Source organism: Scophthalmus maximus, chromosome 18, assembly GCF_022379125.1.
Source record: "Scophthalmus maximus strain ysfricsl-2021 chromosome 18, ASM2237912v1, whole genome shotgun sequence".
Lineage (NCBI taxonomy): Eukaryota > Metazoa > Chordata > Actinopteri > Pleuronectiformes > Scophthalmidae > Scophthalmus > Scophthalmus maximus.
Genome location: NC_061532.1, coordinates 2,357,323 through 2,501,501, shown reverse-complemented (window position 1 = coordinate 2,501,501; position 144,179 = coordinate 2,357,323). Strand labels below are relative to the sequence as shown.

Genomic DNA, 144,179 nt, shown 5'->3' with positions numbered 1-144,179 from the left:
CTCAATCCCTCCAACGCAGTTAATGATAATGACGACAGACATTAATCTCTCAATTGCGGAATGCAAGTGCACCCAAGGCATTCACACATCACAGAGAAATATTAGGTACGGTTTTCATTTGGTGCATCTCATCTGGCCTTTGACAGAGATATGAACAACTGAGGCCCAATAAGTGTCCCTCAAGCCCGTTTCCCTTCTTCATTCATCTCCTTAATAGAGGCAATAACAGCAGATTCAAAGGGACAACACATCACACAGTGAGATTAAACATAACTGCCAACCCAATGGGCGTACCAAAACATGCCAAACATATACATAGAGATGACATACAAATAAATAAAGAGTAGCAGGGGAAAAATGACCCCTGTAGTATTCAGGATTATCCTATTTATCAGTGACAGAAACTAAAAACTTATCAACAGGAAATTCAAGAGGAAGAGCACAGTATGAACCATCTACTGAAATATGGTTTTTAGTTTTTCTTCATTTGTAGAGCATGGACTGTGGTAATTCAATGAGAATTGAACAACCCTCAAGCTTTTCAGGATACCAAAACACTGGAAGTGACCTTTTTAGAAATAAGCTTTTTTGCCTTGTTGGTTAGTGGTAGTTGTGTTTTTTTATTTGCTTGGTTTTACCTTAAATGTAACTTGATATGCTATTTCTAATTGTTTTTAAATTCTGTTTGATTACTGGAAACCATCTTGCAACTCAACTGTGTTTTGTGACCCCCCCACTTTGGGGACCACTATCCTAGTGTGTCATTCAGCTGTGCATGAGGGCTGGCAGCAGAGACAAAGATGGATCTGCATTAGATTCATGTAAACACAGAGGCCAGCAGCAGCCAGTCTCTTCGGCGGCTGGCATTCGCCGAGAGCACACACAGACGGCCGCCGTGATTGGATTCAGATCAGGTGTCTCAGAGAGGCTGAGCTCCATGGCAATGACGGCCTCCTCAGAGACCGCAACCGTGTGGATCCATCTCTTCCTGCATTCGTTGGAGTTTACATAGCAGCAGAACAGACAGAGAGACTGTCTCTGTGTCGAGCCACTGACCCCCAGGGTTTATTTCCTGCCATCAGTCACCTCTTTTTTAATGCTGCCATTATAAGGAGCTTAGGATTTCTTCAGCCTTCCATCAATCTTGAATGCCACTCATAATACATAGACTGTATGTGAATAATAACACAAAACAACATTGTTAACCCCCCTGTAACTGTAAATGAACACATACAATGTCTCTTCATGCAGTTTTTCTTTCACACGTCATCATTACTCTGCCAGCACATTCATCACGTCAATTTAGGGTTAAATGGTGACATGCGGACTGGAGGAACCAGGGATCAAAACATGTGTCATCTGGTTAGTGCACAGCCCTCACTACCACCTGAGCCGAAGCCGCCCTCAGATTAATACATTTGTCGCTTTGGAACTCATATTGTCTAATATGCGTGTCATGGTATTTACAGATACAGTAGGGCAGCAGATGTTCAGCTACAGAAGATTTCCAATAATGAATGTAGCAACGCCTCGGCCCCAAGCAAAAGTCTCCGTGGTTCAGCTCGGTGTTGGAGGGAAAATAAGGGGTTGATCCCGGAGCAGACAGCTTCGGCCCAGGAGAAACTATCTCCGTGCTCCCCGACTACGGCCAAGACGACAGGGAGGATAAAAGATCAACACTCCTCTCAATAAAGTTGTTTTTTATCCAAGAAAAACAAAAATGAATTTTTTTTTAAACATCAGGAAAGTCAAGTTGTCTTGTGTCTCTTGCATCGGCTGGTGCGAACTCTCGCAGTAACGTATTGTGTCACTTCCGGTTGTTGTTGCTTCTGTGAACTGTGTTTGTCCACCGCTCCTCCTCGTCTCTCTTTAACACTGCGGTTTCCTCTAACTATTGGGACAACTACCAGCTCCACTCTCCCTTGTTTAGTCTAAACACTCACAGCTCTCTTCCTCATTTAGCGACTCGCTCACTAACTCACAGCGGTTGACACGCTCTTATCTGCGCTCCGCACCGTAGCTTAGCTAGTTAGCTTTAGCAATGGCTTCTTCCTCTCCTGCTGTTTGCTCCATGTTTAGTTACTCCTCTGCCTCCTTTAGCGATAGTGATACTTGTAGTAAGTGTAGTTTGTTTGCTAGGATGGAGGCGAGGCTCAGTCTGTTAGAAGCGTGGCTCTGCACCATGGAGAGTAAGTCGTTAGCTGATACTGTTAGCCAGTCCCCGCTAGCCGGTGCTAGCCGCTCCAGTGTAGCTTCTTTAGCTCCTTCAGATCCCCCAGCAGCTCCCGAGCAGCCGGGAGGACAGGGCGGCTGGGTGACTGTCCGCAATAAGAGGCATAGTCCTAAACTGAAGCTCACGGTTCACCACCAACCACTTCACGTTTCTAATAAATTCTCCCCTCTCGACACACCCGCTGAGGAAACAACTCTGATCATTGGTGACTCTGTTTTGAGGAACGTGAAGTTAAGGAAACCAGTGACCACAGTCTGTATCCCAGGGGCCAGAGCAGGCAACGTTGAATCCCACCTAAAACTGCTGGCTGAGGATAAACGTAGATATGGTAAAATTATTATTCACGTAGGCAGTAACGACACCCGATTACGCCAATTGAGGTCATGGAGATGAATATTGATTCGGTGTGTACTTATGAAAGAGCAATGTCGGACTCTGTAGATTTCTCTGGACCCCTGCCCAACTTGATCAGTGATGACATGTATAGCCATACAGCATCACTAATCCGCTGGTTGTCGAGGTGGTGTCCAGATAACAATGTGGGCTTCAAAGATAACTGGCGCACCTTTTGGAGAATTCCTGGTCTGATGCGGAGAGATGATATTCATCCAACTTTGGATGGTGCAGCTCTCATTTGTAGAAACCTGATTCGGTTACCTAGACGGTCAAACCCGTGACATTTCAGAGTTGGGACCAGGATGCAGAGTTGCAGCCTTACACGCTTCTCTGCGCTTCTATTACAGCAGTCGCCCCCACAAAACCCCATGGAAACTATTTATGCCCCACAACCACTTCAACTATCTAAACCAAAGGTAAATAAAAGAGGTGTAATTTACACAAATTTCATAAAGATCAACACAAAGCCCATAAATGAACCTTACAATAGAACAATAAAATGTGGATTATTTAATATTAGGTCCATCCCATCTAAATCTTTGTTAGTGAATGATCTGATAACTGATCAGCACGTTGATTTATTCTGTATGACTCAAACCTGGCTACAGCCAGAAGAATATGTTAGTTTAAATGAATCAACACCTCCCTCTAATAATAAAACTCATATTCCTCGGACCACAGGCCGAGGAGGAGGAGTAGCAGCAATCAATCAGACTTATTGCTTAACCCTCGACCCAAACATAGTTTTAACTCATTTGAAAGCCTAACTCTTAGCCTCTTTCACCCAAGCTGGAAATGTCAAAAACCAGTTATTGTAGTCGTTGTATATCGACCACCAGGCCCTTACTCTGAATTTTTATCTGAATTTTCAGACTTTTTATCTGAGTTGGTGCTTAGCACAGATAAAGTTATTATAGTGGGTGATTTTAACATTCATGTGGATGTTGCCAACGACAGTCTTAGTTCTGCCTTTAATTCGCTCATAGACTCAATTGGTTTTACTCAACATGTAAACAAACCCACTCACTGTTTTAATCACAACCTCAACCTCGTTCTGACCTATGGCATAGACATTGGCAATCTAATAGTATTTCCTCAAAACCCTCTGTCCGATCACTACCAAGTTACATTTGAATTCTCCATTATTAACTTTACTGAACTATTAGAGCAGGTTAGTAAATTCAAAGAAAAAGTTCCGTCATTATTTACTCCACTGCCATTTGTTGATACAGTGCAGGATAGTTATCAAAACTTTACTCCCACACAAATTGATGATGTTGTTGATAGTGGAGCAGCCTCGCTATGTTCCACACTTGACACTGTTGCCCCTCTGAAAAAGAAGAGTGAAACAAAGGAGGATAGCTCCATGGTTTAATGACACGTGCTTTAAAACAGACGTCACGTAGGTTACAAAGGAAGTGGTCTTCCAATAGTCTAGATGATTCTCACCTAGACTGGAACAGCACTAGAATGGTTAAAGTCCTACTTATCTGATAGATTTCAGTTTGTTAACGTTAATAACATATCTTCCATTCATACAAAAGTGAGACATGGAGTTCCACAAGGTTCTGTACTGGGACCGATACTTTTCACTTTATATATGCTTCCTTTAGACAATATTATAAGAAAACACCACATCAATTTCCATTGCTACGCTGATGATACCCAGCTGTATTTATCTATAAAGCCAGATGAAACTAGTCAGGTAGACAAACTTCAGGACTGTCTTAAAGACATAAAGGCCTGAATGACATAATTTTTTATTTCTAAATTCAGAATAAACTGAGGTCATTTTACTTGGCCCTAAACACCTCAGAGAAAAATTATCTGATCATATAGTTACCTTGGATGACATTACCTTGGCCTCCAGCTCTACTGTGAGAAACCTTGGAGTAACCTTTGACCAGGACATGTCCTTTGACTCACACATAAAACAAGTCTCTAGGACAACCTTCTTTCACCTGCACAATATCAAGAACATTAGAAACAGCCTATCTCAAAAGGATGCTGAAAAACTAGTCCATGCATTTGTTACTTCTAGACTGGACTACTGTAATTCATTACTGCTAGGATGCCCCAATAAGTCTGTGAAAAGCCTCCAGTTAATCAAAAATGCCGCAGCACGAGTTCTGACAGGAACTAGAAAAAGAGATCATATTTCTCCAGTGTTAGAATCTCTGCATTGGCTTCCTGTAAAATTCAGAATAGAATTCAAAATACTGCTCCTAACCTACAAAGCCCTTAATAATCAAGCTCCATCATATCTTACAGAGCTCATAGTTTCATATTATCCCAATAGATCACTTGCTCTGTAAATGCAGGACTACTCTCAGAGTCTGTAAAAGTAGAATGGGAGGCAGAGCCTTCAGCCACCAGGCTCCTCTCCTCTGGAACCAGCTCCCAGTTTGTGTCAGGGAGGCAAATACCCTCTCTACATTTAAAGTTAAATTTAAACCTTCCTCTTTAGTTAGAGTTAGAGCTGCTCAGGTGTTTAATAAACCATTTCTTTATTATGCAGTTATAGGCCTAGACTGCTGGGGGAACTTATATCATGAGCATCTTTCTCCCTCTCTCTCTCTTTATTTCTCTCTCCCTCTCCCACTTTTTCGATCTCTCTCTCTCCCTCCCTCTCTCTCTCTCTCTGCCCCCATGTATCTACATTACATGTCACTAACTCTGTTTTCTCACCCGTCATTATTATTAATACTATTATTATTATTAATAACATCATTGTATTTATAAGTTTCAGTTTCCACTAATTATAAGTATCAGTCTGGTAGAAATTAAAGCAACTGTTATACTACCCCCCTATCCCCCGATATGTTTACAGTACATGTCACTAACCCTGTTTGTGTTTTCTATCTCTCCTAGTGTATCTCTGACCCCAGAGCTGCAGGACCCAAACCCGTTGTTATTATTGTTATTATTAATATTAATATCATCACTAATAATAACAACAACATAATTGTATTTTTTAATTATAAGTATCAGTCTGGTAGAGATTACAGCGGCGGTTGTACAACTGTCCTCTCTCTCTCTTCTCTCCTACTGTCTCTCCTCCCACCCTCTTTCTGCCCACCTCTCCTCTCTTCCTCCTGTCTCTCCTCACCCCAACTGGTCGAGACAGATGACCGCCCACAACTGAGTCTGGTTCTGTCAGAGATTTCTTCCTGTTAAAAGGGAGTTTTTTCTCTCCACCGTCGCCAAGTGCTTTGCTCATTGTGGGATTTGTTGGGTTTTCCCTGTAATATTGTAATATTGACCTCACTATGTAAAGTGCCTCGAGACAATGTATGTTGTGATATGGCGCTATACAAATAAAATTGAATTGAATTGAATTGATACAACCCCACTTCAAAATCTCAACATAACAATATTGTAATCTCCAGAGTGTTGTCATCTTTAGTTGGTTGTGCAATGTTCTCAAGAATGATATTCTGGTGTCAGCAGGGGGTGATTTGAAGCAGTGTCCATGTCCACAAAGGTTCTTATCTCGCCTACTAAATGAAAAGCTCCTAAAAAGAGTTTCCTCTCAAGACCTATTCACAAAGCTGCTGACAGCAATTTAAAGCAAGGAACAAAGAGAACTCCCTGAACTAAGATTAATAGCACGTCTGACCCCATTGCTGTGGATGACGTTTTCATTGCATGACAGGTGATCTGTGTGAATGGGAACTGAAATATCCATCAATACACAGGAACATGGGGACAGATCCATCTAAATAAAGATAAATATATCAAATGACTCACACATCTTACCACATCAGACTTTGATGTGGTAATTCTACATAAAGCAGCCATTTACCCGCTAATCTGCCTGATGCTATGAAATTACCTTTATTTATGTTTTAGCTGGTGATTGTTTATTATGTATTAATGAACTGTCAAACAAACAGAGGCTTTGAAGTGTACACTATTTGGGTTTGATGAATAGTTCTATCAGACTGCTGAGGATAAGATCATCTGTGTATCTAACCGTATTTTTCCAGTGACCTATTTTCTCCGACAAATAGTCGTCTCTGGTGTTTATGGATTGTTGAGTCCCCATTAAAACAGCACCAGCGACATTGGTGCGTAAAACTCTGTGTAGTTTCAAATGAAAAACAAACACAAAGACACACAAAGAGATTGATATATGCATGTTAGTGCCTACATTTCATCAGATCTATAGAGTCGTGCATACCCATAGCTCTGTATCATTGTGGAACTTCTTTCCACTGTCATGATTCTGCCCTATGAACTCTTTAGTCCTTGTGGACTCTGGTTTGTTTATTTAATTATTCCCATGATTTGCTATTCCTTGTGTATCTGTTATATTAGTTTCTTGATCCCTTGTTGTTGGTTCATGTTTTATTTTGTGGTAACTTTCCTTGTGACTAGCTTTTAGTTAAGATACCTTTGATATCCTGTGTTTGTTTTATCTTGAGTTTATTTCATGTTTTATTTTGAAATAATGTTACCTTTTCTTTTGTTTCCCTATGATTGTCTGCACCTGTTCAGTTATCATTAATTCAGTAGCCTTACGTAAGAGAGGATGTTCAGACCTCGTAAATATGCTTTCATTCCCTGACGACTAGAACTTAACTGTTTCTCTCAAAATCTATAACATATCTGAACAATATTCTACAGTCTTATTTCCAGCATTTTAATCTCGCGGGCATGCTCCGACCAGATCAAAGTCATTGCCCTTAGATTTTTCGAACACGAGTTTTCTGAACAACAAGTTGAAATAGCCACTGATGTTTTCTTTGTTTAACGTGTGGAATCTGATTTAAACCAGCCTTAGCTATCTGCACTATATTCATATAATAGATTTTCAGCTGCAGCCACATTATTTTCGTGCCCGTGGGATGTCACCTAAATTAAAAATAATTAAATAACATTTCATATTTTTCAAACGTGAGCAACAAGAATTGAACTCCAGGCCGCCTGCTCACTGGACAGTGTCATTAACCATTACACCATCATGTTATACCAGAATATGATGGAGAAAATCATGTATCATGTTTTAAATCAATTTATTATTCTATTGAGTCTTACGTGTTGACTCGGGCAACATTTGTCTCCCACGCCAACTATCTCTTCTTATCAGCTGCAGCTGTGATGCCCTGCTTTCTCAGAATGTGCTAATTTTCTCCACAAACACGAAGTAGTATCTTCAATTCTAATGGCGTGACGTAGGAGGACCTTGTTTTCGCCACGGTTGCCATGGTGACTCGTAGTATCGGAGCTCCATTGATGGTGTCTTTTTATAGTCAGCGGGTCTACATGTAACTCCAGGTGAAAATAATCGGTGTTGATCTAACTAATTCAGAACTGTGTTTCTGGAACTGAAATCTCTGAGTTTCCCATCTCAGAGAAGATCAAGTCAGAGTTCAGGTTTAAGTTTTTTAAACCTGCTTCTTGGAATACACCCCTGGTTCCCTGTGTTTTTCATCGAGGATTCCTTTTGTTTAATGTTTTCTACCTGAAAGACTGTAAGTCTCTTTTTGTTTTCTTCAATTAAAATAGTTAGTTTTTTTTGCATTCTGCATTTGGGTCCTGCTTTGTAAAATCCTGAGACCCACAGTCCAAGACATGCAGATTGGGGTTAGGTTAATTAGATACTCTAAATTGACCATAGGAGTTAATGTGAGTGAGAATGGTTTTGTCTCAGTCAGTGGCCCTGTGAACAGGTTGAACCCCACCCCTTGCCCAATATCACCTGGGATTAGCTCCAGACCCCCCACCCGGGACCCTCAATGGATGAAGTGGCATAGATAATGGATGGATGTATATAGACAGACCCTCACTTTTTTTAATACTCAATACTTGTGCCTTCGCCACTATCGTCGACTAACTGTGTTGTATCGGCTAGGTTCTTCAACAGCACCAGGGTAAATGTCATTTCAACCCAACATTACGCGAACCACTACATCCGGCTTGCAGGTCGCAACAAATGAGCGAGATGTACATGGAAGTAAAGTAATCAAATGTCAATTTATTAGAAGCAAACATTGAAGAAAATGACAATGATGTGTTGTAGTTTGAGTCAGTAGAACTTGGAAATTATTGATCCATTTTGAAAAAAACCCAAATGTAATCATACATTAGGAATTAATTACATGTAAAATTGTAAGGTCTTCCTATCACCAAACTACGGCCATTTATTTTTATCTCTGCAATTTTATTTCAGCACACACGGGTACATACGACTTTTACAATAAATTGACCACATCCTGTTTCCACCATTCCCTGCTTATATATGGTAAATGGTATTTGTATGGTTTTAACATCTTATACATCCTTTATCCTGTAATTCTGACCCCATGTGTTTACTACAGCAATAATAAAACCGAGCAATTTCCATGTGCATCTACTCACCTCAGCCAGTACCGATACTTTTTTGATGGTGTGCTTAGTCTCAAAGACATTTGTCCGCGTTTCACTCTCTGCACCAGCTCTTTACCTGCATATCCAAGCGATACATCCCATACGTTATTAGTGCTCTTTATCCTACAAACATGCATCAGCATGCCAGTAATGTTTGCCTTGTTATTTGCCTGCAGAGGCTTGTTACCTTCGCCAAGGAGGTTGTGTTCATGTCGGTATTGTTAAAGGGATGGATCCAGGATTTTTTTTTAAAGGAAGAAATCACTTTCCTTAAGAGTGTGAGATAAGAAAGTTGTCCACATTTTAATCAATTACACACTTGAGTTCTGCAGATTGTGAAATGACTTCCTTTTCCCCTTTAAGTTTCTATAATAAGAGCACGATATACATATATAATTTAATAGGGAAGTTTAAAAGCACCGTGCTTTACATTTCCATAAAACTTAGATTATGTACTTTTTAGCAACACAAAATGTACGGCACTCTCCAAATAAGAGGAGAATATTCATGAGCTTGTCAAATGCCACGGCGGGCCAAAACAAAGGGAACTTGTTCTAAAGACTACTAGGGCTGTGACTGACTGGGTATGCATTCAGTCTAACTTGACCAATAGGTTTTCATGTTTCAGGTATATCCTGATTTCTAGTAGTAAGTATTGAATTGATGAGTTTTATGTATAAAGACTGTGAAATTGTTCTCTGTACAAAACCCAAAGGAATTAAAATGAATGCATGATTAAAAACTATTCCAAAAACTTATGAAAACTTGTTGATTTACTTCTGTAAAGGGTCTGTGACGGTGGACACAATACACAGATCATTACCAATCTTGTTGTCCAGTTAAACAGATCTTTAGGGTCTCAATCAATAGGTGCTCTCCCCTTCTCCTTAATGAATCCAGCCAGCTGTAGATTGGACTTAATTAGCTTCTGCTGTTCTGCCGTTATCACCGATTCTCATTTGCTGGCAAATCCATTCTATCATTCTCTCGCTCGTTGTTAACTGCCATGCAATAAAAAAGGGGAAAGCACAGAAGTTGTTCATAGAGGAGCACTTCCCGCAGTGTTCTGTTGTATATTCCCATTTTCTTTTTGTATTTTTGATTTTGAATTTTTCGGGAAAATAATTCCCCTAACCCCAACACACTTGTATTGTGCACTTCTTCAGATGTATCCGTCTACTTCATGATTCCTTAAACTAGTTCTCTGTTTGCTGGCTGTTCATGGTAACCTTGATTCCCGTTTATTGTGTCTGTCCTGTTTCAATTTACATGTAAAGCATTCCCATTAGACTGGGTTGGTCCTCTTTAGATATGCTTTGCCAAACCATGCTGTGCCAAGGTGTGTTTCCAGGTGTGGTCTTGCTTTGTAACCATGGCCAATCCTTGATGGTATGATGGTATGAAGTCTGGTGTTGTAGGGGTAAGGGTCTGTGGTCTTCCTTTACAGCTAGTTTGTGGTGGCTATTGCTCCTTATCCCTGTTTGGTGAGTTCCTTACCTATTGTTAACTGCAGTCTACATCCCCCCGGATTCCGATGCAAAAGCTGCTATGAACGAACTTTACACAGCTATCAGCAAACAACAGACTGCTCACCCGGAGGCAGCATTTATAGTTGCAGGTGATTTTAATCACTCAAACCTAAAGACAGTGCTCCCTAAATTTCACCAGCATGTTTCCTTCAATACAAGAGGAAACAAAACTTTAGATCATGTTTACACAAACATCGCAGGAGCCTACACCACGACCCCCCTCCCCCACCTGGGACAGTCAGACCACCTTTCTTTGTTCCTCATCCCCAAGTACTCCCCACTCATCCAACGTGTGAAGCCATCAGTGACAACCATTAAAGTGTGGCCAGCGGGGACAGACTCTTTACTCCAGGACAAGTTCCATCATACAGACTGGAGTATGTTTGCTTCTCAGGCTACCTGTGGCTCTCACACAGATATTGACACCTACACCTCTTCTGTGCTGGACTATATCAACACCACCGTCGGCAGTGTTACAACATGGAAACAGATCACCACGTACCCAAATCAGAAACCGTGGATGAACAAGGAGGTGCGGCTCCTGCTGAAGGCCCGTAACATCGCCTTCAGATCAGGCGATGCACTGGCCTACAGCATATCCAGGGCAAACCTGAGGAGGGGCATCATCAAGGCCAAGCACTGCTACAAGCTTAAGGTAGAGGAACACTTCTCCAACTCCGACCCCAGACGCATGTGGCAGGGCATCCAGGCCATCAGTGATTATAAACCCAGCAACTCCACCCCGATAACCACAGATGTCTCCTTCCTGAATGAGCTAAATCACTTCTATGCTCGTTTCGATAGAGACAACAGGGAGACACAGACCACGACCAGACCCCCTTCAGACGACCAGCCCCTCTCACTCACCTCCTCAGACGTTCATGCTGCACTGAGCCGGATCAATGTTCGAAAGGCTGCTGGTCCAGACGGTACCCCCGGGCGCGTGCTTAGAGGATGTGCAGAGCAGCTCACTGGGGTCTTTACAGACATTTTCAACCTGTCCCTCGCCCAGGCAGCTGTGCCAGCATGCTTCAAAGCCACCTCCATTGTCCCAGTGCCGAAACACTCCAGCCCGACGGGCCTAAACGACTACCGCCCTGTAGCTCTCACACCCATCATTATGAAGTGCTTTGAGCGACTGGTCCTAGCACACCTGAAAAACTGCCTCCCACCCACACTGGACTCATACCAGTTTGCCTACCGCAGCAATAGGAGTACAGAGGATGCAGTCTCCACTGTGCTGCATTCTGTGCTCACACATCTGGACAATAACAACACATACGCACGAATGCTGTTTGTTGATTTTAGCTCAGCATTCAACACTGTCATCCCCTCCAAGTTAAACACTAAACTCGGAGACTTGGGCTTCAACAACCCCCTCCGTCACTGGCTAATGGACTTTCTGACCAACAGACCCCAGTATGTTAAGTCAGGACACACCTGCTCCACCACCATCACACTCAATACAGGCGTACCACAAGGCTGTGTGCTGAGCCCATTCCTCTACTCCCTCTTCACCCACGACTGCAGACCTGTACATGGATCCAACACCATCATCAAGTTTGCGGACGATATGACGGTGATTGGCCTCATCAGCAACAACGACGAGACAGCCTACAGGGAGGAGGTACAGCATCTGGCCGCTTGGTGTGCTGACAATAACCTGCTCCTCAACACCAGCAAGACGAAGGAGCTCATCGTGGACTTCAGGAGAAAAAGAGGAAGCACGCACAATCCCATTCACATCAACGGGATGGCTGTTGAACGTGTCTCCAGCTTCAAGTTCCTGGGGACCCACATCACAGAGGACCTCTCCTGGTCCACTAACACCTCCAGTCTGGTTAAGAAGGCCCACCAACGCCTGTTTTTCCTGAGGACACTGAAGAGACACCACCTGTCTTCAGCTGTACTGACTAACTTCTTCCGCTGTGTGATCGAGAGCATCCTGACCAGCTGTGTCACAGTCTGGTACGGAAACTGCTCTGTCGCAGACCGTAAGGCGCTACAGTGGGTGGTAAAAACTGCCCAGCGCATCACAAGGTGTCCACTTCCCGCCATTGAGGACGTCCAGAGGAAACGCTGTCTGCGTCGAGCCCGCAGCATCCTTAAAGACCCCTCCCACCCTGCCCACGAACTGTTTGTCCTCTTGCCCTCTGGTAGGCGCTACAGAAGCCTTCGGACCAGAACCAGCAGACTGAAGAACAGCTTTTTCCCCAGAGCTGTTTCTCTATTGAACTCTGCCCCCCGAACTCTGAACTCTGTCTCCCTTCCGAACTCTGCCCCCCGCTGACCCCCCTGCCCCTGCATATCTCCTCACACCCATCATCCCCCCACCACTCCTCCTGGTCACACACACACACATCTCTCATCCACCTGTATTATTGTCCACTGCAACTAAATCTGTATAGTATGTTCATATCACCTCAATAAGTTATCGACCTGTACATTTGTCCATATTCTGTATATTCTGTATATTATCTGTTACCTAGCATAGCATGTTCACTGTATCCTAATCTGTATATTATAATCTGTAGAATACACTTATACTTATATTTATAGTATTTATTTATATTTATAGCATCCCATTAATCCTATCTGTAAATTCTGTAATTACTTTTGTACATAGCACAGACTCTTGCACTATCTGCTTATTGCACTTCTGGTGAGATGCCAAACCTCATTTCGTTACTCTATACTTGTATATGTGTAATGACAATAAAGTTGAATCTCATCTCATCTCATCTCATCTCATCTCTATTGTTGCTTCCGTAAACCCCAAATCTAAAACCTGTTATTTTTTCTCTCACAAAAAAACATTCCACATTTCCGCGTTTTTTGATAGTTAATGATAAATCCAAACTGATACCCTCATACATGAAAACCTATTGGTCAAGTTAGACTGAATGCATACCCAGCCAGTCACAGCCCTAGTAGTCTTTAGAACAAGTTCCCTTTGTTTTGGCCGCTGTGGCATTTGACAAGCTCATGAATATTCTCCTCTTATTTGGAGAGTGCCTTACATTTTGTGTAGCTAAAAAGTACATAATCTGACTTTTAAGGAAATGTAAAGCACAGTGCTTTTAAACTTCCCTATTAAATTATATAGGTACATTTTATGTACAAAGAATTATGTATTCTTCTCTCTCGTTCCCCTTTGGGTCTTTCGGTCAAGATGGAGTGATCAAGGCACACTGACAAAAGAACATTTAGAAAAGATTGACAAGAAGACTATTTTTTTAAAGAAATAAATTCAATGGCAGTTTGTCTCATTTGATGACAGAGAGGCTGTTTTGAAAGGATATCATATCTGTTGTCACTATGAATCAAAACATACACTCGTTCTTTTTAAAGTACAGCGGTGAGGACCGAAAGAAGAAGGCAATGGACCTGCTAGCTAAACTTAACAATCAGCAACGTGCTTTGTTGCAGCCTTCATATGCACAAGAAAATGCTTCCCGCGCATGTTATCAGATATCTTCGGAATCTAGTAAGTGTATTAATGAAAACGTCATCCACAGCAATGGGGTCTGTCGTGCTCTTAATCTTAGTTCAGGGAGTTTTCTTTGTTCCTTGCTATAAATTGTTGTCAGCAGCTTTGTGAATAGATTTTGAGAGGAAACTCTTTTTAGGAGCTTTTCATTTAGTAGGCGAGATAGGAACCTTTGTGGACATGGACCCTGCTTCAAATCATCCTCTGCTGACACCAGAATATCATTCTTGAGAACGTTGCACTGCCAACTAAACATTACAACACTCTGGAGGTTACAATATTGTTATGTCGAGATTTTGAAGTGGGGTTGTATCTGGTACTAATGCATAGATAATGTTACCCTTTGGAAATGGTGATCAGCACTGATCAATCTCTTTTTACGGAGATTGGAAGAGAAGTGGATGTAGCGAAAGTCCTACTGTTGCAGAGGGGACCGCTGAAAAATGTCTTTATCGCCACATTTTTAAAAGCTTAACTCAATTATACGCTAAATAATGTATTTTTCAATGCTTTCGTTTTCCGCCAGACAGCCATTTATTTTATATCACTCCGCAAATCAGCTGTTCCTCTCAGAGCTACCGCGGCTGATTCAAGAGACACAAGACAACTTGACTTTCCTGATGTTTAAAAAAATTTTTTTTTGTTTATTGGATAAGAAACAAGTTTATTGAGAGGAGTGTTGATCTTTTATCCTCCCTGTCGTCTTGACTGTAGTCGGGGAGCACGGAGATAGTTTCTCAAGGGCCGAAGCTGTCTGCTCCGGGATCAACCCCTCATTTTCCCTCCAAGACAAAGCTGAACCACGGAGACTTTCGCTTGGGACTGAGGCGTTGCTACATTTATTATTGGACATCTTCTGTAACATTAGCTGAACATCTGCTGCCCTACTGTATCTGTAAATACCATGACACACATATTAGACAATGTGAGTTCCAAAGCGATAAATGTATTAACCTGAGGGCAGCTTCGGCTCAGGTGGTAGTGAGGGCTGTGCACTAACCAGATGACACATGGTTCGATCCCTGGTCCCTTCCACACGTCACCATTTAACTGTAAATTGACCCGATGAATGTGCTGGCAGAGTAATGATTTGCTCTTTGCAACAAAGCACGTTGTTGAGTGTTAAGTTTAGCTAACAGGTGACTTGCCTTCTTCGTTCTTGTAGTTTCTTTGTTCACCGCCATCTTGTTTGTAGTACTTCTCAGACCTTTTACTTTCATCGGCCAACTAGTCTTTGTACTCACGGATACACACACTCCCATCATTGTGTAGCACCCGTCCCATGTAGCTATATAAGGTTAAACGAACCTGCTATGTGTAGTAGTACTATGGGCGGGGCCCTGGGTACAGTTATATTTAGTAGCCCGATTACCTGTATTATGAATCATGTAAATTCTTACACCTGTTGTACTTTAAATCTGAAATTAATAGTAACTGGCGGTGCCTCCAATACGATAAAGAAAATACACTAAAGTATACCTCCTATTTGATACTTTTGTGTTGTGTCTTCTGTTAGATACACATTCAAACTCTTGACCACCAAAAGATGTTATGATTTAAAGATGTTGTGTTATCTATGATGAACTATGACACATCACGTATACTTTAAATAAAATAAACCAACATCTGGCATTTATTAGCCCAGATGCATAGAAAAAATAACATTTCAGGTCAAATAGAGTGCAGTTGAAACCAACCAGCAGTGAAACGCCTCCGAAGAAAACAGCAGCGACAATCCACTACGGCAAAACTATCAACATGACAGCAAAGCTATTGACAATTATGCTAGGCTAACGGCTAGTCGCGATTAGCAATACACTTCATTTTTTTACACTACAACATTTAGTTACAGTATATAAACATACGCAAACTCGTATTTACCTCTTGTAGATTATAGCAGTCCAAACCCTTAGAATTGGGTTGGCTGTTTGTTTCAGGACCTTCAAATTAAAATAAAGGAAACAGAAGATTGACATATGAAGTGGTGAAACAAGTTAGGCTGTAAGGCAAAATACACGTGCAGGCTAAGGTGCATATCAACCAAACTATGTTACTTTGCATGAACTCCAACCTTTGACTTATGAACTGTAAAGATTAGAACATATTTTTAACCTTATTGATAGACTACTTACATGCTGATGTGTCTACATCAATTATTTATTGATGTAGACCGGTAGAACTCCAAATCCTTCAACCTCTGCTAACTGCCAAGGTGGTCATTCTGGTGGTAATTATTTTTGATAGTTACTATATTGTTAATAAGACTGAATCAGTTGATGTTTTACCTTTAATCAAAAGTTCACGTTTAGATCCGATCAATTTATCTCTATTATCAGGCTATGTACCAAAGGTCTTTAAGGTGCCAGTAGTTAACCCTGTGAAGCCCAAATATAGAAAAAAATGAGCTAAATTTTTCCACCTTTCAGATGTTGTTTTAGGAGGCTTCTGATGCAGAAATGAAAGGGTTTTTGAATTTTTTACGTTTTAGTAAGTTTTTAGGGTAACGTTGTAAATTTGCAACGCTGGGCCTCATTGGTAGCAGGAGTTCTGTTTTTGCACTCACAGTCTGAATTAATATACAGAACTAACAAATAATAATTTATTAATAAAAAAATTGGGAAAAAATGACAGAATTTTCTGAAATATTTACAAACACAATGAACCTTGACATAGACCAAGGGTTCTACCATGTTCATTTGCAGTGACAGTCCCAAAGACAGTTCATCTCCTTTATTCACGGACATTGCACTTGCTGCAGAGTGTTGGTGAATCCCAGTGTCTGCTGCGTCCTCTCTTCAGCTTCACAGTGAAATGTGCGATCACGTCCTTGCGTATATCCACTAAGGTGGTGCCCAGAAGTCCTCTTGGCTTGGACCCTATATTTGGTGGACTTGAATCACCTGAGGACGGTCTCTTCTGAGCAGTCAAATGGCTCCTTGATGGCACTGTCTGTGTTACTGCGCTCCCATTGCCTGAAGAAGGTCGTCCTCTTTGGTGTGTTGACAGTTGCGTTCACAAGGATGAGAGAAGATGTTAGATACACAGTCTGGAACAGTCTCCTGTTCAGTAACTCTTTCCTAGGAATGTTGAGAGCTTTGCAGTCCCACTTGTAGAGGACCCAGATGTAAACCACGGGGAGGATGATAGAGCGTCAGAAGATAAAAATATACCAGCGCCGCAATGTCATGGGGAACTTGTATTTGGATTCGAATTAGTCCAATCCAAGTTGTTAGTTGTATCTATTGTAGGCACCCACAATCTAAGGCCTCTCAACATTAATGTAGGTTTTGATGGCTTGGTCCCATCGCTTAAAGCTGCTGTCGGTAGGATTTGCAAAAATAACTTTTTTCATATTTGCTGAAACTGTCGCTATATGCTGATGGTAATATGTGAGACAGATCGTCTGTGACAGACTCTGGGTCACTCAGCACCCTCTACTGCCTTTAATGCCATTTGCCAGAATCCAACGCGCCCGAGCAAAAATGTCCAATCACAGCCAGGGGGCGTCGCTCCGCTCTGTCAGTCATCCGGGTATGAGCTGCGCAGCGCTCCAGAACCTGTACACAGCATCGGTCACGACCAAGCTCACGTCTTCACAACAAGGAGCACGCAGCAGAAGCAGAGTTAGTTTGAAAACACCGTGGTAGAGAAACTGCCTGGCTCCTTTGCCAGAAACTGCATATACGACAAAGACCACGAGCAAAAACGAGCTGAAAGAAGGAAACAGATTGAGAAGATGTAAACATCGGAGTGGCTCCACAGAAGCAACGACACCGACAGGGTTCACAAACGATGTGTTCTGCCTGACCGGTAATTATCTCTGCTTCATTTATCTTTTATTCTCCATGTTATTGTCGCACTCTGTGACCGTGTGTTACTGTACTGTTCTAATCAGGCTGCTAGTTGCTAGGTCCACAGTGCTACGGCTAGTGGTTAGCGGTGTTTGTAGCATAATAGCTGAAAATATGTTCGTGTCCAAGCGGTCTAATCTGTTTTTGAGAGTTTTCCAGAGGTGTGTGTGTCGTTGTGTGTGCTCTCGCGGCCAAATGCTCCCCCATCTGTGTCAGACTGTTTAGTTAGCTTCACTATTTTATCACCAACGTAGCATCCCGTGCAATGCTAAGATGCGTGATGAATTTGTGAGGAGGAATATTTTTTCCTGGATCAGTTTCACATACTCATGTTACTTTACTCCAAAGATGCTGACTTTGCTGGGGAGGGACAGCTGAGGAAGGAATATTCAACACACCTACTGTATTTTATTCATGCAAAATAAAGCTTGACAATATTACATCATTGTACTTTGATAAATTTGTTATGCTTTTCTTTGAGCTACTGCATCGGTAGTACTGAACCAGTGAATCTGATTACCCCAAATTAATATATTTGTAATGCCTTGAATTGATTCAAAAGGTATATTGATAGTAGTTAGTAATCTTCACATTGTTGTATATTTATGCAATGAGAAACCAATCACTTTCAAAATACACTTTATTGCAAAGCAAATACTGAGGTTGCATAAATATTAAAATATAACTTTAAAATAAATAAATGAAATGAAAAAAAAAATACTGCACAGCACAGTATTTACATATAGCACTGTCTGAAGCTAAACCATCTTGGGATGAAACCAGTGCGAGCGGCAGGGACCAACTGGCTTATCACATGAAGATCAGCTGTGTCTTCGGCTCCCAGGTCCTCGGGTGTGGGGCAGACACGCTGACCTCTGCCCCGTCTCCCACGGCGGCTGCCCGGTGCGTCTCGTAGGCGATTCCCTCTTCTCCTCGCTCGACTGCTCGTCGAAGCAGCCGTGTTCATTTCCTCATCGGAGTCCAGTGTACCAGTCTCGAAGCTCTAATAATGTTATAAAATATAGATAAAAGCGTCAGTCATCTTGCAAAGCAACAAATGATGTATGTGAAGATAAAGCTGTTCATTTACAGGCCTACCATGCAACACTGCAGTAGCTAACGTACTAGCTAACGTATTAGCCAACGCTATGTACGTAAACAAGCTAATATAAACTGATTTTAGGTCAACTACGTTCAAAAACACTGATGATGTTGTTTTCAGAAAAAGTCACAGGTAATAACGCGAGGCAACGATAACTAAAAAAACATCTTTTAGTCTATCAATGTGGACAGTAGTCTTTGTTAGCTTCAGGTTAGCTTCTTACCAGTGGGAACGTCATGCTACGTACCTTGCCTGGCTTTGGTTGCCATGGTAGCGTGCACGGGCATGGAGGGCTGGGAGGAGCTGTGGAGGAGGAACCGAAGTGCAGCGGAGAGGGAGGGGGAGGGAGCAGGAGTCGTTGGGTTTTGAATTCTGAGACTATGTCCACACTTCTGTCAATCCTACTGACAGCAGCTTTAATCAACATCACCTGACAATCCAAGTTCAGTTTTGGCTCGTACTCCGTTGACACTTCCAAGTGACAGATCATGTCATAGATTTTAGTTTTTTACCACAATTAGAACCCCCATGGGTGTGGCTGGCCTTGCATGTATTGTTTAGTTTAGCTAAATTTCCTTTTCAATCAGGAATCACAGGGTTGTGCTTTTCGGGTACCATTTGCAGACCATTCGCACCTGTCCCTGAACAAAGCAACAACCGCCCCCAAGAGCACTTACATCACCACATTCCAGAACATTTAAAAACCTGTTTCTCCCGAATGCAACAAGCAACTATGTGGGCAAAGAAAAAAAGCCCCCCCAAAAGCCCAGGATTAGTGAATTATGTTTTTTACCTGATAAGATACAGATGCAACTTCAAATTCTGCTACTGAGTTTAAACCAGAAATAATGTATTCCTGTATTAAATTCTGGTCTAAACTCAAAATTGTTACTTGTAATTGTAAGAAGATACATTTAGAATTTGGGAATAATCAAAAGGATTATATTCATATTAGTATTTATTTCCATTTGTGAACATGTGAGAAGTGCCATGCCCACAGGTAAAGGTGCACAGGCTATTTTCACTACCACTCTCACCCAGTGTTGTAAATTTGCAACATGGACATAACAAGCTCAAACTCTAATTTGATGAATGTATTCCAAAGTAACTTGGTATCTACCTCTTCTAGACATTGTAATGAACACACCAAAAGAATATTTCAGGTATTTTACTAGTCTTGATATATAAAATCTAATAAAACAAGTAGATGAGCTTCAAGGAAAGTTGGCATGTTGTGTGAGTTCATGACCTGTATGCACATTTACCACCCAATAACATTGTGAGGCTAAACAAAAGGAATCAATGACTATGTTAATGTGGGCTTAGGGAAAAAAACATTTTCAGATATATATTTAGGACGGCTAAAAGTGATTTACAGTGAATTACAACCTTGGGTCTTACAGGTTTAAACTCTGCTCAAAAAGCTGACTCTAGACCCAGATATCTTAGCTAACTTCAGACCAATATCCAACCTCCCCTTTATCTCTTAAATCCTTGAAAATCTGTTGATAACCAGTTATGTGACTATTTACACAGTAATAGTATGCTTGACGATTTTCAGTCAGGATTTAGAAAACATCATCGTACAGAAACAGCATTCCTGAAGGTTACCAACGACCTTCTCATGGCCTCAGACAGTGGACATGTTTCTATTCTCGTCCCATTAGCTCTTAGTGCTGCATTTGACACCATTGATCACAAAATTCTGTTACAGAGACTAGAACACATTGGGATTAAAGGAACTTCACTAGAATGGTTTAGGTCTCACGTATCTGATAGATTTCAGTTTGTTAACGTCAACAACAAATATTCCATTCATACAAAGATTAGTCATGGAGTTCCACAGGTTTCTGTGCTGGGACCGATAATTTGCACTTTATATATGCTTCCTTAAGGCAATATTATAAGAAAGCACCACATGAATTTCCATTGCTACGCCGATGATACCCAGCTGTATTTATCTATAAAGCCAGATGAAACTAATCAGGTAGACAAACTTCAGGACTGTCTTAAAGACATAAGGGCTGGGATGACATAATTTTTTACTTATAAATCTAAAAAACAACGAGGTCATTGTACTCGGCCCTAAATCACCTCAGAGAAACATTGTCTGATCATATAGATTAGATGGCATAACCTTGGCCTCCAGCTCTACTGTGAGGAACCTTGGAGTTATTTTTGACCAGGACATGTCCTTTGACTCGCACATAAAACAAGTCTCTAGGACAGCCTTCTTTGACCTGTGCAATATCAAGAACATTAGAAACATCCTATCTCAAAAGTATGCTGAAAAAGTAGTCCATGAATTTGTCACTTCTGGACTGGACTACTGTAATTCATTACTGTTAGGATGCCCTAACAAGTCTGTGAAAAGCCTCCAGTTAATCCAAAATGCTGCAACACGAGTTCTGACAGGAACTAGAAAAAGAGATCATATTTCTCCAGTGATAGCATCTCTGCATTGGCTTCCTGTAAAATTCAGAATAGAATTCCAAATCCTGCTCCTCACCTACAAAGCCCTTAATAATACAGCTCCATCATATCTTACAGAGCTCATATTTCCATATTATCCCAATAGATCACTTGGCTCTGTAAACACAGGACTATTTGTGATTCCCAGAGTCTATTAAAGTAGAATGATGGCAGAGCTTTCATCCACCAGGCTCCTCTCCTCTGGAACCAGCTCCTAGTTTGTGTCAGGGAGGCAGATACCCTCTCTTCATTTAAAGTTAGACTTAAAACCTTCCTCTTTGATAAAGCTTATAGTAAGAGCTGCTCAGTTGTTTACTAAACCATTTCTTTGTTATGCTGCTATAGGCCTATCATGAGCATCTCTCCCCCTCTCTTTCTCTCCAGAGCACCGAACAGCAGGATGTTGGCGAAGGCCCTCTTATTTTGCTAGGACTATTATTATTCGTCTCAGTGCTCGTTTCCCTCAATTTTCACTGCCTAAATGTGCATCTACGCCCGCCAAACTCTGCACACCTGCAAGAAATGCTATCTAGTTTGATGTACTGCCATTAAACATCAGACTCTCATAACTTCACCATATGTGCTCATATCTTCACCAAATTTCTCAACACATATGCACGTCAATATTGAACCACGGTTATAGCGTCACCTACTGGCAACAGGAAGTTACACGTTTTGTACTTTATCCTCCTCTGCCTTGCAGGTTCACCAGATCCACCTCAAATTTGGTCTGACAATTTATAAGACGTCGATGACATTATGGAACTATTATGGAACTTTTTACCATGTATTAAACTGTGTTGCCATGGCAACCGATGGTTCGCCATCAAATAGGAAAGTGGATTTGGGATGCTTAGAATCTCATGAAACTTTACAGACGGGTTAAGAGGGGCGAATCCTGATGTCTGAAATGCCTCTTTAGTCTAATCGTGCCAAAATGGCTCACCAGCACACCCTATAACATTTCTTAGTCAATGCCCCCCACCTTTAAATTAGTTGTAGATAACCGTAATTTGGTTCTCTCATGTATCATGCGAGGACCTTCGAAAAAGCCTCTGGTAGCCATTAGCTCCGCCAACCTCGATATCGGCCATTTTAAATTTTGTGTGCAAAATTGCTGCATTGCGGGACATTTCCCAACATCATACTTTAACTCCTCCTCCCTCAGAATTAATCACAGTGACTCCATATTCGGTCGCTGTCATCTAAAGACCTTTGTGATTAAATGTTATGAAAACATTTTCATTATGTCAAACGCCATGGGCGTGGCCTCCCGGCAAAGTTTGATGTTTCCCAATGATAGGGAACGTTCCTGTGCCTTGCAGCTTAACCAGATCCACCTCAAACTTGCTCAGAAAAGCTTCAAAACTATGATGATGTCATGTAAAGAAATCTGCGACGTTTCGTCTGACGCCCTCCCCGTGGTGTGGCGGAGAATTTCCATGTGCCGCCACGAAATATCAGACTGCCATAGCTCCACATGGTCATATCTTTACCAAATTTCACTGGAATTATAACAGTCCCACCCTCAACACATTTACATGTCAATATTGAATCACTGTTATAGTGCCACCAGCTGCAGAGAGTGGCAGTCTGATACAGCAGCTCTGTTTCCCACTTTTTACTTTTTATTCTTAAGTTTCTAATACTTTTTTATACTCCTCAGAACTTTTCCCAGTGGGTTTTCTTAACATTTTTGCACAAGGTGCCAGCGTACTTGGGCATTTTTTTTTCATATTTTTTTCTCAAAAAAACAATGTTGATCAATAAAGGTTCATTTTAGGTTATATTTTTTAAACCGTTTTTCCACCCCTGCCACTGTTCCTTTGTCTTTTACTTGTTTTCCACCTCTCTGTATCTTTCCTTCTTTGCTTATGTCTCTCTCTCCTCTGATCCTCTTATTTATCTTTCTTCCTTTGGTTTGACTCCCTACCTAGAAGGGAGAAGAAGTCTGTGAAAATCTCTGCACCTAACATCTCACCGTTACTGTAACCCCCATCCTGACCCCAACATTAAGCCTTTTCAAGTAGGTAAAAACATTCACATGCAGCGTTTTTTTGACTCCTAAGTGTCACTTGCACCTTCCCCCAATACGATCCAGTGTCCAATCACTAGGGGTGTTGAAATTAATCGTTTCAACGATGCATCGCGATGCGGACGTGGACGATGCTGCATCGATGCAGTGACGGATCATGATCGATTATAGATTACAGCCGTTACTTGTTGATTTTTTCCGACAGTGGCTGCACAATAAAGTTTAAGAGTTCAAAATTACTTCCTGGTAGTAGTCTGCCAAGGAAATAACGGACCTAGCTCAGCCAAAAATTGATGCCGTAACCAAGCGTTTATTGTTTCACCCTTAGTGTATCATTTATACGAAATAAAAACACAGAGACCGTCATATGAACCAGTGATTCAAGATGGAACAACAACAACTTTATTTATCATCGTATCCGCCCCCTTATTCAGCTCTGCCCATCACAACAAAAGCCCGACTTAAAATCACTCAGTATTTTGCTGAGGCAACCCAAAAACAGATTCCAAATAAAATGTAATGTAACATTAATAAAACAGCTTACACTACGTTGCTGTTTGCTAAGTGTCCTTTCTTAGAGCAGTTAAAATAATACAATAAAAAAGGAAATTCATATATATCTGACTGCTTTGATTCAATCGAATCAAATCATGAGACCAGTGAAGATTCACACCCCTACCAATCACAACAGAACATTATCTGTTTAGTAAATCAGCTAATTATCTGTATTTCGGTTGATTAGCTGGTGGTACACACACATCCTCACCGAGTAAAAATATTTGGAGCCAAGTTGGAGAACTCATCAGTACGTTTCCAGAAAGAGCAGTGCTTGTTACGATTTATGGTCCATTTCATGCTCCCATTTCCTTTAGCAGGCAATATGTGTCAATTTTATAACACCGTGATGTTGAATTGTTGAGGTGAAAAGTTAAGTGATGTTTCAGCGATATGCAAAAAGAAGAGATTGGCTAAGCCTTAAGTGGATATCCTAGCACTCATCCATCCCATTGGAGGTTCACAGTCATTTTTTGACTCCGACATAACAAGGCCAAATTGATCGTCTGTGTCCTTGATGAGCCCCTGCAATGCTTTACAGCCTGAGAAGGACATCCCACAGTACTGTCACATTTACAAACACTACAGTATCTAATGAACAGCTTCGTCAAGAAGCTACTGCCCTGGGATTATAATTGTTTTCGTTTTGTGCATTTTTTTCCTGATTCCCTTTGTTTCGTTTTGTCTGGCTTTACTCAATGAGGGGCATTTTTTCTGCTTCCTACTGGCAGTCAGTGTTGGTTTTTTAAACAATGTGCATGTACATGTGCCCTAACCTTACTGTTACAGGGTACTTTTTATACCCTAAACCCAACCAAACCTAAACCATAGCAGTGCCAGATTTGAAAACCATGAATCATTTTTGTAATGGCCACACGTGCTGGTCATTCTTTTAAGAGGGTTGACATTAGAAATGCTGAGTGTGTTTTTAGCTAAAAAAAAAAAATCCTTAAAATGTGACCGAACAATATTTGACAGCAACGTTTGTCAGAACCAGAAAGACTGCACTACAGTGGAATAGGTCACTTATCCAGTCAATCCATTGCAAATCTACCTCACAGTAAAGGAAGGCTTGATTCTTTTTCTATCCCTATACATTTGCTGAATGCAAGGTCTTAGTAATGGGACAAAATAGTTCACAGATTATCATCTCCCTGCAGGAGCTAGGGGAACTGAGTGTCATCAGAATTCAGCTCACCTGATCAATCATCTCGGATTGGGTGTATTTAGTTTTGTATGTTTTATAGGTTCCACACTAAGTTTTACAACAGGCTCCATGTGAGTTTAAAGACCACTTGAGATCAGATCACGGACTGTTTGCAAAGGCCCAAAAAATCTTGTTGACAGGTCTGTTTCCAGTGTGCGTGCATGTGTGTTTGCGTGTGTCTGAGAGAGATTGAGAGATCAGGGCAAGTAGGGGCAGCGCACAGTTCTCTAATTAAATACTATTTTACTCAACTGGAAAAAACGTGGAGGTCTGAGAGAAACACAGAGAGAGTTTAAAAAACTTTCTGAAGCTGTAGCAGGTCAGAGAACGTCAGCTGAGTAGGTAGTCCTTTAATATTCCCAAAGATGCATGTAGGAGCCAGTGTTTTGGAGCGTTTCCATTACAAGGCGTAATATTTCAGGGAATTCCACATATCACTCTCAAATATCAACGCTAATTTACTGTAACAGTCAGTTCGTTAAAAAAAATACATAAATAGGACTCCTGTTGTGCCCTCTTGTAGAATTACTTTAACATGTTTTACATTAGATTGCTCAAAAGAGCAATGTTTAATTGGTCCACAATGCTTGATTAGTTATTGTTTAGTGCTGCTCAGCAGTGAGTTCAGAGTACATGAAGAATGACTCATGAGGGAAGTGGCGTATTCACAGATATTTGTGAACTATTTATTACCTCATGATTCACTGAAGTAGTGTCTCACAATCTGTTCTCTGGCAACTCATCCTGATCCACTTGATAGTCCTGGCATGTCATGACAAAACTACTAATGAACTGTGTATTGTTTTCTAAAGTAGCTCATAACTCAAGAAATGTATCATATGAATACATTCACAATTGTGTTTTGGGTATTCATCATGAGTAACATTTTAAACCTAAATGAAGCAACTGTCTGCCCTCTTCTCCTCTCCAGTCACACCGAGAATCTTTCTCACACACTCACTCTTTTTTGCTATGTTTGCTCATTGGCTGTCAAACTGTCATAAGCTCTTGACTGAACTGACCTTTCAGTCCCATTAGCAATTAAAGTGTGACATATCCCAGCCTATTTGCTAATTAACATCCAAATAAGTCATGAATTATACAATGGGTTGATTGGACTAAACATGAAAGACTGAGTCTTTCAAAAAATGATGTTGCTAAAGTGAAACTGTAATGGTTCAGCTGTTCAACCAACTGCTGATAGATCTGTTCTTTTATGATATTCAGGAAATGAACTCACTGCCTGTGAAACTGGTTTACCTGTCTTTTGTTGTGTTAAAAAATGTTTATGACACTAGTTCACTATAAGCATCTCAGTTGTAGAGATTTAGGAATCATAGACTATGGCAAGAATGACACTGCACAAGTGGTGCAAACTTCCTACAGCTATCCAGAAAGTCTTGATTGGTGACATTCTATGGGGTTAGAACAGTGACACTAACTATAGCCGTTGAAAATATAAGTTAGCATTGGAAACAAACCCTGAACCCAATGGCATTGAAACTATGCTATTTGAAAGAGTTGTAATTGCATTGAATTAAGTATTGGCACTTGTTTCAATGATCTATATTATTTACATTGTCAACAAGTCCCATTTACAAGGCAAAACAAATAATGCAAAATATTTAGACATTTTTTTATAGTGGTGATTTGTCCTAACCTTTTAACTTTGTGACCAAAAACAGCATTGCCCCCTGCGACACTTGCTGTCATGAGCATGACGCCTTTCTACACTTATCATGCGTCTATGAACCATCTTTCTCAAAATGGAAAAGTATAAATCAGGCAGGTGTTGGAGTGACAGAAAAAAATGAACAATACAAGGCTTATGTTATCATTTTCCTTGAGGTCATGACTGGACTCAACCTGCAACTCTGAGGCTACATTGTATATAAGGCTACAGTTAACGGGAATGGATTTTGATTGTTACGCTCTGTTGCCCCACTACCAATTCCTGAGTTACTAAAATTGTTAGATGCCAATAACTCTAGAGAGGTATGTAACAGGATCTGCTGGTATGGAAAGTGATGCACCAAATATGACCGTGTAATATTGAAGCAGCTCATGCCTGTAATCATTTATATTGTTTAATTACTCTTGATGTCATTATCAGATGAATTGGATACTTGGTATAGCAATGAACCAAGGAAGTGAGACAGTAAGATATGAATGTGTACATTCATTATTTACTATGGGTTTCATGCAAGAACCATTCGTACACACAAATTTGTTCTTAAAATGTGGTACGAGTGATTTAGGAGAACTTCCCACATTCACAATTTTTTTTGTATTTTACGTTTTCTTTCAAACACGCACAGAATTTACGAGTGGTTGAGACCTGTCGTAGGAGTCATGTAAACTGCTGTGCTGTTAATCAAACCAAGTTATTCCACTTAGGAGTCGTTTTTTCAGCACTTTGAAGCAATTATGCATATTTAAATTGAATTATATGTAAAATATATATATATAAAATTTCACCTCGTTATGTTAACATTATTCTGTTTAATTCAGCAATTCGAATTATAATATAATTTTACATGTATAGAACTTGTTAAGAGTGTTGCGCTCATAAACGTCTTCTTTTTACACTTTGACGCTGTTTTCATGAATGAACTTGTCACGTTTGAGCAGGAAGCAGGACCCAAATGCAGAGGTGGTGAAAAAGGATATTTAATATAGAAAAGAAAAGTCAAAATCCAAACAAGGGTGTTTACAACATGTAGCAACAAGTAAAACTGAAACACTGGAGCCAGGGGAAAAATCACAGGGACGGACTCGGGCAAAATGCAGGAACAGACCGGGGGGGGAAATAACGGGAACAGACGAACCAATACTGACAAAGGGAAGCACAGAGACTAAATACACACAAGGAGGGCAGGGCAATTAGAACACAGGTGAGACACATTAGGAACAGGTGCAGACAATCACAGGGGCGGGAGACACTGGAAAAACAAGACACCAGAAACAAGACACAGGAAAGTAAGTGAAGCAACACAAAGAAAAGGACTTCAAAAAAAACAGGAAACAACAAGGGATCAAGAAAGCAATACAACTGACACACGGAAAAGTACAAGAAGGGGAACAACAAAACAAACCATGAGCCAATACCAACAAAAAAACAAAAACCTCTGGAAAACTGGGCATGGGCTTTGCTTGGGGGTTCAGGGACCTGGAGGTCGGGTGGCCTTGCAGGCAGTCGTAGCAGTTCTGGGGGAAGGCCCGGAGGCAGGGCAGGTGGGCGTAGCAGTTCTGGGGGAAGGCCCGGAGGACAGGCAGGCGGGCGTAGCACTTCTGGGGGAAGGCCTGGAGGCCAGGCAGGCAGGGGTAGGAGTTCTGGGGGACGGCCCGGAGGCTGGGCAGGCAGGGGTAGCAGTTCTGGGGGACGGCCCGGAGGCCGGGCAGGCAGGCAAGGCAGTTCTGGAGGAATGCCCGGAGGCTTTGCAGGCAGGCATAACAGTTCTGAGGGAACACCCCGAGGAATGCGTCGCACAGCCCACCAACTGGCGAAGAGGAGCAGGCGTCGTCCGGACCACCGATGAGGAACGTGTCGATCGGCCCACCAACTGGCGAGGAGGAGCAGGCGTCGGCCGGACCACGGACGGGGAACATGTCGAACGGCCCTCCGACTGGAGACGTGGAGGGAGGATCTGCCAGACCACCGACGAGGAACGTGTCGATAGGCCCACCGACTGGGGACGAGGAGCAGACGTCGGCCGGACCACCGATGAGGAACGTGTCGATCGGCCCAACGACTGGCGAGGAGGAGGAATCGGCCAGACCACCGACAGGGAACGTGTCAATCGGCACACCGACTGGAGATGTGGGGGGTTCGGCTGGAACACCGACGGGGAACGTGTCGATCGGCCCACCGACTGGCGGTGTGGAGCAGGCGTCGGCAAGGACCTCCGACGCAGGAAGAGGAGATGGCAGGAGGTTAGCAGGCCCGATGCTAGTCAACGTGGAGGACGGCTGGAGGCAAGCAAGCCGCAGGCCTGCCGACGTAGAGACCAGCTGCACACTAGGAACCCTAATGCTAGCCGATGTGGAGGTCGGCTGGAGGCTACCATTAGCAGAGGTCTCCCAACTCCAATAGCCAAGGTTTTGACTGGACCAAACGCTGCATCAAAGTCCTTATGGTGATTTTCTGTTCAATGCTTTTGGCCAGCTGTAGATATTTAAAAAGTCCCTATACCTGTCTAGCCGCCTCGAAAAGTCCTCCACAAGAATGCCACTCTCTGCTGGGTCCATCTTTTGGTTGGTTCCTTCTGTCACGTTCTCCAGGAAGCAGGACCCAAATGCAGAGGTGGTGAAAAAGGATATTTAATGATAAAACGAAAAGTCAAAATCCAAACAAGGGTGTCCACAACATGTAGCAACAAGTAAAACTGAAACACTGGAGCCAGGGGAAAAATCACATGGACAGACTTGGGCAAAACGCAGGAACAGACCGGGGGGAAAATAACAGGAACAGACGTCTCAAGAACAGACCGGGAGTATAACAGGCGAACCAACACTGACAAAGGGAAGCACAGAGACTAAATACACACAAGGAGGGCAGGGCAAATCGAACATAGGTGAGACAGGAACCAGTGCAGACAATCACAAGACACCAGAAACAAGACACAGGAAAAGAAGTGAAGCAGCACAAGGAAAAGGACTTCAAAATAAAACAGGAAACAAAAAGCAATTCAACCGACACACAAGGAAAAGTACAACAAGGGGAACAACAAAACAAACCATAGAGTCCTCCACAACCCAACAGTCCATGATCCCCGCGGATCATGACACAACTCTCCCTGACATGAAGCAGGAAGCGAAACCTTATATGATATTTTTGGGGCGTTGATTATGCTAATTTGCTATCCGTGGGCACGCTCGCTCAAATACTCACAGGTGACATTCATCCTGTTTACGCATGTAATTTACATATTTTTCTGAAGATAGAAGCGTTTCATGAATACGAAGAGGTCTGTTCATACAAACTCACAGTACGAACACGTGGGAGAAATTTAGGATTGGAATGCGAACATGTTCTTGCATGAGGCCCATTGTCTCCTAGGTCACCTTGCATACAGTATCTTATAAGCAAGTAACCAAGAGTTCCCTTTGCAGAAGGATAATTCTGGTTCATTACACCTTTGTTGTTATTTTTTAAATATATGCACATGACCATAACAGTTTACATTATTTGACTACAGATGTTACACTGATTTAAAAAATGGTAAATCACATAAATGTTCAATAACATTATATTCTATGCAATCAAAAAGTCTGGGTCCATGAGAAAATGTGGTCTTTGTGTGTCCATTATGAATGGATGAAAAAATGAAAAGCACAACCATATTTTGCCAAATTATTGAACCCTACCGAGGAGGTGCTCCTGGATATGAGTTCCTGTGTGTGCTTGTGAGAGTATCTGATGCTTTAGCATTGCGACTTCCTAGAGAGTAAGGAAACTGTCTGTGGAGGTATGCGCTCTACTGAGTACCATTAAGAATAAATTCCTTCGCTGGCATTTTCACTTATGTTGAAACATTTTCAACTCATGCAGGCATATCTTCCTTCATTTGCAATGTCCAGGGCTAAATCATGATCAGACATGACCTTCCATTGAATTCATGTGCAATTGTGCCACCTTTCAAATTATTTAGGCATTTCAGCAACCAACTTGGTACTGGCAAAAAAGGAAGAATTAAATGAAACATCCCAGCTCAAATCGTTCCACATTCATATATACATAATCATTGGCTGTGTTCTGATCTTTACAAAATCCTCCTCTACAGTCTCAGAATCTATCAAGTTTATTGCCCACGATAATAATGCCTAAGTAAGAGGATGTGCTGGCATTAAGTCAGGTTGCTTGAAAGATGGCTAAACATACATAATCTCACTGACTGCTGCTTGCACATCATTTGGCCCTTTGAATGCTGATCCACAGTAATGAAATCAAACTAAGCCCCATCAATCCCTGTAAATGAGTTTCAGCGCTATCAATCCATGTTATGACACCCTTGTCGAACACTAACAGTGTCCAATATGCTATTAATGTACATGACATATGTTTCTTTTAATCAAATTGATTTATTAAGGCCTTTCATGACATTCCAGTAAAAATTATGAAAGTCAGCAAGTTTAAATGGACCGTTGATCCTCAGAGCTTTGCTGTTTTCACTCGGTCTGAGTCAAGGTTCAAGAGTGTTCTGCCAAGTTGGCAGTTCACTAACCAGCAGTGAAAAAGAAGACAGATAGAAACATGATGACCGACCGAACACCGTCCCTCCGCTCCTATTGGTCATAGTGCTGACTGTCTGTTGACAGTCATGGGGGAAATGTCAGTTCAAAGAATTTTAAATTTTATGGTTGAATATTTAAGTATGATATGATGATGTCTGAACATAATTACAGGAAACAACAAAAGGTTGGATAGGCTGGCGACCTTACCAGGGTATACCCCGCCTCTCGCCCAATGTCAGCTGGGATTGGCTCCAGCCCCCCCGCGACCCTTAAGTGGATTAAGCGGTAGAAGATCGATGGATGGATGAACAAAAGGTTGATTATTCAGCATCAGATAAATTCATCCATTTATTTTGTTCTGCTTATCTGCAATCAGATCACAATGGCAGCAGACCCTCTCCCCTGCAACATTTGTGTTTTGATTTTTTAATCCTTCCTGCTCCTGATGATTGACTGAAAACTTTCAGCATTCTTATTTACTTATATATACTAAATACTTTTTGTAATATTTTATGATTTTTTGTTTCCATCCACAGGATATAACTGATTCTTCGAATGATAAATTATATAATATTGTTAGGGGTTTAGCAATCTTGCAAGCCAGTCCCCTTAAAATCCTAGCATGTATCACATCTGGCCCTGGTGATTTTATAGATATTAATATTCTTTAGAAACCCTTCAGTGTCCTCAGTAGTAAATCATAAATCACTGTATTTACTGAACTTCCAATCTTGGCACTTCAGGTATGAATAGGTACCCTTTGGGTTCCTTCACAAAGACACTACTGAAGTACTCTGTCAATATGTCTGCATCTTCAATATCTCTGTCAGTTTTTTGTGATTTAGTATTACTTTGATTGGTATATAAATCTCTGACTGATGTTTTAAATTTTTTTCCTTTTATTATTCATGTAGTTCCGGAAAGCCTTTGAACTTTGTTTAGAATGCCTTGCCAAGTTTTATTTATTTGAGGAGAAGAGGGAGTCACCTACGAGGCGCACCAGGGTGTGGGAGACGGGGCAGAGGTTGGCATGTCGGCCCGACTACCGATGACCTGGGAGCAGAAGACATTGCTGATCTTCATGTGATAAGCCAGTTTGTACCTGCTGCTTGCATTGGTTTCATTCCAAAATGGTGTAGCTTCAGTTGCCCTTGCTATATGTAAATAGTGTGCTGTGCAATACATTTTTTTTTCATTTCATTTATTTATTTCAAAGTTATATTTTAATATGCATGCAACCTCAGTATTTGCTTTGCAATAAAGTGTATTTTTGAAAGTGATTGCTTTCTCATCGCATAAATATACAACAATGTGAAGATTACTTAATTTTTTTATCAATACACTTTTTGAATATAAAGTATATGGAATGTAATATATATAATATATTAAATATATTCATTTTGGGTAATCAGTTTCACCGGTTCAGTACTACCGGTGCAATATCTCAAAGACATTTAGCTCATTTTTGCTCGTGGTCTTTGTCATGCAGTTTTCGATGCTTGCCGTTGCTCTGCCACGGTGTTTTCAAACTAACTCTGCTTCTGCTGCTAGCTCCTTGTTGCTAAGACGTGAGCTTGGTGTTGACCGGGCAAGTGAGTGTGTGCACAGGGACTCTATTTCATCCAAATTAAATTCTGATGGGATAATTTACAAGATGAATATTTGCAAGAAACTTTCAGACTTGCAGTAAATTCATGCATTTTTTTTGTGGAGTTGATCATCATTTATATTTCAACACAAGGTGGAGATTTACATTTGTGTTGTGCTTTAACAGAGATGGCCTTATGATTAGGTTAATGGGCCTCATGCAAGAACATTTTCTTATTGTAATCTAATTTCTATTCTATTCTATTCTATTCTATTTAAATTCTAATTCTAGTCTCGTTCAGACAGGATGCCGTTGAAGGCCAATCTATTTTCCTTTGGATCGGCTTTTCACTACATCAGCCCAACTTGCTGTACATTTTTACTGATTTTATTTCAGTTGCTCCTGTACAATTTCCATAACTCGCTTTTCATCACACTTTTCTCCAACTTTGCTTGGATAATTTGCTGACCTTTCTCCTCAATCATCTAATCTACAGCAATGCTCCTCCCCACCCCATCCTTATTAAGGCATTTTAGGCAGTGATTCTTCTTCCATAATTTACAAAACAGGGACTTTGTTTCCAATCCTTCTTGGAAGAGTTTGGCATACTTGACATACACTGTCCTCGTCCATCTCTAAATCCAACAACTAACAGTGTGTGCCATAACTATGGGATTATAAGAGAAGATATTTTGGGGGGCATGTTTTAAGCCTTTATTAGATAGTACAGTATATAGTGTGAAGGGGGAGAGAGAAGGGGAAGAGCAAAGGGCTGGGGTCAGAGGGAAATGTTTCACCAACTATCGGATATATTGCCAAGAAATGTGGTACATATATGCAAAGACCTCAGATGATGAATCCTAGTGAGCTACGATATTCTCATTCATCCAGGTCATAGTTATCCACAAGTGTGACAGGAGCAACTGGACTTGGTTATTGATTCTTGAAGACGTTTCACCTCTCATTAAAGGCCCCGTTTTCACCTGGCAGTAACATCTGACCTCAGTGATCCGATCACAAGTGGACAGCTCTCAGTACGTCTGTTCTCACCTGGCAGCAGAATGTGTCTCCACATGCGTCTTCAGTGACACTTGTGATCTTATTTCACTTACCCAGTCAGTATGTTAATCAACAGGTACTTCATTTCCGTTTGCAAAAGACCAAATGCGTTGTTGTTTTTCACAAAATAATAAAATATGCAAAAAATATATATTTAAGTTTCAAATGAGGTATGAATCACTGAATCATTCGGGAGGGAGAGATGTCATGCTCACATCACACACAATCCACGCTCTTTCTCTCGCTCGCCTTTTTTTCCCCACCTTTTTTTTGACCAACTACTTTGACTTCCTCAACAGCGGCACATAACACAAAGGAACTTCTCCTTTGCCTTGAGACACTGCAGCAGTTATTAACAGACAGACTGAAACCTCAACTGCAAATTCACTACAGCAGCCAACTCTGGTTCAGATGTTACTGCCAGGTGGAAACGGGGTCCAAGAGGCTTTGTCAGTTACTAATACCTCTTTCACACCAAAATTACCGTGTAGACCCGGGTTTTTTAAATGCGTGTCGACCCGCGTTTAATCGGCAATTGGCCACTTTCCCACTGCAAGCAGACCAGGGTCTGATGATCGTGTAGTGACAGTTGGCGGCCATAGATGACGGTAGAGAGCGGTGCACGCCGTAAAACAAAGAAGAATAACAGTGTAGTAAACAACAGAAAGCATGGTAGCCAGTGAGCCGGTGGTCAACGTAACCTCCTTGTACTTGTCACTCTTTCAAAGTTTACAAACTCCAAGCCTGGCCCTTTAAGCAGGTGGCCATATGGGTTATGAAGTGTGTGTGTGTGTATGAGAGAAGAAGAAGGTTGGCGCTGCACGCTGTTGGCGCTGCACGCTGTGTTGTGTAGCTGCAGCCACAAGGAGAATGGGCTCCGCACATCATCCATGTTACCGACAGTTTATGGCCACTGTGTAATGAGAGACCGCCTAATGAGGCCGTGTATGTCCGCCGAAGGGTTGAAATAAAGTGCCCCGTTCTAAAGCTCATCGATGATCTGGATTGTGTCAGTTGTTACCACCAACGAGCCAAAGCTAGGCTAAGCGAGCTAGCTACATGCGAGAGGTCTCTTTACTACAGCTGGTGAGGTGACAGCAGTTAACGACGGAGGAGTCGAGCCTTCATTGCCTCCGTCATCGCGCAAATTAGCGTGTTCACCCGGGTGTGACGTTCAGATCAATGCCGATCGGAGGTGAAACCCGTGTTAGCGGGTTTAAACAGGTTTTTTGGCCAATGTGAAAGGGGCTTAAGTTATTATTAACCTCAGTAGTGGGCAGTGCTCGTTGGTGCTCCAGACTGTTGCAAAGACCATCGTTGATTGAAACTATTAGACGATGATGGTTCTTAGAATCATTGTATTCACCTGTGTGAAATAATGAGTATAATATTCATCTGGGCCCATTTTTCTTCATAATTAATATTATTTAGATTTGTTTTTGCAAACAACTTAATACATTAAGTGTTAGCTAAGTACTATGACAATACTTTTTTATACTGTAAAGTATTGCTTTTTTACATGTCTAAAGGATCTGAATAATCAGATGAGTCCAGTTAAATCCATCCTCTAAGTTTTAAACCACACTTAATTTAGCCAATGATTGAAGGCAAAAAAAAAGAAATAACCCAAAGCAGTATTTCTAAGAGCAGAAACACACACTGAATGAGCTGACAACATGGAAGAGTTCAGAAGAGAGAGGGACTGCTCTCAATGTTTTCACCTTTTTTTGATAGTATTTCAGTCCACTGAGGAATGCTGAGGCTCAGAGGCTGCTGTGTAGTGTTCCTTAATGTAATCACAGCCTCAGTCACTCTCCAGTGTCTGCGAGCCTGAGAGAAAGACCCACCATCATTCTTAGTCTGCAGGAGCTTGTCCTTCATGACACAAGATCCCTCCCAAACTCTGCCAGGCCTCACACTATTGATCCTCCAGACTAAGAGTTAGAGGAAAGCTCCCGTCATACATCAATGCTCTGTCTCAGATCAGCTGATGAAAAACACTGGCAGCCCATCTCACTCTTCCCCCTCTAATCAGTCAGTGGGTCCATCCCTGAAGACACAAAGCTTGAGTCGCTCCAGCAGCCAAGGACACCAGCCTGCCCGCCCCAAAGGTCCTCTGGCCTACGTCCATTTGAGAGATGGCACACTGTCCTCAAAATCAGCGTGCGATAGTGCTCATCTATCTTCGTTGGGCTTGCAGTAGAGCTCCTCAGCATGTTTAAATCAGACATGGATTTCAACTATCCATCTTGATCTATCAAGTCTGGCTGTTACAGCGCCGAATTCAGTTCAGTCTCTCAGATGAGCCCCAATGACCAGTCTATGGGGTCTACCTGGGCCATGAGGATTACTAGAATGAACAAAAACCTACAGAGTTGGTTGAACAATTTGTCAATTTTGTTTCATGTGGTCTGGTTCAATTCATATGATTTGAAATTGAATTATACTAGCATAGCTTCTTCTTACTTGTATAGCTCACTGATGGTACAAGGAATGATACATTATTTACACCCTTGTGGCTCCATTCATAGAAGGTATACTGTTTCAAAGCATAAAGCAGTTTAGCTTAAGTGATGTGCAAGACCGTAAGGTAATTATCATCTCTGCATTGGGTCCCTATAAAATTCAGAATAGAATTTAAAATCCTGCTCCTCACCTACAAAGCCCTTAATAATCATGATCCTGTGGCTGGGGTGGCTCAGTGGATAGAGCAGGCACATGTATACTTTGAGGTTTATGCCTTGGCACAGAGGTCCAGTGTTCAAATCTGATCTGTGACGATTTCCTACATGTCTTCTCAACCTAGCTGTCCTGTCAAATTAAAGGTGGAAAAAGCCCCACAAAATAATCTTTAACTAATAATCAGGTTCCATCATATCTTACAGAGCTCATATTTCGATATTATCCCAATAAATCACTTGGCTCTGTAAACTCAGGACTACTTGTGGTTCCCTGAGTCTGTAAAAGTAGAATGGGAGGCAGAGCCTTCAGCCACCAGGCTCCTCCCCTCTGGAACCAGTTTCCAGTTTGTGTCAGGGAGGCAGACACCCTCTCCGCATCTAAAGTTAGACTTAAAACCTTCCTCTTGATAAGGTTTATAGTTAGAGCTACTCAGGTGTTTCCGAACCATCTTATAGTTATGCTGCTATAGGCCTTGACTGCTTTTTCTCTCCATTATTCTCCTCTCACCCCAACTGGTCGAGGCAGATGTTTTTGCACACAAGTCTGGTTCTACTAGAAATGTCTTCCTCCACAGTCACCAAGTGCTGCTCATTGTGGGAACTGTTGGGTTTCTCTGTAATATTGTGAGGTCTCGACCTCACTGTAAGGTGCCTTGAGATAATGTATGTTGTAATATGGCACTATACAAATAAAATTGAATTGAAATGTTCTCAAATTTTATTGTTGTTTATTCTTCTCAAATTCTGACAGAACATTCATGTGCCTAATAGGCAGATGATACACTAATTGTTTTGCAAAATGCTTAAATTAATGATATCAAATTTTGATCAAAACATCTGGGATGAGTCTGAAAGGAATACATATGACCTCCAAACTGGCAAGCCCCCAGTAACAGAACATACACTATCACTCGAAAAGCAGCATCTGAATATTAATAGTCCAATACCATCTGAAATATTTGGAAGAGATATATTAACATTAGTTATATTATTTTTGCCATTCATGTGTGGGGGGAGCAAACAGAAAGTCGTTCCAACATGTCTCAACTGGAGACGGACTCTACTGCAAACATTGCAGACCCTTTTCACTATATGCACCTTGTCTGCAACTATCATGGGAATAAATGGGGGGCCATCTCTGAACATGATATCTAGTATCCACTTCTCCTTAATGCACCCAGGTTCGCTAGAGGATGGTGGATCACTCAGCCTCAATTGATTTCCTTATTGTCCTTGATGTCATGACTCGTGGTATGAGCACAGGCGGGGAGGACCCACACGAAGACAACGAGGCAGGCTACTATAGTGAAGTTACTTTCATAGAATAAATTATGAAGACCAAGCAGACCGATAGAAAGCGGGCAGATGACAGACAACAGGTGGCACAATACTGGTAGCAGGCCAGGTACCAAGAAAGAGAGTCGACAGATTAAACATCATTAGACATTCTGGTGATTGGGAATCCAGATTTTCAGATCATAATTTTATATCGTGAATATTTGTGTCCTAATGGTGTATTTGGGCAACCAATTTTGTAATGGTGTGTTTTTTAGATCTGAAGTGACCACATTAAATTAAACTGCTGTAGGTATATTAGGTACATTCATATATATTTCAATTAGAATTCTGAAAGATGTTTCCAAACTCATATATTACAGTGGAGTACATTTAGTGGTATTTACAGTGTTCAGGAGTGATTACATTTCAAAAATCGGTATTCACTTGCTGATATAATTAAAATCATCGTAACAATGATTTGATTCCACATCAAACCAAACAGAAACAGAATTAAATAATTTTTTTGCCTTTAAATTAATCTAACACTCGCAAGCCACATGTGGTGTAAGTGGTGTGTGTGTTTGTGTGATACATAAATAATGGCCAATAGATAGAGAGGATTTAATTTCCAAGGTCTTGTCATCCTCATGAAGACCAAAGAGGGTCACATTTCCTCTGACGCTCTCTTCCTATTATTGGAGAAGACATAGATGGTAATTTCATACTTGTTTATATCCCACATTCCCAGGATCTTCTCACATCAGAGCACATGGATTTCCGTCCTCATATTGCCCCAACTCTCAAGTTTCCTCCACTCAATGCTGAAATTAATCATGGTAATGTCCCTTCTAAGTGAAAAGAAAATTAATTTTCACTGCCACACTGATCTAACTAATAACAGGGTACAAGTAAGGAGAAAATGGGAAATCATTACGCAGCGAACATTATCTTTATTATTTGTACCCACTGCTGAACAGAAATGAAGGGGCAGCCGTGGAGGAATTTGAGGCTGATGCCTTGAAGTGTGTATGACTTTCAACAAGATCCTGGAGAAGGAATTAAAAAATGCAATGGGCCATTGATTGCTTGCTAATAGCAGAAAGAAGAAGGGAAGAAAAAAAAATACAGCAACAAATTTATTTCTTAAAAATAAAAAAGCTTATTCATTCATGCATGTTATTAAAGCCACTGAGCTGAAATCCCCTGCTAAAAGACATAGGATATGGAAGATGGGCCTTTGGCAACCTAAATTCGCCAAAGCTGTTACTTATTAACATGTATTTGACATCCATAAATCAAAATGACACCCAGCTAAAATCCTTATTTGTGATTGTTACAGTTCCCATTCTGAGATCCCGTAATCAGATGAGATTCTCACTGTAACACAGGAGAAACAAATGAGACAGGTGCTCCATTCAGTGCCACTTTCCTCAGCAGAATCCTTTATTAACAGGTATTCAACACCTCTTTTAAATTCTACTTTCATCCCTTTCTTGAGTTTCAAATATCATTCATAAATAATAGACCAGATAATAATCAAAATAAAATACAGAAACAGATTACGATTTTTTCATCTTTCAAAATAAAACAATTTAAATTTCTCCATATGGAATAATTATAAATTCAATGTATTAATGTATAAAACAGTCATTCAGTCCCTTAACTGAGCTAATAATTAGTCAAAGACGGCATAAGAAAACCTTAGCTCGAAGGTACATGGGGCTCTTTACCTTTCCCTCATAAGTGTAAACAAAACGAAATGACACACTGCTACAAATTATCGAATGAATGAGCTGAAGACTTGCAAAACAGAACATAAAAATATATATAACATATACATCAACTTGTGAAACCAATATGTCTAAATAATAATAATACCGTTTTTATAGCATCAATATTTAAATGAACTGGAGCCAAAAACTAAAAACAATGCTTGGACCTTACTGTCCCCCATGGAAGTTTTGTGGCCGACGCCATTTTGAAACACGCAACGCCGCTAAAAATGGCATTTCTCTATTGATCCATACACACATAAAATGTACACTTTAGCTTTACAAAAATCGCCATGACAGCTTATAAAATGTTTATCAACATGTGTGTGTTTTAACATTACCGACCTGTAACACAGGAGAGACAAATGAGACAGGCGACAGGTGCTCCATTCAGTGCCGCTTTCCTCAGCAGAATGAGGAAGTTCACAGGAGTCCGTTCAAAAAGAGGGTCCGTGGGAGAAGCACCGCGCCACACTGCCCCCTACTGGCCACACTCATATTCTCCAATTGCATTACCTTGAAAGGTTTATTTACTCTTTCTGAAAGGTAGTAGATGACCATTATGGCTCAAATTAAACAGTTCCATACATACAATCATTTCACAATAAAACCAAACAAACATACATGAAATTGTGACCACACATTTTGTGTGCATCACATGATCTCAAGCAAATATTTTTTGTGAGGCTGAGAGAGCGGATATTGTCTAAATGCATCACAGCTCCAGGACCAGCACTAGTAGTACTGCTAGCCTTTTGTTGAAGCTTTAACCATTTCCCATTTGATTATAAATTTGACTGACGTGTGTCATCAGCTAATCAAATTTTGATGTGTAGTGACAGAATGCCCCAGGGGTCCAGCGTTGTGTCAGCGCTAGCACCCACTGATGTCATCAACGAAGTTTAAACCCAGGCGGGTTGTGAGCGATGTGAGTGAACTAAGCTGGATGGGCTGACCAAGGCTGGCTAAGGTTTTGTGCGGCACTTCACTGAGTGTAACTATGACAGCTGTGACTGGCTAACAGCTAGCACCGAGTGGAACAAGCTATTTTGCTGGTTGTGTTTGTGGGGGTTCGTTACTGAAGGCCCCGACTGAAACCCCATGGTACGCTACTACTACTACCATCTACTGCAGACCCTGCTCAGCATTCACTGTCCCAACTCTTCTCTTATGCCTCAGAAACACTAACTTGACGCATTCATTTGTGGTACCGCATTAAAGCCACATCTAGGTTAAGCTCATCATCTGTTGCAGTGAAAACGCTTAACATGACAGAAAAAAGCCGCGCACATATTCTGCGCGATGATTTTTTTTAAGAAACACGGACAAGGCAAAAATGTGTCCATTGAAAAATTGACCCCCGTACTATGTTCTTGTACAGTAGCTACTTGACCATGGTAGACGTTGCAAGGTGAACCAGCGTACTGCTCTTGGCACAGAAGTCTACAGACTGATTGCAGTGAGATCACGTTGCAGGACATGGAGCGACTTCCTTTGTATGAGGGACTGATAGGGTTATATCTGCTGAGTTCTTAAACGATTAAAGAATCTAATTCAATTCGCCTCTGTTCCCTTTAAGTTTATTATTTAACCATGAAGCTCAGTTAAAACCAAAGGTGTTGCCAAAAGAATAAACAACAACTTCAATCTGAGACTCTTGAACAATAGAATGAGTAAAAACCCCTGAATTCCCTCAAGCCAAGTTTCTTCCTCTCTACACTTTCCCCCTTCATCCTGTGACCTGGTTTCACTCAGACGGCCTTGGTGCCTCTGACTGTGCCATCCTGCTCATGGATTTTCTGCACAGCCATCTTTCTATTCCCTGATGGTGCTGCCCTACCCCATTAAGTTTCTTTTTGCTCAGCTCTGAGCCCTGCTGACTTTGTTGATCTTTGCTTTATGTGACTCTGAGTCCTGAAATATTTGTGCATCATGTACACATAATGCATAAATATGTATGTATGTATATAAATTGTCTGTATTGATTCTCTTCTTTTACTTTAAAGAGCAATGCTTTACGGATTTTTTGTTTTCTTCCATCTATCCTTATGAAATAATTATACTGTCGAAAATAAATAATAAACAAACAGCCTTAGCTTTATCCACAATTCTTTACTTCTATGAGTCTGTTCAGACCAAGTAGCAGCCCAGTGGAAGCCTTGAGTTAAGTATTTTGACCAGCACCATCTTTTTTTTTTTTAAACCAGAAGTAACAATATTTGGTGGAGCCGGGGAGGGGCCTGACTGAGAGCTTGTCCACAGCATGTCCACCTACTCCAGAAACCATGCACCACTAGTTGTCAATCACAAGTATCCATGCCCCAATGCATATCTATGAAATATCAATGCTAAAGGATAAAAAAATTAACAACATTTTTTACAAAAATGAACATGCTGTATCCTCAGGCAGAAATTTTAAAGACTCTGCTGGTGATTAGTGGGAATACAAGGCTTTAGGCACTGCAGCTATGACTACGTCCCTTTTTATATATACAGCCTATGATTTAGACCTGGTATTTACATCCGTCCTGAGTGATCTAACCACAAGTGGACAGCGTTTATAGGTGTATATGTATAGGTGTGAACTATAGGGGCGTCTGTGGCTCAGGTGGTAGAGAGGTCATCCACAAACCGGAATGGTTTGATCCCTGCTTCCCATGCTGAAGTGTCCTTTGGCAAGGCACTTAACCCTAAAATTGCCTCTGATGGCTATTCCAGCAGTGTGTGAATGTGACAGAAAAAGCGTGGTAAATAGCAGTGATGTTTGAATGTATGTGAATGGGTGAATGTGACTTGTACAGAAAAAGCGGTTTGAGTTTTTTTCGAAAAGACTAGAAAAGGGCTATATAATTACTATGCGTCTTGAGATCCCATTACTTAGCCCTCATTGGGAGGTGGTGCTGGGACATATGTGATCACATTCTTTCAGTTGTGTACTGGGCCACATTGAAGGACTGCCTTCTCAGCTGATGTTGTCTGAGTTGTATTTTCACACTACTCAGGGTCCATGGGTTGATTTGTTTGTATCCATTGCCACAGTGGACCTTTACATATGGATTTTCGCATGGGTAATACTTACTCCATAGCAGAGCTGCACAGATGCTGCTCTCTCTCTTTCTCTCTCGCTCTCTCTATCTAACACTCATGCTGACACACACACACGCACACACACACACACAAACATACGACGATATTGACATTTGTTCCATTACGCTGGCTAAATCATATTTTGGTATCCGTTATCGAAAAAATGGGGAACGTGTTTTTTTTGTACAAAAATATGAAAACAGGCATACCTGTATAACATTCTAACGAATAATGTAAGCTGTAATGTGGGCTACAGCTGGTGCAGATAAATGATGGAATTAGCATATTGCTCAGTGTAACAGTTACTATCTCCTCTAAAATAACAACACATAGTCAGAGATGCTTTAACATTTGTTTCATAACAAGACTTTTTAAGACTAATGAAAGCGGATCGATTGGTGGCCCCTTCTGTTGCACTCCCAGTGTGTCTGTTTGGACAGAATTCTCGAGGCAATTAACAGTCAAGTCCTATGCAGTGTGAGGGGAATGGCTCGCAGAGGATAATGACAGATTTATTTATCCTCCCAGCAAACAGGCCATGACCCCTGTCTGCCAGGGCCCTCATATCTAAGATCCACCTGTACATGAGCCAGGGTTCATAAAGCATGACCAGAACAAGGGCCAAAAGGAACATCAGGAAGAACGGAGTGTCAGGCTCTGCTGCCGCGAGCTGCATGCAAAAAGTACAGTTATCTGTATCTTTGATATCTAACAGTTATTACAGGTTCTGTTCTATCAATATATTGATTGCTCTACTGAATACATGTCAAAAGAAAGTGTATATAGGTATTATGAAAGTAATTGGGTGGGCCTAGGGCCTTTCAGTGTGGATAGGTAATTATTACCTGAGAAAAGGAGCACTGTGCACAGGGAAATCAATGATCATAAGCACTTAAACCTAATTTCAGGCAGTATAGACATTATAATCTAAGATGTGTCTTGCTGAAGTATAAATCAGCAAGAACTCTATGGAAACGTGACTCATATCAGTCGCTGTGGCTCTGCTCTGCTGAAGCTACAGGGAGTGGAAATGTTCAAAAGTACAGCAAGGCTCTGTGAAAGGAGACATGAAGCACTGATGACCTGATCTTAAACCCATTCCCCTGTTTTCCCCTCAGGAAGAGCACAGCTTGTCTTCATTTACAGCACAAGATCAAACAGATAACAGAGGCAATAAGAGCTGACGTGGTCGCCTCAGATTATCCTTATAGTACATGAACAATCAAATGATATCACATTTTTAAATAAAGGTAGAATTGTGTACAGCGGGTGCCCACAGGATTTGCCAGTACTGAACTTCTACACTTGATGTAATTATTAATTAACTATTGTTCACCTCATGTGTATGTAGGCAGTTGTAACATTATGACATTTTGAATTTATCTGCATAACAGCTGCTGACTAGACAACAAGCCTTACCACATATGTAATTGTTATCCATGGTGTATTCACCACTGGTGGTCAATGCTGATGAAGTATGTTTTTTTGTGACAAAGCAGCGTTTCCAAAGTACTCCGTCTAGTGTTTGAACGCCAGGTGTAAATGTGGCTAAAGTAATGGGTTTAAAACTAAAGGGGGTCTTGTAGGTTTTGACTACAGAGCTTGAAGCTTTTATCTGTCTGACCAGAGAGGACTACAGATTTGATTTAGTGTAATGTCCCATATATTTTAGACTTACGGTTTGCTCATTGTTTCGCTTGTGATTTTAATCCAGGTGTCGGTTTGTCAGGATCGGAAAGGCAAACAGAATCTTTACAGACTTGTCTTGAGTCAGAGTTTCTGTAGCAATAGCCTCAGCGAACCATAATGCATTACAGACACAATTACTGTAGCATTTTGAGTAATGCCAAGTTCACACACGTTCATGATTTTAAGCCCGATTTTTCGCTTGCCAACAAATACTGGAGCTCGCTAAACAAAAGCAAATTGGCACCTGATCACTATGTGTAAAATACCAATGACACGATAAAAGTGATATTTGGCCTCCAACATATCTGGACCTGTCGGGGAGCCCAAATCCTGTATTGTGAACTGTGCGGCTGGCAGTGAGAGCGTCGAGTATACGTCGATGGTGTTAACGCACTACAGCCAATGACAGTGCATGACAACACGGGCTGGGTGGAAACCCATGAAATGCGGGGGAGGAACTCTGTGTCACTTCCTGCGTGCCTTTTCATGACAAAAAGTACTTTGGAGTAGGGCTGAAACGATTCCTCGAGTAATTGGAATAATTTGATTACTAAAAATCCTTGAAGCTAATAATTTTGATTAATTGATTAAAGCTGGTGTTGGTAGGATTTGCAAAAATAACTTTTTTTCATAGGGAGGGGGAAAAGGAGTCCGGTGTGCATGCTAGCAGCAGATGTGCAGCTAATGTTACAGCTGATGTCCAATAATCTCCCTGCTCCCCGACTACCGTCCGGATAACGGTCCAGATAAAAGATCAACACAATCGTCGGAATAATCGGTAGAAAACACGATTACTTAAATACTCGATAGCTGCAGCCCCTACTTTGGAGACCAGAGACACACAGTAGGAATTTCTCCTGGTCAAGGATCGTGTAGTATGTGACTTTCCCCCGTCACAGATGAGTCACGTAGTGGGAACAGCACAAGGAACGAAAGCCTCACGATTACAAGACAGCAGGTTGTGTATGAACAGTAGCTAACAACTTTAAAAAATGTGTAGTGTGTCCGAGCTATAAGTGGTGTAGCTGTGATCTGTGATTTTTGTGAACATTCAAACCATCAAAGAGGTTCATAGCTAATTTCTGACTTTGACTAAAGGGCATTCTGGCAAATGTAGGAAATAACAAACAAGTTGATTCGAGGAAGATTTAAGGAAACAAGGACGTAGAAAACTCACATTCAAACCCTTGAGAGCAAAGTTTTATATGGGATGCAAAGGAGGAATCTTTTGTTAGCTGTTTTAGATTCTCCGGTGTGCATACCGTATTGACAAGGGGGATGTAGGAGGCCGGAATGAAGGGGGTGATCAGCATGCTCCCATCTCCTGGAGGAACGGACATCAAGAATGTGGGAGAAAGGGCACGTCTACCGACATGATTGAGGTGGGGCAGGGCGGTCATAGGACGTGAAAGTCATGTATGAGAGATCAATGGAGTGACAAGAGCCAGTGGAGAGGCACGGCAGGCTGTCAGCTCCGCCATGAATATTTACAGCTTCGCCTTTCACTATGTCTCTAGGAACCGAGCGCAGCCTCTCCTCACACAGCCTGTCATGTATGTGGGTGTCAATACGTGTCCTATCGAGCGGCTTTAGACAACAGACTGGTACATGCTGTGTTGTGGTGTTTTGTTGCACTGCATTCTAACAAACAATGAAAAACTTGAACTACTGAGTTATTTTATTGAACCTAATCAACCTTGAACTTATGCAAGTAAAAATGTTGCTGATTAATGTATAAAAAGGAATGTTAACTTAACTGGTATGTTTTATTTAGTTGTTTAAAACTTGTAGACAAGTCGTTTAATGTCCCCAACTTTAAGCTTTCATTTTTTGTTTCATTTTTGAAACCTGTGGGCACTGTTGGGTACCAAAATCAGACATTGTACCTTTAAAGCAACACTATATACCTTGATTTTTCTTGATTGTTCTTCATTGTCCATGAACCTCATGTGCTTTAAACACTGTGTTTTCGCTCACTTCCTATCAAATCCTTCATTGTAAAAGCAATCGGCAAGAGCACCCGACTTTTATAGGTAATGAAAGAAGGCACTCTGATTGGTTTATTGTATGTTAGACCCAAACACACCCATGGTTAATTCAGAGACTAAATACAACCCTTCTGAACAATGCGCCTGGTGCAGCTAAAAAAAATTCTGAAATTAACAAAAGTGGATTTGGAGACATCCTAAATGCACGATGAGCTCAGATTTTTAAAACAGAGCCATTTTCTGGAATCAACATGCACCGTGCTTGTGCACATAAACATTAATCAGATGCAATTAGCTGACACTTGCAGTAAAGACCAAATGCAATTACAGTGTAAGTATCTCAGATTGGTTACTTGTTCTTCACACAGGTTGTTTTGCAGAGAACATAACTACCTTGTTTCCCTCCTTCAAATAGGCCCTCAATGTGAAATTGGACCTATTAGTCAAAATGAGCCTCGCAGCTCACCTGTGTATGAGTGGGACAGGTCTCTTGACTGAAGAGGCAGTATTAACCCATTTCACATGAGAAGCCTTCCTAATTTTGAGTGATTCTTAGTAGAGGAGGTGAGCTCGACAGTTTCGCTGTATCGCCACTCAACTGGAGATCAAAGTACCAGCCCCCAACTGGATTAATGGGCCACACTCAGGGCAATTAGGCCTCACACACTCAGGTATACACACAGCACCATGCTCCATGTGAAGTGGATTTCTTCATCTTGTATTGAAAGGATTAAACCCCCCCCCCACCGACCAACCCACCCACACTTTGACGGCAAACAAAAATATAGACGAGACCACATCCGTGACACTCAGTTCCGATCATCTCATCCTTGACAAAGCCAGCAGCTAGTTTTAGTTGGAAGCGAATAAGGGAGGCATGAGGAGAAAATGAAATGTGCAACATATATCATCCCTAATGTGGAGATATATTATACGGCAGTATTTGGTAATGGCGTGTATTCATAGAGTCAATGGCTGTGTTAAAGTGACGGGAGTTATCCTGCTAAATTATGGCTCTAATCATGACCCCTGCCATCAGTAAAGCTTCACTCTAATATCACTAATGGCCAGTGTGGGTAATTGAAGCACATTAAACATCTAAGGATCCACATGAAGTCTTTCAGAAAATTTATGACAATGTTTTGTTTTATGTCTTTCCACCGCTTCTTGTCCAACTTTAGTAATTTCCATAATTGTGTCTGACACACTCTTAGTTAATATGATGCATTTGAGCACGGCACAGATGGACGCAATGTATCTATTAAAAAGCTTAACTGCTTGTTTCTGGATGTGCCAGCGCTGCTGTACGCTCAGCATTCAACATAAAAGCTGGATCAGGTGAAAAATGTATGATTCTCATCTCTCTCTGTGAAAGCATAACACACTCTGAGTCTGATCTGAAAAAAAAGGGGGAAAAAATAAATTCATTGCTGCAGGAAAATGTGAGCCAATTGTTCATTAGTGAACTTTCAATGTGGGGTTGCATAACTTGGTAGCATCTCTACAGCACCTTCACTCGCTCATCTGCTGGTGTTCCCCGGCACATGAAGAGGCCGACCAAGTTGTCTTACACATGACAGCTTCAATCTGCTGTGGAGTGGCTGAATAATTCAAAGTTTTTACGCAGGACCATCTGGCAAATCCCACGCAGGCGCACAAACACGCCGGTCTCAGATACTGTCAGTGAAGTGAGCAGAATGAAGCAGCAGGAACTTAGCTGCTTACCAGCAAACTTAAATGTGCTGTGTCAGACTGTTTATCTGTGAGAAAACAGGCAATCAGAGAGGGCGCTCACATATTATTGATATGACATGAAATCCATGTTACTCCACACTCAAGTCGTATATGCAAGCTAGAATGGTGAATCTCTTCCTGTCTCCTACAGACAGACAAACACACACACACACACACACACACACACACACAAACACATACACAAAACAAGACCAACAGTGACATGATATAACATGATCACCAAATCACAGAAACTGTAGGGGAGAAGGGGAAAAAAAGCTAATAAAGCTATAGCAAAATTAGAACTGTGCTGTAGGCAGATCCAGTGTCTCCAGTAATCTACATAAGCAGCAGTTGTCGTTAAACCAGAGCAGTGCAACACGCAGCCTGCATTCAGCTCATTGCTTCACACTTTATATCCTCTGAGCCACAGAGCTCTGGACAGTTCACTAATAACAAAAGGCCTCTTATAGATAGTTAATGCAGTGTAATGATGCAGGCAGCAGCACTGGAAATAGCACCTGTTGTCTGAGACAATAATAAATCCCGTAGACAGGAGTGACAGAGCACTGACACCAACACACGGGACAAGGGAAGAAATGTTGAACACTGAGGAAGTGAAGCTTCTCAGCTGTCGACCTCCAGATAAACCAAGAAGGCGGTTTAGAGAGTAAATGCGCCCACAACAGACCAGGTAATAGAACAGACACTGTGACTGTGCTGCCAACATTAACCGCCCCCCCGGTTGAGAAAGTGACATCGGCTTCTTGACTTTTACGGGAGTCCGTGAGCGAATGGCCGACCAACATGGACCGCCAGAGTCAAGGACCTCAGTTTTTATTTTAATTTTATTTTAATGGTGCTATTCCTGGACTGGAACTAGATTTTTTTCATATTGTTTTATTTTACCATACATTGTACGCTGGCAGGGATTATGGAGTTAGAAGGTATGGTAAAATAAAACAATATCACAAAAAGCTAGTTCCAGTTCAGAGTGGCTGAACCGCCCGTACGGGACGCTCTAAGAAGTAAGCGAACGCACACGCAAATTGACAGCGATCTTTTCATTGGGCAACACTACACCTGGAATCCTACTGGTTGAGGATTTTTGATAGGGTTGTCACACAAAAGTCCAAGCGCACAGGAGAAATCCGTAAGCAGGCAAGTCGAGATCGCACAGAACAAGTGCGAGGAGAAGAGTTGAAGCTCAAATTTGTGCGAGCAACAACATAATCTAAGTGCGAGCAACAATGTATTTGCGCACAAGCGCAAATGCAGGAAGAAACAATTTGAGCACAAGAGGGAGCTATTTGAGCGCGAGGGCAGATTTTGAAGGAAAGAATGACAAATCTGAACGTGAAATCACTAAGTAATGCACACAAACCGAAAGACCACGCTCTCGAATAAAGCTAGTAAAATAACTCCACACTTTCATAGCAGTCCCATGTCAGACTGCTGCCACTCTACTTTCAGGTGTATAATTGGGTCCTTGTTCAATATTCAGCTTCAGATCAGAATCACTCAAATATGTAACATGTTCATGTGACCGCCTCCAAATTTCACAATCTTTTTTTTTTTTTTTTTTGCTCCCTCACGAATTCTGGATTAAATGTCCCTCTGTTGTCAGACATCTGGAAACGAATGACTCTCTGCTGGTCATGTGGAAACTTTTGGAACGCCCTCACCATGAGCTGAGCATCGTTGCGCATCCGCCCCCCTCCCCCTCCGCCTCTCTCCCTGCCTCCTGTACCCTTCAAGCACACGCCCCAGCTCTCCCTGTTCAGCCTCTCCCAGTCAGCGGTCCAGCAGCGAGCTCCGCGCGTCCTCTCCGCGCGTCCGCTCCGCCACGCTGATGATTCGCCGGGCGCAGGAGGAGGTGCGCTCGGGTACAAGTGAACTTGAGAGGAACGTTAACCCCATGATTTTCTTCCCGAAGCACAGTGAAACCAGTGTCGCGTACCGGACGCATATTGAGTTCTTTTGCGTGTTTTATTTTTGTTATTATTATCATTGTTGTTGTGGCGCACCTGGTTGCTCCAGCGCGCGCGCTACACGCTTAGCGGAACATCCGAATTGGAGCCCTCTTGGCGTCAACCCCGGGAGTGAAGGGTAGAAGCCGTGTCCCACTGAGGATGCCGAACAGGTAAATACGCATCTTTTATTTTTTTGTAGCGGAGTAGGCTCTTCATTCTGAAGGCACGGGATAAAACGTATGGTTCAAATATTCCATCCACATTCATACAGTGATCAAGCAGTGCCCATTGTTATATGGTTTCCTCTTTGTCTCTGCTGTTAGTATTCAATTTTATTTATATAATATGCAGAAAAGTATCCCCCCCCCCACACCCAATCAGGATTGTTGTACTGCTGCAGCAGCTCAGTGATAAAACATCATGTATTTTTCAAAGACAAAAATAAATCTTCTTCTGTGCACATCAGAGGAAAATCATCTCAAATGTACACACTTTTAAACTATTCTCTCTGGCTCATGAACTTTCCTCCACTCCCAGTGTCTAATGTTGGTTCTGGCGCCACAGTCACAGTGTCTTTTCTATCACCTGGTCTGTTGTGGGCGCATTTACTCTCTAAACCGCCTTCTTGGTTTATCTGGAGGTCGACAGCTGAGAAGCTTCACTTCCTCAGTGTTCAACATTTCTTCCCTTGTCCCGTGTGTTGGTGTCAGTGCTCTGTCACTCCTGTCTACGGGATTTATTATTGTCTCAGGCGACAGGTGCAATTTCCAGTGCTGCTGCCTGCATCATTACTCTGCATTAACTATCTATAAGAGGCCTTTTGTTATTAGTGAACTGCCCAGAGCTCTGTGGCTCAGAGGATGTAAAAGGTGGAGCAATGAGCTGAATGCAGGCTGCGTGTTGCACTGCTCTGGTTTAACGACAACAGCATGATAGTGCTGCTTATGTAGATTACTGGAGACACTGAATCTGCCTACAGCAAAACTCTAATTTTTGTTATAGCTTTATGTGCTATAATAATTTATAGCCCAGCATGAATATAATTTTACTACATACATGTCACTTTGTTACTTAAGACTGTTCTAATATATCATGATATATATAATGTATAATATAAATATAATTAATCAGGAGTCAACCAATTATCCATCTGACTCATCATTGGATCTGATATTTAGCTTTTTTATGATTATTGGAATTGATAACAATGATTGTTTATTATAGCCACAATGCGGTTCAGTGCCATAACATTTCTATTTGCTACAACAATTAGATTTCAGAACATCTTCAGGCTATGAGGTGGATATGCAGATATGCCGTGAGAATTCCAGCCTGAGCTTTAAACCAATGATTACAAATACATTCTCAGTTGTCTGTTTATTACGTTCACCTTTCTTAAACGAATGTAGTCTAATTCAAACCCTCCCTTCATGAAGGTTATAATGTTCAGTTTTTATAGAGTCTGTGGAGCTGTTGAACTGTATTGTATTATACATAAATTTGTTGCTGTCTTTTAGTTATGTGCACCTTTATTGATATAAATGGGGTGGTGAAAAAATAGAAACACCTGGACAGGTTTCTAAAGACTTAATGTAGTAGTAGTTTTGAGTTGGTTTGTGTAATTCTTAATGAATAGTATCACATGCAAATATTGGTTACTGGTCTCCCTTATTATTAATAATCGCATCGGCCCTAATAAAACCATATCCATTTAATCTAGTGTTTGGTCAAACGCTTGAATGTGTTTGTGACAAACGACCTCCTGTGGTTGCATGCGGGAGGTTGTCTCTGATAGGTGACGATGGTTCTACAGTGATGCTGCCATCCCCCTGCGGCTTCCTTCTAGTGATGACCATGGGCTCTAACGAGATGATTCTATCATTTAAAACTGTTGTTTTAGTTCACTAATCCTCAAAGTGGCAGATCAGATGCTCATATGGATCTTTTTTTTTTTGTTCTTAAGGAAGTCACAAAAAATTATCCTGTGCCGACGTCCACCACAGACAGGATTAGTCACTCTTTTGCTGTGAGAGAAAAGGTCCCTTCTCTGTTGAAACGTCGTCAGTCTACAACATCTGATCATGTGTTAAAAATGTAAAAACACCAGTAGACCATCAGCCATCTTTAATCTTCACTTCATCTGCAGAAAACAAGATGAGAATCAATGAATGCCTGAGTATCAAACTTAAACATACACCTCTTGTGTTTTGAGCCTCTTTGTGTGCACTCTGGCACAACTGTGTCATAGAAAGTCCTGTTGCTCTGGCTGCACCATAATTATCGGTTTTGCTATGATTTCTAAATTTATTTATTGACATTGTTAAGATGGGAGCTGGGGATCCTGACAGCACAGCGCAAATTCAGCTGATTGTAGCAATGTATGTGTGTGTGTGTGTGTGTGTGTGTATTTGATTGATTTATGATTGGAGACAGGTCAGTAGAACCTGTAAAAACCAAGCATTGTTATGCTTTTTGTATGTGTTCAGAATAGGGTCATGTGATGATAATAATAATAATAATAATAATAATTATAATAATAATAAAATGTTTCATGATTTGGACAGTGCTATGCATCCTCCCACTCTACACACATGCAGGAAATGTCCATGAATGCAACACAAACAAACATGGAGGAGAGTGAATGTGACACAGAACAGGAGAAAGATTCTGACACCAACACAAAATGAGATGCTCGTACCTGAAATAGAGGCTACTTCTTTCAAATGGACCAAGACTGACACAGGCCAGACCGCAAATTATGCCACAGACCGAACCCCACAACAGAAGAAAAACAACACTAAGCTCTTTTACCATCTGCACAAGAATCATGTCAAACATGATGAAGAGAGAGTCAATGGATGAGAGACATTAAAGTACAGTTGAGAGCTCAGAACAAACCCCAGACTCAGATGGTACAAGAGGCTTTTACCTGGATATGGAAGAGAATGCAGCTGTTGTTACAACTTCACATCTGCAAACACATGGACAGAATGTACACATCTGACAAAAGGTTTGAGTAACGATAAACGGCTTGTTTCTTCCTCTGATATGACATTTTGGTCATATCCTACGGCCATATAATGTTCCGAGTGCTTCTTCTGTGCACTTGCAATCACTGGTATCAGTATTCATTTACAATCCCATTTTACAGACTCAAGTTTAGAAAATGTGATACTACTACTACGTTTTCTAAAAACTTTTTTTTATGGCATGATCGTAGCATGAATGTAGAATTGTAATTGGTTATGTTGATTTTACTAAAACCTCCAAAACTGAGGTCTTGACCTCAGCATCTTCAACAGCAACTAGACACTCCATTCAGTCATTTAGGTAATATTTACTCCCAGTCATCCCCCTTTGCCCTATCTCAACTACACCCAAAGACAACTTCTGCATCACCTCAGCGTGACACCCATGCATCACAGTCTTTGGGTATGACTCTCATCAGACATCAGCAGTAGATGAGTTCCTGAAGGTCTATTTTGAGGTCACGACGGCACGCACACCCAGCAGCCGCAGCAGCAGCAGCAGCCAGGACAGCATATTGTCCCATTCATCTTAATGACTCCTGTGGGCAGGGCAGAAGCGGACATTGAAGAAAGGCCTGAAAACGCTCTTCAGTGACCTTCTGGGAGTAACAAATGGAGTGCCTCATGCCTCGTGCCTGGCAGACGGTCCGGCCCAGCTCAGCCCGGGAGGCTGCCAACTTCAGTAAAACTGTGAAAAGAAAAGAGTGAAGGAGGGAGTTGGTCTATCAGTCTGATTTTACAGCAGCCTCTCCACTGCATCAGTCTGGCAGCTTCCTCACGCTTGAGTCACTTATTGCATTTCACTCACGTTCGCCTTTGCAGAAGCACTAATTGAATGCATCCAGTATTCAGGCGAAGGCCCACCTATACTGTACCCACACGACCTTGGTTACGGCCTTCTGATAACTTAAGCAGAGTGGGACACCTGGGTTAGAGATTAGGTCCTGTGATGTACTTTTTTATCACCCATGATGGTCAACCTGCTATGTCCTGTTTGAGACATGTTTGGGTTCCTACAACATGCATTCATTTCTTTCTTCGCAAGCAATTATGGAGGCAGGGGGGACGCAGAGAGGAGGAGGGTGGCTCTGTGGGACTGAAATCCACTGATGGTGCAGAAATTTGTCAGCTCTCCGTGCTGACAGACACCCTTATCCAAGTCATCTTCTCATGGATAGTGATATATTACTAAGGTGACCGTAATCATTATTCACGGACCTGTCTTCCTCTCCCTGGCACCCATTCCTTGTCTGATCAATTGCGTTCTATTACCCCGCGGTAATGATTTGTGGAGGTCTGTGGTGCTGTAGGAGCTGAAGGATGCCGTGTTGCGGAGCCTTCCAAAACAATCCCATAATCCTTATCCATTCACCATATGCGTTCCATTCTCCAGATTTGCTTAATGCAATTTCGGTGTCCTCCCACAACAGAGCCCCACTGGAGTCCCACAGGATTCATCTAATTTGATTATTTATTTTTTCTTCCTTTGCTTTCTTCAGCTCCCCTTCGTCAAAACACTTGTTTAAATTGAATTTGTTCTTTGTTTGAAATTAAGGCTGCATTTTAGGATGATATGTATGCGTGGTTACTCATTGGCCCATTAGCATTTCCCCTAAATTGTTTTAGAAGAGTCCAACATTAGGATGTTTAAGTTAAACTGACACCAAACAGAAAGATAACAAATCTTCAGAGGCTGTTGATGCGTAATATGTGGAGTTTCTACTTGATGTTAATGATTATTTGATTATCAAATCCATCAGTTAACTTTGTGCTGATTGAATACCATAATCAGAAACTGACTAACCGGGGCTGAAGGTTCATATTTAAATTGTTTACACTACTTAGTATCAATATAAAAATGTCTTAATGGTGAAGTTTTCTTGCAAACAAACAAAAGTTCTGGTTTCATTGAGCGTTTCTCACCAAAACCCACATCATGTAATGTGGCCTCTGACATAGTCCATTGCTTTGAGCTTCAGTCCTTCATCATTAACAGACAGTGAATTACTATGAAGCAGAATTAGGCTTCCTGTTTGTATTTTGTTCCTACTCCTGTCCTGAGTGATCTCAGCTTTGTAAGAAATAATTATTGGGTCTAATTTATTATAAATTTATTGACGTCTTCACTGTTCAGCAGGGGTCAGCAAGTAAGTTTGGCTGAGGGCCAGTTTTTTTTTTTAAGACAGTAGATGGCGGGTCAGTACATCATCAAAAGTCTTAAAAAATGCACCTGGAATTTGCGACACTCACAGATTGCTTAGTGAGCTTCTCCACTGTCATCAGATAGAGTTGTGCAGTCAGAAACAAGAAGAGCCACAGATGAGTGCTGGTGTCCTAGGAATGGGCCTGCAATAGTGACACATAATCTAACTTGTGTCTTCATTAGTGTTCGACCTATATATCGGCCGACCGATAATATCGGCCGATGTTTGCGTTTTTTACGTGTATCGGCATTGGCTGATGCGCGGCTGCTACGTTCGCCGATAGTTTTTTTTGGGAGGGCAGATCCGGTCGCCTATCGGGCCCGGCCCCGGCCCCGCTCTCTCCGGAACCATTTACCCAGCGCCTTCGCGGTGCCTCTGGCCTAGGCTGCGGCACTGCAAGCCCGCCGGGTACCAGACTCTCCCTGCTCCTCCGGAGAGCGGGAGGGGGATTCAATGTCTCCCAGTCCGCTCTGCCGCCGCCGCCGCCGCTCCTCCGACGACTTCTTGCTGGCTCCAGCCGGCTTAGTCGTGGGTTGCGGTTGACGGAGCACCTGGTGGGTTTGTGTCTTTCTCCTTTTTCTCCAAACCCTTTTTGCCTCGTGGAAATTGACTTTTTAATCTCGGGGGGCCGCCGCCGACGGCCGGGCGCGAGGCTCGTGGTTGCTGTTTTACGCATCCTCCACGTCCTCGCGCTCTATCTGCTCGTCGGCTGGCTCTTCTCCCCCGTACCCTCCTTCTCTTCCCCGCCTTTCCCCTCTCTGCTTCGGCAGGCTGGGACTGGCGGCGCCCCCCCGTCTGGCCCCGCACAGTCGGGCGCGGATGCCGGTGGACTTTTTTAGTCTCCGCGCTGACCGCGCCGCAGGCTTTGCGCAGGGGATCCCGTTCGCTGGCGGACGAGTCCCGGTGTGGTGGGAACTCCCGAGATGCTCCAGAGCGACGTGAGCCTCGTCTCCCTCTACCCAGGGAGGCGAGCCACGGCCTTGGCCATAACCACACTTTGACTAAGACCTCAGATCAGACGAGACAACCCGCTGAATTTAATTCTATTTAACTATTAAATTGAGGGAGCAAAAGTAGTATCGGCTCCAAATATCGGCTCAAGAAAATCGGCAGTCTGTATCGGTCATCGGCTTAGGCTGATGAAAAAAAAATCTGTATCGGCATCGGCCCTAAAAAATCTGTATCGGTCGATCCCTAGTCTTTATCCGTCATTTTGCAATACTGTATGGGAGATGCAGATGTAATGTTAACCAGCTGGGGATGCTGTGCAGCGAGCAACTCCTTGACAGCTCAAGAGATGTGCTACAGATGCTCGCACCAATCGGTAATTCACGACTTTTCACATTGATAGCTGTGATTCAGCTTGATATCAAGTTTTGCAGCAAAAAATGGACGCTTTCGTGCTTTGGAGGCAAAATTGCTAAAGAAAAAGTTATTTTGTTTGTACTGCTGCCACACCCGAGATCAGCACCCATGAAATCAGTAACATAATGTGAATCTATTGTGGCGAGCCAGATGTCATTGCTGGCGCCTACGTTTTTGCCTGTGGGCCGCCTAATGTCAATTCAAGCTTATTAAGATATACCACAATGATGGTTAATGTGTTGTTTTAATGGAAACTTAAATGCACTGTTATTAGTTTCCTTTTGGATCATCTTTCCCCTGTATCTTTCTCTATGCTGAGTTACTCCTCACCTGTGGGCAGTCAGCTGCTCTGATTTAAGAATGAAGATTAACTTTGTTCTCACTAAGCAGGAGAAATTACTCAGGGACAGGAAAATATAAATGTATGATGTGGAAAAAAATAGTGCTGTCAACATTAACGCGCTAATGTTGACAGCACATTAACGCGTAGTTAATAGTTGACAATTAAATAGTTAATTGTCAACTATTTAACGCGTTAAAAAATTCAACGCCATCGACGCATTTTGTTTACTTCCTGTGGTGGGTGACGACGTGTGCCGCATAACCGTTAACCATTAGCCATCCTGGCTAAAGATGGATACAGACAAGGAAGGACTTCAAGTAGTTTAAAGTGTCACACGAAAAGTGACACGGGGAAATATGCGATACACACACGAAACAGGAATTGTTTGTCACTTTCACGATGGACGTCAAAAAGAAAAGCGATCAATATATCGCAAGATACTCTATGTTGGAAGAAACAAGAAATAGTTTGAGCGGACGCCCTCTGAGTTATGCGGAGGGAGAGGAATAACTTGAAGCATTAATGTGTTTCCGCATTAAAGTCAGCTCGAGGTTCCGCTCGTCATCTGTTGCAGTGAAAACGCTCAACATTACAGCAATGATTTTTTTCAGAAACACGGAAAAGGCAGAACACACTCACTGCCTGTCACATCACAGCTCACACAGGAGATGGTTCCCTGACGCGTCCAGATATTTAGCTCCTAGATATCTGGACATGTCGGCTTGGCCTCAGTGGCCTTGATGTTTTGTTTTTTTAATCTGTAGTTCACAGGAGAGAGTCTGTGCCCAAAGTTAAAAAGATGCTATTAAACAATAGTATTTGAATTTAAATACTTCCTTTGTGTTTATTCTACAATTAATCCATCATTTTAAATTTAAATATCCATTATTACAAACTTCAGTCTTACGAAGAAAAAAAATGGAAACACGATTAATCACAGCAAATTGTGCGATTAATTATTATTATTATTTTAATAAATTTTAGTAAATTTAAAAGAAAATACTTGCAAATTTACAAGAAAAATTTTCGGAAACATTGTGTTTTGTTTTTCAAGGAACTATCGCTTCAGGATCACCACAGACGCTGTTACTGCCGTGTATGAAGCACAGACGCTTTAATCGGTTTCATTGTTTTATACAACTAATCTGCAATTTATAAAATGTATGTCCCATTGTTTTGTGACCAAGAGTTGGTGGTGGGAGGGGTTATGGCTATTTTCACTGACTGTTCACAGCTAAGCCCGCAGGTAAACGGACCGCGGTGAAGTTAGTTTTATGTTGAATATCCAGCTTAAAACTAACTTCACCGTGGTGGTAAGTGGGACTGCACAAGGCTTTCAGCAGGGATATTCAACTATATTGTTCAGGGGGACACATTTTTGTTTCATTTTCATTTCCCCCCTCCCCCGGATCCGTATTTTTTCTTCTTTTCTACAATGGCCCTCATACGTCATTAGGAGGGGAACTGGAAAATAATCTAACATTTGTAAACACAATGGCTTCAGAAATTATCAGACCTCTTCACTTTTTGCGAACTTTGTGTTGTAGATTCAATTTTGTGTAGATATTTCTCCACAATTCTACACTCGGTTGAATTAGTCCAGGATTTGATCAGAAGGAACACATCAGGTCCCACATTTCACATGACAATATTAAATGGTTTTGAGAAGGACTAAAAATACACCACTGTCATGTGGTGAATGACCTGAATGTGAAGCTGATGGTGTTTTATGTTTTATCTTCTTTCTCCTCAGTGCAGGAGAATGAAATGTTGTCTCCTCTCCCTCTGCAGCAGACGCATTTTAAAGCCTTTGACTGAAGTTGTGCTGGAGCTTTGCATGGATCCATATTTATTACCTCTGCTGTGTTCGCTCTGTAATTGACTTCTGAACACATAAATAATGATGGTGGTTATGGCTTCTCCTTCTCCCCCTTCTTCCCGCTGGGCCTCTCCCTCTCACTGTCCATCCTCTCTCCTCTATCTCACCTCTGCCTCCTGTCACAGCAGTCCTGCACAGAGCAATACGTTTGAAACAGAGGGGTAAACAGCCAAATAAAACATGATCTTTCATCTCGTCGTGAAGATTTTTTGTGGGCCCGTGTGCTGCTCAGTGGTTAGAGAAGACATGGTGCAGACATGGCCAGGGTGAGGGCATTAATTCCCATGGTGGCCACTCGTGCTCAAGATGTAAGCAGTCATAGTATCAGGAGGTGCATGTACTGAGTGAGCACTTACATATGCCAGTTAGCACAACTCAGAAAGAGGCTGTATAGCGATAACAGAGCCGAAAGCATACTGGATTTTTCAGGCTGATACAGGTGTAATAAGAACATTTACAATGTGTCAGGTTTTTTTTTTTTATCAACATGACCGAAAGAAATGCAAAAACTGATCATGATATTTAGCACATGGGACCTTTTATGTTGAGTATGAAAGAGAAGATTGAAAAAAGAAAATAGTTGAGGTCCACATTTTTCCAGGGCTTTCAGCCATGTTACTGTCTTCGTCAAGGGATGGAGCTCACTCATTTTATCACTTTTTAAAACTCCAACAGTATATGTAACCTTGTTCCATATACTTGGTCCATATTATTCATCCATCCATTATCTATACCATACCTGACATCAGGCGAGAAGTGGGGTTCACCCTGGACAGGTCGCAAGCCCATCACAGGGCCAACATCTAGAATCAAACAACCATTCACACTGACATTCACACCTATGGTCAATTAACCTGACCCCAATCTGCAGGTGTTTTTACTATGGGGGGAAGTCTGGGTGCCTGGAGAAACTCACACAGACAAGTAGTAGTTGAATGAATGTAGTAGTTGAATGTAATAAGCATGTCATTTAAATATATACGATTACAGCTTGTAAGAAAAAAACAATACTAATATATACTTTCTTTTCTAAGTAACAGCTGACTAAAACAGAATATAACAGGACAATAGACCAACACAGTGTTTCACATTAATTAGCTAGACTGTGGCAGCTGCCATTGTTCCACAAGGAACTGCATTTTTTCACACTTAATAACGTATAAGATCATAAGATCTTATTATATCATATATATATATATGATAATCTAATCATCTAACACACACTCCATTGTGCATGAAAGGAAATTGAGTACATGTTCAGCGAGGCAATCACAATAATATCCTGCACAGAAACACATGCTGTTAGGTTAGTGTGCAGTTCTGGACCAATGTCCCAGGAATACAGAGATAGTGCCTTGCAAGGGGGGCCAGCCTTGAGAAGTGTGTATGATTGAACTTTATTTTTTTTTAAAGATTTTTACCGATATTTTGGCTGATAAACGCAGGTCAGCCATAACATTATGAACACTGAGAGGTGAAGGGAATGACATTGATTATCTCATTACAATGGCACCCTTCAGTGGGTGGGATATATAAGGCAGCGAGTGAATATTTAGTCCTAGAAGTAGATGTGTTGGGAGCAGGCAAAATGGACAAGCAGACAAGCATACAAGCAACTTTGGCAAGGGCCAAATTGTGATGGTTAGACGACTGAGTCAGAGCATCTCTAAAACTCTTGTTTGGTGTTAATGGTCTGCAGTGGATAGTACCTGAAAAAAATGGTCTGAGGAAGGATTTGTTGGGTTTTCCCTGTCATATTGTAATATTGACCCCCCTATGTAAAGTGCCTTAAGACAATGTATGTTGTGATTTGGCGCTATACAAATAAAATTGAAGGACAACCCAAGAACGTGAATACGGTCATGGGCGCCCACGAGTCATCGTGGTGAGCCAAGGATAGCCTGTGTTGTCTAATCCCAAAAAAGACCTACTGTAGCACAAATTCTTTATCTCTCTTCCCCCATGCATTTACATTACATGTCACTAACTCTGTGTTTTTCTCTCTCCTTTAGTGCAGGTATCTCTGACTCCAGGGCTTCAGGATCGTTGTTATTATTATTATTATTATTATTATTATTATTATTATTATTAATAATAATAATATTACTATTAAAGATAACGTCATTTAATCTATGAATTTCATTACTATTATTCTCATCATAAAAAACAGTCTGGCAGTGTATGACAGTGGTTACACAACAGTTCCTGGTCTCTCTCTCTCCTCTCTCCTCCATTTCTCTCCTGTCACCCCAACCGGTTGACACTGTTTTTTTCCTTTTAAAGGGAGTTTTCCTCCACAGTGCTGGTTATTAGGGGAATTGTTGATGTGCTCTGTAATATTGTGAGTTCTAGACCTCACTATGTAAAGTTCATTGAGATAATATAAACAAATGAAATTGAATTGAATTAAATGTCTTGGTGCCAGATACCACAGCACACCTTAAGAGGTCATGCTGAGTCCATGCCTTCACATGGGGCCTTCACAATATTAGGCAAGTGGTCATAATGTTATGGCTGATCGGTACTGTATATAGCCCCACCTTACATGTGAACTTCTGTACAGCAACTTGAATTGTTCTCTTGGAAAGCGTTCCAACCTGCAAATCTAAAAAAAACTGTTTTGGAATAATTATGCCATTACTAATGAGGGCATTACACATATGGATTGACGTAGCAAGCCTGTGGGAAAAAGTATCCAGCTACAGTAAAGGGGGTCGTATTACATGTTGTAGAACACGTCACCTGCAGACTGTGGATCAAACAGTCAAAACTAAACCCTTTCTACATTTTTGTCGAAAAGGTGGTTTGTAGCCACACTCCAGGAGGAGTATCAGAGCAAAAAGGAGCGGATAAAAACATAGATTTGCATTTAAATATAACCAATTACACATATCAAACAGGAAAATAGAATTAAATTAAACAAGCCTGCACCAAATAAAGCCATGTTTCTGCAGTATTGGTAAATTGTTGATTTGGCCCTTGTTACTTAACCTGAAGACACAACTGAGAATCCGCAACACTGTTCAGCTAGGACCAATGCCTCATGTGTCCAGGCTGAGAGCTTTGTAAACAATTTAGTTATGACACTATTCCATCAGCCAAAGCATTTCTATGCATTATCTATTCTGTAAAATAATCAGCAAACATAAACACTGATATGTCTGTGAAAGCATCATACCGGCCAACTGAAAATTGGTCGGGCTCATTTTTATATTGTAGGCTTTACTGAAATATAATGTATGTGACAAAAAAAATTGAGACGCCGGACACCACTAAACCCAACCGCTTTGTTTCTAACTAACATTGTACTGCTCACTGTGTTTCCACACGGTTGATTATTATCATAGCACAACGGGCTTCTGAGCGAAAACAGTGAAACAGGCGTATAAGCAATAAACATGTTGCTTTTTCTGAAAAGTAAACCACTGTTGTGTATTTACTATTGCTCCTGTTGTATGAGTGGCATAACTCCTGTTGTGAATGGGGCAGTACGTGGAGTGTGTGCGGTGTGGTGTGTGTACGTGCGTGGAGCGAGACAGAGAAAAAGAGCGTTGCATCTAGAAGTTTGGTATACATGCAAGCAGCTAATGTTACAGCTGATGTCCAATAACAAATGCAGCAACGCCTCGGTTCCACATGAAAGTCTCTGTGTGTATGTTCAACGCGCTGTTGGGGGGAAAATAAGGGGATGGTCCCAGAGCAGACTGCTTCAGCACTGGAGAAGCTATCTCCCTGCTCCCCTACTATGGTCCGGACGAAGGGCAGGATAAAGGATCAACACTCTTCTCAATATAGCACAAGTATTTTTTTGTTTTTTCTTTAAGGGGGGGAAAAAATCCCAATAATCGATTTTATCGAATCGCAATACTTAAACAATTGGAAACAATCAGAATCGCAATACAAATCTAATCGGCACCCAAGTATCGTGATACAATGGAATTGGGACAAATCCATATCATCCCAGCCTAATTGATACCTTATCATTCTGTTTCTGTGACATGTACTACTTCAAAGCTTATACTATTCATGTTTACTGACTGAAGACAAATCAATAATTATTTATGTACTGTAGTTTCTTGTTTCTTCTTGGCTGAAACAAAGGGCCTGCGGCTCTGGCGGACTCCACTTCCTTCTGTCTATTTTTCATGCACAATGTCATATCATGTTTCCATTTAAGGAGAGGTCTGTCAATATTTTCTCATGGACAAAAAATCCAATAAAAATACCAAAGCCAACAATGTATTGGTCCAACTCTCAGTGCCATGTTTTCAATAGTTTGTGGAAATGATGGAGCTCTATGGCACAGAGGAAAAAGATACAGTTTTGTATCATTTAAATATCACAGGAATATAAACCATTAAAATACTAGCTCTTAAAACTAAACTTTGACACATAACCCAGGGCTTGGTTGATATTGTGGCTGCTATAATGGGGGCAAATTCTCCAATAAATGTATCATAAATGAAATGACCAACAGTAAAAAAACAAAACTTTTACAAGACATTCAAATTACACAGTGAAAGTATGTCATGTTAGAGTAGCAGAAATATTGTGAAGTAAAGTAAAATGTAAACATAAATGCATAGTTTTTTTACAATATTTATTCTGCAAAGGAACAGTTTTCATATTGGTGAATATCGGCAAACATGAATGCATATGTCTGTAAAAGGCTTTATGAGCTCATACATGGCCCCATTGATTCATATGTGAGCGCATCTGGGGCCTAAGAATATTTTGGCCAGCTGGTAATCCAGTTTTTGTATCAAGTCCTGCCCTGTTTTATGAACTATTTCATCACTTTTATCGCTCTGGCTTTCATTTCTGCCAGCATCATGAGCCCAGTCATGAGTCAGGGAAACAAAGACAGAAACCCTGCTGTCCTCTATCTGCACTGACATTTTCATCCACCACTGTGTTGACTGAAGAAGCTGACGTCTGTCTGCCCCAGCTGTCTGCAGACAGACCATGAGGCAGAGGCAACACTTTTCCTTCCAACTTTGGCTTCTGTGGTATCATGGCTTCCTCTCTCTAGCCACTCTAGAGAGCTTCCCTCTCAGTGTTAGCCCCACTGCTGCTTCTACTGCTGCTAAAACACAGCCATGGAAAAGACCCACCATTCAGGGTTTATTGACATGCCTGGGCATAACTCTGCCATGCTAAGGGTCATTCATAATTATATTTCTAGCCACGAGCTGATTTACTCCAAGTCATTTCAACACAGTATTAAGCTCTCCAGCCAAATTAGAGGCAGGCTCATCACATTTTGTGGGAAGTGCTTTCCCTTGGGGTAAATTGGTAAAAAGAAAACACTGGATGGGACTTTTGTCTGCTAAAAAATACAAGCTAAAGGACAGGACAATGTAATAATTATTAGCTAATACATGTTGCTTTTCTTAATGGGGGAACCAGTAGAGTACCCTAAGATCTGAAGCTTTGACTGACCTCACATTAGTCTGCCCACAGCACCAGTGATGCTGCCGAGATGCTTAATTTTCTGCAGCTATCTGCTGCTATCAAGAGCTTTTATGGGGAGGCGCTGTCAGCATTACCATAGCAACCAATGTCTTTGGTAGCACATCGCATCCCCTGCAGGGCTGTGGATGGAGCACATGCAAGTATCACTGCATAGTAAATTTTAAAGATTCAAAATCTTCAGTGCCTGGGGTCAGAAACAATAAGCATGAAATGCTTAGCAGTGTTGGCAGGCGACGTACGGGACCCACTCTTTCCCAAGCTTCTTGGCTTTGTATGAGACGCTTGGGCTTTTTTGAATATTAACGGATAGCTTTGACAATCTTAGGAAGTTGCAAAAGTGTCTAGCAGGCAGAGGTAGTCATTTCCTGGAAGCAAGCCCAGAGTTATACAGCATATACTGAGGATGGTCTGCTCACACATGTTTACAAGCTGCTTTAGGATTCTGTCAAATGAAAATGTTTGTGTTAACAACTTTCTATTCTTCTGTAATGACTAGTCATGAGCTGATTTCTTAAAATGTTTGGCTTTATTGATGAGTTTTACATTAGGGATCAACCAAATTTTGAGAAATGATGTTGATTCTCAAGGATCAGAGCCAGAGCTGTCGTGTCCTGCTTTCAGTGTTTCTGGACTCAGGAGTATTTAAATGTTCCTACATTTTTGTTCAACACAAAATAAAGGATACACGTGGATTCCTCCAGAATTTTACTTGTCAGAATGAGAAGGCATTGAAACTTAAATAAGCCTTTTCTCTCTCAGGCTAATCCTGTGCTGTATTATTTACCATAGACACATGGTCTAATACATGATCTGATAAATGTAGATTTGAAAAAATGAAAAACACTTTTATCTATATACACATTTACAAACGTGTCTACACATTTACAGATCCATGTTTACATTAACAGAGTTGTTTTCAAATCTTTTCCATCACAGTTTGTTCATTTGTTCAGAACAAAAGGTTTGACGCAGTGGATCTCCCTGCCAATGCAAACATGGCAGAATTGTTATGTAAAATTAGATAAAAGTGAGTAGTGTGTTAATTGATGTCATAATTACAAAAAAAATAATCTTGCAGTCCTATAGTTGCTTATTTTAGTTTCCTGTTGCATGCTGTTTTTGATTACTGTTGTAGCTTAGAAATTTACATCATTTTAAATAACAGTGAATATCCACAATTAAAACATACCATTTCTGAAATCCTGGCTTTGGCCCTGATGATGGGTTTTAAAAGCTGATTCTGAAACATTTTAGATCAAATATATTTTAATATTATAGTTTTGTATACGTCGCATTGTCAAAGAGAATCATGTCTTAGGCGTTAAGACAGCAGTTAAACCTTCTTGTAGGGAGGTTGAAGAAGAATATAATGTAATGAGAATGGCACTGAATAGAGTGCATACCTCTGCCAAGGCCCAGTAAAATTCCCCTAAAATTCCACCAGGCCTTATTGGGAAGCCAACCAAACATTACTGATCATGAAATCACAAACTCCACAGCGGAATCATGCTAGGTTGATAAAAAGAGAAACCAAATCACACAGAACAGCATTTATTCTCAACATAAAAAACACAGTTCTTGGGAAGTGCTTTCCCTTGGGGTAATTCAATGTAACTGTTGAAGATACATATAAAATAAATCTACATTATCTCAGCTACACATCAAGATTAATTATAGGTTTCTAGCCCTATTTATTTTTATAAAGCCACTGAAAAAAGTCTACCCTCCATGAAACCACATTTAAATCCGCTAAATCCAGATTTTTATTGGGATCTGCACCATCCTGCTTCTCTCCTTGCTCTGAGTTACAGCTCTCCTATAATCTGACGGAGCACTTAATCTCCAGCCTTGTTTTCAAGTATTCTTTTAACTTATGCCCTATCGATCTAGTGTTAATGATGAGTCATACTATCAACTGTGATGACCTGTGGCTGGGGCTGCACGGTGGTGTAGTGGTTAGCACTTTCGCCTCACAGCAAGAAGGTTCTGGGTTCAAATCCGGGTTCAAACCAACCAGGGCCTTTCTGTGTGGAGTTTGCATGTTCTCCCCGTGTATGTGTGGGTTCTCTCTGTGTTCCTCCCACAGTCTAAAGACATGCACTATGGGGTTAGGGTAATTGGAGGCTCTAAATTGACTGTAGGTGTGAAGGTGTTTGTCTCTGTATGTGGCCCTGCGATAGGCTGGCGACTTGTCCAGGGTGTACCCTGCCTCAATGTTAGCTGGGATTTGCTCCAACCCCCCCGTGACCCTTAAATGGATAAAGCGGTAGACGATGTATGCTGTTGCCTTGTTTTCTTGCACAGGCCCCTTTGATTAAGGTTCGAGTAGCTGCAGCTGGAAAAGCATGTTGGAGCCAGAGCTCGTGCGTGCATGTCACCGAAGAGGAAATGTTGAGTTGGGATCTGCTGCCTGAGGTGATTAATGTTGTTTTTTTTTTTTTTACTGATGCTAAGATAAAATACCGCTGTACGAGTGGCAAGATAATCATTTACAGAAATTAACAACGTGCAGCAGCCTCTTTAATTCAGATTGTGGTCACGGGGTCCATTGGGAGTGTGTGGTGAAACGATATAATGCAGAGGTCTCTGGTCTGACCGAGGGGTTTTATCCTTATTAATAATGTACTGTGACAAAGCAGGATGTGACAGTATTAGATAATAAATAGGTTCACTGTGCTATTAGTGTTTTTTTTTTTAAAGCGATGGAACAGATAAGCAATCTTTTTTGACTTTTATCAGCTGAATGTCAAAGGTCAAACTGCCGCAGGGGACAATAAAACTACAGGATGAAGAGCTCTCTGCTGCTCATATGTGGGCTGTCCCAGATGGGGCCAGAGTGACTTTCATTTAAAGACCGGCTGAATTATTCACATGATAAGAGTGAATGAGACACTTTGATAAGAACTAGTAATGTCAGGCCGCTATTGGTGTGGGTTGTCTTTTGATGTATGCCTCCCCTGAGAACGCACGTGTTTTAAGGATTGCTTGATTATGGCTTTATTTCATTGTGTTACACTGGAGTCAAAGAGATCAGGAAGAGAGATTAAACATGACAGACAGTTACAGATTTAGAGGAATTAGAGAGATGGGAAATTCCGAAGGTCCCCAGCAGATGTGAATCTGGAATTTGGTACATGGTCAGAGCCTAAAGCTCTGGTCCAGCACTGTGACCCTTACATTGTCTTTAATGTAATGTAATTTAATGCAAAGACTTTAATTCTGAAAAGCAGGTTTTTTGTCACTAAAAAGTATAAACTCTCAACAACACTCTACTTTTCTGCCGGGATTGATGTTCAGTTCAGTGTATTAGTAAGATAATGACATTACACATGTCACATATGAATTCAAATATAGAGACCCAACCCCAATCCTACTTCCGGTTATAATAAAAAAAGATGGTGCGGTGGGCTGCCACTTGGTTGTGAGTCTGATGTAAAACAGTCATGCAAGTAGTTTATTTTGTCTTAAAAATTATATATATGTGTATACACATCAAACGAGTTGACACCAGAACTTTTTAATAGTTACCATACTTTCCAACTATGTAGTTGTTCATTAATCTGATACATTTTAATTTAATGATTATATCTCTTTTTTATTGATTTTATTATTTATTAATGTGAATAATGCTTTAATTGATTTTATTAAATTGAAAACTATTCAAGTTTACTCAGAAGAAAAATAAATGAAATTGGACTTCTTAAAGCCTAAAAGCACACCTAAAGACACAGGGGGCTGTCTTAAAATTAAATGTCATCTTGACATATTTCTGTCTTTTTTAGCTATGTTTAACTAAGCTAATGGGAAAAAAAATAAACAAGGACACAAAGCAAGTAAATAATTGTAAAGCATCTAAAAAACTGTTTTTATTCAGTATTTTGGGTTCTTCACCATTGATAATAAAATTACCAAAAGAAATAGCTTATGTTTGCCAAATTTGTAAGAAGGAGCCATCGTACTCTTCTCTCACCTGCTTGCTTGAGCAACAGAGGGACCAGAAATGAATGGAGAGAGGTCAACTGTGCACTTGTTTGGCATCTGTGCTGTCTGACTGAGGTGGCTAGGACATGGATAGATGAATGTGACCAGTATGGGGTTCTACTGGACTAGCTATATATCACTAAGAAAATGATAGGATTTGTTGGTCTCGGAACAAATATGATTGATTATTAGATCAACAAAGAGCTGCTCTAATAAGTCACTCCAAGAGTGACTTTGCTTCAAGTAAGTACGTTTTCACGTTTACATTCTACCCTTAATAGAACTCTTAAGTGCAATTCACAAGATTTTGACAAATGCAGGCAGGCTCTGATTTTTAAGGCTGGGCATTTTTAAATTACAGCATTTTCAGTATTACTTATGTTCCTGTGTGCTCTTTGAAAAAAAAAAAAGTCAGCAATGTTCACATATTTCCTCATTTCACAAATACAGCAAACTTTAGTTGAATTCTACTAGGTGAAATACAGAACATCCAAGGTACAGCAAAGTCTTGTGCTGTCAGTTTTCTCCATAACAAGCTGTCACTTTCCACCATAGCTCCTAGAAACTCTCAGCAGTGAAAAGAATACTCAACATTATGCAATTCAGAATAGAGAAACGGTTGGGAAATGTTTCTGTCATCTCAGGACCAGACTTTCACCTTAGAATCACATTCATTACATCAATCAGAGTTTTTTGCATTGGATAGAATGAGGTGAAAATATTTCAGGTCAGGGTACAGAACATCTGCTGGGATGTAACCTAGTAGTTTTATCTGCACAGTTCAGTTCTGCCGCAATGCCGGCCATATCTCTGACTCAATACTTTTGCTCTCTTGACCCTGGGGGGAACAGAGGAAGATGGGATATAGTATATTAGCCTGTAAAAAGAAATCCTATAAGGAGCCAGTTTGTTTCAGGTTGTATTTGTTCACACATGGGGGGTAACATTTATACGAGCACCTAGAGACTCTCTGTCTGGACGATCCTCCTCTTGGGGAAGGGCTAGATTGTATAAAATCTCTGAGGCTGCAATTATAGGGAACATAACCAGGCCAGAGTTTTCATTCGTCAGCGCTGTTCTGCTGACTCTCCCCTTTCACTTTGCTCTCACCTGCGCAAAGTTCAGCAAGGAGCCTTCTCTTCAGTTATGCCTCTTCAGCACACATAACGCACTTTATCACTTTGCTGTAATTTAAATATATCTAAGACATGTTACTGCACACGCTTTATATTTGTAACATTATTCATGTGTCACAATTTCAGTATCTCACAGCACAATTCTCCACGTGAGTCAAGCAAACATAAGATAAAGACCGAATCATGTGAGCTGAATGAACTTTTTCAATTGAAGCTTATTTTCTTTATTTTTTGTTGTTGTTGTTCCCCAGAAGAAGTGTGTTTCTGGTCTCACCTCTTCAGTGTAAGATCATTCCATTATGTCAAGTCGTGCTGTCCACTTAATGAAGATGTCCATGATGGGTTTTTTGCACAGAGCTATATTAGTTGAATGTCACTGTCAGCCTGAACATCCTGCCAAACCCTGTTCAACCCTGTTCCGCTGGAATTGAAAAAAACAAAACAAACTGTGGGCCATAAACCAAAAGTCTGAGCTTTAAAGAGAATAAAACCTTCCCCAGAGATGAGGGGAACTTCACAGTTGGGAGAGCAACAAAATTCACGTGATACTTTCTGACCATTTGATTAGCTTTAACTTTTGCAGTTCAGAAACTGACACCACCACTCGCTCTCACCAAGCAACAAAATTCAGAGGCAAAGTAAAAAATGAAACCTTCCGAATTCAAATGGTATATCACCTTGGGATTATTAATGAATTCAGTGAATTGTATAAAAAAAGATTTGTTGGACCTATCAAGCCAAGAGGTCAGGGGGAAGATCAGCAAGTCCCCAGACATTGTACGGTCTATTCTCTGGGAACAATGAAAATTCACAGCATTGAAATGGAAATCAAGATTCACAGACAATAATGGTAATTTGATGGCATATGTCTTTTTATTACAATCATTTATTACAAAAACATGTTCAAGAAAACAGCTGTACCAAGAGACAGAATCAAAGAAAAGTGTTACATTCTCGTGGACACAATGGGGATCAAACTTTGAGCAGGAGAGTTGAACTTTGTTAAATCGCATTAACCACTATACACAGCAGGGCTACAACTGTACTGACATAGGCCGTTTCTCAATACCAAAGAACGCAAGTATGTACTCGTGTTCTTTCCAAGAACGTACTTGGGAGTTCAACTCGGGAGAACATTCTCCCGAGAACGGGAGAACGCAGTTTGGTCATTGTGCAGTTGGAACACGAGCGTACTTGCTAGCCAGGATGCTGTTGCGAATGAAGAAATGCGGCGGTGTAGCATTTCTTTTTAATACAAATATACGATATGTACATATAGCATTTATTTTTAATATTAATATTATGTGATATATATACATATTATAGCATTACTAAACAATATGCATTTTTTAAACAATATATGGGTAGACACATATATTTAGACCTCACAGTTCTTTTGGTACACCAATATAAAAACTAATGCAGTTTGATACTGTCTACATACACACGCACACACTCACACACACATATATATATATATATATATATATATATATATATACTGTGTACAACCCCATCATCCACCACATCAAAATAACTGCCATTGAACTGTACTGAGTTTTACTGAGAGGTGTTTCTAATATTTGGTCTATACTCATTCATATGGGGAGGACAGCCAACACTCAAAAACTGATCACATAAAAAGCAAAATAATAAAAACTGCTTGAGGCAGGACTGCTGCATAACTTCAGCTTTATCTAGGTATAACTAATAAACTGACAGGTACAGAGGTTTGGTATTTTAATATTGTAATCATATTGAAATAGATTAGCCTACATTCCACATACATACCTCCTGTTGTTTGTTTTCTTGGAACGCAAACAGGACTCATACAATTAGGCCCAAAACATATATATAAATGTAAGAGGTACCTGTACCTCATCTGTGTCACATACATCATTAGTCACTTATAAACGTACTTTTTGACGCCGCCTTTTTCGCGGCGAGAACAACATCGGGCATGTGAACCGTTCTTGGCTTGATGCGTTCTTTGTATTGGAACAGTACTTTGGCCGAGACCGATGACGTTTCACGAGAACACGTGAACGCAATTACAGAGAAGAACGCACATTGAGAAACGGCCATCGACTCACAAATCAGGAGAGACCCAAGCCCAGCTAAAATACAGTGACACATGGACCTCTGGTCTCCATGTCCCATATGGTGGAGGCTGGCCTAGACTACAGACCTTCCTTGGCCTAATTCAAGTCTTGTTCATTCATTAGCTGTACTGAGGGTAGCGACTCCAGAGACAATCTCAGCTGGCATTAGGTGAGAAGTGGGGCACACCCTGTACAGGTTGCCAGGCTACAAGAGCCAACCATTCACACTGGGCAATTTTGGATTTGCCAGTTTAGATAAGCTGCACGTGTTTGGACTGTTGGTAAGTGTGACCACACAACCTTCCTGCTCTGAGGCAACAATGCTAATCACAGCAGTACTGTGTTTCCCTGTTTTGGATGGCATTTAGGTTTATAGGACAGTGACAAATGCCTGATATCATTGTTTAGAAATGTTGGAAATATCATATCTATGGGTAACTATAGTGCTAGAGGAAAAGTCCTCCTGACATTGTTCTGGGGATCATGAATAGTCATAATAAATTCCATGTCAGCAGTAAGATCTTTCCAAAGTGTTAGACTGACAGTCCAAATGATTCAGTGCTTATGTTCTGTCATCATATTTTGTAAGTATATCACATCTGAAACAATAGACAATCGCAGTATATAAAAAATGAGGCAGAACATCTTTTATTTAGAAATTTTTTTTTGAAGCATGATAAATGTGGTACACTGCGAATGTCTACAGTCCCAGAGGTATGATCATTTTCCACTCCACTGATCTGACTTCAGTTTAATGAGGCTGACACCTTCGCGCTCCACATAATGAACCCACCTGTGACTCCACTAACTCAGTCTTAGCTTGTCGGTGGGAAATACGCGCCGGTGCATTGCATCATTTACATTGATCGCACCATGAACTCTCAAGACACTACAGTAGTGATCCTGTAACTTAAACTCTGTCAGGTAAAGATTGCTACTGTGACCCTTTTCCCCCCTTCTGACTTTCTTTCACTATTTCCATTTCCCTCTAAAAAATTATGTATAGATGAAAAAACAAATTTGCCCACGGTCAGCTTATGACAAGATATGGCACGGTTTGGAATTAATAGAATAAAAGTGCTCTCTTGGAAGAAAGTCTACTCAATGGTGAGTTTCGGCAACAGGGACTGAGTGGTTCTGGAATAATTCTAGTTTATTTCTAATTCCATCTTTTTTTCATGCTCATCATGACCATCATTCTTCATCTGGAATTTCTTTGTCTTATTTTTTGCTCCTGCTCACCTCTACATTTGTTTTGTTTTTTTAATGAACATTACATCACTCTCTGAACAATGGGCCTCATGCAAGAACCGTTCGAACTGACAGATCTGATCATAAGTCATGTATACAAGTGATTTAGGAGAACTGTTCGCATTCACAAATTTTATAATAAAATTAAATTTAAAATGTTTTCATGTACCTGCTAAACATCGTTGCACGATGGCCAGTGGACTGGAGTGCAATATATTGTGGATTCATCTTGAGCAGGCTGCTCCTGGAGATGGCTGGCTTAGCATGTCAGTTGTCAACTGTCACCACGCAAACTATTTTCAGATCATTTACCTATAAAATACACTATTTTCCCAAGGTGATTGAGGTTATGTTTACACATCCTGGCGCATAACACATCGTCAAACACAGATGAGGGGGAGCGATACGAGAGTGGATGCGCACTTTGCCATTGTAGAGAGTTTTCCATTTTGATGCCATTTTCGATTTAGCTCTTCCTGACATCCTTATATGGTGTTATTGGGACGTTAATTACGCACATATCATCATGCATGTCCACCCAAATATGCACGTGGCATTCATTATTTTTATGCAGGACATTTAAAAACTTCTGAAGATAGAAGTGTTTGATAAATCCGACGTGGCCTGTTCATACATACTCACCGTAAGAAGAAATCTAAGTGAAATTTAGAATAAGAATGGGAACATTTTTGCACAAGGCCCAATGTCATTTTTTCCATCCTGCCCCTAAAATTTAGGTGACAGAAAATGTTGATAATGCTCATCCATATCTTATTCAGTGACTGTCAGAGCAGTGACTGCTCTTGGCCCTAGAAGTCACATGTCAGACAGGCTACATTTGAGTCTCCTTTACCTTGTTGTTGGACTACTCAGAGAGAAAGCAGTTTGTGAGACACTACAAGTGAATGACAAACCAAACATCATTCAGTACACTACTCTTTGTAGTTGAGATGCAAACACAGCATTGTCTAGATGGTGAGAGGGAAAAATGTTATCCTTATGCAAACTGTCCATTGTAAACATCATGTTCTGCATGAAAAACTGCATCAGCAGAACTCCAAACTGCATCCACTTATTAAGTCTGTGAGATGAGCTTGAAAGCACTGGAAAAAGCTCATAAGTGGGCCTTGAGTTTCTGACATGGCTGTGCTGATGTAAACATGATCCCAGATATCAGTAATAAGGTAAAGTATGATGTCATACATCAGAAAACTAGAACAAAAAAACAAACCAACAAGCCAACAGTCAGGGGAGAAAACATAATCCCCTTGGTGAAGGTATTAAATTGGAATTATCTTTTCCTACGTTTCTTAATTAGCATTGAGGTTGTCTTCTATTTTTTTTAAATTTAGTTTATACTTGATAGAGAAAAGTTGGTGTGAAACCTGTGAGTCCAGAAGTGGCTGCCAATAATGGTTTTTGTAGCAGTAGAATGAGAATCTTGTCAGACAGAGCTGCTGTCCGTGGTGCTGAATCAGCCTATTCCCCAGGATTACGCCACACACCGGCACACAGTGAGAGGATAAGAGCTGATCACCGTTGTCAGAAAGGTATTTTTGTCCCGTCAAGGAAAAAATATTCTCAATCAAAACACTGCAGCTCATTAGCATGGTTGGGTAAATAGCTGCTACTTCGCAGAAAATGTACCATACAGCAGGATACGGCTGCATTGTTTTACTTGTTTAATAGTAGCTGATAATCAACGATCACTGACTGAATTTTTAGATGAGCCTCATTCATTCAACACTGTCAGGCCATCTTGCACTCTGTGCTCTGAGCATGTGGAAGAGGTCAATTGACATTGGGCTGCACATTAAATGTGCAGCTGTAATATCATTGTATCTGTGGTGAAAAGCAAACAGATGAAGATCAAGTTCTGGGTTGTGAGAGCTTATATAAGCTCTGTGATCACCGCAATACCTTTTTAATACTCTGTTGTAAATAAAGTGCTTGCACGAGACGCCATGGACGGATGAGCTTCTATAAGATAGCCGAAATATGGTCCGTAGATTGGCATTGGAATGGGAGCAGGATCCCATCATAATGTGTGTAGGGTTAGGCTACCTGCCCTGTAAAATAACAAACCATAGATCAAGCGCACCCACACATTTGTTCATTTTATTGTGTGGTTTCCTATCATATCTGTCACTTTTATCGAGACAAGATTGTGTCAAAATGGTCACAAATAAGTATCAAACGATCTACAAGTGAAAAATAAGAGTTACAAATGCAAACAATGATTTGCATTTAACATCTGTGATTCTTTGTATAGCTGACTGTGGAAAAAGTCTCAAGAGTCCACATGCACGTGTAAGCTGATCTGTTCATATCAGGCGATCCGCGCACACGCATTTAAAAATCTTTAAATGAATGCAAAAAATGTCACAAATATTTTTTGACATTCAGAAAAGCTATTTGAGTACATTATGTGATATGTGAAAAAATGTGGTGTGCATTTGTAAAACTGTTTTACATGTGCACAAATTGCTTCGTATTTACGTGTTGATTTGAACACGAGTACCCAAAGTTACAAATCATTGTACGCATTTGTAACTCTTATTTTCTGAGTATATTTTTCTCTCCACAGAGTTTCCTCCTGCCTCCAGTCTGAGCAGTTCACACAGAGACATGAGTGGTACCAGTGTGCTGATTGCTAGAATCTACATTCCTTCAAAGTGTTGAACTATTCCTTTCAAAGCAAAATGGTGCTTGGCATCAGGAAGTTATATTTGTGTACGTGTTGTTATCACAGCAGACGGTGAGATAGAGCTGTCTTAGGTTAGACATATTGCACAGTCTGAGCTCAGAGCTACCGACACTGAAAAACTCTGCCCCCACCACCACCACAGCTGATGATCTCCACATTTATTTGTCAACACAGCAGAGCATGACCTAATGAGTTCTTCATGCCTTATTAAACTACTGCCATAACATCTCATCGAGGGACTGTGGAAGGAGTTGAACCATCCATCCCTTTGAAGCTGAAACCTCAAGTTGCTTATTTCTCACAGTTATTTCATTTTGCTCACAGGATGATGTGACATGCTGCCATTTACAGCATCTGGAGAGAAGTTGGAACAAACTTCCAGGGGGTTGACTGCCTGCCAACAGTCTGTCTGGTGTGTTTTGTCACCTTAGACAAGACTGGGTTACTAACTATAAGAGGGGCTTTTGCATCATTCAGGCAGACAGGGTGTCAACCATCTATCTTTCCTGTTGATGTGCATTTATGGAACTTCACGCCTGATGATTTCAGTGGTCTAAAGTTATCACCACCTCACCAGTGAGTGCAGTTATGCCAAACGGGCCCGGTGTCTGCCAGCGGGACCTCAACTCCCCCTGCCATTTCTAATCATTAAGCGCTGCCGTCTGCATCACCTGGACAAGAAGACACGCAGCAGATGTGTGCGTTTACATGCAGACGGAAAAGAGCGTCACCTGAGTGTGGCGCGATGTTGCACCATCTCAGTTCGGACGATCAAAGAAAAGAAAAACAAGATAATTGGCACTCCCCAGAGACTCAGAGCTCCAGGGTTCATCCAGTCTGTCTCAGAACAGTACAAATATTCTCTTTGAAATTATGCAATGCTGAACTTTGTAATGCTGCACAGTGCATCGTTTAAATGGGATATTTAACAATGAAGCTGCAGAAGCTGCTACAATAAGTGAAGTTCCTCTAAGTTTTCAATGAACTGTTAAAAAAGATGCCAGCCTTACAAAATTAAAGGAGTACTCTGCAAGATACCTGTACATGGAAATACATCAGTCTTGTTAGCATGTCCCACCTCCCAGAGCTTCTGCTTAACTGTGTACAAATCAAGCTTTACTTTCTGCTGTAGATACTCGTCAGCCAACAAGAGCAGCTGGATCTAGACTAATAAGACCATTCTGCTCTCTTTACATGTTTCCCCACTAACTGCACACCGCCTCAACCCAGTAGAGCTGACTTTTTTGTTTTCCAGTCATTCCACTCCATTATAAAAAAGTAGGCCTCTGTATCTCCCCCTCTCTCTGCACTGTGTGGAGCCTTCCGATGCCGGAATATTATGTGCCTGTAGGTTTGCTGGCTAATTTGTAACACAAATGAATTTAGGATTATGCAGATTGTAGGCATTATAAAAGCTCAAAAAGATGAAAGGCTCTAGAGCTACATTTTTACACGGCAGCCTCACAAGCTTTCATAAGGGCCAACCTATTTATTATATTCATCAATGAGGTGTGCATTTATTTAAAGATACTTTATTTTCACCGCACATCGCAACTATGCACATTTTATCTGCTAGTGAAACTCATGATACATGACTGAAAGCTCTGAATTACTCATCATTATGAGTAATAGACAGTCCATTTAGTGTTTGCGCACAACTTAAATGTCACAACAAGGGGATACGTGCACTTTTTGCTTTAAAAAAAAGATCAGAAAAGAAAATTAAGATCAGATAAGATAAGTTATAACTTTATTCGTCCCACAATGGGGAAATTTGGTCGTTACAGCAGCACAGTGGACAGAATATTGAAGAAATAGCAGAATAGAAGGAAATTTACAGGAATTTTTTAACAAGCAGTTTGTATGTACAAAATAAATATATATTTATATAAATATAAATAATATGTACAGAGTAATAGTTGCACATGGAGAATAAATATAAATATTACACAGTTGGTTATTGCACAGAGGTTGAGTCCTGTGTGTGTGTGTGTGTGTGTGTGTGTGTGTGTGTGTGTGTGTGTGTGTGTGTGTGTGTGTGTTTGTGTGTGTGTGTGTGTGTGTGTGTGTGTGTGTTCTATTGGGAGCAGTGCTGGTTGTACAGTCTCACAGCAGCAGGAAGGAAGGACCTGCGATACCGCTCCTTCACACACTTAGGGTGAAGTAGCCAGTCAGTGCAGAGACAGTGTCCTGCATGGGATGGGAGTCGTTGTCCATCACTGATGACAGTTTTGCTATCATGCTTCTCTCTCCCACCACCTGCACTGTCCAAGGGTTTTCTAGGACAGAGCTGGCCTTCCTGATCAGTCAATAATTAAATGGTTATTGTGATAAATGACCCAGTTTGCATGGACCTTCTCTCAGTGCCCTGATTTTAATTAAAGGTATAACAGGTAATCTCTACTAATGGAGCATTTTCATTTGTTACTATTATTGGTGTGTTTTCAACATCTGTTACTCTTCCATCTCACTAAACAGACATGCTTCAAGCACATGCAGATGATGTCAACTCCAACAGATTGACATCATCTGCATGTAATAATCCAAATCCTTTAGGTGGATTTGTATTATGTCAGATTTTTCTCTCATTTGTTTAGTGAAGTGAGGGTTACTGGTTGCAGTGCTTGCATTTAGAGCTATGTTGGGCAAAGAGGAAATAACAAGCAGAGAGTTGAGCGATGCTGCAAGTCCCTGTCTCTATAAAGACTTACTGTTCAGACTGCGGTCTGACAGCAGAATGTCATATTCATAATCCTATTTGGACTAGACATAAAGTTAACAAAGTGTTCTAGGCTCTAGGATTTAAATATTATTTCTGATGACTTTCTGCAGTTATTCTTGATGATCTTGATTATCAAACTAATAATCCCGATGATAGTCTTGAAGAATGCTAGTCTGCATGATTTTGGACAGCCTCAGTGTAAAAAAGGCTCACTATCAATGTGTACCTCATGGATTGGAATGAGGGTCAACTTGTCTCTCAGTTTGTGAAACAATCACAAAGGAACTTTCTCGAGAAAAACAAACCCTTCATTTTCTGAGCAATTTAAACGTTAAAATCACTAATGTTAATTGCACCTGCTTGACCTGAAATATTATCTGTCAGGTAAAAATCACAACAGAGAAATGCCTGACTAGTAAATTTCCAATAAGGAATACAGTGGCAAGGAGATAGGCTTTACCCACAGAACTCCGAAATGATATTAAAGAGAGACTTTGCATCCACATTCTCCAAACAAAAAAAAGTAGAAACACTAAGTATCTCTGTTGATGTGCTAACTAATCGTGCAGTGATTGTCAATGCAAATTCTCAATAACAGTTGACAGTACAATTTGGGTCATGGCATTGGACTCTGGGTGGTGATGCATGATGGATGATAACCACTGAAGTCAGCAGTGAGACTAGCTGCTGTTAGCATGCTGATGTTAGCATTTAGCCTGAAGTACAGCCTCACAGAGCTGTTTGCATGACTGGAGACTATTACACTTGTTTTTCATTTATTTTCTACATGAATGCATTTTGAATCACCTTGTGTATGAAATGTACTGTATAGATAATGTTGCCTTGTTCTGCAGTGATATCCATCCTGATACTTGCAAATTGCTGATGTGATACATCCCCTTGTGGAATAGCCACTGGGAAAAGTGAAATTTGTTTATGCAAGCATATTCAGGGAGTCCCCTGCCACTCATATCTTGTTGAACCACACTAAAGCAGTAGTTAAAATAACACTTTTAAGTTGCCACTCATTAAACTTTTGTGTAAGCAAAACAGGCAACAACAAAACAGGGCTGGTTTCTTCATTCTAATGAGCCTAAATGAGTCTAAATAAGAGGGAACAAAATCATGGCATCTGTTGGAGCATGGCAGGCTGCTGCCCTACTGTTAATAGTTGTCTGGCATGTACAGTCAACCACTGGAGCTTGGCAATTACATGGGCAGCCTATCTCTGATGAACATTTGCAGTGCAGGAAGCTATCATGTGTTGTCCTGGCAGGGAGAGTAGCAGGGGATGCTTGGCATCTCTTACCATCATGTAGTCACAATAGTAATTATAGATCACCATTTCCTCTGGTTTTGACAGTTGTTTATGGATTCTGGATTTAAAGTTGGTGCATTCAGGTGTTCCAGTGTTCCAGTGTTGTCTTTGTTAGTGGTCGATTCCATCCAGACCGTATGTTGAATGAGTGATAGAAAAGGGCTGCGTATAGAAGTGCTTGTCTATCACTACTGTATATGTGAGCAGAATTAGAGTAACAACTAACTAGAATCCTTACAGCGGCGGCTATGGCACAGGAGGTACAGCACTCTCCACAGAAGGTTGGTGGTTGGATTCCCAGCCCTTCCAATGAGTGTGTGAATTTTAACATTGCTGTAAAGCGTTTTTTGGTTGGGCATAAGACTTGAAAAGAGCAATATAAATTTGTTTATCATTTACCATCTTATAAATCCCAAGTACCTATGGACTGGATGTCGTTATCTAGATAATGTTATATGTTTGTACCCGGTGGAAATGTGACCAGATATACAGTATTACTTTGGCCAGTCATTTGGAACAGAGCTGGATAAAATGTTGAATGTTGTCCATAATTTGGGTGAACAGACTCTTTAAAGAACAAACCTGTAATTAACACATTCACAATATAATCAGGCTCCCAGACTTATCAGCTGCGTGGAATTGATTTCTGACAACACTGTCTGTGTCAAATCATTCATCCACTGCCTCCTGATTATGCCTGTCCTTGCATGCAATGCTCAGTTCCCCCCTTAAACCTCAAACTCTGTCAGCAAACAAGACACTTGAGAATAGACTCTGTTCTGACCGGTTGCGTGCTTTACAAATTGCATCAACCAGGATCATTACCATGAATTAGTGTGGAAATCTGACACAGCAGAGATGGACAGAAAGGCAGAATGAGAGTGGGCCTATCTCTGGCACACACGCGCTGCACTGTCACATGAAAAGATGTTGCCAGCCAGCAGAGCAGCAGACGATGAGCAGACAGAGCAGGTGGGGTTTATTCTCAGTGCAATCCTAGTGAAGGCTGCTGCTGGTGACAGGGCAGCACAGTGTGACTGACTGCAAACCCTGTGCGTGCCACCATTCCCTGTGTAGCAGAATACGCATGTCAGCCGAGTCTGATGGACTGTTTGGGCAAATGTACAGTAATGGTGCCGTCCGAGATAGCGCAGGATTACATTTTTCATTCAAGCCTGAGACAGCTAAGCACGTCAGTGAGAGGTCACATCGTGTTGCGCGAGGTCAGTAAACTACACGCAGCATTCTAAGATTTACACAGCCTGGTGTGGAAGGTCAGATGTTGGCCCTCCCAACCACAATAAGACTTTGTCACTTACTTACTTCTTCTTTGTCATTTTACATACGCACCTTTTTTCTTTCATTTCTCACAGCAGAATTCAGTAATTCTTTATCAGTCTATTCTATCTTCTATAATGCACGTACATTCATAAAACCCTGGGATTTGCACACATTTTTGAGCTCACATGAATGCATCTCAGATGTACAATGTATAATATATGTAGATATAAAACGTACAAAACACAAATAGTCTAATAAATAACGTGTTATAAGAAGTGGGAAGACACTACTTCCAGAGCCAGGCACCCCTGACAGCCAAGGCCTGACAGGGAATGAGCCAGCAGGTTCTTATCTGTGGATTTAAAGTTGTGTCTTAGTTGGTGAGGGAGTAATATGTTCTGTTTTTTACCTGCAGAGCAAGTGCAGGTCTAAATGAGCCTCCTAATGTGTCAAAATGTTTGCGGAATGAAAAAGGACCTCGATTTGTTACCCCAGGCTTGATAAAATATCTAGAGTAGACACATAAATAAAGATTTGTTTTAAAATGTTAGGCCTTTGCTTTCATCTTTCCTGAGATAGCTGATCCTTCACAGTAACTTACTGCTGCTGTGGTAAATGGAATTTACGTTTGTGCCTTGTAGCATCCCTGGATTTGTGGTAGCTGTTGGGTCTTAGAAAGATTAATAGTAACTTGTCATCTTTTGAGAAAGTTTCTTTTCACCAGACAACTTTGCTACCTTGGATGTCAGTGTCCTCAAATACGCCATCAAGACGACTTTCCAATGGGTCCTTGCTCACATTTGCTCTAGCATTAAACTCAATTCTAAACTACAACTAAATTCCAACTCTTAAGGTGATTATCCATCCTCTCTGCAAGTTTATTTCCCTACTTCACTGAAACACTCATTTGTACCTGTATACCTGGGTGTCATTGACTTGGAGTTGGAAATTGTTGAGACAGCCAAAGTCTCTTCATCTCCAAGAATGTTCCTTTAAGCCAGCGTTTTTAGTCTTCGTACAGGCTGCCAAGTAATTGTCTTTGCTCAGTTACAATTCTGCAACAAATCTGGATGGAGACCTTTTTTTGGACCAACATTAAAGGGCTGTCCCATGGGACTGGGTCATGCTCCCTCCTCAAATGGCCGTTGGAGGTACAGACACTGTGAGAAGCAGATAAAATTGGAGGGATCTTTCTTGATGAATCCTGAGGTGACGATGGTAGACTGGGTGTTACTTGAAGGCTGTCACTGTTACAGTCGGCCTTAAGCAGAGGTCATATCTGTAATTTATGGCAAATAATGTTTTTCAAGATTCACTCAGTCCTTCATCTGCCTCAAAAGACAATCTGCAGTCCTGACAGGGCAATCCCATAAGAAATATTAGCAGACACCTAATATTTGGATATTAAGATACAACACATATTGTATCCAATTATGTGAAGAGGGAATTAATACTTACTTAATACAAAAAGTAATCCTTAAATTCAATAAATTCAAATCATTCTCCAACCCAAGTCTCATTGCTTGGGAAGCTTGGGGAAGAATACTTCATCTTCAAGTCTCAGCCGAGCTTGTGCTCTTTACTGCTGTTACTAATGTTTTTTAAATACAAAAATACCTATCTAATCAAATTATGACTTTTTAAATCAAAGATGACAATGTAGTATCCGTCTGTTTTGCTGTAGAGGGAAATTAGCCTTATGGCAAAGCTCTTGATTAAGAAGCAGCACTAAAATTAGTTTTCTTTGCAGTTGGCTTGGCACAGACTTTTGGGATCAGTCGTGCGGGTGTTGTACCAGACTGTCATGCTGAGACAGAGCTGAGCCTGAAGGTAAATCGTTTGATTGACACGTTGATCCATATTCCAACACCTATGTACACAAAGAATTCTGTCTGGGCTACAAGCAGCTGCATTAAGTTCACAGTTTGCTGGCTTTCATTGTAACACACATTGGCGTCCATCATGGAATATTGCATCATTTGATGTGTGTCATCGGAGCTTAAAGCATGTGCCAAGCATGACATACAGATACAAGAAATAGTCCAGGTACAGTCGACAGGATGTGCTGATGTGAGGAGCATATACGATACAGTTGCTGCATTTCAGAAGAGTTGACACATCTCAACACCACAAAGCCTGATGGAGATTTATGCCACCGGTACTGTATGTGAGCTTACATATATAATAATGGCTGCAGGTGTTGTGCATGTCATACTGTACACCACAGCTGTGTATTAGCCGTTGAAGGTACAGTCAGGACCTCAGACATCTGACAATGGACCTCCAGACAGAACTTGATAAAAAATGATATTGTTTGTTGGAGCTATTCTAAGTTAAAAACCTGTACTTAAGTTTTGACCAGCACAACAAGCTTGAAACACAATATCAGCATACACTCAGTTGCCAGTTTGTTACGAACACCTAGTATAAAACTAGTCTAACCCAAAAGTCTGTCATGACTCCTTTCACAAGGTAGTGTCTAGTGTCTTTTTTATTTTTATTTAATTTTGTTTGTGCTGTCTATCCCTAAGTGTCAGTATTATTATTGTAATCAGAAGAATTAGTCTGATAGAGCTTACAGTAGAGCTGCAACAGTTGATCGATTAGTATAAAAATACTAAATGAATCAGCAAATATTTTGTTAATCGATTCATTGGTTCAAGTATTTTTTATTTAAAAAAATCTAATTTCTCTGATTTCAGCTTCTTAAATGTGAATATTTTCTGGTTCCTTTGCTCTTCTATGACAGTAAACTAAATAAAGTTGGTGTGTGGTAAATGCTTTTCACCATATTATGTATCAAACAACTAATTGATTAATCGAGAAATTAATCAATAAATAATAATCGATAATGAAAATAATCGTTAGTTGCAGCCCTAGCTTAAAGCAATGATTATACAACTAATCTCTCTTTATGGTAGGTCTGCTGTATGAGACTGTTTAGCTAGAGTGTATTATTTGTTATTATTCAGCTGTATTACCACCAATAAGTTAATTTAGTACATGGCTAGCTAAAAGAAAAGGCGCCACAGAGCTCAGCTTTGATGAACCCAGCTAGTCTAATCCATTAATAAACAATTCAGCACACATTCACGTCTGCTTCCCAGGGCTGTATCAGTGCATACACAGTAACCTGATGCAAGAGGGCTAAAAGTGGACTCATGTGATGACACTGCGAGTTCTCTCTATATCAGGCCCCCCCCCCCCCCCGCCTCTCTCAGCCAGATGCCAGGTCATGTTATGAATTACCGTATTAGAAGTTTTGGTTTGGCTCCCATGGCCTAAAGAAAAAAAGAACAGGTTGCAGAGGAGCGAGAGCCTCACAGCTGTGGAGGAGGGATAAGAGCTAGTGGACATGAATGTTATTTGTCATTGTTAATTATTGTTCAGCTATAGCCCCATACAAGAAAAGCAACAACATCCAAACTAATTAACAAACACAACTAGGAAAAGCAGCAGGGAACGTCATGGATGCAGTAACACAGGGGATCGTTCCTGGCATTGTTGGGAGAAAAGTTTAGCTGCAGAAAGCTGAATGACTTCATAAAGAAAACTTAACTTTGAGAACAAATTCCAATCTGTTTAGTTTTTGTTGTTTTTATCTCAAGACAGTTTAATTTGATAATATTGTATACTGTGTAGTCTGTTAAAGACTTCTTCTCTGTATGGGCGCTGTCTGTTAACATAATAACAAGCAGAATCACATTCATTGAACATCACAGGTAACAGGTAGCCTCTCCCCCATTCCACCTCCTGCTCGCAGAGCAGCCAGGGCTAGAAAGCGCTCAACTCAAGTGTCACCTCGGCCAAGAGCTTTCCATCCCGGGTCGTTCCTCCAGGTGTGCAAACGTCCCTGTCTGTCACTCTTGCAGTCGGAATCAGACTGCCGGCTGCGCGCGGTACCAGGTCCTGTGACCCCTTCTCCTTCACTGCTGCCTCCTGCTCCTGCCACTATCTCAGAGCCTCCCTCCCCGCAGGTGCTCAATCACTGATCTCATCTGCACAGTCACACACTGTCTCACAGGAGGCAAGACAGCTGAGTGGGACTTGTTTAAAGGGCTCATATTATGCCCCCTTTTACACAAGTTACATTGGTTTTCAGGTGTGTGCACTACATGTCTTTGCCATTCCATGTCAAAACACCTCAAGGATCAAGCCACAGAGCACCCTCCTCTTTCTGTATAAACAGCCCTGTGAGACTATGGTCGATTCTAGCGCTTTCCTGCTCACATCTCGCCCCCCTCCTCTCCGTGGGCTGGCAGACACCCCAGATAACCGAATATATGTGGAGGCAGGCTGAAAAGGTGCCTGGAGCATAATATGGGCCCTTTAAACATGATGGGTTGCATCCTAACAGGAGAGGAACTGATACATTAATTTGGTTCCCCCAGAAGACATTGTCCAACATCCTGGCTCTGTATTTCATAACCCTTTTTCTGACAGTGCGGGTCCTTCTGGTTCTGGTTTTGCTATTGTTCCTCAAACCCACTCTTACATTCATGTTTAGATCACTGACAGGCAGTGTGCATTATCAAAATCCTCTCACAGTCCAGTGAGTCCACACAGAAACAATTACATCACATTTCAAACCATTTTTTCTATTTCTGCTGTTTTAATCAGCCAAATTCTGTTTGCTTAATGTAAGATCCCTCACCAATAATTCTCAGACCTTTTATCAGTCACTATGTCTACATATGACAGAGTTGTTCTTGTTTGTGATTTTAATATTCATGTTTGTTGCCCCTCGTCCTCCACTTTTACCTCTGATTTTATCAAACTTTTAGATTCCAATAATATGATCCAATATGTTAAGCAGCCAAGCCATGACAATGGGCATACACTAGACCTTGTGACCTCCCATGGTTTCTGTGTAGATGATGTGAGCTCGTTGGATTTTGCCATCTCAGATCACAATGCAGTGCTTTTCCAGGTTACACTCCTCTCTCCTGACCCCAATCCACCTACAGTGATTCGCTCCCTGCCCCTAAATTCATTTGCTGTCCCGCGTTTCTGCCAAGCTTTTTATTCCTCAAACGCATTTTTAAATACCAGTGAACAACTTGGCCTCTCTGTAGAGGGGCTTGTCAGTTTTTTTAACAGTTCCTGCACAAATATTTTAGACTCTATAGCTCCTGTCCATTGCAAATCACTAAAACATGCTTCTCTGTCATGGTTCAATGAGTAAATAAGGATCTTAAAGAGACAATGCAGGAAGGCTGAGCGGAAATGGAAAAAGGATAGACTCAATGCCTCCCTAGGCTCTTTTAAAAGTCTAATGTCCACCTATCAGCACACAGTCAAAGAAGCTAGGTATAAATTTTTCTCCAATTTGATCGCCAAACAGGCTCACAATCCCAGAATCCTTTTCTAAACCTAACCCCAACCCAAAATCTGTTATTGGTCCCCCGCCTAGCCAACCAGTTGAATCCACCCCAGAGGACTGTGCCGAATTTCTTAATTACTTTTATATTTAAATAGTTGAGATTCCGATCAATTTAACTCTGTATTTGTTGAAACTAATGTTAAAGTATGCCCGACCTCAACACTCACCCACTTCAACAAAATCTCTCTGTCAACCCTAGAATGCACTGTTGCACTTTCTAAATCTTCCACCTGCCCTTCAGACTGTATTCCGACTTGGTTTTTAAAAGCTGTATTTCAGACGGTTGGTCCAGATATTTTATCCATTATTATTGCTCTCTGTAATCTGGTGTATTCCCATCCAATTTTAAACATAGAACTATTTACCCCCTTTTAAAGAAACCCTCTCTAGATCCCTCTGTATTAAGTAATTTTAGACACATCTTCAAGTTGCCATTTTTATCAAAGATCTGGCTTCCGCTCCCTACATAGTACAGAGACTGCTCTGGTCAAGGTCACCAACAACCTAAGTTTTCCAGCCGACTCTGGCCTGTACTCTGTTTTAATTCTCCTTTACCTCAACTCAGCCTTCGACACAGTGGACCTCAGTGTCTTGATCAGCCGTCTGAAAAACGATGTAAAAACGAATAAAGGTTTATTTCTTATCTATCGGACATGTCCTTCTCAGTTAAGCTTGGAGATGCCTAATCTGATTGTGCTCCTCTCTTTTGTGGGGTCCCCCAAAGATCTATTTGGCCCCCTCTTGTTCACCATTTTCATGCTACCCCTGGGACAAATTATGCATAATCACAATGTCAATTTGCATTGCTATGCAGATGATACCCAATTATATGGCCTGGTACTACAGATGGTAAATGGACTGTATTTATATAGTGCTTTTCTATTCATATAGAGCACTCAAAGCACTTTACAGGAAAGTCACATCCACCACAGTGCTGCTATTTATCGCGCAATTACAGTTACATTCATACAGCCATCAGAGGCAAGTTAGGGGTTAAGTGTCTTGCCCAAGGACACAGCGGCATTTGGACTGGCAGAAGCTGGGATCGAACCGCCAACCTTCGGGTTGGTGGACGCTGAGTCCTGAGCCATGGCCGCCCATAGCCGCCCGCCAGATGCGTCCAATACAAGCAGGATGAGAAATCTCTCATCTAGTCTGGGTGCATTATCTGACAATGTTAAACAAGAGGCCTGCAACCTTGGTTTTGTTTTTGACTTATAGCTGTCCGTTGACACTCATGTAAGTAAAGTGCTGCAGTCCTGATTTGCCCAACTGAGACAGCTATCCAAGGTCAGGTCATTCTTGTATTGTGCAGACTTGGAAAAGGTCATGAATTATTTTATCTCTTCGAGACTTGACTACTGCAATGCACTTTATTCTGGTATGAGCAGTCGAATATCCAGAGACTACAACTGATTCAGAATGCTACTGCCAGGTTTTTAACAAATTCTAAGAGATGCAACAAAATTACACCTGTCCTTGCCGCCCTTCACTGGTTACCGGTTATTTTTAGGATTGATTTTAAAATTTGACTGCTAGCTTTTAAAGCCTTGAATGATCTGGCTTCTGACTACATCTGTGATCTGCTGACTCGTTATGAGCCTGGTCGCTGCCTGAGATCCTCCAGCAGGACCCTATTAATGGTTCCAAAATCTTGCCTTGTCACCAAAGGTAACCGGGCTTTTGCTGTACGAATGTCCCTGCCTGTAGGTCTCAGGCAGGCAAACTTAGTTTCCTCTATTAAATCGCTTCTTAAGACTCACTTTCATCATTTTTACTTTTACATAACTGATGTATTGTTTTAATTATCTTAACTATTTTATCTTGTGTATCTTAATCTAACTAAAATGCCATGAGACAGCTAGGAAATGTGTTTGTCAAAATTAATCTTGTATTAGCAAGCATGTATTTATACTGTAGAGGTGAATGTGTTGTTTCACAAGAATTAAGAGGTTGAGGAGGAGTCGTCTCTCATCTTACTGAGGCTTTATCCATAGTGCGGTGAAAAATTATTCCTCTCTTCTCTTTCTCCCTTCCCCACACTCTATTCCTCAATCTCTCCCAACCATTACCTGATTTGATTTACGGTTTTGATTGTTTTAAATGCTGCTTTGTAGTGATGTCCAGGTCAAAGTTTTTTACTACCCTCACCGTCTAACCTGCAAAAATAAGCTCTTACCTATGACTTACTACCCCAGACCCTAGTCTTTCTCTCATGGTGTTGGCTGTTGTTTTCATCAGTTGTGATACTCACCAAGTAACTGTTGAGATTGTGAGTAAGTCCTTCAAACTAAAAAACAACATATTTTGTCCAGTTTTCTTGTTGGCTTTCAGCACATCCCACATTGGCATTTATTCATCTGACACCCCTAAAGACCTTCTTCCACTGCAGACATTTACCTCGACTTGACAGAAGGACAAGCACAGCCATCACTAATATCATACAGTAAATGTTTGTAATACTCTATTCAAGGGTTCCAGTCATGACAGTGAGCTCACAAATGAATGTGAGTACAATCACAGATGACGATCAACCAACTAGAAAAATAAGACCTAACTGGTCTTAACCAAAATAATAATAATTTGTTAAAGCTCCATTGAGCGGCTCATCGAGGATCTCCTCCGGCGACAGACGGAGCTGTGTTCCTAGTTTATGTATCTGGGGCCTGCTGGTAACCAACTTCAACTGCACCTTCTCCAACATTTTGGGCGTCTGTAGTTAAGGGTTGCAAAAAGGCTCTCTCTACCTCTCTACGACCCGCTTGTTATCGGCGATGATGACCGTAATGATATCCGTAAATCGCACCCACCTTGTCCTTCCCCTCAAGCCCCTCCTCTACAGGCCAAAACAGTGACAGAGAGTTGAAACTGAAAACTGTTCAATTGTAAAATTCCTGACAGCGTAAAAAAAAATACTGTCATTGAAAAAAGATAGACATCAAGAAAAAATGTCAAAATTGAAATCGAAAAACCCATCATGATGCATAAAAATATCAAAATTAAATAAAATAGTATGATTCTGAGATAAGGCATAGTGGTTAGCACTTTCGCCTCACAGCAAGAAGGTTCTGGGTTTGAATCCTGGTTCAACCAGGGCCTTCTTTGTGGAGATTGCATGTTCTCCCTGTGTATGCGTGGGTTCTCTCCAGGTTCTCCGGCTTCCTCCCACAGTCCAATGACATGCAGAATGGGGTTAGGTTCATTGGAGACTATAAATTGACCGTAGGTGTGAATGTGAGAGTGAATGGTTATCCGTCTCTGTATGTGGCCCTGTGATAGGCTGGTGACCTGTCCAGGGTGTACCCCGCCTCTCGCCCAATGTTAGCTGGGATTGGCTCCAGCCCCCCCCACCCTGACCCTTAACTGGATAAAGCGATGGATGGATTGTGAGATTACTTGTTTGTTTTATTTTCCGGTTGAACATTTTTCAGTGCCAAAACTAGTTTTTACAATGCCAATTTTTATTTTCAATATCTCAGTTTACCGTCACTGTTCTAGCGTTCATATGGGAACAGCCACAGGGAACCTTTTGTGTTCTGTTTCACCCGAGTACGAGGTTATTGTTAATAATTAGACAGGACACGTGAGATGCGGCCAATTCACCAGCAGAACAATCAGTTGCACACAGAATGCTCTTGTTTTAATAATTAAAATGAATCTACTCATGTGCATATTTGCATAAATTAAATGAATATTTGTTCTGCAAGGCTTGGCAAATACATGCCCGTCACCGCAGTGGATGTGCATGGTCGTGATTGGCAAAGTCTGTTGTCCTCCAGGAGCAGTAATCTCCATACTGCGGCAGTAACGCAGCACAGTTCCACTGCGGTCTGTGTGTGTGGCCCTATTCTGTGTGATGTAGTGGATTTCCTCTCCATGCAGCCGCTATTTTATGTGATTAAAGTGGTGTACATTCTTTTTGGGCATGTCGTCCTGTGGGGTTTGACCCTGCAGCCCCTGACCTCTAGGGGGCAACCTTCAGCACTGTAATCACAACATATCCCAGACATCATCTCCATCTCTACCCCCTGGTCCCCTTTGAGGTGAGAGCAAATGAACCGGAGCACAATATAATTCGTATTGATTGCTCTGTGCTCTGACTTCAAAATGGATGTTATCATATTCTCATTATTGGGTATTGCTGCACTACATAACTCTGCACGGGATAACGTATAGCCTGATTTGAAGCAGAAAATCTGAAAGAAGATGAAAGAAATGAATGTGTAGTTGTGTTATTCTCGTTTGAGACAGGCCATTTTCGCTGATTAATTCACAGCTTTCCTACAGTAGAGGAAGTAAACTAAGCGTGGAAGTTTGTGCAAACAGTTTCTGCAGGCATCCTTACTCTATGATGTCGATGATGCTGTTCGAACAAACTGGGTTACTTCGCCCCCTGATGCATCATAAGAACAACACTGTACTGCAGTATTAGTAGCAGTATTCAGAGTGGTTGGTTAAATTTGTATTTTTTTATTAATTGACATGAAAAAGAAATAATGTCTTCATGAAAATATATCAAAGGAGAAAGAATTTGTGTGTTAAATTTGTAGCACAGTTGGCAGATTTGATCTGATTTGGCAGTTTGTAAAGAAGACCCTCATTGAACCAATGGCAGTGTGATTGCAAAGACATACGGCACAATTATGAAAGCATAAGAAAATCGAATATGTGATTAACAGAGCATGTGTAGATGTTTGCACAAAAAGATGCAGTTTACACTCAGGTTAACTTAAGTATTGAGGTGCACATTTTACATATCAATTAATTGTAAGTACTGGACCATCAGTTTTTTAACCCGATAGTTGGGAAAGTCAGGGGATCACCAAAATATCAAAATTCTGGACGGAACTTGAAAATCAATAGCAGTTTATATAAATATACAAATATCAACATTACATTGCTTAAATTGATAAACCATGAATTTTCCCTTTTGGTGCAGACGGGGATTTTATTTCAATGAACATGTACTTTAAAGAGCAGATATATATGTTGTCAAAGAACATATAACTTAAAATGTATTTTTTGCTGACCTTTAAGGTGCGTGAGCATCATCTATAGTGACATTTTACAGTGGAGCTTATTTCCTGCACAACCTTGATAAACAAAATGATTCGCGAACCAACACAGTTTGGTCTCAAAATACATAACACCATTAAAAAATGTATGCACTTTTTCCTATTTCCTCTATGCAAATACGAAACCTACTTATCAAGCAAATACACAGGATTTTCCCTAATGCATCCTTCAACAACAAATACAGAATGTCTCACAAGTACAAAAAAATTCATTTGATGTGGGTTTTGGCACAATTTGAGCAGAGCAGATTGAACAGCTGAGGATGACACGTCAGGGCTGAACTCCAGGTCCAGATCATTGCATCTCCACCTGGATTTTGGCTGTGGTGAGATTTAAATTCGATTTTATTTTTATAAGGCAGAATAAAACTTTGGAACTTAATGTTCTGCCCTGATCAACAGTTTTGGGGCCTCGAATGTCGTTTTCCCACGTCTTAGGGTTTTCTATGATTCTGGTTTAAGATTTGATGAATACATCAACTCAGTTGTCAACACTGGGTTGTTCCATCCTGGATAATTTGCAAACTTTTTATCATTTATGTATGTTAGGAATTTGAAAAGTATAGTCCATGCCCTATCTCACATGCATTTGCTTAGTGGTGTGACTCCTCACTGGCACCAGGAGAAAGACCTTATCTCCCCTGTACTGGCTTATTTTTTATCTATTACTAGGGGAGTATAGAATTGATTTCAAGATTTTTTAGTTTTGCTTCTTCAACCACAAGACCATTTAAAGTTATTTGGCCTGACTTGATTGGACGATACCGATATTTCTCTGATAAGCTTATATCAGCCAAAAGTATTGACCCTTCACTTATTATAAGCTGATGGATTCTTTCCTCCAAAGTTTTAGCTGTATTATTTGGGCAAACGTTCCCAGCAGCATTGAGCCCAGTCGGGCATTGACCTCCGGATCTTTGCAGTATTACACAGCTCAACTCCAAACCTGAAGGAGGCCTCATTCTCTGAGACAGCTATTTGATGGCATAGTTCCTCATGTGGAGCTCTGGCTCAGTGGTGGTCACGGTTTACATAACCGGGTTTTGACTTTCAGATTCAAGGCACCTCTCTCTCTAGGTCCACACTCTCAGTGGGCTGGTTTTAATTAACTGAGGATAGGAGCAATTTTACACTGACAAGTTATGTTTTATTCTGATCTGTGGGCATATTTCAATTTAGCACGCAGTTTCACTCCTGGATGCCAGACTCTGTGTTCCATTTGTCATGCAAACTAGAAACTGGATGAGCCTCTCACCAGGCTGAGAGCAGTCAGTGCATTTGTTCAGACATTACTATAGTGTTATAGTTTGTAATTCAGAATGGGTGGAGGCAGTAAATGTTCCCATCTCATTTTCTGGTCTATGTAATCTTCACCAAAGTATGTTTTTTCCATTGTAGAGTAGATCTAACATTTGTGATTGGCCTTTTGGTTTTAATCTGAATTCCACTTTCTACTTTACAGATACTGTGTGTGCAAAAAGAAGTATCCAGGTGCTAAAAACCACCTCTTGCAGTCATGAGGAATAGAGGGTATGTATTTGTGTTGTCAATTTCTCATATTATGATGTATTAACATATACTCTGTTTAAATTGTGTTTCTGGTATGTGGGAAAGACTGTTTATGACAGGTAATAATTAGCTGAGCCTGGAGTAGGAAAGCAGATGAAGGAAGTGTGGGTTACAAGGGGGTTAATGAACAGCTGGTTTATTAGGGGTAGTAAGACATTTGGGCCAGGAAGAAGGATTCAGAGAGATGATAAGGCCAACATTCTTGTTGACCCGGTCGCCTTGGCTTGGCTATTTAAGATGTCTTTTCTGTATGATCTGGGTCAGACCTCTGAACCATTCCATGGTGAAGGAGCCCTGAACCAGCTTTACAGACTCTGTTGTACTACTTGTTGAATTCAATTAAATATTACTTGTAGACAAACTTGTTATATTTGAATGATTGTTTGTTCATTTCTCGAGGAAATCAAGATTTCCACCACAGTATTGAGCTCTCATTCACACAAAACAACACCCCCATCGCTTTGCAGATAAACATACTGAATATGGCCAATAAGGGCGGTGGGTGTCCGGTTTTAGGTTTAGTATTTCTCAAAGTTCAGGCAAAATCATTTGGCTGCACCCACAAAGGTAAATGGACTGTAGATAGCGCTAATTATATCAACCGCTCCAAACTGCTTCGCACAGCATCGCTATATACCACAGTGTTTTTTTCTGTCACATTCATACACTGCTGGAATAGCAGAGAAAATGTATGGTTAAGTCCCTTGCGCAAGGACACTTCGGCATTCCTCCTGAGCCGCTGTTGCTGGAAGATAGCTCAGCTCAAAGCTTTCGGCACACAGTGCAGAGCCCTCACCACACACCACATTCAGTACTCAGTCATGTGAAGCAGTGCTCATAAGTTGTTTTTCTGCACTAATATTCTGAATATAAGAAGGACCAGTTTCAGTGGACTGGACAAAGTCCTTTTTATTCATAATTTGTGTAGTTGTTCTAGAGCTTTCGGACATTTCACAGTTTTCATCAACAGTTGAAGTTGTTATTGAGGTGTTAGTGTTCAAACTTTTCATTATGCTGAACTTTTTCCTTAAAGACTATTGTTTATAATTATGGTTGTGTCATGGTCATGGAGCTAATTTTTTAAAACTTTTTTAGCTTTTAAAAGCTGTATCGTATTTAATGTGGACACCTTGGACTGATGTCCCTGTCTAGCTGTGCTGCCTGCCCCTCTGTTTACCTGTCCTGATTTAAATGTCTGATGAGACCTGCTGTAGCCTCACCACCACATGCTGTTAGTTTAGCACTAGTCTCAGCTGGGTGAGGGTGGAGTAGAGTGCAGGTAGGCAGAGCAGTAAATCCACAGCATGCTCATGCATCTTAGCTCTCTCCCTCCCTCTCTCTTCCTCTTTCCCTCAAGGTTTTCTGAGCTATGTCCCTAGTCATACACATTCTGTGGCACGTGATAAATCTTACCTCTCATATGTCTTCTCATGGGTCAGCACCTTCGCTGCTTTATAGGCTTCTGAAATGAAATGACAGTTCCACTCTGAAATATCATCAAATTAAGACTGCTGGCACATGTAAACAATGCAAATATACACAAAAATTCATAAATCATATGTCTTACTCTCCCATTAAAACTTTGTTGACCCTGTAATATTTAGAGCTTGTATTGTGTGGATGAGCATTTTTAACTGATACTACATTAGTCATATCTCAGCTTCTCCCCACATTGATGACATTTTTGATGTTGTATGCATTAGGTTCTGAAAATCTATTTTAATAAATCACGTGTGGTTTTATGGTAGTTTAGGTCACAAATAAACACAGGCACTTGGGGTTCAGTAGATGGTAACATGCCATTTCACTGCAATGATTGCATTTATGGATTAGGAGATTATCAAAAGTCAGTTTAAAATATAATTTACATTATAAACAAAACAATTAAGACAAAAACATACTTCAAAATGTTATCTTATAGTATTTTAGGTTTTATTTCTTCTTTATATTCACTTGCTTTTCCCACTTAGATTTTTCATGTATAAAAAATTTAACGTTAACAATGTTGTGGCTTTTGTCTATATTTATATTTTATTTTCTTTTATCTACAATTTTTCAAAAGAAGAGAAAACCATTTCAGTACATATAGTTTGTTGAAACATTGACTGAAGTTGAAGACGCTAGCCCTGTATAGCCGACAAAGTTTGAGGTTTTTTCCCATCTTTTTTCAACTCACCCTTATGGCATTATGCGATTTAATGTTCCACATTGAAGATGATCCATTGTGCCTAAGGTTTGTTCTCCACTGTGAAAGTGGAAGCTAGCTAGCTAGGCTGACTGATTTTCAGCAGAAAATTTGCAAGATAGGTATTATTTTCGGACTGGAGGTTAGCATTGATTCCCTCTTGACATTATTGTTTCAATTAATTTTATTTCAATGGTAGCTAAGTCATTGCCAACATCCACACAGTGTTATGTTCGTCCTTCATTATACAGAGGAGGGGATCTTGCCGAGCAGTAAATCCACTCTCTACCTCTTTCCCTCCAGCTGACGCATTAGCTGTCTCGCTGTCGAGACTGATTAGTCTATGGCAACTGCAAAAAATTATAGCAATGTGGAGTCCTGTAAGAGCATCAGTCTGCAAGATGGTTTATTGCATGTTAAGATGGATCATTTACAGTGGCCATCCACACAGATCAATCAAAAACAGTATGGACAGCATCCCTCGAAAACAGAAAGTCTAACTTAACCAGATAAGTATCAGAATCACCCAGGATATGTACTGATGTGTTAGCAAAACTTTACTTAATGTCAGTTTGACTTTGAAGGTACTATAAGCAATGAATCACCTTTTTCTGGCCCCATGTGAGTGGATTGTAATGTAACTTAAAGATCTTCCCCAACTTTCTCACGTGGACAGATTTCTATCTTCAGGATAAATTTTGGAAGATCCAAAGGATGTGACATTGATTGCTGCCTTTAAATGAGGTTGTGTTAATTGTGTTCATGAAATCTGTATATATAAACGCCCCTTTCTCGTGGTGCTCATGACCTCGGTAAGTTACATTCAATCTTGTGTATGTCAAGTCACAGTTTTCACAATTTTTGTTGTTGAGCTCAGAATACACGCTTGCAACTAACTACAGAGTGCAAGAATATACACAAGGGCCAGCAACAGAATGCTTTACTGAACAGACACAGATGTCATTAACAAGGTTACATACAGTATAGAACCTTTAACACCAGCAACATGTTATTAATACATGTTTTTAGTTTCTGTCAGGAGTGCTGCAAGAAAAAGTCCTCAGTTTAAAGTAACAGTTCTGCAGATTGATAGAGCAAGAGTCACACTTGAACAGGGAGAAGGCAGAGAAAAAAATATCTCTGGAGCTGTGGAAATCTGTGTGCAGAGCTAGAGAGTCAAACACTGTGGATGGAATTCATTGAAAGGAAATATGAAAAGCTTCATTGTAGCATTCGCATAAGGAATCAAGATAGTGCACAAGTACTGTACACAGATACTGTTAAGGCTCACATCTATTGAAAGAGAGGTGTATCTCTGAAACCAGCTATTTCCCTCTGTTTAAATTATCATCTGTCAGTGCAAATTTAGGCTGCTGCTGGAATTTGAATTTTCAGATTTACCATAAAAATCTCCCACCCCGTCCTTCCAATATTATTTGAAATTTTGGCCTAGCCACCAATATTCTAATTTCTCTTTGTTCAGTTGCATTAAGGCAGCTCTGTGTAGTGAACAACGATGGAGAAGGAAAACTTTAAAGATATTGATAGACACAAAGTTGCCTTTCCAGCTGGCATTTTTAGTATGGATATAGAAATTACCTGGATTTCGATTTGTATCAACTTTTTTGACGTGAGCTCATCTCTTAGCAACCCTGCAGATGAAAGCAGATTAAAAGTGGGACGTCCTCAGAGGAATCATCATTTTGATCCTGTTTGTGACTCTGCCTGTCCTCGCTGATGTCTTTCCCTCCAGTGCAGGCCCTGGCAATGAGCAAGTGGTAATAACTTTATGATGATAAAATTACCTCTGATTCAATTCAAAACGCCAAACGCTTTGCCCTGGCAAATCTTACACCCTGGATGCTCTTATGAGTGTCAGGGCATCAAAGGTGGCTGCCCTGTTGTGTCTTAAATGTTACAGAGCAACTATGAAAGCCTCATACACCTTCAGGCATCCAAATATTTTTGCCTGATCCCAACACAATAGAATAAATTGTTTTGTCGGCCTTTTTATGGATTGATGCTGTTCCCTCTCAGCTTGCGGGGCAAAGCTCTGCTATGGTCTAATGAGGCAGAGGACAACCTGAAATCAATAGCTGCTCGCAGCACAATGCAATGACAACAGCCCCAACAGAGGACTCCAGTAATTAAATGTATTTCGCCATGTGAAACGGCTGGCTGGTTAAAGGTTGGAGAGTTGTTTTACAGAGTTTGTCTGAATGTAGGTTAAGTCTATTTTTCTTGTCAGGCCTTAGCTCTTACTTTTGCCAGCTGTGCGATGCTTTGAGTGTGCAGGGTAATGCATCCTCTGGCCTTGTTGATCTTAACACATACAGGCTCAGTGCATTCCCTGTATGTAGTGTAGTATTTACCTTGACAAATCCACAATGGGCATTCACTGGCCTTACCAAACAGATAATCCCAGCTGACATTGGGCGAGAGACAGGGTACACAGACACACAACCATTCCCTTTTGGATCGATAGACATCGGAAATAACATTTCTCACTCCTCTACTCTGTATATGATCACACTATCATAATAAGGCAATCAGGTCACTCTTCTGTAGAGCCAAACCTTTATATTTCTGTTATATTGGCCGATATGAGCCTTTCACAGACTTATCAATATTGGTATTCATGTTTGTCAAAATGAAAACTTATTTCAGACTAGACCGTGCGAAAAATATGTAGATTTATGTTTTTTTTAAATCTCAATATCAGGCCTCAATTACACTTCTTTATCTTAAATATTTGATAATGAAATCTTAGGAATCATTGTAATTTTTATAAATAAATATAACTTTATTGGACATTATATTTGGATTAGGAATCTTTTTACTCCCCAATATCGGTATTGGCATTGACACCCAAAAATCCACACCATCAGGCTACTCTCTTTTCTGTTGCTTGTTACATGAATCAGATATCAGAAATGTACTTTGCATTTCATTTCTTCACTGCGGTAACTGTATAGCTCCTCTTTCCATTCTAAGAAACTTAATCAGTAAAAGATAAAAACAATTACACAGACATACAGATTATTAATGGTATTTTAAAATTTACATTATTTTTACCCTGAGTTAGGGGGGGAGACTAATATATCTTGTTAAATTTATTCAATTTACTTTGTAATGAAAATAAGTGGCGAGATGGTTCACGTTCTGCAAACTTATGAAATAAATGGAAGCTTCAAAAAAGCAATATTGCCTCAGGCTTTGTTTTCTAGTTTATTTTTTATTATTAATAATGTCGCTTCTGGCATTAATAAATGTCGCTTCTTGGCGGTTCAGGCAAGCTTCCATAATTAAAGTTGATATTAAAAGACAGGCGTAGTGTGTAAGTCATGAGAGGAATGCAGCAGGGTCATCACAGCCAGCGTACTTGCAGTCACCCTCCTTGTGAACTGCCGTCACCAGGCTGAACAGGGGACAGAACACACACAAACCACCGCCCTTCACACAAGCCCTTGACTTCAGTGCTTTGGCATAATGAAATTGTCACCACCTGAGATGTGTTCAAAGGACAATAACTTGAAAGAGATTGTAAAATGTGAAATGACACCAACCTCACCTCAAGCTGTTTGTATGCTATGGGAAGGGTAAGTACCACATTACTGAAACACCTGGCAGCCATGGGACGTAGTAGGGCTCCACCAACATTATTTTTCAGCAACATTAATTTTTGGCCTTGCGGATTTCAGTCTGTATTGTGCTGACGGGAAGATTCCCACAAAAATAAATAACTGATAAAAGGCCAAAAAAAGGTGTGCAGCAACACTATGACATTTTAATGGCTATAAATAAGTTACTTATCCAACATGCAAGTGCAATCCCCTATTGTCACGCATTTCCATGGCCAAAAAAGGAAATATCTTTGCACTTCTGGCATTGCATCATAAGATGTACCAACTACACCCATCTTACAGATGCTGTAAAATGGGTTGAGCTAGTTCACTGAAATCAGTCATAGCCGGCTACTAATGTCACTGGAATCCTATGATCCTTCCGCAGCAACACTCCAGCAACTCCCAAAGTATGACTGTCGAACAAAGTGTGCACTAATGTTTAGTAATTACATTTAAACCCTTTCGAAGGCATTTTTCAGGGGGGAAAAGATTACTTCAATCCAATTTAGTTGTTTGATATCTTCATGAACCAACTTGGTTTTCTTTGGAAAGTAAGTCCACTTTATTGCAAATCACATTAAAGTCTCATTCATTCTGTAGGTGGTTTTGAACTATGATTAAATCTCAGACTGTTGGAATCACATTTTCAAATGTTACTTCACATCACTTGGTTCCACTATCAAGACCAGAGTGTGGTATATATATATACATACATACATACATACATACATATTGTGTCCAGCAGACTTTTGAAATGACATGTATGAGCAATTTCATTTTGTATTGAGGGAGAGGCGCAAAATATTTTTATTTTTGGCTGGAGTCTTTAAATATATGCTTTTATTTGAGACTTGATGATAGTAACTGACCTGGTGTTGCTGACAGCAGCAAGTTCACATCATGTCACTTCAATTTGCATACTAAACAACACAAATCTATATTGCAAAGTCTATACTGCGCAGTGTAGATTATCCCACAGTGTAAAAAAAGGTATCTGCATCATATAACTGACAGAAGTGAGAAAAATTTGATTTAAATATCCTACACAAAAAGGCAGGATGGGTCGTGGTGTGTATTTCTGGCATCTGTCTCTGTCTCCACTTTGTGTATTAGAATGGAAACTGTGCAGATTAAAAAAAGCCTATGTGTAGCAGAGCCATGTGTTGATGCACAAAACAACACAGAGGGGTGGGCTTTATCATTCAATATAAACATACCCCATCTATTATTAATGGTCCCTACTTGCTGCAGTCTTCATTGGTACAGTAGTAATGAGGCATTTTGATTCTGTCTTTCCCTGTGCCCCTCTCAAAACACACACACTGCATAAAGCTGTGGATTTTGCCTTTTTAATGCAGTGATATGAATGATTAATCATAATAAGTGAAGCTCCCAGGCTTTATGTTTTATTGCTTTCCTCCCTCACTGCTTCTGTGATATTACAGAAATGGGAAATGTGTCAGAAACAGACTGAGCCCATTAGTGACTGAGCTGAGCTTTGTTTTCTCTGAGACTCCGGACCTCTCCACCCTCGAATGAGACTCCCAGCGTCTGGCTGTATGAGACCTATAGCATTTCAATGGCTTCCACTCCATCCCCTGAATCATAATCTTATCTAGAGTTTATTTAAGGGCGACAAGATTATTTGCAGAGTCCTAAGGTTATTCACAACAAATAAAGTGAAAGTGTTCCGCAGAAGCCTCTGGGAGGGATCTACACCTCATGTCTAAACTAACTGGGATCAGAGCACAGGCAGGGCAGAAGCAGCGTCTATGATTTATTACCCTTTTCCGCTTGATAAGCTCTCGGATACTAGGGTCTCCTGAAGCTAATAGAATCCTGAGTTCAAGAAAGCACCCTATTGACAAAGACACAAAAAAAGCACTCATATACTATACATATTGATTAAGACTAACTGTTCCAGGGTCTGGTAGACACAATGCAGACAGTGACATTCCAAGAAAAGAAAAGCATAGATAGGTGTGTATCTATATTTGGATGCATTATTAATAGATAATCAGTATTTGAAGCTTGTATTAAACTATATGCTCCAGGCTCCAGGCTTTTGCTGAATGCAGTGTGCCTTACAGTAGAAGATTTACATTTATTCCGGTTTGTGTCTCCACCAGTTGCAGATTTATACATTTATATTTGTGGTCTGTAAAACCACACAATTAGCTTAATGCAGCTAAAATGTTCTGCTGAGCTGAGGTGAACTGAAGCAACACTTTTCACATCACATACACGTAGCAATTTGGTCCATTGTTCCTATGAAAAAGGTTATTTTGTAGGATTGTAAACCTCACAAATATCAAAACATTTTGATATACTCAGATATCAAACTGTCACACACTGCTTTTTTGGTGTTTTCTCTTACCTCCGTTGTGCCAGACGCTGATGCTTAGGCTCTGGACGGAAAAAGTGAAATGGATGTGTATAGGAATCTGCTGACCAAACAGAGCTTCATGCCCTGACTGGCAACAGTTGACTGGATCCCTGAGCAGATGACGGGCAGCACATTGCTGTTTTCTCCACTCTTACAGCCCTGAAGTAGGATCCTGAGAAAGAACCTGCTGAGTGTGCCTCAACCAGTGTTTACAGACCCATTTTTAAAGGCAGGGTAGGCGATTTAAAAAAAAAACCCCGCAAAGTCAATGCGTTTCCTTCCAGACCTCTGTCCAAAGCCATTCCCCCCACAACACATGAACGCACACTGCTGCCTGACTGCATCGGAGGAGACAGCCTCGAGCGGAGCATAACATCGCTAACTGACTTTTCGTGGCTCATTCACAAGTAAGAAAACACCTGACATTATCATAATAAACATGAACAATGAACATATTGTTGAAGGGCATATTTGTCAAGCTAACATATTATTGTTGGGAAAGCTCATTGAAAATAGAGTTCTGATGAACTTAGTTGCTGCTGGCTACTTAGCAATAGGCTGCTGCAGGCAAAGCTAAAACATAAACAAGGTTAGCAGAACTACGCAGCCAATGTTTGTTTTTTGAGTTTATATTTTTAGACTTCAGCGCATTACAGTCATGTTGTGTAACAACCAAACAGCTGCAGCACCTTCATAGCTTACTGCCCTTTTTTTCTGTTACTATGTATGACACAATGAAGGTGAATTTTGTACAGGAATCATAACATGTTAGAGCTTCCACGTTGAGAGTGTTGTTGGCTCAGACTATGAGTTTACTCCAGACTCAATATGATCAATATATCTAATCATGAATCTAATCATTTATCATGTTTCTTATCTAATCATGTGTTACTGTACAGGCCAGAATTCCAGGACTTGAGCTTGGAGCAGTGACGTGACACAGGCCTGCTGTTTTATTACACCTGAAATCAGCAGATGCTCCGCCACCGGGCCATCCTGTTGCAGGTCAACATACTTGTGTCTGCCAGAACTGCCCACAGACGAAAAAAAGTTCTGTGGGCAACTTCATGACTCCTGTGTGTCCAGGCTGCCACATATGGAGGTTTACATTTTGCACATACAGTATTTTGTGCAATATGAATGTTTATTTATTCATTCATGTTCTGCATAACCTGCTCTAAATTGTTTGAATAAAAATCTTTAAAATGTTCAAGGCCTTTTCCATACCCACAACATAAACTATCCAACCATTACATTTACCTCTTTACAAGCTGCACACAATAATGACAACACAATGTTTCATGACACCTGTTTATTTTTTTGGAACATCATACAATATAACATATATATATATATATATATATATATATATATATATATATATATATATATATACAACCCACCTTTCATAATTTTTTACACCATTGCCATATGGATTTTAAAGTAGCTTTTGTACATAAGTATGTTACCACTTCATGCTCAACCTACAGAATCATAATCCGACTCACCAAGTCCTTTGCTGACTTGCTACTCTAGTTGGGGGAAGGACACCTGACAGAACCCCATGTTGACGGGTATCGTCTGGTCTCAGTGCTCTTTTCTGTGGCAGACAACCTTCAGTGTGCAGAACTCCAGGTCCTGGACTTCATAATGTACAACTTGCCATACCTGATGTAAGAGAAAGGAGGTCAACCTAGTGAAATGTTCATATTACCTTACATTGAACAGTACTTTTCATTTTATTTCCTGCCCGTCTTCCGGACCATAATCAGGGAGCAGGGAGATGGTTTCTCTAGGGCCGAAGCTCTGCAACGCTCCGGGAGATACCCCTCAGGACCTGCCCGACAGCGTTATGAAAACCACACAGAGACTTCTTGATGGAACTTGAGGCGTTGCTGCATTTATTATTGCACACAGACTGCTACTACAAGCCTCTCGCCATGCACACTGCAATTCTCACTACGCCCGCTCCACACACACAAACGTAATGCTTCGTCCCTTTCAAAGCTAATATAGATAAACAATCAAATGACATCTGCTCATAACTACAGTGAAGACACCGGCGAACACACAGGCAGTTGTGATGGCTGTAGATACACACAACCTAGCGTAGCATTGGCTAACTTACCTAGTGTCCTACAGCGAAGCTAAGTCGGCACTGGCTGATACATACGCACGCTTTTTAACAGTTATGTTGGTTACACAGTTCAACAAAATGAACCGCTTTTACCTAAAACAAAGCAGGTAATTACCTTTCAAACCTTCTTCTCCCTGAGTTGAGGCCAGCATTGAAGAGCCATACCGATGTTTACTCTGTTTACTCCTTGTAGTATCCAACCTCTTTTTGTCCGTAGCCGTCTCAAATGCTGTCTTTCTGTCTGGTTTCCAGAGCCCGAACTCAACAGAAACAGCTCTGAGAGTCTTGAATTATTTTCATGCATGGTGACACAGGAGAAAGTTAATGTTAGTGCTGTTGGGTCTCAGTGCGGGTGCAGTGATATGGGTAACTCTGGGTCAGCCTTGCAGTGGTTCTTGTCCTACCTCACTGATAGCGATTTCACAGTCCCTGATGGCAGTTTCGCATCCTCAGCTGTACCTCTTTGTTGTCATGCCCCCAAGGTTCAGTCTTTGAGCCTATTTGTTCATCTTGTATGTGCTTAATCCTTGCCAGTTATCAGGGCACTTTAAATGTACCATCTCCCTTCAATGTTATTCAAATAATATTCAGTTTTTAGGTCTCATTCAAACCTCAAAATCCAGCCACATTGTCAGTTTTAAATGACTTTCTTAAAACTATAAAAGACTGGAAGGGCGCTAATTTCTAATGCTGAAAAAGCTGAGTTAGTGTCTCTGCCCCTGCTAGTTTTGTCACTAAAATAATGGTCTTGGCACGCTCAGTGTGTCTGTTAAATCATCTATAAGAACTGTAGGTTTCTCAAGGACCAGGCTCGGACTCAACATGTTAAGTGTTTTATTAGCGCTTGTTTTTTCCTGCTGTGAAACAATGCAAAGCTCAGGCCCGTTGTGTCTCAATCGGGGATAGAAATGCTAATAACATCAAGCTATTGCTCATTGGTCATTTTCACACCCTGCACGATAAGTTTCATACAAATGACCTTCTATTAATACAGATACAGACTCTTATCTGGGAAGTATGTGATTTTATTCCTGCAAAAGACAACCTACATTATCTATCAATAGGTGTGTATCCTGTCACTGTGTCCTTGAGCAAGACACTATTGTTCTTCCTATTAATTTCACTGTACATTCCTCTGGATCAGTGTTAGCTGAATGTAAATGAAATTCAAAGAATGGTCCAACCAACCAATCTGTGACTGGCATGAGACAAGATTTGAAGACTGTGAAAGAGATAACTCCAGTTTAGAAACTCATTTAGTGAATGTTAATCTCAGTATCAACATAATTAACTGTAATAAAGCTATCACCAGCTATAAAATGATTTTTGTGGTTTTATCCGAGTCTCTTCAGCAGTTAAATCTCTGTGCTCTTTGTGAACCAACTACAAAAAAAGAATCAAAAAGACTAGACAAACAAAATAATGTAAACTGCAGACAAACAGCAGTCTGTATAGATGTTTCCCATGCGTATAGATTTATCAATGATATTAGTCACAGCCCTAATCTGAAGTTTCTGTAATTAGAGAAAGTCTTTTTAAGGTTCACACTTGTTTTCTCTTGCAAATAAGTTTGCCTAATCTTGGTTCACATCTGTCTGATTGTCTTGACTGCACAAGTTTGTGGCGTAGTTAAATGGTTTTCTGGATGGAGATCATTTTAGTTAACCCCGTTTTAAAATGACAATGTAGGATAATGGCTGTAGCCTCAGTTTTTTAAAAAAAGGCAAGCTCGTCTCTGACAATGTTAAAGGAGTCAATCACCTTTTGTTTGTGGGTTTTTGTGTTAAAAACCTGCATGATTTTAACGTGAAAAGATTATCATTTTAATTAAAGTTATTACTTTAATACTAAAGAAAAGTAGCTTTCCCCAAAATATTAGCTTCATCACACCACAATATAATGAGCATAAGAGTGTTCTAAAGTAATATCTGCGAGTAGGGCAGTATTCCACCCACTGGGGTAACAGATGGTATAGGGTTAGGTTAACATATCAGTTTCAGATCCATTTATGCAGTATGAGTATAGCTGGCGGAAACATATTTTCGCCGAGGGGTGCTGTAAAAGTGTGTATTATATATGTGCACGTACACGATGCTATTTGTGAAAATTGCAGAGGAAAGGATGATTCAATAAAGTGTCAGAGGGAGGACTCGGACTCACGATCTCCGGCATGTGAGACTGACAGTGTTGCCAACTTGTTTAGCTAGTATTCAGACCCCTCTTGCAACTCTTTTAAAAAAAGTGATTAGTGACAAATCTAGCGACTTTTTCTGGTGTTACTGGAGACTTTTGGAGACTCTGACGTGAAAGCATCTATCATTTTTACTCTTCCCAACAAGCAGTGGGTGCTACCGTGGGCAGTAGTCACTCCCACCTGCAGTCAGAGCAGGAGATGACGTTCACCCCTCCGCGTCCAGACTGCAAATGAATTGCACATGTGCAAAGTCGCCACTGACTGATCCTGCCCTGGTTTACAGTCAGGGCGAGATGTAAATGTAAAATTTTCTTTGTATAAAATAAATCACAACATTTATTGTGACATTAAAAAAAAACAAAAGAAGAAGGGTAGTTCTAAACATATTTAGGGTGTTTTTTACTCCCTTTTTGTCTCTCCCACAACAGTATTCCTCTCTCCTACGGCGTCCGTTACAATTACATGCACATGGCCAAAATGCAAGGCGATGACGTCATTTGGCGACTTCTAGCGACAGCCAATAGCTACTTTCCTTACTGAGGAGTTGGCAACACTGTAGACTGACGCACTAACAAGGGCGCTAAACCACAGGCACTAAAAGTGAATATCGGCAAGTGAGGAGTACACACTACACAGCACTGGCTGACCATCGTTACACATTCTGTGCAAAACAAAACAGAACATGCAAGAATGAAATCCTGTGCTTGGAGACATTATGAAAAGCTTAGCATTGATCAAGGCTATAGACTGTTCCCATTACAGTGCTTTACTCAGTTTAACAATTTCTATTTTAGGCTGATGACCTGATGAAAAATTACTGTGTGTTCTGACCCTTGTGAATAGGGGGTGCTGCAGTACCCTCAGCACCCACCTTCTCGCGCCCTTGTATGAGTCCAATAGAGACACACAAATTTCCATGTAGTGTAAAACTGAAACAATATGTGTAAAGTTGAGACAGAAAAGTATCAGACCAGCTGAGCAGTCTCAGAAAGGGTCAAAGAAAAACAGAGGATAGCTATGTCCTACTGAGTTGTGCTACTTGCCAGCAGCAATGGAGAAATGATCCTTGGCAGTGATAGGCCTCTGCTGAGAGAGGTGGATGAAATTTTAAACACCCAAGCTGTCATCTTTATGCAAAGCAGAGCAGAGGGCCTGTCAGAAGGAATCACACTGTGTTTGATAGCTGGAAACAGTTAAAAGGTTTTTGCACAAGCGCTGTTATGATGTGCTTGATATGGTTTCCGAAGGGAGTAGGCATACAGTAAACTAATTGGGCTGAGTCTCTGACTGATGCTACACTGCAAGGATGGCCCAAGGTTGCTGCAGTTCTAGCCAACAAAGAGGAGCTGATCAGATGCTGAGCTGACAAACAAGGATGTGAATGGTGTGAGCTTGCCATGACTCAGAGACTCCTCACTTACACATTACTCAGCTTTACCCTCTGCCTGCCACCTCCCTCCCTCTACTCTCCCCCAGGGCCTCTGCTAGGCCAGCTATGAAATGAGGTGACAAGATTTTTCCTGTGTGGATGGCGTCTCCCAGCTTCTGCAATAAAAGAATGATGGTATTTGGTTAGGGTGTGTGTGAGAGTTTGTCGGTATGGCCTTGTTTACTACATTTGTGGTAAAATTGTTGTACCCCACTCACACTTTGTGAGGACCAAAAATGTGAAAAACTTTTTACAGCGAGTCAAATGAATGCGGCAGTTCACAGAAACACCCACAGAGACTCTGCAATTACCCTAAATTTGACGTAGTGATTTCCTATTGCTGACTGGTGAATAGTTCTTGATGGTAGCTAATCAGGACCAAGTTGAGTTCTGATCAATTTAGTGGAGTTTATCAGACATATGGCTGGTATAAATTCATATAGGATAATGAGCACCAGATTCAGATATTCCCTGAGGTGTGACGCCGTCCATGCTACATTCAAAAGGTTAAACTTCCAGGCGCCAGGGACCATTTTCTTAACCACAGCTGTAAATAAGACGTGACTTCACTTGCCGCTCGGACCATACACCAAAAGGGGTGTATATATTAAAAGACAATTAAAGCCCTCAGGCATGAGATAAAACCGCATTACCAGGTGACTGCTAATTGCCCTGGAGGGTTACGTTGGAGATTACCCAGGCCCAGCAGGGGGGCTGCTACCCTGCTTTAACCTCTAAAACTTTCTTTCAAAACATGAAAAAACATGCAGAAGAATATCCAGAAATTTTCTCACCCTCTGATTGGTTGAATCTCCCCTACTCTTTATCCAAACAAAAAAACTATACTGTTCATAATGTCTGAATATTTACATATGTATTCTTACTTATATTTGAGTTTTGCCATAATCTTTCGATAAATTCTGCAGGTTGAATCTGTTAAACTCATGCATATCCAATGGAGATTAGCATGATGATTGGTCTCATTGTAATCACCCTGACATCACCCCACACCATCGCAAAGATCCGCATGTAACTTTCAATTAGTCACCTGTTGGAGACTCCTTTGTATGGTTCAGAACAGTGTCCAGAGCTGGGCAATTAAATTGGCAGACCTCGGGCAAAGACATTACAGAAAAAGAGAGAGCTACTTCTGCATCGCATATATCTATATATATATATATATATATATATATAGAGAGAGAGAGAGAGAGAGAGAGAGAGTAAGTGGCATGGCTTTTGGGAAAAAAGAAAAAGCCATTTACAGATGCAGAGACTTTCAAGGAGTGCTTGCATCAATCGAGGAGGTGGTTACAGAGAAGAAAAAAACAAAACAGCTTGCTTGATTCAATTAAGAAAATTCCAATATCATATTCTTCAACCAAAATGAGAGTAGGCCCTTGCATAAGTGTAAAGAGACCATGGACTCTGTCATGGCTACTGCCTTTTCCGCCAGTTGTTGTCAGATATTTCGGCTCAATATTAAGGCTGAAACGATTCCTCGAGTCATTTGAATACTAAAAATCATTGAGGCAAAATGATGTGCCTCGAAGCTTTGTTTAATCAATGTAACTTAACGTTTTAACGCTCACTGTGTTTCCGAACGGATTATTATTAGCGTCGCACAAAGGGCTTCTGCTGTTGACACTGCAGTGGGGATTTACGAGCCGGCATGGATTATGAAATGGATGAAGAGAGCGAAAACAGTGCAACAGGCGGTAGAAGACGACAGAAAGTGTCCAAAGTTTGGGATAATTTTAAGCTGATAAAAAACAAAACTCTGTCTGTCACTGCCCTCGTGGCAGGCCGGCGGAAGGGAGGCGCTTTGAGTGGAGGTGACTATTGCTCCTGAGTGGCGTTACTCCTGTTGTGAATGGGGCAGTGCATCATTCACAACTTGACCAGCTACAGGACTCCCCTGTTTGATAGTGTTGTCAAGATGAATGCTCATTTATTCTATTACTGTTACATTTCTGATTTTCTTTGTTTGTCAGTGGTTCCAATATGTCTGTCTGAACTACATCTTTATTCCAACTTCCCACATGAGAGGGGTCTAATTTACATATTTTTTGTTCCAAAAAAATTGGATTTTGATGAGCAGGGTTAAGTTTTCAGGGGTTTAACCAATGCCAAGAGAGCTTTGAAATATAATACATATATGGTATAGACATTCAAATATTCACAGAAACAATTATTCAGTTCTCTGGTGTCACTGTCCATCTTTATGGATATTATGTGCCTCTGTAAACATAAAGAACACTACAGCTCACTAAAGGGAAAAAAAGTCACCACAAAGCCTCATTGGATTATGTGAAGTGTAGGAAATGGCATTGATCTGACTTGACTGAACTGAGCAGTCCCATTAGTCCCTCCGAAGATTTTACCTGCCACACCACCCAGTTGTTAATGCTGTCGCTGTCGCTGTTCTTATGACTGAGTCCCCAGGCCTCACAGTGTGTGTATGTGTGTGCGTGTGTGTGAGAGAGAGAGAGATACTTAACGGGTTGATGGTCTCCTTCCAATAACAGCATTTCAGCTGAGCACATTTCTCCTCCAAAATAGATAAACTCATTTCATTTTGGACACTACACTGGGATAAAACAAAACAAGACCAAAAAAAAAACAGGTTAAATTATCCAGGTTAGCCTGTGCAACTTTGGAGATTATTGGGCTCTGTGGCCAACAATTACAGGATAATGGTAAATGCTTAAATTTAGTGTAATGCCAGTCATAAAACCAGCAAACTGACTCAATAACCCCTGTGCATTGGTGTGTTTAATTTCCTTTGAATTCAACTTTTAAATTTGAAGACCAATAATGTAATTCTTCTTCGTAAAAAAGACAATGTCACTTTAAAATATTCACAAAAAGGTTGATTTGCATGAGGTTTGAGTTCAATGATTTCATGACCTTCATCAGTGTGCAACTCTTAGGGTGAACGGCTTTAGACATTAGTTACTATTCACTTTCTTCTTGGCATCAATAACTGATGGATGACAAGCCTCCACTTCCTCTCACTGTACAAAAATTAAGCCATTATATCCGCGATATGGCCGCGATCATTCTGTGCTGGAGAAGCCATTTAGAGTCTGCGAAGTTGTGATTGTGTGGGTCTGCAGTATCGTGGCCTCACTGATTTACCCGCCTGACCAATCATGAGTAAATTTTAGCTGGCAATCATGATGTCTCACCCTGTTTTTTGTTAGCATTACTAATTTAAGAAGGAACACTTTGACTTTTTAGTTTGGCCCATGCCCCATCTGCAAACATGGAGGAGCCTTGGCATATGACCTATACTGCAACCAGCTACCAGGGGGTGTTCAAGTTGTTCTGGCCTCACTATTAGCGAGCTGTCCTATCATCCATCTTTACATACAGTCTTTTGCATGGCATAATTACAGATTCATTCACCTGTAATTTGTAAAAGTAAGCACTATCCCTGCTCCTGCAACCATCCTCCTAACTGTGAGCACTCAAGTGAGAAAAACGTGCTATTTGATTTTTTTGATCAGACACCATGTGCCCATCTACCGCCAGAAAGATTAAGCCCAAGAACATTACTGACGGTGCACTTCAATCTAAAGCGTCTACAGGCATTTTCCTTGCTGAGCATTGCTGTGCTCACTGCATCATGCCTTGCATTTGTGAAAAAAACCTTTTATTATGTATTTCAGCAATGCTGCTACTTTCTGGTTATTCGATCAAAACATGCCACTGTCTTGAAGCCATACAAGTAGAAACAGCTGAGTTTATTAGGTCACACTGTATTCTTTAAAGACAATATACATACTGTAACTTCTACAAGTTGTTTTAAGGACTGATCTTCCCTGCAGGAGCAAAGGTGTCATTTCACAATTGAGCAGCATTTTACCATCACTATAGATTACAACTATCACTGTCACTGTAGAATTTACATCAACAAACACGATGGGAAGTGAATATTTTTTTGTCTATTACTCTATATGCTTCTCTCTAAGTGTATGGTACAGTTAAATATGCACACACAAAAGTATTGGCTTTGACCCAGTGCATAGTTTATGAAAACAAACTGCTCCATAATTGATAATTCTGTAAGAACACTCTCTTGTGCTTGTGGCTTAGCCCAGCTCCTCTGGTTGTGGCTCCTTGAGAGAGCAAACAATGAATTTCATGTATGCTTATAAATAAGTCATAAATGATATGCACTCTCTATTCATTAGTACAGCAGGCTAGTGTCGGTGTGGGGGTGCTAGGGGTTTCTGCAGGTAAAATTGAGTATAAGGTTTACCTCCTCAGACACCAATGTATCCATGGACATGCCCCCCTCTACCTCTAAGAACTTCTAAAACCACAAAACACAACACACTCCCTCCGCTACACTCACTCAAACCTCCTACACTGACCCAGAACCAGACTTAAGACTATGGGAGATAGGGCCTTCTGTGCTGCTGCCCCACGCCTGTGGAATGCCCTCCCTGACACCTTGTGGGCACCACAATCCACTGACCTCTTTAAAAAAAGGTGTGTTTCCCCCCTCTTAGATGTTTTTATGTTTATTTTTAACAAAACTGCTTTTAACCTGTAGCCCTTTGAGATCTTTTGATGGAAAGGGCACTATAAATGAATGTTTTTATTTTTATTTTTTTAAAGGCTCTGGAAACTGTTGACAAACTCCAAAAGAGTTTCCAATTCAATGAGTTTGAGTGATGTTTTCTGAACAAGAATTTGAAACTTTTGCCAAATAGTACTGTGACACTATGGTTTACTAAACCTGCTCAGCAAATGGTGACTGTCCAAACATAGCTTAGCAAACGTAACCAGGCCCGGCATGTATGTCTGTCCATGGCCTTTATCAAGGGTGATGTTCAGAATCACAAAACTTTTGAATGTTGTTTCATTTTTATCATTGTTTTATAATTTTTGAGTGTTACTTACATGAACAGACAATGGCTAACTATAATAGCTAGAGTGCTACACTAGCATAACTAGTAGACTACAACTAACAACATTTGTGGGACTATTAATTATATTTACCTCCCCCCTAATGAAAAGTTTTTAACCTTGTTAACTATGGAGGACCGTGGGGGACGTGGATTGTGAAATACAGCATTTTGAAATCCATTTTTAAATCCATCATTAAATAGAGCAATTAGAAAAAGCTTTTCAAATCCATCATTAAATAGAGCAATTTGAAAAAGCTTTTCAAATCCATTCTCAAATCCATTTCCAAATCCATTTTCAAATCCATTTTCAAATCCAAAGCATTTCGCCTCTCCTTTCAACATTCCAAGTCCTCTGGGTCCCTATGTGCAAATGAGCAGGTAAGCAGGGAACGAGCTCTCTGATTGGCTAACGCCTGACCTATCATATAGATGTGTGACGTGGATTGTGGGAAGGAGAAGATGGTAGAGCAGTGGTTCTCAATCTGTTTACACCCTGTTCCACCTCAGAAAATATCCGTCTCTCCAAGTGCCACCATCATGACCCGTGTAAAAAGTACAGAAGTTAGCCCCAAAAACCTGTTTAAACCCGCTAACACCCGGCGTTTTCAGTGCAGTGTTCCGAGCTGAGCCTGGCTCTTTAACAGGAGCTGTGAAGTGTGTGTGAGAGAAGAGGAAGGTTGTCGCTGCGCTGTGTGTACAGAGCTGCAGCCGCTGTGAGAAGGGATTAAACGTTTTCACACTGTGGAAAATGCCAGGTGTTAGCAGGTTTAAACAGGTTTTTGGGGCTAACTTCTATACTTTTTACATGGGTCATGATGGTGGTACTTGGAGAGCCGGATATTTTCTGAGGTGGTACAGGGTGTAAACAGATTGAGAACCACTGCTGTACCATCTTCTCCTTCCCACAATCCACGTCACACCTATGATAGGTCAGGCGTTAGCCAATCAGAGAGCTTGTTCCCTGCTCATTTGCATTGTTTCAGCAAACCAACACAGGGACCCAGAGGGCGAAATGCTTTTTGAAAAGCTTTTTCGAATTGGATTTGAAAAAGGATTTATAAAGCTTTTTCAAATTGATCTATTTAATGATGAATTTGAAAATGGATTTGAAAAGTTTTTTCAAGTTGCTCTTTTTAATGATGGATTTAAAAATGGTTTTGAAAATGGATTTGAAAATGGATTTGAAAATGGATTCAAAATGTTGTATTTCAGCATTCTGCGTCCCCCACGGTCCTCCATAGTTAACATGTGTTTCTGGTGTTGGAAATATAATTAGGAAAAAGAAAAATCACACAGCCAGGGTTTCATACATTACTTTACCTAAGGAACCAATCCTATCAATTTATTGTTTGACATAGCAAACCTCTGCTACCCCTCGTTATGCTCGGTTAGCTATGGTAGGTAAATCAGAGTGGGCTGTGTCCGAAATCACCGCTCAGTCACTACCCCCTACTCACTATAAAGGGAATTCGTTGTAGTGGGCTATATAGTGCACTCATCAGCTACGATTTCGGACACTACTTGAGACACTACTTTTTGTCGCAGGATTATGATGTAACTACAACGACGCCAGCCGGTGTACGATCCTATTATATTTAAAATATTTATTTTACACTTGTATTTATACTTATTAGTAAAACACACTTTGAATGGTTTGTTTAAATAAAGGAACATATATATGCCTACGTTTCTGTTGTGGTGCGCTGCTCTGTTCTTATATTTTTTTAGCGCCACAAATCACATTTCTCCTTCCTGCTAAACAAACTATTGAAATACTAACAAAATCGCTCTAGCTTGTCTCGATAAAATGCCCGTGAATATTAACTTGTCTGTGTGTATTTTCATCATTATTCAATGGTTTTTGACAGAAATTAGGCGAAATAGAGCAAGAAGAGAGAGAAGGCCGAGACGTGTTGCTGCTGCGAGACGCGCTCGTGCTGAACCGCCACCATCTCGTTTCTTCCCTCCACCGTTTATCGGCACAGCGAGCGCAATGCATCATGGTATATGTTGCTGGTTTAGGGACCATCGGTTGTCCACTACTTTTCACGATGCATGCTGGGATACAATCAGTGCACTATTTAGGGTATATGAAATTTCACTAAGAATTCGGACACCACTACAAAATGGCGAAGGCACTATGTAGTGCACTATATAGTAGTTAGGGGGTGATTTCGGAAACAGCCTGGTTCTTTTGGACTTCATGAACACTTTAGTTTTCTAGTCGACTTAGATTTATTTCCCATTACGTGTGTACCTCTGTTAAGTTACTTTTGTTATCCCTTGTGTTTATTGTTTTTAGTTTTCTATTTCCTGTTTTATTTTGTAGTCCCTATCATTGTGTTGTGTCACCTCCTTTTCCTCTCTTGTTTCTTCTCACGCTTCTTTTCCGTGTCTCCTGTCCCTGTGATTGTCTGCACCTGTTCCTAATGTGTTCCATCTGTGTTCAATTTGCCCTGACCACCTTGTGTGTATTTAGTGTCTGTGCTCCCAGTCCTCTGTGTCAGTTCGTCCTGTTTGTTACATGTTTGCTTTTCCATCTGTGGTTTTTTCCCCCAACCTGTGATTACCTGCCCAATTTGTTACCTGTGTTTATGGCTCCTGTTTGTATCTTGTTCTGTTTCATTTCTACACCCATGGACACCTTTAGTTGTTTTTTGTTTTACTTTGGTCTTCGTAAGTTTGTATTCTTTTCAAATTATTAAAATATTTGTCTGACTGCATCTGGATCCTATTCCTGCACCACTCACCACACAGAGCTGGTGATAAGGACCAAGGTTTACCATTAGCAACACATTAGCCATTTAATTCATGATGTTATTTTATTGATATGTTTCTAATATTGTAGAGAACATATACAATTCATTGATATTATCACATCTGTCTCCAATTCACTTAACTCCAATCTGCATGTCTTTGGACTGTGGAAAGTCTGTGGGAGGAAGGGTAACACCACACAGAAAGCCCCAGCCAAAAGAAAATTCTTGTTGCTGTGAGGTGCTATCACTGCACCACCATGGAACCCCCTGGTTCCAACATGTCTGCCTGACGTACTCCCACACTATCACTTTTCATTGTGTAACGTAGCAAAACCGAGAGCAAGCAGAGGCTTGTGTGTGTCAAGAGCAGATTCTGAGCTGCAGGTGCAGAATAATGTGATCATGTAAAAGTCCATCTATATTGTTTTGACATAAATGAAGAGTCAATCATGGTAATAAGGACAAAGGTAAACCATACAGGTAGCATTCAAATAACGCAACACAAGTAGATACAATCAAATGTCAGTTGTACAGTAATAATGTACACTTCACTCATATTAGCCACGAAAAAGTCAACATCACCCAAAATAATGCTGGGTTAAAAACAACCCAATCCGGGTTGTTTTTAACTACACTGCTGGGTAACTATTGGACCAACTACATGCTGGGTTACTTTAACCCAGCAGGATGGGTTGTTTTTTTAACCCAGCAAGATGGGTCGTATTTACTACAATGCTGGGTAAATTCTACCACATAAATAAGTTGAATATTTCTATCTAAATATTGGGTCATTAAGTGTAACGTTGGGTTAAATTCACCACATAAATAGGTTATTTTCATGATTGGTCAGAGTAAAATTTGAAAATAGTAAAATCAATACATATAATAGTAAACGATAGAATTATTTTCATTTTTCAAAAAGCTGTAAGACGTTTATTTAAATAATGTGACAATGTAAAAACAACAATATTGTACTGGCAGCATCAACTCCCCTAACCCATTCAGTCTAGACGTACATGAAATTAAAACACTGCAGAGGACTCTGTTTCTAAATCTTTGTCTCAGGTAAAACTTAATAATACATAGAAGTTAAACCCGAGGACATTAAATGCTGAAACTAAACATGTTGCAGTGTGATTAACTGCTCAAAAGTAAACAAAAAGGATCAAGTCCACTACAGTCTGGCTTGTTAAAAAAAACAAACCTATTTAGCTATTCAACTTTTGTCTTCTTATCTTTGTTGTGTTTTTTTTTCTGTGATCTTCTAATGGTGTCAGACAAAGATTAACTTTCATAACTGAATCCATATAAGGTGTTACTTTTGCCCATTAACAGCTATTAGATCAGCAATAATGAACAATTTGGTCAATGTTGGTTTGATTTGGATTTGAACCCAAAACCTTCTTGTTATAAGGTGAAAGTGCTAACCACTACGCCACCGTGCAGCTTGCAAGAAGCAATGTTTTCAGAAAATTTTTCACTCACTTCCTCCCATCCCGTAGACTAAAGACTGAAGAAATTCTTCAGGATGAAGTATATGAATCCTAACTTGTGAGTCACAGTCTTCGATCCCAGAGGATTGACAGTTTCAGTCATCGTTGTATAGCAAAAGTGGAATCAAACCTTCTTTCATGAATAGTGGATGCGTTTTAAAAAACTTTCCATCAAAGACCTCCTGGAGCACATCACCCTCTCTCTGCTGCCATTCTATCATGGCCTGTTGAATATCTGGAATTTCAAGTATTTTGACAAGAAGGTGCTGTAGTGGAATATGCTGATAGGTATCAGGAACTGCGACTTGCCGGACAGCGCCAGTGGCTGAGTCCCTTTGCTGAACATAGGAAAACCCTGGCAAAACTTCCTCCACTGGCTGAATAAAGTTCCCTGATTTAGCAAAGTGCTGCATCTGCTTATAGTCCGTCTCCAGTCCTCTGAAAGGCTCACATGCTTCCAGCAACTCTTGCCTAAGCTCATCTACGGTACCTGTGGGTTTTGATCAAGACCAAACTGACTAAATAAAGACCTTGTCTTCGATTGTAACCTGCTCACAATATCACGAATCAAACTAAAGGTCTGTTTAACCACAAAGTTCATGTTAGAAAATGTCTGGGAAGATGTAGACCTTAGATTGGCTAAAAAAAGTGCTACCCGGTCAGTAATACTCTCTTGCTGCAGTTCATCCCATTCATCCTCAACTTCCTGTACTGGTTCTTCTTCAGTATTTAGTGTGTCAACAGGTTGGAACAAAATTTCATGAGGCACATCGAGAGTCTGTTCAACTTGGTTTTCATGCTGTAGTAATAGGTGTCGTCTGTTGACCTGATAAATGAAAATGTTCTTTCACAACCACTTTCACTACATTGGAAATATGTTGATGAACTATTTACATGGTGTGCTGTGTGTAATCTTGAAAAGAGATTCTTGAAAAACCCAGGAATTCTATTTTTGCACCAAAAGCAAACATATGCCATCTGTCCTGAGATGTTTTAACAAATCAGACAAAATAATTGTGTAAAATGTGTGACAAATAATGCCCCTTACATCTGCTGGAATCTTAGCTACTTACAAGTCCTCTAAAGTACTTTAGGAACTTTAGCCTGGGGCCCCCTCATCTAAAAGCAGAAACTTTCTTCATCTATTGCCTGACCTGAAAGACAAAAAGATACACAATACAAAGACATCTTGTCAGTTTTAGAACAGTACAATTACACAATATACAGGGTCTGAACTTAACACCAAATGCCGGTAGGTTGGCTTTTGTATAATTCTAATGAATCAGTCTATTATGTAACCTAAACACTCACCATCATGGATTAAACATTTACCGATATCACAAGCCACAGTAAAATTTCAGACAATGTCAAATTTTGATCATCAAAACCGTATTTAATTACCACTTTTTGAGAAACTCAGAGTAAATACTATTTAACATCAACCAAACTTTGCAACAGTTTCCCAGAAGCAGTCATGGCAACAGTCAGTTCTTTATTTTTTTGTCAATTAAAAACATTGACAAAAGACATGATACGCTTTCAAAGTGGAGAAAATGCAAAAAAAAAAAATAATGTTGTGGGTGTATCGCATATTTCAGATAAATGAATGCCTTTGGCTAAATGTGTCAGAGTTACCTAAGGAGGTAGTTTTAACCTGATACCAGCAAAACATAGTCTAACAACCCTACAACAACACAACACAAATACAGAACATGTTAAAACAAACATTAAGAAGATAGGACATATAGAAGAGCTGTGGCTCAGGAGGTAGAGTCGTTCGGCCACCAACCCAAAGGTTGGCGATTCGATCCCAGCGTCCCCCAGTCCACATGCCGTTGTGTCCTTGGGCAAGAAACTTAACCCTAACTTGCCTATGATAGCTCTTTCCAACAGTGTATGAGTGTGGCAGAAAAAAAGGGCTTCATGAATGGGTGAATGTGACTTTCCTGTAAAGTGCTTTGAGTGGTCTATATGACTAGAAAAGCGCTATATAAATACAGTCCATTTAGATCTGACCTGGTATTCCTGAAAAATCTTCAATTTCTATCTAAAGTAAAGTTATCAGGAGAAGAAGGTACTGTACATGTATGGACCTAAAACATAACAAAAAGACAAAAAGGAAGGCTACTTATATGAAAAATGATTTGCTTACCTTCAAAACTATCTATCAGGTCTGGAAGCTGCTAGCTAGTTAGCTAACACTAGCTAGTTGCCTCTAGCTAGCTAACATTGATGACGCCATTACTGAATCGCTGTCAGATTTAATGTAACAGAGAACCTAATAGTTAAACCATGCCCTTTTAAAACAAGTGACTGCTCTGTTACATCCGCTACAGCCAACTGAATTTTACATAGCATTATTTTGACAGGTACGGCAGAAATTGGTTATGCTAAAGCTATGGAAATGTAATGCACCGTGAGTCAACTTTGCTAAACAAAACAACATTTATCGGTGTTTAGTTGTTGGATTATATACATACAAGCTGATAGAGGAGCCACGCTTGGCTGCCCCTCGGGTGAGACTTCTCAGGTACCTCCGCTAAATTAAATGACATTTATCGTGGATTTTCGGACAAATACAATTTAGCTGGTGGATTATATACATGCCGAATTTATTTTACACTTAACAGTTTCAAGAGAATTTTTTTGCTTCATATTTCCAAATTGTGATTTTGTTCATATTTTAAGACATGTCCAAAACGAGCCGATATAGGGGCGTCGCTTGGCTTGGGTGTGGCTCTCAGGTAGCCTTGCATACACCAACATTTAATGTGGATTTCCGGACAAATACAATTTAGTTGGTGAATTATATATGTAGCAGGTATGGAAAAGTGTTTGTATTCCACCAAATATCCCCCATTTACTGTGTATTCATTTTTGTTTATTTGCTCCTTATTCAATGACGGGACTGTGTATGTATTTTGCATGGGTAATGCGCTCTCTGCTGGTCGCTTTGTGGACGCACTGTTCGTTTTCCCGGCTCTCGTCAGACGATGTTGGATCTGGCCGAGAGCGGTAGGTACTTTGTGTAGCGCGAGGCGGATGTATTAAATACGATGTTTAATGTGTATTTAAGTGATTAGACAGGCTGATCGTGGTTAGAATAGATTTTCAGCAGTTGGACTGCTTCATTCTCTTCCGTGTATTTTTGTTTATTATTCAGTTCTGAGTGTTTTAGTGAGCTAGCTTACATGCCATGTTTTCACATGTATCTGCGTTGGCATTCGCCATTTTGTGTCCTGCACTGCGCCCGTATAAGCATATGTATATTCTCTTTATGTTGTCAGGTGTGTGTTGAGGGCATATGACCAACGCTGTGTTTCTCCTCTCTAAAACACTGAACAGGTACGTTATTTGCACAGGACTTATTGTGATTTAAAATGTGTATTTTGTAATGCTGTTAGGTTGCAGTTAAAGTGTGGGTGTGAGAAATCTGAGAGCAGTTTTATATAGGCTATATATTACAAAAGTATTCTTATTTTGTATTTTTGCATCTATTGTTTCATATGTGGAAATTTTATTTTATTGAGAAATGAAAATTATTTCTAAGACGCCGCAGTCACTCCCAGCTGCAGTCAGATGAGGAGATGACGTTCACCCGTCCGCGTCGAGAAACCAGGGCTGATCCCGCCCTGGTTTACAGTCAAGCTGGGATGTAAATGTAAAATTTTCTGTCTAAAATAAATCATTGCACAAAAATAAATCACTGCATTTATTGTGACATAAAAAAAAGAATCGACAGAAGAAAGTTCATTTTTAGTTCTAACCATATTTACGGTGTTTTTTACTCCCTTTTCCGCTCTCCCACAACGTTATTCCTCTCTCCTACAGCATACATTACAATTACATGCACATTGCCAATTATACGATTTAAGTGATGCCATCATTTAGCGACTTTTAGGACAGCCAATAGCTACTTTCCTTACTGAGGTGTTGGCAACACTGCGTGACTATAAACACGAAGTTGTAGCTTTCGCTCATATGAGACATAGGTAGGTGATAATGTGTACACAAACCTTTACTTTACTTTTCCCTTCAACGCAGGAGGTTAAGTTCATAGGGGAGCGCAAAGGAAAAGACCGCCGCGATGAAAAAGGGTGGCTGGGTAAACTTGAAGAGTGGGAATTTGGAGGTGGGCGGTCTGTGGCCAACCAGGCGGACCCAACTGTGTAACCCAGCAGCTGTTTAAAACAAAAACTACCCAACTCCCAGGAAATAACCCAGAAGATGACCCTCAACCGAACGTTTGGGTAGATAAAATATCCCATCATTTCTTAGTGTGCATACGAGTTTAAATAAGACAAGCAGCAAAACACTAATGCATTGAATTAAGGGTGCAAGCTTTTATTATCTGGGAATTTAATATTTGAAATGTAAGGAAAAAATACTTTTGGAAATATAATCAATTTTTTTTGAAATAACGTAAATGACACTCAAAGAAGGTGTATAACTTAACTGTCATGTGAGTCATGCTACTAAGAAATTCTGAATGGACTTTAATTCCATTGGAAACAACTGAACTTGTTTCAGAGATACTGGATGTAATGAAAAACATTTATTTTCCAAATTGGACTCCACAGACAGGACTGGCCCCTGGCTAATTGGCTTTATTCTTCTGCTCTGTCAGACTGATGAAATTGCAGATGCTTTGCTGGTCTCCCTTTAGAAGTCACCACAAGGCAATATGAGTGAAATTTTATTTCATTCACATTGGGGTCAAAGCCTCGTTTATGAGACGATCCAGAGGATCTGCTTTATTGTTAATGGTAGGCAGATTTCAAGGTTGGATTATAGTGCAACTGACCCTTTTGTAATGGTGCTATGACTTCCGTGCAGATCGGTTATTCCATCGTACCAGTCAAACTGTGTTAAACTTGCTTCCTTGATGTAGGAAGGACTGCAGGCATTGATCACGTCTGTTCTTTAAGTGTGAGAGTGAGACACACATTTCTTAATTCCCTCGTGAAAGGATTCAGTGCCATCTCTCGGAGCAAGAGATTAATTCTTGTGTTTCGTTTGAAAGTCAAAGCATTAACATAGTATGACCAGCCACACATTTTTAGGGGTCCAAGCCAGAGGGCGCTGGGATCCCGTGTTTGCAAGGCAACGTGGATCCCAGTACCAGCGGTGCTGGGAACCCTATTGTTTTCGTACTTTTTAGTTTTTCACTTCTATAAAATAAACGCATTTTGCCCTATAAATCCCATACCATACATTGCATATTTATAAACCTTATATCCACGCATTCCCTGAATGGAGCTGAATGTCTTTAGATAGGCCACACCAATTTCCACCTTTTCAGACTGTTCTTCCCGCAAAATCGTGATTATTCGGAAACCTACTTTTTCAAACTCCTCCTAGGCTGTTTGTCCGATTTGCACAAAACTTGGCACCTAGCATCTCAAGACTGAGCTGAAAAAAAGATATCAAACAATTTTTGCTTCATTCAAAAATGCTGATAAGTACGAACAAATTTGTGTAGCTAGCTGCCAAAACACCATTTTTAACATACCTTGGCTATATTAAATGCTTTCAATGCAAAACTTTGGATTCTTGTTTTGCATGACTCTGAGGTTCGACAACTAATGTGGCAAAGATTGGCCTCTAGCTGACGCTACAAATACGGGCATGAAGGGCTCATTTGATTTTTACGAAATTTGGAGGGTACGATCTAGGGCCACTCCGGAGGCCACACCTAAAATGGTGTACTGATTAGTCAAAATGGGCATGGCATTGCACCCGAAAAATTATTTTGTCGGATTCACCTCTTACACTAACTTGAACGACTTCATTGACAATGCTCCATACACCTCACATACCAAAAATTACACGTGGACAATTAAGTTAGACCACACACTTAGAAAAAGCACAAACACAGTTCTACTCCAACATCATCAATAAAAGTCCTGGAAACTCCAAGCAGCTTTTCTCTACCATAAATCAACTCCTCAAGCTACAAACTCTCTCACACACCGATACCACAGAAGAGCAGTGCAATGACTTCATCAACTTCTTCAGAAAAAAAGTCAACACCATCCGCTTTCTTCTCTCCAGCTCCCCTGCTCTGTCTGTCTCAACTGCCGACCCACTTTCTGAGATTTTCCACCCTCTGCTGCTTCCAGGTCCCTGGACCCTTTTCCTACAGCCTTGGTAAAATCCAACATCAGCGCTCTAAGTCCCCTAATCACCCAGGGCTCCAGGACGGATATGTTCCATCTGCTCTCAAAACTGCTGTCATCAGACCCCTCCTAAAAAAAACCCACCTTAGACCCAGAAATCCTCGCCAACTACAGGCCCATTTCCAACCTCCCATTTCTGTCCAAAGTGCTGGAAAAAGTAGTCGCTGCCCATCTTCAGGACCACCTAAATTCTCACTACCTATTTGAGAAGTTCCAGTCCGGCTTCCGTTCCGCCCACAGCACCGAAACAGCCCTGGTCAGGGTCACAACGACCTGCTGATGTCGGCTGACACTGGATCACCATCGCTCCTCATCCTTCTGGATCTGTCTGCAGCTTTCGACATGTTTGACCATATCATCCTCCTTCATCGCCTCCACCACACCATCGGACTCTCTGACTCTGACCATCGGACTCTCGGACTCTCTGCCCTGTGCTGGTTCCAGTCCTACCTGTCTGGAAGAACAGAATACGTCTACTTGGGAGGAGCAAATAGCAAACGCTCACTGTCACTTGTGGAGTCCCCCAAGGGTCAGTTCTCGGCCCCACTCTGTTCCCCATTTACACTCTTCCCATTTGCCGCATCTTCAGCCAGCATGGAATATCATTCCATTGCTACGCTGATGACACACAGCTCTACATAAAAATTGACCCTATCTCATCTGCAGCCTCACTGTCATCGTCATCATCATCACTGAGCTCCTGCCTTGAGGAGATAAAGGCGTGGATGAAAGAACACTTCCTTACAGCTTAATAGTTCCAAAACAGAAGCTATTTTAGTTGGCACACCACACCAGGTCCAGTTCAATTCAATTCAATTCAATTTTATTTGTATAGCGCCATATCACAACATACATTGTCTCAAGGCACTTTACATAGTGAGGTCAATATTACAATATTACAGGGAAAACCCAACAAATCCCACAATGAGCAAAGCACTTGGCGACGGTGGAGAGAAAAAACTCCCTTTTAACACGATCAAATCTCTGACAGAACCGGACTCAGGGCGGTCATCTGTCTCGAGTGGTTGGGGTGACGAGAGAAATGGGGAAGAGAGGAGAGGTGGGCTGAAAGAGGGTGAGAGAAGAGACAGTAGGAGAGAAGAGAGAGTGAGGACAGTTGTACAACTGCCGCTTTAGTCTCCACCAGACTGATACTTATAATTACAATCAATTACAATCATGTTAATTGTTGTTGTTATTAATAATAACAATAGTAATAATAATAATAATAATGATGGGTTTGGGTCCTGCAGCTCTGGGGTCAGAGATACACTAGGAGAGAGAGAAACAGAGTTAATGACATGTAATGTAAATACATGGGGGCAGAGAGAGAGGGAGAGAGAAAAAGAGGACCAGGTCCAGTCATCCCCCATAACCCACATCACCTTCTCTGGTCAAAATATACCCCTAACATCAACAGTCACCAACCTGGGTGTAAGATTTGACCCTCATCTTACATTTGACACCCACATTAAACATCTGTGCAAGACCTTCTTCCTCAGGACCTCAGGAACATTGCTAAACTCCGTCCCACAATCTCTGTCAGATTCTGAAAAACTTGTCCACGCCTTTGTCTCCTCCTACTGCCATGCTCTCCTCATCCGGGCTCCTGGCAAGAGCATTCAAAAGCTTAAATACGTCCAAAACAGTGCCGCTAGGATCCTGATGAGGATAGGAAAATATGATCACATCACACCCGTCCTTCACTCACTCCACTGGCTTCCTGTCTCATTCAGGATTGAATACAAAATCTCCCTACTCACCCATCAGTGCATCCATGGCAATGCTCCTCCCTACCTCAAAGATCTACTCTTTCATGGGGGATTGAGCCTTCTGCTCAGCCGCTCTTCACCTGTGGAATTCCTTCCCAGACCACCCGAGGGATCCACAAAGCACTCTCCCTTTGAAGAAGGGCCTAAAAACCTTTCTTTTTAAACAAGCATTTGCCTAAGTTTTGTACTTTGTCTTTTACCTATGTTTTTTTAAAACCCGTTTTTTTTTTTATCTTGTTTTTACCCTTTAGCACTTTGAGATTGGTATTAGCAATGAAAAGTGCCCTATATAAAATGTATTATTATTATTAAGTGGCACTAAAATCAAGGTAGAATCTTTTTGGACTATAACTGTTACACATCACAATTTCAACAGCTTACATCCCCACGTTCGTTCATTGTGGGAGTGTTGGTTTGGTTTTCTCTGTAATATTGACCTTACTATGTAAAGTGCCTTGAGACAATGTATGTTGTGATTTGGTGCTATACAAATAAAATAAAATTTTATTCAATATTCACACAGAGAGCACACCTCCAACAAGGCTAATGCCATATCTCATGTTAAAGAAAGTGAAATAACAACGATCCTGGAACGGCCCTTTCATGTGGATCTGCTGTTCTTCTCAAGATGTTCTTTGGTTGCAATATTTATACTGCTCACTAAATTTCATGAAAATGGGTTCTTTCATTTTTGCATAATCCTGCTATAACCAATGAAGAGACAAACAAACACAGATTAAAGTCACCTGCAAAGGCATTTTTGTTTTTCACAATTGTGAAAAGGAGTCAGATAATGAGGATTTATGTTAGGGCATGAGGGATGGAGGTGAGCAAATGAAGAAGAAAACTGTTGTTGTTTTTGCTCTGGCATGTGAGAGTCAGGAATAGGGGTCACGTTTTTGTCTTATCCTGAGGTGAGTTGGATAATTTTTCCACTGTAATGAATTCAATTTTAAATTTCATACATTGCACATTACTCATTCTCATGTCAAAGCTTGACTCTTACAGTGCTCATGTACATCGGATCAAATCAATTCTCAGGTTGTCAGAAATAAACAAATCAATGAACGTAACAGAGTGGTGGTTGGCGGGTGACCATTTCCTCTAAAGGCTCTGCAGCACTTTCCAAGCGCATGTGAGCGAGGCTTAATCAATTGTTAGACTTGATTGAGTGTGTGTTAATAAACATTAGGCTCTCCCTCTTCCACTGGTGATTAGTGGTTTATGTGCTCTGCTCTCTGCAGGCTGAAGACGCAGTCCTGAAGATTGATGGAGGGCCATGCTATTCAAACAGCAGGCATTGCTGAGACAAAAGCTCTTCGTTCTGGGCAGCCTTGCTATTGGAAGTGTCCTTTATCTGGTGGCCAGGGTCGGGACCTTGGATAGGTTAGTCATCACTGTCACATTCTGAGGAATATCGCAATTTTATTTAAATCTATTTCATTCATTTATTTTTTTATTCGCCCTTGATATTACAAGTTAGTTCATGAAATAATCTGAATGTGCTGCTTCATAAAAGAACTCAGCTGTCAGGACAAACAATTTTTTTTTAACAGGGAAGTGCCTCCTCCCAGACATGTACCTGTGAAGTTATACCAGTTCTGCCGGATGGAAAGTGAAGAAAGCACTTCCTGAGAAAACCTGTGTCTTATTGAGTGGTCAATAAGACTAGAAAAAGCACTATATAAGTATAGCCCCTAGTCCATTTGACTCAGGGCAAGAATTTCCCGAAAGATAAACAGCAGCAACAGCAGTTTGTTTGAAAAGAGTGGAAAACTTACAACACTTTAAAAAGTGATGTCTGGGTTTTCCTTGGAATTCTAGAGTTTGACTTTTGAGAATGTTAAATATTCCACATGTTTGTACAAAGGGGGGGGGGGGCTGGAGTTATTGGACAAGTTAAAGCTGCAATAGTCAATATTTTCATAAAAACAATAGATCAAATGTAAATTAGGTCATTTTATAGTTACTGACTCTGGCTCTGCAATTGCCCTCAGTTTAATGAAGCTTTTGAGCATCTTAAGCTTTTTTTATTACTGCTTTGGCTCAGCCTGCTGCTCTCACCAACTTTGTTTCAAATGTTTTTTTAACAAAATAAAAGCACTACATAGCTGATTCTGTTATACTACATCCACTAGGGTGGATAGGGTGGAGCATTAGCAGAGCATTGGAGTATTGAGTGTTGGATTTATTAGTTTGGTGGCAAGGAACACAACTGCCAAGTTTGATATGTAAATAAACAACTGTTAACACGTGTTTTCAGCTTGTTGTCAAGATGTTGCTTATAGGTTTCCATTTTGTCATCTTTATGTACTTGAATACAAATCAACTTGTTTCAGGACTTTTCTGAACAGAAAGAACAATTGCGTTTTTCCCAAGCCAAACAATCCATTGATTATGAAGTTAGGAATCCTTGTTATTTATATATGCTATTGTAATGTTGTTTTCATTCCTGTTTTGTTTTCTCTCTTTCAGGCTACAGCCCATTTGCCCCATTGAAAGCAGGCTGCCCCCTCCTGAGCCAGAGCAAATCCCTATCCGCACCCTGCAGTATAAGCGTGGCCTGCTCCATGAATTGCGTAAGGGCAATGCCACCAAAGAACAAATCCGCCTGCACAACCTGGTCCAGCAGCTGCCTCGGGCCATCATCATTGGGGTGCGCAAGGGAGGCACCCGTGCCCTGCTGGAGATGCTCAACCTTCATCCAGCGGTGGTCAAGGCTTCACAGGAGATTCACTTTTTCGACAATGACCAAAACTACGCCCGTGGAATCGACTGGTACAGAGGGAAAATGCCCTTCTCCTTTCCCCATCAGATCACCATTGAGAAGAGCCCTGCCTACTTCATCACTGAGGTGGTCCCTGAACGCATCTTCAAGATGAACTCCTCTATCAAGCTGCTGATCATCGTCCGCGAGCCCACTACCAGAGCAGTGTCTGACTACACGCAAGTTCTGGAGGGGAAGGAGCGCAAAAACAAGACCTACCACAAGTTTGAGAAGCTGGCCATAGACACCAACACCTGTGAGGTGAACACAAAGTACAAAGCTGTCCGGACAAGCATCTACACCAAACATCTGGAGCGCTGGCTCAAATACTTTCCTGTGGAGCAGTTCCACATCGTGGATGGGGATCGACTTATTACAGACCCGCTGACGGAGCTGCAGCTCGTTGAACGCTTCCTCAACCTACCCTCAAGGATTAGCCAATATAATCTGTACTTCAACGCTACCAGGGGATTTTACTGTCTGCGATTCAACATTGTCTTCAACAAGTGCCTGGCAGGCAGCAAGGGCCGCATCCATCCAGAGGTGGACCCGTCAGTGGTGACTAAACTGCAGAGGTTCTTTCACCCATTCAATCAGAAGTTTTACCAGATCATTGGTAGAACATTCAACTGGCCATGATTAGATTTGAATTTCTCAAAGGAGATTTCTGGATTCCTTTTTTTTAATTGAAGGAAGAAAGATAAGCCACGCTTCAGGATCTCAAAAGATAATAATAGCACTTTGACTGAATTTAATAAAAGAACAACCGTGTGACCAAATATAAAAGGAACTTGATGTAAGTTTGTTTTTATGTGTGAAAATAAAACAAAAATAGTTTGACTGGTTTGTCTAAAAGATTCAGTTCAAAGCACTTGATCTTGCAAATGATCTGTCAATGTTCCCCTTGAAGATAAAAAGAAACCCAGTACGGAACTGTGATTAAATAAAGAGATTATTTTTGTTGCTTTTTAAAAGACTATCAAACAATGACATTCATGCTTTCCGTGTGATGCTTTTTTCATGGCAAAACTGTAAAAGACGACAAAATCATATGCCATCAACAACAACATTGTTCATTTGTTACCCATCATGTTGTTTATTTGACCAAAACTGCATGTGCAATCAAGATGCCATTGTAACATTGTAGGATCTTGTATTAATTAGATCAATTAGTTGTCTTCTGTCTCATTTTTGTTGACCACATTTGATTTTTAAGTCATGCTGTGATTGGTCCATTTGAAAGTCACCTCTAATGCTCAACCCAGTATCATTCAGAAAAGGATAATCAGAATAGAATCAAGAGTTAGGAGTTTGACTCAAATCCTTCAGAGCATTTTAGACTTGAACTCTGGTTTTATTGTAAGTATGTTGTTTCTTCCCCTACAGCGTACTCACTGGTTTGCGAAATACCTGGCAAAAAGCCATAGTGGGAAAAAAAAGTTTTCCTGTCCTTTGATGACTTGTCAAACCAACAGCTTCTTCTAAAATGATTATTAAAATCTTTATGTTTATGTGCAGATATTCATGTGTGTTGTTAAAAAAAGTTGATTAAAAGAACTTGTAGACACTTGTCAACTGATTGATTATATGCTATTGTTCATCCTTTGGTATTAAAAGAAATCGTCGTACATGTTTGGAAATGGATGAGGAGATCCACTCATGTCGGGGTATTGAGTCTATAGCTGGAGTCTGGAGGTGATTAGTCGAGCATTTGAGCCTTGGACACATGTTTCAGTCCAACTTACAATCTTAAGTTTTTGAGCCAACCAATTACATTTTGTTCAGATAATTTATCTTTCATAATTGAAAAATCGTATATTTTTAAGTTCTACATACTTAGAATTCCAAACAATAAAAGTTGTGCAAACCAATTATATTTTGTTTGGATAATTAAGCTTTCATTATTAAAAAATATATATTTTTAAGTTCTACAAGAATTTCAAACAATGAAAGATAACATTTTAATTCGCATGTTTATTTTAAACATGAAACATTAGTGAAACCAGAGGAACAATTCCTATTTAGTTTGCAAAAATAACATGTACAGCAGCATAGCATTACTTCTTGAGTAACAAAATGTAAACAATAAGCAAATGTTTTTAAGATTTAAAATCCTAAAATATTTACTAAGATAAAACAGTAAACCCTTCATGGCCGAAGGACATATCCCCCATTCAAACCAATACTGGGACAATACTTTTTTTTAAGATCTGTGAGGACAATGAACTCTTCCAACACAACTTTGCATCTCTTTGAAAGGGTCACAAAACTGTCCCAAAATACAGTGAAACGTGCCAATGGGTCTAAAAAGAGCAGAACAATAACAAACTGTATAACTGAAATCCTAAATGTTGGCCAGTCTTTGAAATGTCAGATAGGCCAATCAGGCCAGCCAGCCAATCAATAAAACTGAAAAATAAAAAAGACCAGCTTCCAACCTAAGCACTTATGACAGCAATAGCTTAGTTTTCATGCTCCTGACATGCTGTAAGAAACTCCATTAAGATGTGTTGAATAGTTTCAAATATGTACTTTTGGTCTTTGGGGAACTCCATGTTCAATGCATAAACCAGGCCGAAAAGATAGGCAAATGCAGTGGGGAAGTCTGGGAGATCTGCGAGGACAATGGACTCTTCCAGCACGATGGCAATACTGTTGTCTGTGGGCAGAGAGGCAGATGCATCATCATCTCCGAGGACAGTGAGGATACCCATCTTGACACCTTTGGTCTCCCTTTCATCTAAATCGGTGTCCTGTTGAAACCAAGAGGTGTACCAAAGTCAGAATGAATACATCATGCATTGCAATCGCACTAATAAAATGTAAGAACATTAATGCGATTTCTCAGCCATTAAACAATTAGTGGGAAGAACATAGAACAGTGTGTTTTCAGCTAGCCGGTTATTAATAGTTTTGAATCAGGTAACATGTTTATTTTGAGATTGTGGCTACATTTTACTGTGAAGCATTTTTTTAAACAAAAATCACAGGCATTTGTGATGATAAAACAGTATTAACATGACAGTTAATATGCACCAAATGAACGAGGATAAAGCCCCAAACTAAAACCTACCAAGCATGTCAGGAAAAGCTTCTTTGAATTGTCTCGAACAAATATTGGTAGCCCTTCAACAGACACCTCCGATGCGGGGCAATGTCAGATGTCTGGAAATCAGGAAAAAACAACAATAGAGCAGTGATTAAAAGCCAATTCCACAATATTTGACACTAAGCAGCATTTGTGTCTTTTTTTTTAAATATCAGCTATGCTAAATGTGAAAATTAAGAAATCTGCCACTAGAAATAATGTTACAATTGAAATATATACAACATGGGCTTCTCCCCTATATGTTTTGGTATAAATGATTGATAGTGACTGGTCCATTAAAAGTGTTGGATTTGACATTGACATATTTTAAATTATTAGTACAAATTTCCTTACCTACTTTTTCATTGCATCCACCAGGACACATCTTTGGTCTTCTAGTGCATCATCATCATAGTTTTCTGGATTCTCAGGAACATGATTGACTTCGCCTCACTTTGTGTTTTTCAAGGAAAACCTACCCTCATCACCATCTTCAACCGTCCTCCTTTTCCTGTTTACACTGACTTCATTACAACCAGGCCTGGCGCAGCTTAGCCCGGTAGTTTCCAAACTTGTACTGTATGCTTGTCGTCCAGCATCATATCCTGTGCCGCCACCAGGCAAGGATGTTTGGTCACAAGCTCTGAAGCAATAGATTCTATTTGATGTTTCTCAGGGTAGGCTCTCAGAGAAAATATTTATTGTGCCAGTTTGTCTAGGATTTCCATGTCTCTATTTAAACTTAGACCTTTCCCTGTTTTTTAATACCTCATTGCCCTTACGGAGCGTCAACTCAACATCATATGAGAAGGGGGGACCAGAAAAGGAATAGGCCACTGTGAAGTGGTTTCGCATAAAGGTCCGAATAGTGGAAGATGAGCTGTGGTCAGAGGCTGGTGAACTGATGCTGGCTGTATCAAGGGAAGCGATGGAGGATACTTGGGATGGTGATTCTGGGCCATCATCATTCCAAAGAATGTGCAAGACAGCCCTGTCTGCAGGCAACTCTGCAATGTCCATCAAGTTACAAAGCGCATTGCCGAAATCTGGGTCTTCATATTGTACAGAGAATTAACCATTAAGTACAAGTTTTTCTTGTTTCTAGTTGAGTTTTGGGTTAACATTTACTCTCAACAAAAAGAGCCTGCGGGGAAAAAACAAATGCATATTAGACATAGGCCTTGGTGATATGGAAAAAAAATCTCACCTTGATAATATTTTTTTCATATTGATCGATATTCAATACAATTCAATACTTTATTGCCATGTCAGAATAAATTGATTGGAATTTGTCTTAGTGCCAAACAGGTTCCAAAGGCAGTACACAAACTGGAACATACAGTACATAAAAGACATATATAAAAGTATATGAAAGACAATCACATAGACAATCATTCAGACCAGTAAAATCCGTGTGCTGTAGAACTTTCCATAAAGTGTCTTGAGCAGTCTGTAAAGTGCGTTCAAATAAAGTGCCAATAGTACAGAGTAACTATTTTACCTGCTAGATGCCTGAGCGTTGAGGAGCCTAATAGTAGCAGGGTACGTGCTATTGCAAAAGCAAGATGTTTTACCTCTGAGGCTTTGAACTCTCTTTCCAGAGGGCAGTAGTTGGAAGAGGGACCTGGCAGGATGGGAGGGATCATTTAGCACTTTCTGCGCTTTATGGCTAGTCCGAGTGACATATATGGAGGCTAAAGATGGGATGGGATGTCCTATAATTTTGGATGCAGTATGCACCACCCTCTCACTTTCCACTGTGGCTCTGTAAAATTGGAGCATTGCTAACCTAGCTACACCAACCTTCCTGAGCTGGCGCAGGAAGTGAAGCCTCTGGTGGGCCTTGCTTACAATGAGGTTGATGTTTACCTCCCACTTCAGAGACTGACTATGGTTGTGCCAAGAAATTTAAAACTGGACACTCTCTCTACTTCCTGGTCATCAATGATCAGTGGGGAGTGAACTGACCTGTTCTTCCTAAAATTTATGATTAGTTATTTTGTTTTGCTCACATTTAAAAATAGGTTGTTCCTCTCACACCATACCTCTACTGTTGTGTCATCGGCATACATTTTAACATTCTCAGAATGGGACACGCAGTCACTGGTGTAAAGAGAATAAAGCAGAGGAGAGAGGACACACCCCTGTGGGGCCCCGGTGTTGAGAGTTATAAAATTTGAGAACAGATTGCCCATTTTAACCACCTGCCTCCTGTCTGATCAAAAGTCTAATATCCAGTGACAGAGGGACTCATTGATTCCCATCAGCTGGAGTTTATCAAATAATGCAATGGGTAAAATAGTATTAAAAGCAGAACTGTAGTCAATGAATAAAACCCTTGCATATGTGGCTGGGGCCTCCAGGTGCTGCAGGATGCTGTGTAGACATAGAGATACAGCGTCCTCTACAGACCTGTTAGCACGGTAGGCGAATTGATGGCTTTGGTACAGGGATGATCACAGCAGATTTAAAACATGCAGGGACTTTACACTCACAAAGAGACCAGTTAAAAATATCTGTGAAGACAGGGGCAAGTTGATGGGCACAGCTCTTAAGAATAAAAGCAGACACACCGTCCGGCCCCACTGCCTTCCTTACATTCTGTTTATGGAGCAGGCCTTTCACTTCGTGCTAGATAACCACAGATGGCGGGGTGGTAGGGCCTGTTGTAAAAGCAGGGGCTGTGTTGGGTAGGGGGCAGTCAAATCGGCAGTAAAATTCGTTGAGTTTATCTGGGAGCTGGGGGTCTACATCATGAACTGTCCGTTTAGTCTTATATCCAGTGATCCTCTGTAGTCCCTGCCATACTCCTCTAGTGTCTTGAGCTTTTAATTTATCTTCTAGACTATCTCTGTATCTAGCCTTTGCTTTCCTCACAGCATGTTCAAATTCAAATCTTGCAATTCTATACAAATCCTTGTCACTATTTTTAAAAGCATGATTTTTCTCTGCCCATAATGTTTTAACCTCTTTATTGAACCATGGCTTGTTGTTATTAAAAACAACCACAGACATTGATGGTATACATGGGTTCTCTACAAAGTTGATGTAAGAGGTGACTGTGTGAGTTAAATCATCTAAACCATCACATGCCTCCGTAAAAACATTCCAGCCCATTTGTTCCATACAGTCACTTAACATTTCTGCAGCAGCAGGCGTCCATTGTTTTACTGTCCTTGTGGATCGTTTAACAGTTTTTAATTGTTGACGGTACTGAGGCATTATAAAAATCATCGATATATATCACAAAAAAAATCTCATCTCGATAATTTTTTTTCATATTGATCGATATCGATATATATCATGATATAAGTCAAATCACTATTTTTGTCAAGCTTAAACGTCGTGAGGTGTAAAGATATAATATTTAAACCAAAATTAATTTTGGTTTAAATATTATTTATTTTCTGTGAGAAGTTGAACATGACAAATGTACTGTAGAACATTCTACAACTGCTGCTGTATAGTGCAGTTGTATAAATACGACTGCTGCAACAGCTACGAATGATTTCAAAACAGTCTGCAGTGCACGCTACTACTCTGCATCTTGTCGGACTTTAAATATTCCTCTAATGTTTCTATTAAACAACGTCCTCATCTTTTGAGCCGTGTCCTCGGGACTTCTTCTTCAGTAGTGCTTTCGCTCGAGTTAACATTTCCTGTCTTCATTTTCTCTTTTATCTCGCTCTCAATCCTGACGGACTGATGAGCTGCAGTAGCTCAAACATAGACAGAGCTGCTGGCGGCTGCTTCTGCTACTCTGTGCCTTGTGCGTCAACCTAACTTGACGTGGCAGCCACATGATTGGTTCAGCATGGCGCTATTCTCATTATCATTGGCTGTTCGTGTTGTCTGTCAAAACATGGACGGAAAAAGCTCCATCAAAGTTATATCGACGTGTCTTAAATTTCTATCGATGAAAAGTTATTTTGCAATAATTATCGTTATCGTTTTATCACCAAGCCCTAATTAGACACATGTATATATGGCAATGTATCTCAGTGCTGCCAATGGAGAGCGGGAGGGATAGACAAAGACGAAGAGGGTAAGGGAGAGCGCAAAGAGAATTCTACAATGAAGCATTGGTGCAAAACACCAAGTTTGTCACAGTCAGCCACCGTCATGCCCAGTAGGTTCCCACGTCACCTCCCCTCTGTCCCGCACGAGCAATCAGCTACACTCACCTCATCACCAATCAGGTCTGTATTTAACCTCCTTTCACTCAGTCACTCACCGCCAGATTGTTCTTTATACTCCATGTCAGACTTTCCAGCATTTACCCACGGACGGATCTCCCGGTTTCGACTCTGGTTCTGCCCCCGACTTCCCCGTATTGTCTCAGCCCTGGTTACGACCCTGCCTTTGTCCCTGGTTTCCCCGTTTTGCCTGAATCCCGGTAAAGACCTCTGCCTGCTGTCCCCGGCCGTCCCGTCCCGCCACGATCCCGGAAAAGACGTCTGCCTTCTGCCCCCGACTCTGAGCCTTGCTTGTGTTCTAAACAATAAAGCTGATTACCGACTGAGCTACGTGTGTCTCGCGCTTAGGTCTAAACTGGTTCGTTACAAAGTTACAGAATGTTATGATAAGTGTGAAAATTTGGGGGTTTATTAAGAAACTGTGGCAGGACCAATTAAAGTATGAAGCTTGCTTTTTTGTTCTGGGGAAGACTTTACCGGCTGTGAGTGCATGGTGGGTGGGGTTTGTGCAGCAGCATTCAAAATTTTATTATTAACCACCTTTCCCATAATGTTGACTGTAGGAGAGGAGGCGGGTTCAGCAGTGTTAAATATGCTAATAGCTTACTTTCTATGGATAGGAGAGCTGTTGGAAGAAATAGCCATAATGCAATATTGAACAATAACAGTAAAATTGGTATTGTCTCATCCCATATTTCTTTAAAGATGGATAGGTATAACCCATACTAAGAAATATACTGCCCTGCCCTAACAAAGACATACACATATATACATACATATATTGACACATACAAGCACCCATACAAATACTAAGATAAAGCACAATTTAGGTCGAGAGTAACTTTCAAAGAAAAATCCATTAATCAAGCACATTGACTACATACCATTACATGCAGTAGACACATCCTTGGGGTCACCATCAACTTTCCAGGCCTGTGGATCCTGGATTTTTATATATCCACGTAGTCACTATCAATAACTTGATAAGACCTGTAAGAGAGCTTTGAAGTGACAAAGGACACTTTTTGAAGGTTGACCACAATGTTCAGTATCTTGTAGAATTCTGGTAGTCCACTGCACTGCCCGGAAGAAACTACCATGCCCTTTACATAATGGGTCCCATCCAAATGAACATCTCTGGCAAGGGACACAGTATCTTGAATTAAAAGACAAATGAGTTTATTTACTTTTGATGAATCTGTATAGTACAGTAAACATTCACACATTAACAGTGTCACTTGTCAATTTATTAGGTACACTTAGTTTAAATGAATGCAGTATAATGTCAGTTACGTTTTTATATAATCAGTTTGAGAGGTTTAAATATATTTTTTGAGTAATTTTGGAGGCTGCAATTTATTGTGCTGGCTGCCTGCCAGAACTTTCAGGCCTGTACTATTAACGTGGAAACCCAGGAGTTATTCTGAGAGGTGTTCCGAATCTTTTGTAAACCTAAATACAATGTCATTAAATAATAGAGGATCATGTAAATATCAGTAAATTAGATCATATTTCTTAGTGATGTATGGAGAGAAGAACACAGAGATGGGTCTCCTCTTGCCGTCTCCCCCGCTCCTGCAGGCAAGAGAGAGGGAGGCTGATTTGCATCTGACATAAGACAAGCTCACAAGAATAAACACACATAATAAATCAGACTTCAGTCAGCTTTTGTTTTTGTTTCTTGATCAATAATACACTCTGTAAAACATTTAAAAACGTTGCTCTTCAACATGTTCGTTGAACAAATTTATCAAGAGTTAACATCTCTTTACTTGCCTCCGTGTACACTGCAGCGTGTCCCTCTGCTCGCTCCGCATGTGTCTGTGCGTCTGTCTGTCTGTGTGTATGTGTGTGTGTGTGTGTGTGTGTGTGTGTGTCCCCGCTCTATGGAAAGCCATCCAGTTCAAATATACGTGAATTCCAAAATGTTGACAACACGTAGACAACACATTGACAGCACGTAGACAACACGTTAACAAGACGTTGTCAACGCGGCGATTTTCACGTGTTGTTAACGACGTGTTCATTTCACGTGATTCTGAGTCATTTGGCCACTTGTCCAGTTTGAAGGGGTGAGAGTCATGAGTTCCCATTGGCTCCTGAGCAGTAGGTTCAAACCATTTCTGAAAGCCTGGGGAGGGCTTTCAGAACAGGACAGAGTTCTTTAACATGATAAGGAACCTCTTATTTCTTTGCCATTTTCTTCCTTTTTTGTGTAGCTTATAAAAATAAAACATTTGGATTCCAGTTTTATAACTTAAAATGTGTTATTAAATTATAAATTATTTTTATCAAGATAAAATTGCCTCTTTCTGCTATATATATACATATATATATATATATATATATATATATATAAACATTACAAAGAAATATCAGACTGAGATGACTATGACTGCAACAAAGATGGCGCTTTGTCTTCTCAGTGTGTTGTTGGATGTAGGCGAGGAGAACCGAGAGATGAGACAGGTGGGTGTCTCAGAAGGACTTCTCTCCTGTTTTTTATACCATTTATACCACAGATATATTATTATTGTAATAATATTCATTCATTCATAATATTCATTCATTTATAATATTCAACTATCTGTGATTTGTTTCCTGTCATGGAGTTTTGAGCAGTTTACAGTGGAATGAAATCAGTCACAGGCTTTTCATACTGTCAGTAAGCCATTTTAAGCCTGTCACATTGCTAAACCAGCACATAAACTGTCACAAAAGCAGCCATAAAATTAATTCTGGCTGATACTAAGTGTCTCATATGCTACTCAGTAACAATCCAGGTTACTTGTTGTTGTGATCATTGTCATCTGTAATGCACAGTTGAAAGCATTCATGTCCCTTATTTTGTGCATGACTATTTCCAGTCAGATATACATTATGTGTGGTTCTAGAAAGAAACAATAATACAAAAAAATTGTATCTTTTTGTTTATTTAAATGTTAGAATGTATTTTAAATAATTGTTAAAGGTTCATGTGTTAAATAAACCGAGCGGCCTGAAAACGTGATTATTGCTGTTAAAATAGTTTTATGTTAAGTTGAGTGACAGTCGTGGAGCTGCTGTATCAGACACATGAATATTCCAGCACATCAGAAACGTAATAATAAGTTTATTACTGGTGAACCAGACGTGTGTTGGTGATGTGAAGTAACACTGACTGTTTGTCAGTGTTTGTTCCAGGAGCAAACGACTCACTTCATACGACTGGGAGAAGAAAAACTGTTCAATAAACAATAGACAGATATTAACTTCTGTCTTTTCACCTGTGCAATCTGTCTATGCATGGCAATTTTTATGAATACATGTAGATATGTGTGTGTGTGTGTGTGTGTGTGTGTGTGTATTTACAAATGTAATATTATTATTGTTTTACAGCACATCCATAAACATTTTACAGTTGACATGAAGACAAATTTATTTGTATATTTGCCTCAGATGTAGTGGAATAGAAGTATAACTTTGCATCAAATCGAAAATACTAATGTAAAAGTACAAATATCTTGAATTTGTAGTTAAATGTTAGATATGGAATTATACCCTCAAAGTGAAATGAAATAAACCATACATTAATAAACCATTGTAAATTAATGTTATAAAGATGAACCAGTGTATTTTAGCCATGATCTCCTCGCAGGGATACATGTAACACATAATTAAGTCAGTTGGTGGCGATAATGTGAGTCGCCAGTGAAACAGGAAGAAGAAGAAGAAGAAGAAGGAAATCTGCCGGAGACCAGACCGTCTCATTTCGGGTTCGCCCGTTCCGGTCTACCTGGCCGACGAAGGAGTATCACCTCCGACGGCAGCGTGGGCTACGCCCTTGAAGGAATTCTGACGTTTTTTCTATTTCCTAAAAGGTATGTTCGTTGAAAAAGTGTATTATTATTGTGTTTCGATTCATTTGTAAGGGATGGAAATGTTTGTTTTGTGTTGTTTTTGTTGCATTTTGTATGTTGTATCAGACTGGAATGTACACACTGGAGAGTGTGGTGTTGCGTGTGTGAGTAAGAGTCTGTTCCCGACACAACGCAGAGAAGAAGGAGCAGAAAGTGACCTGCTACACCATAATACATTGCGGTCGCGGCGCCGATAACATCAACAATAGTGGAGGGACGGGGGAGTGACCGCAGCACAACTCATCAAAACCAGGGTGCATTCATGTAAGTACACTTCTGTTTAACTTTCCACATGTTTGAGGTTGTATCCGAAATCACCCGCAGATATGTTTCAGTTTGATTAACTAACAACATTTTAATCATACGTAGCAAAATATGTGGGCGATTCACATCAGTAAGCTACGAGAAAAACATTGGATGTCAATTATTTTAATCTCTTCAGGGACCGTTGACGATGTGGCTAAGCTAATCAGGCTAATCTCTTCTCTGGGAAGCTATTAGCCTCAGCAGCCGGTGGGAGTGAGTTGTGTAAATCCTTAATGTGTAGACTAAGTAAAATAACACTATAGTATTTGACTTAATCACTGTCTATCAATATATCTCAAGATTGTGATTGATGCAGTTTTTTTTTCAATATACCTGGCATCACATTGTGATGTATATATAGAGACATAGAACTGCTGAAAGAAAGCTAAAGTTAAAAGAAAGCAAAGTGATCCCAGACTGGAGCTGCTGGAACGGGACAAGAGGAGGAGAGGAGGGCAGAGGAGAGGCCAGGGAGGAGCGGCTGCTGGGCTTATGGGGAAAAATAGTAGTTTAAATAAATCAATTGAATGTAAATGTTCAAGTGAATACTTGATTATCTGGTCAAATTGACGAGCACTGACTGATGTTATTCACAGAGAACATTATAACATAATGAACCATCTTCAATTTAGAACATTGTTTTAGTGAAGTAATGGTGAAAATCAAATACAATTAAATTATTTGAACTTCCATTGAAATATGAGCTATGACAATTGAAATGAAATGAAACTTGAACTAAAAAAATGCATGAATGTGACATTGTTTTAACTCAACAGATCCTTTTAATAAAAGTCGTGATCATGAAGAACCAGAGCAGTGGTGTTCAAGAGCTGAAAGAGCATCAGTGATGTGCCCACGCAGCCTGGAGCTGACCACCTCCGTCCTCCGGTCCCAGTGCCTCTTCCACAGTCTCAATTGTGTCTCCATTTGAGGCAGAAACTGTGGCTGCAACTGCACCTCTCACTGGCTCCCTGTAAGGTGCGATGAGGTCGATGGGTTGGGATATCCACCATCATACAACATCCCTCAGGTGGTACAGACTGTGCACATACACAGGGCTATTTTTAAGTTCTCTGGCATCATGTACTGACCATGTGTTACCAATGAATATGTCCAAGAACTGACACTGGTGATCACACTGTTTGCATCTGAATGGAACAGAAGTTTCCTGTTGAAATATCACTGAGCATCTGCACTTGGGGGCTTGATTCTAAGATGGCAGCCATCAATGCTAAAACGCCAAATATTGTGATACAACACAGTAAGAGACTGCACTTGGCCGGAACAGGAACCAAGGCCCTACAAATGTGAAGCATCTTTTAGATGTCTAACACACTCATGTGTAATAAATGATTATTAATTTATCTATTTTTAATGGTGTTTATCAATTATTCATTGCAATTTGTCCTGAATGTGAGAATGGAACTGTCATCTTTTTTAACTTAACTTGATGTTATTTAACTTAAATGTTTTACACTGAACTGAATAGATAGCAGTGTTATATGTTATATGTACAATGACAATAAAGAAATATTGATATTGAATGTACAGTTCGTTGACATATGAATAAAAGCTAAGTGACAATACAATCACATGATTTACTCATGTGAAAGAGTGTGCCTTGTCCAAGTTTCCCCAGGAGGTGGTGTAGTCAGAGAACTCCGAGGATGTGTATATCTATTTTTATCAGCAAAGCGGCTCAGTAGTGTCCGAAATCTTTGCCGGTGGGTGCACTATATAGCCGAATACAAGGATTTCCCTATATAGTGAGTCGGGGGCAGTGAATGAGGGGGCGATTTCGGACACAGTCTTGGTGTTATACAGTGATGATAAAATGTTCCCTTTTTTGAGCAGTGTATGTTTAAACATTACATCTATCCTGATTGCCAGGTGGCCGTGTAGCCCCGCCCTAAAGCATCTCCTGCCTCAAGACCTCTGTCATGGGAGATATTAGTGTAGAAGCTTTCCACATCTAAGGTGGCCAGAATAACATCATTAAGTAACTCTTTTAATGCTGATGTCTTGTTGATTAAATCAGTACAGTCCTTATAATATATGATGGAAGCTTCTGAAGATTTGGTTTAAGAAAATTACCAACATTGCTCTAGTAAAGAATCATTGCTGGCTACAATAGGTCGGCCTTTGGGTTTAACCAACCAAGTGGTGCAAACTGTTGCAGACATCATGATAGAATTGTTAAGCTGTGTCCTATTAGAAGGACTCCTTCCCATAGACTCATTCACTGCCTCCATTGGAACTGCTAATATTTGTCTGCTTCCACTCAGTTTTGATTACACTGAATTCTCAGTAAGTTCTCAGAATTGCACAATTTGTAATTATTTCGTACATATATCTGACTGTGCAGCAGAACATTTATAAGACAATATATTAGGGTTATTCCAATTATTTTAAAATTTCCTAAAAGCAGTGCATGTAACTTAAACATTTAGAGCTTCTGATACTGCTTTCTAGTGTTGTAATACTAGCCTATAAACTGAAGGCAAATACCTACATTATAGCCATCTTCCTTACATTAAGTCACCCACAATGACAAGGAAACAGGCTTGACTCAAGTGTAAGAGGTGCAAGTCAGTTGCAGGCTGCTTCTTTGCTTGTTAAGCTGAAGCCAATCACAACACCGCTTCCCCTCCCCCACTCATTTGCAGCCACCTTAACTTAGACCTGCTCATGGCTGCATGCTTCAGCCATATCTGTTGGTGGTGGACGGTGCAGTATGTTGAGGCAAGAGTACATCAGTGCTATGAGCAACAGATTTAATAGTATCATTGGACAAATTCAGAACAGCCAGGAGCAGCCAAGTTTTCCGAGAGTCTTAGAGAGTGTCGAATAAGCAGGGAAATATCTGTAAAGGACCCCAATGCACAGTGCGGTTCACAAGGCTGAAGTTTGCGACCGTAATGTAACATTATTTATGTTGATTCTCCTTAAGTTAACCATAATTAACCATTGACTGAACAATTTAAGTAAGTGATGTTTAAGTTATGTTAATAAAATATTCCGTGACGTTGTCTCAGTGAACTTGTACATTTGGTTGGGGAGACAAGGTGGGATTCTTATAACGTTAATGCATCCATGGTTAAAGTGTGCGCTGTAGTGTTGGCTAACATTGGCCAATTTAGCAAGCTAACTTGGCAAAAATGCCATGCTTGGACATCAGCCGTTGGATAGAGATTTCAGCCATTTAAGGTTTTATAAAACGGACGACTGCACTCACACCGAACGTTTCAGCAGCTCAGTTTGAAATATTTATTGATTGTAGTGAAATTAGTTTGAAGTATCTATCTTACATCATATAAATCCACTGAAATTAAACTACTTAACGGCATTGTTATCACACCATCTGTGGTGTAAACATATTGGGCCAATTTAACATAAAAACACAAAAACATAGGCTTATGGCCTTGAGTAACATATGCGCTGCTACTGTATCAAAACTATGCATGGAATTCACAAAAATATGCCGAAACTGGTTCTTTTCAGTTTGATTGTGGCACACTGTTAAGGATTAATGACACCTTATTGTGCTTGAACTCTCCATTGCAGAGAAGCAAAATATCTATTGACTAAAGCAGCTGAAGATGTTATAAAATGGCCACCATGCTTGTATAATTAGGCCTATCTGAATATTAATTGACCACTTGCCGTTGGTATTGGATAGGTTATCAATACCGTTTTGATAACAATTTATTATTTTTGGAAACCTTGGCTAATTAGGCTTTTGGCTTTGCGTTTCCAGTCTGCACATTTTCTGTCACTTTTTCAGGTTGAGGATGTTCAGGCAAAATGCTGCCTCCATTAGAGGACCAAGGAGGAGGGGGCAAACAAGACTTGCCACTTTCAGAGTTGGTCTCCTCCTCCATCCTGATATGGAAACATTCCACCCACAAAAAGGTATGTTACAATATTTTTAATTATGCATAGGCTACATTATATGTTCCTGTAAGAGAATGCTGCACAAACCATTGTTGCACAAATTACTTGTTTGTAATTTTCTTTTATGCAATTTGCATTGTAGCGGAGCTTTGAGAAAAATAAAGGTGCCTGTGTCCTTGTCAGCGGAAGAGTTCCATGCTGTCCTGAGAAATGCGTTTCTGAGAGTGGGCAGCACTGATTTTGACTTGGCAAGGGTAGATTGCCATAAAAAAATTACAAGACTTCAAGTTTCTCCACTGTCACCATCTGTGCTGAAAGCCAGCAGAGAGCTAAATAGATCGGCTTTATATATACTCCCGAACGTACTGTACATTGACCATACCTTGAGCTATGTGTTCTGTTTTTTTTCATAGCCTGAATTTGTAATGTGTAAATCTAATTGTCACTGTATTGGGTTGACCTGTTCATCTGGACTTGGTGATTCCTATTGATACACTGATGCATATAATTAAACTATGTTATGGTAACATTTACTCCCTACTTTTTAAAGGAGAGTCTGGCAGAGCAGGTCGGAGAACAGCAAGATGGGTGCCATGTAAGAATATTTTTTACCATTTTATACTTTAACCCTCCCGTGTACAAGCCTGAGCTCAATGTGCGTCGTCGCCGCTGCATTGCTAACAGTAGTCATGTTTGTTCTAAACATTCAGTATGATAATATTAGGTGTTACGTTACGAGTGAATGAGACATGAAGTAAAATTGCGGTCCTTTCTCCTCTCTGCTCTGAAGCAGCGATGCGGTGCTAGTCTGTGTGTGGGGGAGAGCCCCGAAGGCAGGGGGAGGGGTTAGCTGGGCCCCGGGGAGATGCTCCTTTCAAATCATCCTAGATTTTCTACATTTCCAACCCTGCCTTTTAAAGCTGTTTCGAGGCTTATTGTATACTTTATATATAATTGCATCATTTGCCAAAAAATGGGGTGTTGTCCTGGTATTTTGCAGGATGTACAGGTGGTCCATACTGTGCATAACTCCCCAGAGAGGCCTCATACAATGGAGAGGGATGTAAGTATAGTTATCAGCACTCTTATCATTATCTAATGAACATTTATCTATGAAAATTATTACCCAACATCAACATTTTTGAAGGGTTAAGACAATCAATTGTTGACATTGCTATATCACATTTATTGATGTTTTATAGGTTGCACAGGAATCTCATGACACAGAGATAGTGGAAGTAGCAGATGATGTTGCTGATGTAAGCGTTTGTCTTTTATGAGTTTCATACTAGGGACTTGAATATAAAGCAATGTCAATCATAAATAGATTGAATGTTTTTACATTTCTTAATGTTGCCCATAGGATTTACATGAGTGGCGTGCACTTTGTGCAAGACAAGATGAGGAATGCATTGAAAGTCTGCAGACTGACCAAGAAAGGGTAAGCACACTCAGCCATGTTTATACAATGTTATTTTCCCTGTGTCTATATATTTATATATATATAAATAAATTAAATATATCATTTGGACTTTTTTTCTTTAATTTCTTCTCCCACAGGACCAGGCACAGTGCAGAGAAGTAGACATTAACAGAAAACGCAAAGAGGCAAAGTGTAACTCATTTGTTTTTTTAATTAAACAAAGCATTAACAGATTTATTTATTGTACTCTTTTGACAGGCTTTGGAAAGAAGTCGGCTTAATTTGAGCAATCTCGCCGAGCCGCAGGATGGCATCCCACTCCAAGTGAAATACCCAGATGGCCATGTTCTAAGGAAAAGATTTGACCTCATGCAGCCAATTC

The 144,179-nt window shown here is 40.6% G+C and overlaps 1 protein-coding gene and 1 long non-coding RNA gene across 3 annotated transcripts; one reads left to right on the top strand and one right to left on the bottom strand.

Annotated features, from left to right (window-relative positions):
• Window positions 1-50,104: 50,104 nt before the first annotated feature.
• On the top strand, window positions 50,105-128,514 carry LOC118290692 (heparan sulfate glucosamine 3-O-sulfotransferase 5). Of its 2 annotated transcripts, XM_035618505.2 has the most exons (5): window positions 50,105-50,495; window positions 93,039-93,106; window positions 119,561-119,618; window positions 125,469-125,610; window positions 126,700-128,514. In XM_035618505.2, exons 4-5 carry the CDS (start codon window positions 125,504-125,506, stop codon window positions 127,628-127,630), a joined length of 1,038 nt encoding a protein of 345 aa, XP_035474398.1. In that variant the 5' UTR covers window positions 50,105-50,495; window positions 93,039-93,106; window positions 119,561-119,618; window positions 125,469-125,503; the 3' UTR covers window positions 127,631-128,514. The 2 variants fall into 2 exon arrangements, with proteins under 2 accessions (XP_035474398.1, XP_035474399.1); XM_035618506.2 differs by lacking the exon at window positions 119,561-119,618.
• Window positions 128,515-129,354: 840 nt separating this feature from the next.
• LOC118290374 lies at window positions 129,355-130,620 on the bottom strand. Its single transcript, XR_004786404.1, has 3 exons — window positions 130,434-130,620; window positions 130,065-130,156; window positions 129,355-129,744 (listed from the first exon to the last, which is right to left on the bottom strand). It is a non-coding gene; the product is annotated as an uncharacterized LOC118290374 (long non-coding RNA).
• Between the last annotated feature and the right edge of the window lie 13,559 nt (window positions 130,621-144,179).

What these genes read in the sequence shown, in the direction of transcription:
- LOC118290692 (XM_035618506.2), top strand. Translation starts at nt 125,504, where the DNA reads ATGCTATTCAAACAGCAGGCATTGCTGAGACAAAAGCTCTTCGTTCTG. An exon ending in AGGGTCGGGACCTTGGATAG is followed by an intron (nt 125,611 to 126,699) that starts GTTAGTCATCAC and finishes TCTCTCTTTCAG; the next exon opens with GCTACAGCCCATTTGCCCCA.